We start from the raw sequence: 144,179 nt of genomic DNA on the forward strand, positions 1-144,179 counted from the left end.
GTCAGTATATATTTTCGTGATACGGTGAACAGCATTCTGCACTTTTCGGCACGTGATTTGAGTGCGATCGATCTCAGTTTTAGTATCAGATCTATGTGCCACCATCGTCTGGTATATCATAGCTAAAGTCACTTCAGAACCAGGGTCGGACTCAGGCACTTCTGGTTGTGCTTCTGATTGCAGCTGCTCGCTTGGAGAACTGGGTTGTAGAGCCGGAGGGTCATCCAAGCCATTCGTTTTATTCCTTGATGACTGTGACTTTCTGACCCGGTGCTTCTTGATAGTAATAGCTGAGCCTGGCGATGTCTCACTAACTTCTCCCTCTAGGCTACTATCATCCACAGGGTAATCAGCCCAGTCCTTGTAGAGACTCTCATCAGATGTAAGATCAGACATAGAAAAAAATGTATCATTAATATCTTGAATAGCATCTTGAATACAAGGTCTCGCTATTTCCTGAAATGAGATTTGTCCCAAATGTGATAGATATATTAGATATTTCACTGATACCAGCCTTTCGTGCTGAAGATACCACAAGTCCCATAATGCCATTCAGTGGGAGTCCAAATTCGAGCCCTGGCTCTAGCTCTGGCTCTAACTCCGGCACTAGCTCTGTGTCTGGCTCTAGTTCTAGTATAGCTTCAGGTTCAACAATATCTTGAAAAGGTGCCTGTTGAACTATTAAAGACAGATTACTCTCGCTTTCTATCTGAGCCGAGTGTCCCTGAGAAGAAGCAGAAGAAACTGTTTCCAGACGTTGCGCTAAAGCGCTCTTAATAACTTGCTTTTCAAATAGAGCTGGTACTGTTTGTAGAAAATGTTTATCTAAGCATTCTCCCCCTCTTTTAAGAAATGCCGGTTGTGAATAAATCGTGGACTCACCAGCTTTCGAAAGGCTCTGCATAAGATCACCGGCTTCCAAATCCTCCGCACCCTCAGCAGGTATTGTCTTTGATTTACCGCTCCTGGTGTTAGGCGGTTTCGGCGGAGCATTTGCGTTTTTAGGCGGCATAGCGGTACCGTAAGAGAAGGCAATCCAAAATGACTGTCCAAGCCTCTGGGGGTAAAACGCCAAACCTGCAACGAGTACTGCCGCGAGCGAGTAAGAAACAGTGTCAGGTACACCATCAACGGTGGAGGGCGGGATCCTCTGAGCCGTCAACAGCAAACACTTTAAGCCGGCGAGCGAGCGGGCCATCTGATCAAAATCAGCATGCTCTTTCCAGCTGCCGCATGCCAATTGCAAGGACGGTTTCTAACAAAAGTGCTGACACCTCCTTCCAGCAGAGAACCACTGTACGCCGTACACCCGGTATTTTCTCTCCCCTTTCCTTTCCTTCTCCAAAACTGGAGTGGAGGAGCTGGCTACTCACACCGCTGACCCAGCGGCCGCAATCTTGCCTCCCCCTTTGGGCAGTTCTTAATGGTGTGGAGAAACTGCAGCAGCATAGAGAGCTATAAAACACAGTCTACGATCCTCTCCAGAAAAATTACTGACAAAGGTTACCCTTGAAGGGAAGTAGCAAGAGCCAGGAAAAGAGCACAGAACAATCACAGGGAGAATCTTTTAAAACGTAGGGTAAAAGATCCCATAGATAAGGAACCAATGACATGTGTGACAACTTTCACACCAGCCTTTAATGAACTGACAAAAATCCTTAAACGACATTGGCAGATTCTAAACACAGGAATCCTTGAACTTGAACCACCCCGGTTCGCGTTCAAAAGATCCAAAAACATCAAGGACATCCTGATCCAGACTAGACCAAAGAAAAAACCTTCAGGATTACAGACCACCCTTTGGCAATTACCCACGTTCAAGGGACATTTCCCTTGTGGTACGTGCAGTGCTTGCCCCTTTACTAACACACATAAAACAATCAGGCTGACCGACTCTTTCACCTGGGAATTGAGGGGGCACACAAACTGCAACAGCACAAATTGCATTTACCTCCCTATTTGTCCGTGTGAATTGTACTATGTAGAGATGAAAACTCGCCCAATCAAGACACGCATCTCGGAGCACGGAGTAACTTTCGGTGCAAAAAGAGTAACACTAAAATGTGCAGACACTACATTGAACACAACCACACGGCTGATTCTCTTAAGTGGCTGGTCCTGGAAGCTAATCCCAGAACATCTAAACACAGCCTGTTCTTCAAAGAACAAAGGTGGATACATCGCTTATCAACTGACAGTGCAGGCCTAAATGAGGAAATACCGTGGAGCGCTCTTTAGTAAAGACTCCACCTAAAATGAACTCAACCCAGACTTCTCCCGCTGTAAACGCAGCATGATTTTTTTAGTCTGTTGCTATCTTTGTCAATACACATCCCATGCCAGGAGAACATTGGCATAGGATTGCTATTCCGCTTTAATCTTCACCCTTAATGTGGGCAGACACTATGTAAGATTACACGTTCTATTTTAGAATACACATCCTACACCAGTAGAACATTGACACAGGATTGCCATCCAACCTGAATCTTCACCCTTAATGTGGGCAGAAACTATTTAAGAACCTTCGCTGGTCAACCCTCTTAATAACTTTCGATATTTCATAGGGTGACTAAACCGTACCGGCCGAAAGAATATTCTGTCCACATAAGACTTAATAAACATGGATTAATACTGTCTGAATACTCCACTCTGGCATGGCCGCTGGCCACACCGCATTAATCATGTGACCTGGGAGACCTCCTCTGTCACATGTCGATGCTGCACTCCCACCCCGTAGTCATGTGACAAGACAGACCGATTAAAACCTTTGGCCGCCGGGGATCTAATCAGCACCCGGACCCGGCGGCAAGGGGTAGGTCGAGCAGCTATTGACACGGGATACTAGAAGTAAGTAGCGAGCAGCGGTGTTGTCTTGTAACAAGTTTGGAGCCCGTAGCCGAGATTTCTGTTTATACTATGCTGCGCGAACACGATGATCGCTGGGATCCTTTTTCAATTTCACCCTGTCCCGATCAATTACTGACTAATGTACTGCCCAACTAAACATACTGCCCTAAAAGACGGCGGGCGCCTCACCTAAACGACCGGGGCGGTGCCTTGAACGTGAGCGCTCAACAAGGGCGCTTTTTTACCGGTAAAGCGGCAGACTCAGAGGCTTGCTACATGTCATGGGGAAAGCATAGCCAGGGCCAATGCTTACCGGGCGCTTCGTTATCTGTCAAGCGGCATACTTAGAGGCTTGCAACTTGTCATGTAGAAAGGGGAACCAGATATTGCCTTTAAGTTGAACACGCAACATACTCTGCACCAACTATACCTAGGCGTGCCACAAAGCTGTCGCATAGGGAGACAGATCGGTCTCGCATGCACACAGCATGCTTAGGAGTTCCACTACATTATGTGTATTTTAAACGCTCCGCAATCTATCAAGCACTGCTCCAAGATTCGGCGCGCCGGTAACTTTCAGTACCGACTCTCACGAACACACCCACATTTTCTCCTATGAGCTTTAATAAGCACAATACCGGGATGTGTTTCGAGCATTGTTATTGACCAGAATTCCAACCACTGAAATGCAACTATGAAAGCTTGCTTGTGCAGATTGAAACCAAATCTGACTACTAGCCAGCTTCTAAGCCGACGTTATCACTCTTAGATTGACACCCCTATAATTACATATTTCCTCCCACACCAAGCCAAACTTTAGATGTCTAAACCCGATGTACAGTCCGCCGGGCACTGTTGTTGTATGTATACTTGACCCATTAGGTGAGTTAGGTGTTCCAAACCACCTACTATATTGCTGTTGCTGTTTTTTATGTTTATTCATATGGAGCACTTTTCCTTGTTGACAATACATTTATTTGAGTATAACACTAGATACTCAGGTAGATCACACTAACGTAGATAGTTTTCCCTTCAAAGAGTATTTCCTTTTTTGAGGTCCTGAAGAATCGCTAGTCATTGCACACACGCGAGAAACATGTCGACCGCTTAGAGTACACACTAACCGAGACTCGCATAAGGAAACATAGCACTCCAGCGAGTACCGGCTAGTCTTTCTTTTTAATTAAAGCAGGGGGCCCCCAGAATAAACCTGATCCTGGTACTCCTAGCTTTATTTTAACTCACATTTACGTCTACGCTTTTCTGGCCCCACACCCACACTTCACCTAACGGCAGTTGGATAGAAGATCTTTGCCAAAGTGCCCCTCTTTGAGGTGTCGCCCGTTGGGTATTGCACCGCCGACCCAACGAGGAGCAGCCCAGATGAAGAAGCATGACACCTGAAAGGGTTTGTGAGGGCATTACATCCAACAAAATGGATGCCCAACTGTAGGACCCATTGAGACCTTACAGCATCCTAACACCTTTATGACACATACATTCATTAGCTCAAGGAACAGCCTAGCATTCTTTGCAAAACTAACGTTTCAAAGAAGCCATAAATTAGAGCAGCTCTGAATAGTCTGGAAGTAGAAAGGAATTTCATGAATCATTGTTTTTAGGAGGGTAGACTGAGGGGTAGGAAGTAGGTCGTCTTGCTACCGGTGTCCCAGAAGCAGGAGAGAGGGAGGTGAGAAGCAGCACATTAGGTGCAGTTCAAGTTCAAGTTTTCTTGCCTTTTCAGTGTGCTGAGAAGTCCTCCCTACGGGGGCAAGAGATCTTGGATGCAGAGTTGATTGGCAGAGTGGTTAGCTTGTTGTTGTTTGATGATTTCAAATAGTTTTTTGTTTCTTTTTTTGGCGTGCCAAGCTGTGCCTTGAAGTGATCAGTTTTGGCACCATAGATATGTTTGCTATATGAGCTTCCTCTTATCCATAACTGTTTGAGGCTTATAATGAAGGGTGAGTTTCTCCATAGTCTCTCCGTAAGCCTTAGTTTGCACCGTTCCTCATGAAGGGAGTCATTAAACCAAGGTCTGGACTGAGTTGTTTCGGTGCAATTGTGCCGAAGATATTTGTCATGGTGTGCATGTAATGATCCGTAAGATCATCCAAGTTAGTCATGTTAGGGGTGGAGAAAGAAGATTCTTGCTGATGGGTGTTAGCTCATTAATGTTGATGTCTCCCAGATTTTGAACCAGCTGTTTGGTTTTGAGCGGAAGACCTTGTCTGACCAGAAACATTTCCTGGATTTGAAAAGAGATTTGGTAACTAATTGGATCATCCTATCTAGAGGCCCAAAAAAGGTCCTGGGGCTGGTGGCATTTCTTCCCCCACTCTAGACAGAGCTGCAGCCACCATATTCCATCCATTTCTCCCTTTGGAATCTACACCCCTAGAGTTCTGTCTCTGAGACTGGGAGCATTTGCATCGACCAAATAATTACAACATAAAGTTTTGCAGTGGTGCAATATGCAGTTGAGTGGTGGAAGCCACTTAACAGCCCACATTAATATGGTCAGAAGGGTAGAGTGGGTGGGCAATAGGGATATAACTTGGGAGGGGGATAGTGTTATTGTACATTTTGATCAACCTGACTTAGCAGGACTGTTAATATTGCAGGCATCACACATCAACTCCCCCAAAAGGTATGAAACTGCTTCAGTTAGGATTTTTTCTACCTGCGGAATGGCAATTGTGATGTCAGGGATTCTAGGAAACTGCTAGGGTTTCAGAGACAGCATTTAGAAAGGGAGCGGGCAACACCCATTCAATTGACAAATAGATTTGACCCTTTCTGTTCCTTGGATTGAAATGACTGACTGGTCACCTTGGATTTAAACTCTCCCCCCTTGCAGGGGGGGTGGAAATGGAGATGACTAACCGTTCTTTTACCTTAGTACTTAAGTTTGGCTCTTGTCTGAAATTTCTAAGTTGGAATATTGCTGGGGTGGGAAAGAAGAGATCCGATGCGAGTTCGTCGAATTTTTAAAAAAGTTATCACATAGTGAGGTTGCAAGCAACTCGAGATACAGGTAGCTCTTTCTATTTGGATCGGTATACCCCATTGTTTTCTCTCCCCTTGCATTCCCCAGTGGGTAGAGCTAGGGGTGGTTTACTTACGTTTGTCTCTGTAAATCACACTTGCAGAACATCTCATGTGGCGACTGGCTCAAGTTGTTTACTTACAGTCGATAGATTTAAAAAGATCTTTTATCATAGTAGTGCTCAATTGTTATAATTCAGACACGCCTCGTATTCTGCGGTCCTCTCCCATGCCCTGCATGTGAGGACATCTCAAATGGGAGTTGCTAAGTATTATTTTGGCTGACCATAATTTGACATTTGTAGACCAGAATGATAATGGAAAGGGTATAGCAGAAGTTATTTCCACTTTTACCGGTAGAAACTGTAGCTCTTTAGTTGACTGTATATTCATGTCTACCTATTTAGAGCAATTTGTATTAATATTCAAAGTAATTTGAATCACTTCAGCGATCATAACCCACTAACTCTTACTACTGAGTGGAGTTTTGAGGAGGAAGTAAGGTCCAGAGAAGGGCCTAATATTCTTGACATTAGGCCTTGTGATCAATGGTGTGGATTTAAATGGAACAAGGTCTCTCCAGATTCATTTTTAAATAATTTACATCATGAATGCATACATGATATTAGCATTTGTGTAGAGGCTAGCTCACAGCCTGAAGCATTATTGAGAGCATTTAAAAGGGTGTGTATGCATGTCTCAAAGAATCTAACTCGAGTGGGTAGTTTAACTAAGATCTCTAGAAACAGATGGTTTAACCACAACTGCTCATTGGCGTATCACAGTTTGCTTACAGCTCTGAAAAAAATCCAAAGGAGAATTGCTGAAATAGCTTTATGTAGGAAAATATACAAAACAGTCCTAGCTGACCGGAAGAGAAGGAAATTAGAGGTGATGCTTGAAACCAACTCCTTCAGGTTAAGATCTTAAAAAGTAATGCCAGATTTTGGGACATAGTTAATCACCCCTATGTTTCAGGTGAGTCTTAAAGAATAGTGGAGTGTAATATAGCGCTGAATATCTGGGTTCAGCAATTCCAGGGGATATATGGATCGGCCTCAGTTGAAATCTTAAATAGCAACAGTGAGGGCTATGATAAGAAATTTGTCATGGCTTTTCTCGAAGATTAATTTTTTGATGCCCTTATTTATATGTCCAAAAATAAAGCGCCAGTTCCTGATGTTGTTGTTCCTGCTGATCTATATAAAACAAACCCCAGTAAATGGGCAAAAATGTTAACAAATATTTTAAACCCTACATGCAAAGTGGAATTGCATTCATCTTGGACGAGGTCAATAATTAATACCTGTCTTTAAAAAAGGGGAGAGAAATGACCCACAATGTTATAGGTTCATATCAATAATAGACTCAGTGGTTAGGGTAATGGGGGGGTATCCTTTCCAGGTTAACTTCATGGCTAGTTGATAACAATGTGGTGTTCAACTTGCAGTATTGATTTAGATAAGGAAGGAACACATTAGATCAATGCTTAAATCTCCAGATGATTATTGGGAAATACACAATCGTTAAAGGGGGCATGGTAAATCTTGCCTTTATGGGCCTAACGTCAGCATTTGACAGAGTCAATAGAAGCAAACGGTGGCTAATCCGCCTCAACTTGGGGGTTGATAAAAATATAGTGAACTTTTTACGTGAGCTGCACAAGGACATGTCAGCAGAAATCAGATTTGATCAGTCCAGGAACCTATCTTTAACTTTTATGGTGCATGGGGAGGTGTGGGGGGGAGAGGTCAGACAAGTTTGCAACTTAGCCATTCTATTGTTTACCTTATATATAAAAAATTGTTTTTTACTTTAAGCCGTGCTTGTAAAGATATCCATCGGGCTGGATCTCACATCATTCCAGCACTTTTATACGCTGATGATGTGGTGCTGGTAGCAAGGACAGCCGTGGGACTCCAGCAACTCAGTTCTATGAGAAGTCTGGACCTCAGTACAAACGTTAGCGTATCGCATATAATGGTTATGAGTCGCAGGATTAGGCGCTATATGAAATGCAGCCTGGAGGACAGAAATATCACCAGAGTGAATGCCTTCTCATATCTTGAGATTCTGTTTGATGATAAGGGTTCGTGGGCCCCTTTGATGAGAGCTAAAAGGAATGCAATGGCCAGAGCGCCTGCCTCTGTATTTGATTTTTCCTCTCATTTGGAAGCAAAGCCAGTTTAGGCGCTGGTAAAAATTAACCAAACTACATGTATCTCCTCGGCTATTTATGGAAGTGATATATGAGGTTATATGAAGGCCAATGAATTACAAGTTGCTAAAAATAAGTTTATGGAGTGACTATATTCAGTTCCCCAATATAGCGCCTCTTATATTGTCAACGATGAAATTGGACTGAGTTATTTATCAGATTTCTTAGCACTCCAACCTTTACTGAAATGGATCACGATATGTCTAAACCCAGACTTGGATTTAAATCAGACCATTTTAAAAGACTGCATGTCCCTTGAGAAGGCTGGAACCGTTCCTTAGCTTAGTTACATCAAAGCACCTTTCGCGAAACTGAGATGCCTCAATCTACACCTGACCCCATAAAGGATTGTTTGGGAGGATTTGGCATGGTTTAAGAGACATTTTATATCTGCAGCTGGCACAGAGAGAGAAGGGAGCGCAATGTGTAAACCCTCTGTACGAGCCTATATTACATTGAAATCAGGTGTGTCTACAGAAACTTATGTCACAGTGGTCACGAATTCTCATCATCATTATCATTATCTGTTAATGAGATTTAGGCTAAACTCATTGCATTGCCTGTTGGCCGAACCACGAGGGTGGAACCATGTGTAAACGTAGGGCGTTGCATTTGTGATTCCTTTTCAGAACAAGACACTATGGACCTTGTAATGTTTTGTGAACATTATAGTTCGCTGAGACAACAGTAAACTTTACCTTTACCTTTACTGGGGAGAGATTAATTTGTGCAAGGTAGGCCTGCTTTAACTTTTTTTACAAATGCTGTTGAATGAATTTATATGTTTTAATGTGGGCAGTATTTTATTTATTGAATGTTTTATCATTGTTGTTTATATGTATATTTCTTGTTTAACCCGTGCCCTGTGTGCGTCAGCCAGCGGCCGTCACGAGCACTACCTGGCTAGTGCTGTGCACATCGGTTGGCCAACGCGGCCCGCTCACTCATTAAAAGTCCCACACCACGGCGGAATTTGCGACGCGGTTAACAGGTTCAAGATTTTATGTTGTGTGATTTTATATGGATTATTTCTTTTAGCTTATGAATGCCTGAATCTTTTCTGTTTTTAAGTAACTGAAAAAATAATATTTGACTGACTGACTGAACAGAAAAATGAACATGTGGGCTATGGTCATCCTTTTCACAAAACTCCATAAGATGCAAGAGGGAAAAAGGAGTTGACAGGAATGATAGGAGAGCATGTCAGGAAAATCTGGAAGCCTAGGGCCAGATGTATGAAAATCGTATTTACCGATTCATAAATACCGAATTTTACCGATTCGGTTTTTATGAATCGGTAAATATGAAGGAGGGAGATTTAGGAAGAATCAGTAATTGAATTACCGATTCTTTAAAATTCGGTATTTACCGATTCGGTAAATACCGAATCGGTATTTCCTATTGATTCCTATGATAGGAATCAATGGGAAATACCGATTTGGTAATTACCGAATCGGTAAATACCGATTCCTGCAAGGGTGCAGGGGGTGTCACTTTGACACCCTCTAGCACCCCAAATACAGGCATGTGTGCCATGTGGCACACAGACATGCCCTAAGGGCATGTCTGTCTGTCACATGGCATAGGTGTGCATGCACAAATGTGCATGCACACCTGGATTCGGTATTTTACCACCCAATTGGATTGGGTGGTAAAATACCGAATCTGTAAGGCCTTTGGGACTCAGAAGAGCCTATGATAGGAATCAATGGGAAATACCGATTCGGTAATTACCGAATCGGTAAATACCGATTCCTGCAAGGGTGCAGGGGGTGTCACTTTGACACCCTCTAGCACCCCAAATACAGGCATGTGTGCCATGTGGCACACAGACATGCCCTAAGGGCATGTCTGTCTGTCACATGGCATAGGTGTGCATGCACAAATGTGCATGCACACCTGGATTCGGTATTTTACCACCCAATTGGATTGGGTGGTAAAATACCGAATCTGTAAGGCCTTTGGGACTCAGAAGAGTCCCACCTACATCGGGAAGTTCCGATTCGGTAAAAATACCGAATCGGTATTTTACAGATTCGGTAAATTTACCGATTCGGTAATTTTACTGAATCGGTAAAATAGGGCCCCTACATGCCAATTCTTAAATACCGGTCGGTAACGGCCAAAATCGGCCGTTACCGACCGCTATTTAGTCTCCTACATCTGGCCCCCAATCTTCTTTCCCTACCAATAAAAAGAAATTGGGGTCCGGAGGCTGCAAACAAAGGAACAGGAAAGATTGAGCCAGATCATGATCCCACACCACATCATGTGCTAATTGGGGTGTTCCAGACAGGAGGGAGGAGTGAGGTGAAATGTGTTACTAGCCCTTACTCCAAACGCACTAAGACATCAGGTGGATTGTTTTGCTTCTTTTATGCATAACCTGAACTTAAAAACTAATTATACTAAATCACATATCATGTCATGTGGCCCGGGTAAACTGAGGTTAACCAAAATCAGTATTATAATGGGCACGATTTGACTAGTGTTGATAACTTGTGTTACCTAGGGTTAACCTGTAGTTCATTAGGGTAATGGAATCCCAATTTGCTCAGGCCAGCGCTAAACCAAATAAAATCGTCGGCACAGATTGCAATCTTATGAGACCAGGCATTCGGGGGACTGAGTTCCCTTCACTGAAGGTATATACTGCACAATGTATTAGTGCAGCCACCTATAGTGCAGGAGTTTGGGTTTTTACTAAAGGTTGTCCTCTGCAGGCTGAGGAAAACCGCTTTTTGCGAAAGTTGCTTAGCTTACCGCCGTCCGTTTCTAGCCTCATTACCCACTTTGAGTTGAACCAGGGTTTTATAGAAGACTAGCTTCAGCTAGCGCCACTTTTATTATGGGCCAGTATTTGGTCGAACCCAGCACCTAGGCTTTGTAAAGATATTATATTGGATTGCCTGATATTGGATGAGGCCTATTCCCTACCGTGGCTGAGTGACACACAGGACACTTTTGGATCCCTCTGTATATCCTCTTGGTTTACTGATCCCAGTTGTATCCCCAAAAATTTCAAGAAGGCATTGAATATATTAGTTAAGGACTCTTATGCAAACATTAGACTGAAAAACGAGTTATCTAAATCCTCGGTGTTGCACTATTGTAGTCACCTACATACAGATGAATCCCCCTTATATTTATCCTTGGACTTATCTAGAGGGGATCGGTCACTTCTCTTTCGCTTCAGGACAAGGGTCAATTCATTGGTCTTTATTCTTCAAAAAATGTCTTTACCCAGAGGGTAATAGATGTTTACTTCAACTAAATCTGAAAAAAAGTGATTAATGTTTGCTAGTCTATGGTTGAGATAGGGTACCTAGGGTGCATGCTGTTAGACCATAGTCCGTTACAGCTAGGACTGACATGGAAAGCAAGTGGGGCCAGAATTCCCACATGGCGACTGCCTACTGAGGCCATCAGGGATGCACCATTATGCACTTCTCTCTCTATATGCATAGACACTTACTTCCAAGACAACGAGGGAACTGCAACCAACTTAAGGACTGAATAGGATGCATTTAAGGTAGTATTGCCACTTTTGCCACTAGTATAAGCCACTTTTGAGTGGATGCGGAAAACCACTTAAAATGTAACACAGGCAAGACCGAGATTATGCCCATAGGCCCTAATAATGATTTCATCCCTAGACTGTGGTGGCCTGAGAAGGCTGAAATACCACCCCACACTACCTCCTTGGCTCGCAACCTTGGGGTGCAGTTTGACGCCGACTCATCGTTTAAACATCAGGCGTCAAAAGTGGCAGGCACCTGCTTCGGGGTAATAAAAATGCTCAGAAAGTTCTTTGACTTGCTGCCCCTCGAAGCTAGGAAAACAGTCACGATTGCATTGGTCACTTCTCGCATAGACTATTGCAACAGCCTGTATGCTGGTACCAATAAGGTGGTTACACATAAACTCCAGATGGTACAGCATGCTGCGGCAAGGCTTGTTCTGAAATGGCCAAGAAGATCTTCAGCAACCAAAGCCCTCAATGTATTGCATTGGCTGCCTATAATCAAAAGGGTCCTTCACAAAGTACTAACAATTACCTTTCGCGCTGTACACAATTCAGGCCCCATGTACCTAAGAAAAAAATTTGTTAAATACTGTCCCAATCGCGCACTACGATCTTCAAATAACAATCTTTTGACCATTCCAAGTTTCAGACTCAAAACCCGCGGGGGTAAATCTCTGGCGGTACTGGGTGCCAAAGCATGGAATGCGCTGCCCCCTGCACTAAGAGCACTAGACAGGGAATCCGATTTCCGTAAGCAATTGAAAACCTGGATTTACAATCTTCCAGACCCAATGGCCAGAGCACTGGTGTGACTCCGGTTTTGGTCTCCTTGAGCAGTAAGGCAACCTTTTCATCTGGTTGTCCTCTTTTTGGCGCCGAGATGCTCCCTGGAGCGATTGTTAGCGCGATATAAATGGACTATACATTACATTACATTACATTACATATTGCGAGGCCATATGCTCAATGCAGTCTATGGTAGTAAGATAACCCTCTGTAAAGAACTGACACAATTGAACTAGAGATAGGTTGAATAGAACATGAGATCCTTGATACCCCAACAAGGGCAGCACGACTGGCAGAGACTAAATAAAAGAATTACAGGGAAACAATAGACTACCTGGGAGCCATAGATTTTAAGGAACATATGGCCAGACTGCACACGGAAGGAGATAAAGCTGGTAGGATACTGGCCTGGCTGCTACACACAGACACACCCAGGAACCCAATACTAGCTATTAAAGACAACAGGGGATATGTAGTCAACACGTAACTGGATAGAAACAATGCCTTTTACACATATTATGCTACCCTATATAGTGCTCCAGAGAATGATGATTCAACAGAACTTCAATCTTTCTTAGAAGATGTGGGGCTCCCTCATATTCCGCAAGCAATGCTCATTGAGCTACAATCTCCCATTACAGTCGATGAGGTAGAAAAGGCCACTCAGCAAATGGTGAAAGGAAAAATGCCAGGTGCAGATGTAACTTATCGACTCCAGTTGGCACATCGCTTACACCAAATGTACAAGGAAGCATATATTACAGGCACACTACCTGCTTCCCTGCAAGAAGCAATATTGGTAGTACTCCTTAAACCAGGCAAAAACCTGTTGCTTCTGGGTTCATACCACCCCTTATCCCTGCTAAATGCCGACTATAAGATCCTAGGGAAAATACTAGCAAATAGATTAATAGACGTGGTGCAAATATTAGTACACCCAGACCAGAATGGTTTCATACCAAACAGGAATACCTTCTTAAACCTATGTAGAATATTCATGTTGATGGATTGAGCAAAAACTACAGCGACACATAGTTGGGTGGCATCTCCAGATATTGAAAAGGCCTTCAACACCTTGAGCTTGCGCTACCTGAAAGAGGTATTCACAAGTTATGGGCTGGGACCCCAGTTTTTGCAGTAGATAACCCTATTATATAGTTCACCAACAGCAAGGGTGTGAACTGGTTCCATTATATCGGAATAATGCAGGATTGAACGGGGCACCTAGCAAGGTTGTGTCCTCTCACCAATTATACTTGCATTAGCAATGGAACCACTTGCATGCGTGCTGCGCCGGCGAGCACTAGAATAGGTAATACGAGCATATGACAGATGGCATGTGATATCGCTGTACGTGTATGATGCGTTGGTGTACTTACGTGGTAATGAAGCAGACCTTCCAGATCTGATGAGACTACTAGAGCAATTTGGAAAGGCGTCAAGACTAAGGGCCAATTGGGATAAATCGTTGTTATTTCCAATGACATACTTTAATCTGCACAAAGAGGGCACTCCCAACCACTCCTCTTCCCTGGTCTTGCGACTCATTTAAATATTGGGGGTACAAATATATCACAAACCTATGGACCTCTTTGATGGAAACCTGTAAGGTACTGGCAAGCGCTAGATCCTCGCTACACTTTTGTGCAGATTTACCACTCTCACCAATGGGCCGCATTGCCATCTCTAAGATGTTATTACTATCAAGACTACTGTACTTTTTTGCAGCCCTCTCCTACAAATACCACAGAGAATATTTAGGGATTTGAGGTTAATACAGTTGGCCCTGATATGGGGAAATAACAGGAAACTGGGGTCGCTCAAAAAATTATATGCACCACTATCGGAAGGGGGTCTAGGTGCTCCTAATTACAAACATTCTTATGCAGCGACCCAATTGCAATGGCCTATGTGAAGGACAACAGATCAAAATCTTTCAGAACTGGGAAATTGGACAACCCTGCCACACTCAGTGCCAATTTTGGAGTGGTGAATACGTACAAAACCCCCGACAACACCGAAACAGGCAACCTCTTGATGACTACAGCACGCTATTGCTGGTGTCACTATTTGCACAAGAAAAGCCCCTTCACCTCTTATGCTCCAGCACTACCCCTTTTGGTGACGGTGAGTAACACGACACAAAGTCACAAAACTAAAGTGACAAATTGGGCCAACGCAGATCTCACAACGTGGGGGGACATCTTCATAGACAAACAAAATTACACATTTAATGCTTTGGTGGATGACTATGGGATGGCAGAGGCTCAATTTCTCTTATATGCTTCATTGACCAATCAACTGCGAAAAGTATGGAGAAAGGCACATGAGGAACCAGAGATCTCTAATCTACTCCAAACAGGTAGTGCCATGCCATCACCATGCTTTATACCTCAATACGTCTAGACAGGACTCCCCCATTTACTACACTACAGGCCTACTGGGATTCAGAGTTAGAAGTTACACTGACAAACAAGCAATGGGAACAATGTCTGGGAGTCCCGAAAATCATCCCAATAAATGCACGCAGGCTTAAATACACGCAGTTTAACTACCTTCAACAGACATACTTAACCCCGCAAGGAATAGCCCAGATGTGCCCAGACGCCACAAAAAACTGCCCGCGTTGCGACATCCCCAAATCCACATTCACACATATGGTATGGTGGCTGCGTACAGGTCAGACATAGCCGATATACTGACAGAAGCCACTGGCATGACGATACAAGTGAGTGGGCAGCATTTTCTATTAGGGATCACCAAACAGTCATCCAAACGCAAATCATTGAATACATTTATAGATCTAGCCCTGGTAGTTGCTAAGCGTAGACTGGCCATAAGATGGAAGGCACGTCTATCTCCTCCAGACTCACTCTGGCTCGGTGATCTGCGCACAACGCTAGTAGCTGAACTAGAGAGAAACAGGAACTCAGCACCAGACCCCCCAAGCATAAATAATTCTCCAGATTGGAGAACATATCTCACTACCATAGAGACTAAATTGATTGACAACTGTGGTATATAAATAAATAATACCGGATCTAGGTTTGACTGGACATAGCAATAACAGATAGCTCAATAAATAAGAGTCAAGATTCGAGGTAGTAGGAGTTTGCAGGTTTAATACAGCAGAAAGGACAAGAACAGGACAACCTGCACAGGAATAGGATGGCAGAGCCCGGCAGCTGCCGGGGCTGGATCTGGGATGAGCGCGCGCTAACTTTAATAACAGTACACAAGCATATATACTAAAACAATTGCATTACAATACATACAATAGGCGGAGCAGTGGGTGTGGTCAATAGCGGTCGCGAAAGATAAGGGTGAAAGTGGGTGTAACAGGAGGCGTATACATAGACATGTGATGTAAACGTAACAGAATATGTCATAAATGGGGCGGAAACATGGAGGGGGCTACCTAAGGAGCCGGGACCTCTAACCTAGTGGTGCGCGTAAACTGACAATGACGTGTTACTAGGAGAAGCTGGGGGCTATGACTTCTGCGCTAGGAGCAGAGACTGAAGTCTGGAGAGTCAGGGCGACATGTGCCTAAACAATATCTAGTATCTGATGTTTAGAGAACATGTTGATAGAATCCAAAAGTTATCGGGGTAAAGGCTAACAGACACTAAGACTGGTGCATGCATTATTCTACATGTAGTGCGTGATGAAGAATATTAAATGACCATAAATACAGTATTTCTCTTACATGGAGACGTAAGGGCTAGACGATGACGGAAACTATTGATGCGATTCAGTAGTTTAGGAATGCAGAGAAGGAGGGCTGGACTGATAACTAGAAGCATAACATACTCTTGGCAGACTATCAGGCAGAGCCAGGCTGAACCGGGCACTGTGAGGCAGGAAGTAAGTGAAGGGTCAGGAACACAGGTGGGGGCTGTATCGCTCCTCAGCGGGGGCTCAGGAGACAGGAGTTGAATCTGGTGTCCGGGCCCTTTTGAGGCCTAGAAACGGGGACTTTACAATGAAATAACGTGCACACTGAGAAACGTGGCAACGTAACTTTACATAGGCCTGATATTCGTAGTATTCACGAGAACTGGGAACTGGCATACTAGGGATGGACACAACTGTAATTGCGTCTTTAATCGATCATGGGGAATACATATGCATATTAATCATGCACATATAACATAAGATGGGGAACACGTAGGGACACAGAACATGGCAAAATTTACTTTTCCACATTCCCTCCTTGTCACTACGTTTCCATCAGGAAACATCAATATTCATGATACCATCTATCATTTCATACAGTATCATTTGCTCGTCTCGGATTTTCTTGGAACGGGATTTAGAACGGGACTTGGGACTAGGAATACAAGAGGTAGCACAAATGCCACAAATCGCAGGGCCACATTGTATACAGAGGCAGCAACTGAATATGATCGCTACTGCAATACCTAGAAAGGACAAGACTTTCCATCCCCAAGCGGAAATTATATTCCAGAACCAACCGGACCATGTCCAGGTGCCTGGATCTTGGTGTAACATATGGGCAATCTTATGGAGTCTGGTTATAGCTGAATAAACAGACGGCGCGTTATTAGGAATGAAAATGCAGCAACTAGATCCGATGACTCTACATGCCCCGCCCCTATCGGCCAGTATGACGTCAAGGACGAGACGATTCTGGAGCACGACAATTCTCATAAAGGATTGCTCCTCGGTTAAATTACCTAGAGCAGAAGTAGTCTCAATCACTACTGCTTCGAGTGTTCTGGTTAATCTACGTATCAGTTTACTATTCACAACAGTACCTAAATAGGGAAAGACACCTTTATTGATATCTATGTATTGTTCTAGAGCAGTTTCAGTATAATCGACAATCGGGAGGTCTCTCTTGTGTCTAGTATGTACTAGGTGGGAATTCCTATGATAGTCAGGTGGGGCTAGAAAAACTGGTGGCAGTAGGAAGGCAATGTAACAGGTTCCCTCCCAATCGAGGGGCAGACGAACATATGCGGTCTGACCACAAACAAAATAAGAATGACGTGAAGCTTTGAAAATAGATTTCCCACTGTCACTATACTTGACAATAGTAGTACAATCACTATGTCCTACATGTACGGAACCATTCTTTCTGACACATAATTCGCCTTTGACTGGTAGTACTGACATAGCAGGTAAGTCTGGAGTAGTATCAGACTGAACATTCAGGACCATGAAATTCGAAGAATAATTACCTAAATTATAAACTTCATTTTCTAGATCTAACCCTGTTCTGTGGGGAAGACCTTGCTTGTCTGGAAAACATGTACTGTTAAGAAAAGACATATCTGTTGAGGATGACGTTAACGTGGACCATGCTCCACATGAACCATTATGGGAAAACGGATAAGGAAAGAGTGGCAGAACTCCCTTCGGTGTCTGGAAAGGGGGGAGTCGACCACACACCCAACAATTAGTGGCATTGCTGGTCTGGTGTGAATAATGTAACATGCGGATAAAGGAATTATTACGCATAGCAAGACGATAAGATAGTTCATGAGGAGGTAGATCACTAAACGTGTGCTCTACTGTAGTATTAGAAGACTTATTTACATGAGAAACTGGAAAACACAAATAAAATGCATAACCTATGCAGGTAATCATAAGGCTGAAAAACAATATGAAACTTAGAAAAACGATACATCGGATTGAGTTTTGACTAACTCTCTCGCTATGGGGGTCTATTTTATACATGTCAGAAACCGGTCTAACCGTTTCACCTAGGGGAGGACTTAGACAATCAAACTGGCTGACTTATTTTACTAGACCTTAATTTCTTCTTATACTCCTGTTGCGGAGTTTTCTCTAACAGGGAGGGTTTAGTATCATTGTCTTTTGCGGGACAGTCCTTAAGAATAGTACTTTGGCAGTCTTTCAAATCCTGGGAAATGTTCTTGGAAACAGTCTTTAATCCATAAAACTTTTTCACATGTGACAGGTGGACCCAGCCCTTCCTGCCTTCCAGCTTGACGGCAGTACGGGTGGCCAGGAGGACCTGTTTTGGCTCCTTCCAGCGAGGCTCCAGCGGACTTGAACGATCAAAGTTCCTCACAAGAACCAGATTTCCGGGAACGATCTCATGCGGTGCCACCTCGGTATTGTCTGGAAATGCGGCGGCAACCTGTGAACGACAAGAGTGTAGGGCAGACATCAAGGAAGCTAGGTAATCTGTCAGCATATTACTTGAAACATCGGTAATACTTCGGGGTCTAGGTGTACCCCACATATTAGGGGGGCGGCCGAATACGACCTCGTACGGGGACAGACCTGATCTGGAATGTGCGACCATGCGCATATAAAACAAAGCGACTGGCAGAGCTACTAGCCAGTCCACACCTTTCTCTTTACATATTTTGGCAATGCGGATTTTCAGGGTCTGATTATGTCTCTCTACGAGACCGGCTGCTTCTGGATGGCGTACACAATGGAACTTCCACTGGTACCCTAACAACAGGGAAACATGTTTCATAAGCTCAGATGAGAATGGCTGGCCGTTATCAGAATATACGACTCTAGGGAGTCCATAACGGGGGAAGAACTCACGAACCAACTGCTTGGCAGTGGTCGCGGCTGTGTAATCTGGAACTGGATATGCCCCTGTCCACCTGGACAAAGCGCATACAACTACAAGGACATACTTGAAACCTCGACATCGCTCCATCTGAATATAATCCATCTGGAGGACTTCAAAAGGGTGGTCAGGGGGCTGGAATCCACCTTGTTCCACCGGGACACTTTTACCTGGATTGAACTGGCAACATATCATACAGGTACGGACTTTCTGCTTGGCTGCAGCTCGTAAATGCTTGTTGAACCAAATGTTCTGGATACTGTCTAACATAGCTTTTTCTCCTAAATGGGCTGGACTATGTGCGGTATTGATAATGACTTGAACCATAGAGTCGGGGAGAAACCATGTGGCTCTACCCTTCGTTACCCATCCCTGATCTGTCTGGACCCCTCCTTGTTCGGACCATTTCTTGATTTCTTCGGGAGTAGCATGTAACTGGATATCTATGACATCTTGAGTAGGGTCCTTAACTGTCATACAGGTAGTCGGAGCTGGAGTATGTGTCTGTGTCGGATTAACTGAAATGTCTGGAGTCTGTGCTGTAAGCTTGGCTGTGCGATCTGCTAGATCATTACCTTGGGAAATAATGTCAGTAACTTTCGTATGTGCTTTGCACTTCATGATAGCAATAGATGTCGGTAAATGTATGGCATCTAACAGAGCTTGAATAAGGAGACCATGCTGAATCTTGGTTCCATGAGAAGTCATGAAACCTCTCTCCTGCCAGAGCACTCCGAAGTCGTGTACAACTCCGAATGCGTAGCGTGAGTCTGTATAAACATTAACTTTCAGGTTCTTGGCGTGTATGCAGGCTTGTGTCAGAGCAATTAGCTCTGCTGCTTGAGCAGACAGGGTGTCAATACGGTGTGTTTCTATAACTTCAGTGTCAGTAGTCACTGCATACGCGGCTACTAGTTCTCCTGTACTTGTTCTCATACATGAACCATCCACATAAAGTGTCAGGTCGGGATCTGGTAATGGAATATCTGTCAGATCTTGTCTTGGCTTAGTCATAGTGTTAACTACTTCCACACAGTCATGTGTGGCAGGATTCGAATTAACTGACGGTAATAGTGTAGCAGGATTTAGAACGTTGCAGCGTCTGATTTCTATGTGTGGCTGGAACAGTGTCAATTCATAACCTGTTAAACGTGCAATTGTCAAGTGCTGAGTTTGTGTTCGGTTTAAAAGAACTTCCACAGAGTGTGGAACTTGTACTGTCAAGGAATGTCCTAATACTATGGAATCACTTTGTCTGATAGCTAGTGCTGTGGCTGCAACTGACTTGAGGCACGCAGGCAGAGCCTGGGCTACAGGATCTAATGTGCTCGAAAAATAAGCACAGGGCTTGTATTGTCCTGCTTGATCTTGTGTGAGAACAGATAATGCTGTACCTTCGCGTTCTGTGACGAAAAGTGTAAAAGGCTTACTGTAGTTCGGTGTAGCTAGAACTGGAGCTTGGCATAAGGCTTTCTTCAACTCATTGAAACTAAGTGTATGTTCAGATGTCCAAGGGAGGACAGTCGATACGGCTGCCTCCTGTGTCGTTAACTGTATCAGTGGTTTAGCTAGAAATGCATACTGAGGAATCCATTGTCTACAATAAGAAGTAAGGCCGATAAAAGCACGTACCTCCTTCTGTGTCTTGGGCTGAGGAAGACTCGCTATTAACTGGATACGGTCTGGTGTCAACTGCCTACCCCACTTGGACAGTAAGTGGCCTAAGTAGAACACTTACTGGACACAGAATTGAAGCTTCGAAGGGGACACCTTGTGCCCCATCTCGGCAAGGAAATACAAGACTGTAAGTGATGCTCGCTCGCAAGCACGTTCAGAACGGGCTGTGATCAGTAGATCATCGACATACTGGAGCAGGGCAGTGTCTGTTGGCATGTGAATGTTGTCTAGTTGTCTCTTAAGTGCTTGACTGTAAATGCTAGGACTTTCTGTGAAACCTTGAGGAGCTCGTGTGAACATATAGCTCCTTCCATTTAAACAAAATCCGAAAAGAAACTGGCTGTCTGGATGAATGGGGACACTGAAAAACGCGTTCTTGAGGTCTATGACTGTAAAAAATGAGGCTTCGGAATCAATGGCTGTCAATAGGGAAGAGATATCTGGGACAACTGGGTACTGGGGAATAATACATTTATTGAGTTCTCGAAGGTCAATCACTAATCGATATACTGGGGGTGCATTTGGATCAGTACGTTTCATGACTGGAATGATCGGAGAATTACATACATTGGAAGTAGTTTCTACAACTACTCCTTGAGCGATGAGCTCGTCAATAATTTTGGATAAGGCTGCTACAGCCTCAGGTGGCAATCTGTACTGTCTGATTCGTGGTAACACTACACCTGGCTTGAGAGTCACACGATGGGGTGTGATTTGCATGAAACCCACATCAGTTGGACCTTGCGCCCATAGATGCTGCGGGACATTAGACAATCTTGGATCAAAATCTCGTAATACATAGTGACCCTTGAAGTCACGTAAAAACAATCGTATTCCCTCTGGGGAACAGCAAATGACTGCACCTAATTCTTTCAGTGTCTTAATACCTAACAGATTTTCTGGACATGACTTCGTAAGTAACAGATCAGTAGTGCGGGACAATGGACCTACTTCTAGAGTAACTGGCTTAGATATCTCGTTTACAATAGGCTTTCCTGAAAATCCAAGGGAAACATTTCTAGAGCCTGAGAGCGGAGCCCCTGGAACTTCGGCGTGACTGATGGTCGTCCTACTTGCCCCTGTATCAATCAGAAACTTTCTGTCTTTCCCTAGTACTTGACTATGAACATAGGGACCTTCTTGATCTACAGGAATCTCGATGAGAGGCAAGCCTACCTCCCTCTCTAGGCTGTTTCATGAGTACTGTTGATACTCTGGATACTCTGTCTGTGCATACTGGTACATCTGCTGTGTAACATGCTGTGTTGCAGCAATAGGTTGCGGTGCTGGAACTGTCTGTTGTGCATTCTGTGGCTGAGAAGTCTGTGAAACTTGTTCTTGTCTGGGCGGACGTGGTCTTTCTTTAGTTTTACCAGTAGCTATATTGTGTTTCAGAACTGCACACTCGTTTATAAAATGACCTGGCTGTTTACAATAATTGCATGTCCCTTTAACGGGATCTGCAGGATGGCTGGCTTGATTCGGACCCCTCTTCTGACTGTCTTGAGGAACAGATTGTGCAACTAGTACTTTCATTTTCGTGTCTTTCATACGTTTTCTCTCGTGTTCTTGCTCTTCTCTGATTCTATTCTGGTGATACTGGAGCATCTGTAACATCTGGGACGGGGTACTAGCTTGCCATGTACTTTCGACTTTCAAAAATCGATTCTTAACTTGTAGACTTGAATTCTCGACTAATTTAGTAACAAAAAGATGAGGGTACGACTCGCTACTCGTCTTCAAGCCACTGTTTATAATAAAGCATTTCTCAAATCTAGAATAAAAATCACTAGTGTCTTCGTCTTGTTTCTGTTTACAGGCTGAGATTGCATCCCAGTCTTCCTTTTTAGTGGCTAATAATCTGGGCAAAACTTGTATTAACAATTCAGGTAATTCTTTACATTTCTCTCCAAGACCGGTACCTGGTACTCGTATCTTATCTTCAGCTTCTAGAACTGCCCAATCGATCTTTTTCTCTCCCACCTCCCATTCTTTTTCCTTGAGTTTCTCGTATACCCCTGCGGGCAACAGGACCTTTAGCATTTTAATAATATCTGGATACGTGTATTCTCCCATACGGAGCATGTCTTTTAATTCTCGGTGGAACCCTGCTGGATCTTTGTCATGACAGGGAATTAATTTCTTCATCTCTAAGAGTTCCATCTTTGTAATCGGGGTGTAAACAAATACTCTTTGCATTTCACCACCTGCTGTCCTGACTGGGTGTACTTCTCGTAGCGGGTTCTGTCTATCTATGTAAAACGGTTTACTTTCTGGAGGTGAGACATGAACAAAATGCGGTTTCAGGAACGTTCTATATTTGTGGCGCTGTTCTAGAATGACACTAATTAAATCGGTACCTAAACCTTTCCATTTATACTGGAGTAACTCGTTCAGGACATCATGTAACGGACCTGGATCAGAATGTTGACCCTCATACAGAGTAATGAGGTGCTGGATCATATACATACCCACCAGTCGTTGCTCGGCTGGGGGCAGTTTCAGAAACATTTGTGCCACTATTTCGTCTGGAAAAGTGGTAGAATCAGTAATCCATCGGACTGCTGATCGGGCTAGTTCTTGTTCATGCATAGTACTTAACTTACTATAACCGATTCGTGATTTCAGAATATGATCGATAGCTTGAAATACTTGTTCTAGAGAACCTTGTTCTGGTGCTGGGTGATGAAAAACTGACTTGTGTTCTAGGCGTAAATGGCGGTCTGGAAATCTAGATTTTCCTACATACGCTATTCTGGCGGGATTCTCGTCGTCTACCTCTTCAGTAGAAGAGTCATTCTCTTTCTCGCTTACTTGTGCTGCTTTACGTTGTTCGTGTAACTTTATTATTTCCTTACGAATTCTCTTGTACATACTCTCTATACTACTGATAGTTCTGTGTTTACCCTCGGCTATATTATCACTCCACCTTGTCAGGATTCTCATTTCGGCCGGATCTTTGGACGGGTAATCTTGTTCTCTTATTAAACAATTAATCAGAAACTTTAATAGCATGAGCTGGATCTCAGCTTTCCTTTGAGACATGGCTTCACCAATACTTTCTGGATCATCCCCTGTACGGATGAAACGATATATTCTGTCTAGATCTTCTTTCATATTCGGTAGGGTGTCCAAATACCCGGTCACCCGTCTTACACGTATGGAATATATAACCGTACTATCATCACCTTCAACTGGATCATAGCGGCATTCAGTAAGAGCTCGTCGGATATCTGCAACGGACTTATATTTGGGAGTACGCTGTAATGCACATTCATGTAACTCGACTAACGTTAAACGTTGGTGTGGTGGCGGGGTACCAGGAGGACCTCCTCCTGCGGCCCCTATACTGGAATCGTCGACTGATACTCTTCGTGCTGGCAGAGTGGCGGGAAGTTGTAATGTAGGCTGGACCGGGGGTACCGTGGCAGGTACTCCGGTGTCTGGAGGAGCAGGAATTGCATGATTTACAGGGACTGACGGAACAGGATTTGCATATTCTGGGACTGTGTCGTCCAAGTAGGACGAGATGAAAATATCAGCTGCGGTCGGTTTGTGACGTAGCTTGGTCGGAACTAATGGTGGCGGAAAATTACTGGATGCCTTCGGGGTCGCTTTTGGCAAGCCCTCGGCAAGAAGAGGATACATACCCTTAATGAGGGCATTCCTCTGTCTGTCTGACTGTTCGGTTTTAACTCGTTCACCTATCTCGATTAATTCCCTTTCTTGGGCTCGTTCTAAGGATTCTCTACTTAATTCTGACTTTCTGATTTCTTTTTCGGTTCTTTTATGAGATTCTTTGCGCCATAACTCGATGGCATCTTTCTGTGACTGTCTGGCTTTCTTTTTCCATAATGCTTCTTCTACTCGCATGATGCACTCGGCATCCCATGTACCCGATACGGGCCATCTATACTTTTCTTCTAACTGTTTGGTATACTCTACCCATAAATCTAGATATAATATGGCACTTATGCCATGCTTCTGATACATAAAGTGACCTGGACTGTCCCTAGGCGGGACAGGAACTGCTTCTTCTAACAGACCTTTTTTAGTTCTTAACTGACGTAGTCTGGAAAATAACGGCATGACTGAACTGCAATCTAGACACAATACAATACACAATGAACACGATAATACAATAACGATAATTACACCACTTTCATACCACGACATTAAAATACATGAAGAACATTTAAAATAACAGTTCGAACAGAATACTACCTGGAATACGGAAAACAGAATACATGAATTTCTCGAGAACAGAACTGACTAGAACAGAAACTAGATGCACTGCTGAAACAGTACGAAACTTACCGGTCTCATAAAGAGACACGTCAGGACCCGCATCCACCGAAGTGGACACTTCGTTTTGGGATCTGTGTACCACCAAACCCCACGGACCAGAGACAATTAGATTGACCCTGTCTAGATACTACCCCAGCAACGGTACTCACCGGGCAGCAAGAACGGAAGGCCTCAGACTGGACTGGACTGCTTCGACGCCGGACGGACGAACTTCGGACTTCTGTTACGGGTGGGCCTCCGGATACCTCGGACCTTGGACTCTCGGCTTGGGCTCTGGTTGGGACTCGCCGCGTTCCTCCACCGCCTCGTCTGGATGCTGGACCGCAACCTCCGTCTCCTCCGTGGGCCTGAGGGATACTTGAAGCAGAAATATCTGCACGTGGCCGGTATGGTTCCGTCACGGCTGCAGAGGGTCAGGGGGCATACGTGGCTTCACCGGCGCGTGGGGAAAGGGCAAGTCCCTATTCGGGCGCCATTATGTGGTATATAAATAAATAATACCGGATCTAGGTTTGACTGGACATAGCAATAACAGATAGCTCAATAAATAAGAGTCAAGATTCGAGGTAGTAGGAGTTTGCAGGTTTAATACAGCATAAAGGACAAGAACAGGACAACCTGCACAGGAATAGGATGGCAGAGCCCGGCAGCTGCCGGGGCTGGATCTGGGATGAGCGCGCGCTAACTTTAATAACAGTACACAAGCATATATACTAAAACAATTGCATTACAATACATACAATAGGCGGAGCAGTGGGTGTGGTCAATAGCGGTCGCGAAAGATAAGGGTGAAAGTGGGTGTAACAGGAGGCGTATACATAGACATGTGATGTAAACGTAACAGAATATGTCATAAATGGGGCGGAAACATGGAGGGGGCTACCTAAGGAGCCGGGACCTCTAACCTAGTGGTGCGCGTAAACTGACAATGACGTGTTACTAGGAGAAGCTGGGGGCTATGACTTCTGCGCTAGGAGCAGAGACTGAAGTCTGGAGAGTCAGGGCGACATGTGCCTAAACAACATCTAGTATCTGATGTTTAGAGAACATGTTGATAGAATCCAAAAGTTATCGGGGTAAAGGCTAACAGACACTAAGACTGGTGCATGCATTATTCTACATGTAGTGCGTGATGAAGAATATTAAATGACCATAAATACAGTATTTCTCTTACATGGAGACGTAAGGGCTAGACGATGACGGAAACTATTGATGCGATTCAGTAGTTTAGGAATGCAGAGAAGGAGGGCTGGACTGATAACTAGAAGCATAACATACTCTTGGCAGACTATCAGGCAGAGCCAGGCTGAACCGGGCACTGTGAGGCAGGAAGTAAGTGAAGGGTCAGGAACACAGGTGGGGGCTGTATCGCTCCTCAGCGGGGGCTCAGGAGACAGGAGTTGAATCTGGTGTCCGGGCCCTTTTGAGGCCTAGAAACGGGGACTTTACAATGAAATAACGTGCACACTGAGAAACGTGGCAACGTAACTTTACATAGGCCTGATATTCGTAGTATTCACGAGAACTGGGAACTGGCATACTAGGGATGGACACAACTGTAATTGCGTCTTTAATCGATCATGGGGAATACATATGCATATTAATCATGCACATATAACATAAGATGGGGAACACGTAGGGACACAGAACATGGCAAAATTTACTTTTCCACACAACCCCAACACGACCTCCTGATAGTATACTTGATCGCCACATAAACAAGGCTGTGTGGTGTGTAGCGTCAACCAGGTCTGTCGCTGAGAATGAGAAATCCCATCCACATAAAGAGGGTCGTCGCTCACTACACCAGCAGAAGGCATCAATACCTTCCCTCCTTGTCATTTGCTTATTAATACAGAATTGTGGAAACACCCCCATACTGTCCTTATATAGCACTCAAGACAGGTGTACCGGACACAGTAAGTGCTACTATATAATATGAAATGATAGATAATAGAGTCACTAACCTTACACTAAATTATTAGTCAGTTACTTTCTTATTTTGTATACGGTTGTAAATGTTATAACAAGTATATCTCTTAATATACAGGAGACCGGGAGTTACTCCTGCTCTAGGACGGGAATGCCAACGTATGTATATGGAAATGTTCTAAAATGTAAAATAAAAAGGGTATTTCGAAACTGTCATGATATATTTTGAAATACTAAGATGAAGAATTGTACCTAATTGGTGTAACCAACTGAGATGTACGTTATACATGATGTTTAATCACGAAAAACCAATAAAGAAATATAAAAAAGAAGAATGTAAAAAAAAAGTGTTGTTTGACTGATTTAAAAGTTTAATATCCGGAGTCGCTGTGGGAGCTGCAGAAAGTGAACCGTACTCATCGATCTGTGTACCGTCTCTTCTTGGCATTGCCTTTCCCACCCTGAGACTAGGGGTCTCAAGGGCTCCCCTTAAATAACGTCCATGCTGGTGTTACTGTCATTGTGAGATGTTAGTTAGTACCTTCACCATGTTCAGGGCAGACCGAAAAACCATAATATAAATCATATTTAATTTTTTGCTTATATTATAAGAGCAATGGAGCTCTCAAGTGGTATTGTATGGAATTATTATATAATGTTTGGACAGCTTTCAAGCTAAAGTTTGCAGTACTTGAATATGTTTATGTGATATTTACATCTATTTTTACATGATTTTATTCGAACTGGCTATGAACAATTGCATAAATGGATCAAGAAGGGACCCCTTTCAGTGCTGATCACAGAGGAGCTCAAACCACACCCTCTTAAAGGGGTTGTCTTGTCCCTTTGTCTTCTGCTTCAAAATGCTTCATGGAATCAATTAACCAAGCCACAGGTCAAAATTAAAAGAGGATAACGATGTGTAGGCCATCACACACCCATCTCATGCAAGCAGAGTATCAACAAATGTGGTTGCTCTACTTTGTGAAATGGGGAAAACACAAAGCAGGACTATATCTCTTAAGATTGGCATGCTATTGGTGTCATCCCCTGGTCTATTACACAAAAGGTATGCCTAGTGTGACGCACAGCCTTGCACTATGGTGTAGGAGAGAGTGTGCACTGTCTAGCGTACCTAGCAGAGGATTGACACTGGAAGCATTCCCCTTCCACTGCAAATTCCTATGTGTAGCCAGACTCTGATCGATCCCACCCATTGGATGTGCACAATGGAGTGCAGCACACATGCAGTGCGAGGGTTTCTGAGCAATGAAATAATTTCCCCGTGTTAACTGCTGCTTCAAGGAGGTGTTTTTGATGCAAAGCTAGTCTGTCTACATCCTGTTAAATCCTATATGTATTTGCACTGATCCACCCCAGTAGATCCCTTTTTGCGTTAAGAAATTCTTACCTTTCCAGGGAACAGCACATGTTGTGCTTGATTGTAAATATCCTTGCAAGACATTCTGTTTCTCTGCACGAACAAAAGTATCTACTTAAAAGGGTCCCAGTTTGGAGGAGAAGACCACAAAGGACAGATACAAAATCTTATCAATATCTGCAGTTCTCCACTGAAGATGATGATTGATACGAGCGTTGAAAAGCAAGACACCCAAACTATCCCATTGTAGGGTTGAGAAAGAGCCCAACTAAAATCTCCCAGGGGAGATATCTAGGAAGAAATGGTGCAGCAGAAAAAAGAATCTAAATAAGTTGAAACATAGGCCCTAATTAAGATGTCTGTCGGATGAGTGCCCGACCAACATCGTAGTGGAAACGGGAATGAGTAGGCAGTCCTGCTTCCACTATTATGATGCGACCGCCTTCACATCGGTCAGAAAGTGTATATTTTCTATTGAAGCCTGTTCTGCGGGTTGCAGTACCAGCCTCAATAGAAAATATACACATTTAAAACATCCATGCACCACCATGCCATACCTGACACATGATGCAGGGATGTTGTAGGGGGCACGACAGGTGCTCCCTGACCCCATAGCGGAGGGCCAGAGGGGAAGGGGGGACACATTTTCATGGTGGGGCGGACCACCATGAAAGGACAGGCGGAAGGTGACATCGTAATCCCGAAGGTGGAGCCGTGACTGGCTCCGCTGTCATTTGGGGATTGCTATTCCGCCCTCTGCCCGACAGGCTCTGTGAGCTCATCGGAAGTGGAGTAGAATTCCCCCGCTGGTTTCCCTCCAACCTTCAGTATCATAAAACGGCGGTCAGTACTGAAATCTATGATATCGGGCAGAAAGTCTCAGACGAGCTGTCGGATGGCTTTCCGCCCCACATCATCATAATCAGGCCCATAGATTGAAACTTAGGGCCATATGTATCAACAAACCCTTTGCGATTTCTTAATAGCGGTTTTTAAGGAATCGCTATTTAGAAATCGCAAAATGGTATGTATGTAGAAATTCGCTTTTTTTTTAGCGATTTCTTAAAATTCCTTAATTGCGATTAGCAAATTGCTAATCGCAATTAAGGAATTCTTTCCCATTCATTTCTATGGACCAGGAGGCCCATAGGAATGAATGTGAAATTATTTGCAATTTGCGATTCGCAATTTGCTAATCGCAAATTGAGAATAATTTCAAGGGTGCAGGGGTGTCCAAAGACCACCCTGTTGCACCCCTGAAATAGGCATGGGTACACATGTGGTGCACATACATGCCCTAAGGGCATGTATGTGCATCACATGGCACTTTAAAAAATGCTGAAATATGAATTTTTCAAAGAAATCGCAACTTACCACCAACTAGTAGTTGGTGGTAGTTAGCGATTCCTTAAAGGCATTTTGCAAATTTCTTGGGCTTCATACATTGCATTTAAGGAATCGCAAAACTTGCGATTCCTTAAATGCAATTGCAAAATAAGGAATCGCTAATTTTGCGATTCCTTAGTTTGCATTAAGATTTGTGTGATACATACCATTTACCGAAAATGCGTTCGCAAACGCCGAAATTCTGCGAATTTCGTCGTTTGCGAACACATTTGGGCTTGATACACTAAGTTGACAATGAACATGACAAAAAATAGGAATACAAGAGCATTGTCATGCCTCCTTCTCTGGCGTTGTGACATATCCTTCTCTGTCCAAAGCTTCTTTATATAAGCGCTGAATCATTTCCCAACACAATTACACAAAGCCCATTTACCACCCAGGTGGTAGCCCAGTGTCCTCAAGCACTGCGCAGATACAATTTGCTCTTCCAGCGGTGCAAGATAACTTTTGTTTGGGACACAACCATCTGCTACTATGTCGAAGGTGCTGCCACATTTGTGAATTACTCAAGCTTCAGAACATGTTTTCAATGCACAACAGTCAAAACGATCGGCATTGCCAAAGACTGATAATTGTATTGGTGGTAGAAGCGCGCTGAAGTGTCCTCGAGGCACTGTGAGGGCTCAACAGATGAACTCAAACACATAAAGAAAGGAAGCGATACTGGGAAAAGAATAGGATGTAGCGCATAGATTCTGAGCCATCTCCCTTGAGGAACATTGTCAAGTTTACATCAGCAGCCAAGAGAACATTAATGTTATCAAAACTTCCAGAATCAAAGCTCTCTAATTCAATTTTTGCTATCTCCGTAACAAACTCCAAAAGCCGAGAGAAAAATACATAAGCACGTTTAGAATAGTTAACAAGAAAGGTAAAACGCCATGTGGTTCACAAAATCAATCCAAAAAGGATTAAGAGAGAACAACGTGAGGTATAAGAAGCTTAAGAGACTAAAGACAATTACTGCTCTACTGGGTTGCAAATGAAGTCGAACACAGGACACAGTTATTGATGAGAAACAGTAAGGGGGAAAACGAAGAAAGAATAGCTAAAGGAGCAAGTTAAATACCAAGAATGTTTTCAAGAACAAAAGTACAAAGAACAAATGTAAACGTGTAGCTTACGAGCAATCGATTATGGGAGTGTTTTATTGAGCAAGACAGAGCCTGGGTTATAAAGCTCTATACTTGGGTGAGATAGCTTTTCAGGAATGACAGGCTTAAAATCTGTCAGCTTAAAGTCTGTTAGCCTTAAAATTGCCCCTGGATCACATATATTGACGTTCATAAGGGGCGCCAGTGGCGTCAGCCCTTTAGTACCCCAGGCACAGTTTTTGCTGCCCATAAGGTTCAAAGGGGCTTATTTACAAGTCCCGTGCGCCATCGGTGCATCGCTTTTAATATGGGGAAAAAGCAGTGGTCGAAGTGGGAAAATTATAGTAGGGGAACTGTATGTGGAGAATCAGGGGGCGGGAATAACCGAAGATTGAATTAGTGGGTGGAGTCAGGGGTGTGGCTAGAAATAGCAAAAATACGAATTTTTAGTACGTTTAGCATTTCACTGACCAGTTACAGCTTATAACGTTATTTAATTAAAAGAATGGATATGTTTATTTGAGGTTTAATTCAGGAAAAAGCAAACACGCATAGGGAATACAGGTTTATATAAAGCATGTGAAATATAAGCAGGAACAACATGTTACCTTAATGCTTTTACTCTCATTGTTCAGAAATACATAATTATTTTTTGTCTCAAACATTGAGGTCATGAATGCAGGGCTCCTCCTATACACATGTGTTAAGCAGGGCTCAGAAGAGACAGGGACTCTTCAGGAGAATCTAGACTCACGGAAACCCACAAAGGCTCCTTCATATTCATGTCAGCCAGCTAGCTGCTCAATCATAATATAGCAAAAAGAACAACTGCCCCGTCACCTCTCCTGCCCCGTCACCTCTCCTGCCCGATCATCTATCATGCCCCGTCACTTCTCCTGCCCCGTCACCTCTCCTGCCCCGTCACCTCTCCTGCCCCGTCACCTCTCCTGCCCTGTCACCTCCCCTGCCCCGTCACCTCCCCTGCCCCGTCACCTCCCCTGCCCCGTCTCCTCCCCTGCCCCGTCACCTCTCCTGCCCCGTCACCTCCCCTGCCCCATCACCTCCCCTGCCCCATCATCTATCATGCCCAGTCATCTCTCCTGCCCCGTCACCTCTCCTGCCCCGTCACTTCTCCTGCCCCGTCACTTCTCCTGCCCCGTCACCTCTCCTGCCCCGTCACCTCTCCTGCCCCGTCACCTCTCCTGCCCCGTCACCTCCCCTGCCCCGTCACCTCCCCAGCCCCGTCACCTCCCCTGCCCCGTCACCTCTCCTGCCCCGTCATCTCTCCTGCCCCGTCACCTCTCCTGCCCCGTCACCTCTCCTGCCCCGTCACTTCTCCTGCCCCGTCACTTCTCCTGCCCCGTCACTTCTCCTGCCCCGTCACTTCTCCTGCCCCGTCAACTCTCCTGCCCCGTCACCTCTCCTGCCCCGTCACCTCTCCTGCCCAGTCATCTCTCCTGCCCCGTCACCTCCCCTGCCCCGTCACCTCCCCTGCCCCGTCACCTCTCCTGCCCTGTCACCTCCCCTGCCCCGTCACCTCTCCTGCCCCGTCACCTCCCCTGCCCCGTCACCTACCCTGCCCCGTCACCTCTCCTGCCCCGTCACCTCTCCTGCCCCGTCACCTCTCCTGCCCCGTCACCTCTCCTGCCCCGTCACCTCTCCTGCCCGTCACCTCTCCAGCCCCGTCACTTCTCCTGCCCCGTCACTTCTCCTGCCCCGTCACTTCTCCTGCCCCGTCACCTCCCCTGCCCGTCACCTCCCCTGCCCGTCTCCTCTCCTGCCATGTCACCTCTCCTGCCCCGTCACCTCTCCTGCCCCGTCACCTCTCCTGCCCCGTCACTTCTCCTGCCCCGTCACCTCTCCTGCCCCGTCACTTCTCCTGCCCCGTCACTTCTCCTGCCCCGTCACTTCTCCTGCCCCGTCACCTCTCCTGCCCCGTCACCTCTCCTGCCCATCACCTCCCCTGCCCCGTCACCTCTCCTGCCCCGTCACCTCTCCTGCCCCGTCATCTCTCCTGCCCGTCACCTCTCCTGCCCAGTCATCTCTCCTGCCATGTCACCTCTCCTGCCCCGTCACCTCTCTTGCCCTAGTACCTCTCCTTTCCTGTTGCCTCTTCTGTCCGGTCACTGTGGTCACTGCTCCTGCCCAGTTCACTTCACTCCATGTACAACATTGACAAAGGTGTCAAGTTCCCCAAGTACTCTGCTTGGGGAAAGCTCCTCTCTAATCACCAACTCTGATCTGACTGGCACTTGATATGCTAAAGGCGGAGGGCGGGCGCATTGTCATTCGAAAGGGGATAATCAGCCTCAATCGAAATGACAATGGGCCTCCTCAGTCTCTGCGAGCTCAGGGAGGGGCTGCTGCAGCCTCTGGAGTTAAACAGAGAAGTGCGAGCAGCCCCTGGAAGCGGAATGAAAAAAGTTATTGTTTTAAAGTTGGACTATTCTTGCCGTCCCGGGACGCTTTTTTGAATGCAAGAAGTAGGGGAACGGACTGAACAATTTTTTAGAAGTAGGGGCACGCCGTACCCTTCCGTCCCCGCCCACTTCTACCACTGGGAAAAAGTGACTTACCGGCGGTGCGAGGGGCTTGTAAATAAGCCCCATAATGTTTAGTTTAGTTTACATAGTCTTCACCCCTCGCTCTTCACCCAGAAACAAATAGGAACATTTGGGCTGGGGCAAGTGCTCAAACCTGCAACTTCCTCTCAAGGCAAAGTGTGCGTGATGTCACTTCCACTACCCGTGTTGGTCGAAAGAAATTATGGAACGCTTCAGATTCAGCTCCATATTCACTCAAAACAAATTGATTTGGACTTCTTACTCAATATATATTTGATGATGATGTTTTAACCATACAGATACACACGAGTTAGCAGTGGGGAGTGTCTTACATACAGAACTTGCTGTGGTAAGAAAAACAAAATAGAAAGTGACCCTTATTTTGTGCCTCCTAGTACATTTCTTAATACTCGAGTGTGAACCTTTCTGTATCTTTTCAGACAGCAAGAAAAATATAAATAAATCCCTTGTATCCACAATTATGTAAATATTTATTTGGTTGATTTATACAGTGCTGTATTGTGACCGGAAGTCACAACACAGTGCTGGTGTATTGACATCTATTTAATTCATGTTGCAAATTCCAAGTTGGCAGATGTAAATGCATAATGTCTAGAGGTCTTTACATCATAGCTAACAGTGCTCACATATTACAATTACAATTGCTGGTCCTCATGTCAGCTAATATACATGATTACATTCAGTGAATGCTAAGAGCATCACCTGGCAATGATATTCTGCAAGCCCAGGACTGCTTGTCAGCAGTAGTGATCGAACATATGAAAACTGAGTTAAGATAGGCCCTGGTGGGAAAGCTTGTTACCCAAATTAGATAGTTCATTGTTCTCAGAATGCATTTCTCATTCTCTAGCCTCATAACAATTCATGGACATTTGTATAAGTGATGGACATTTCTGAGACATTCGGGATTACTTAACTTTTCTTACAAGGAAACCTGATTCAATGATCACCAATGCTGAGCCTTCTGAAAGTGAAATTAGTGTCAGAAATTGGATTATGCATTTGGGAAGGGGAAACCACTACTGTAAGAAAGTGAGTTATTAATTGGTGTGGATGTGAGTCCACCACTAGCAATAAGACCACCAACCTGTCAGGGTAAAACAGAGTTTCCATATATTAAACTGTAGTGTAGTACCCATATTCCCAATAGGCTATGCGCATTGGATGATATATACTATAGTACTATATACTATATTATACTATAGTTTTGACATAGGACTGAGGTCAGTATGTCTCTATCGAGTATATTAAAATTAATTGTGTGTGCCAACTAACTCAGAGGTCACTAGAAACTTTCTTGAATACACAAGAAGGGATTAGTTCCTGACAACCACATAAACATGACAACTTTGTTTCCCTAGGACTGGAACAAATATCTTCTGAGTCTTGGAAACAATAGATAACTATTTTACTCAGTCAATCGTGCATGCTTCATTTCTACAGAGTTGCAGAGAAATAGTGAGACTGGCATTTTCAATAAAAGGATTTATTGAACAGTCTTCTTTCTCATGCAAGAGAGGTGAACTGCTACAATCGCTAGACAGAATGCAAAGTATAATGCGTATCTCAAGAATAGTATTATAAAATAATACTGTAATAGCATTGTCTGCTGCTATGACATGTAAAAATACATACATAAATAACATAGGCTAAAATACTCAACTGGTGCTTCTAAAATACGCCTACCCCAATGTACCTAATCTAGGTCTAGTATCAGGGAAGAAGTAAGTGCTGCTTAGCATAAGTTTTAGTTCTACCAAGATTTGTCAAAGGTTTCTCTAGGTTCTAAGCAGCTCCATACCTTTAGAATGAAAGAGGTTGGTATCTCTGTATCGGGACTTGATTTCCCAACACCCCGCAAGGGGAGTCAGAAACACTGGAGCTGGAGTCTCGGCAGGAGGATGTCAGCTTCTTTGTCAGTGCGTCAACGGGACAGTCGACTTCCTTCGGCATTTGCTGTAGCGAGCTGCGTCAGGCAAGTAGGTAGTCGAACTGCACCAAACCACACCATGCTTTGCCATAGCAAGTGAAGGTATATTAATACCTTCTAGGTGTTTAGGAATGCCAGCTTTGATGTAAAGTCGGGCATATGAACGTCATGGATGAACCCCTAAGGAATAGTTGTTCATGGATAATAATGAGTTTCTTGGAAAAATTAATTTCCAGGCTAAGGGAAGTCCCTTACAGCTTAAGAGTCTGGTTTTCCAAGAATTCGTTGTGATGTTGATGAATAGATGGAAGTAGCCATGCCTGTATTTGGGTAGCATGGGCTATGCCTAAATAAGGGCTTGATATTTATGTCTATATAAGGGCAACGCAAATTATATCTATATAAGGGTATGAATCGGGAAAATTCATTTGGAATCTAAAACGACATACAACAAAACCAAGGCCCAACTCCCTGGCACAGAGCAGGCGGGCTTAATTTTGGAACACAACAAAATTAAAATCCCACTGCCAGTTATTAAAAATAAATGAACATTTATGAATGAAAGCACACCAAAAAGACAAAAATCCAGTAAAGAGAACCAGAGAAATGATTGTGTAAAATGTTTTTACGGGAAAAAACATCAAGAACGGTAAGGCACCAATCAATAGTCACTGTCCATGGCTGACCACTACCTAGGACTGATTTCAGGCTGACTGCCATGGAGCACTGGTCAGATCCACCAAGCCGTTCATCCTGGTCAAAATTTTACCTTCTAACTTTGTGTCTGAAATTGAAGTTGAAATTGTACAAGCGGAGCTAGATTGTAGGCTGCATCCACTGAAGTCCTCCTGAAGCCAGATAGCTGTTAGACAAGGTGATGCTGAAGCCATTTGTTCTTGTTGCTAAAACTCTGAGAGGGAGCAGTTCAGATTTCACAGCCACCAAAGTCCTCGCGTTGGGCGAATACTTTTTGCTTATTCATCTGGGCAAGATTTCTACCTTTGGATTTATGGGGCTATTCATAAAGTTAAATTACATTTGTGAGTAATTTACACGTGTAACTTACTGTTTTGGCACCATTAGATATGGTTCACTACCCACAGGCCATTGATTTAAATTGCTTAGCGTTGAGTTCAATGAAATCCTTTTTGGAGAATAGAAGCCAAGAGGTTTAGAAGCCCCTTTTCTTGTCAGGTAGGAATGCTCTAGCAGTCAGGGTGTTACAGGGTTCTGCTTTGAGCTCTTTACTTTTCAATATAATATCTTTTTTGACCTTCGGCACAGCTTGTTGAATCCATTAGAGCAAAAATAATTTTGTACCCCAATGACACGATGTTGCGTTTCTCCTTTAATAAAGTTGAATAGATCAACTCAGGGTTTATTAAATCATTTCTGGGGACAGTTTTCAAATGGATGTGAGAGAGTCAGCTTATGTGTAATGCAGAAAAGACAGGGGTCCTCCTTTTTGATTTAGCTTCGCCTCTCGAGTAGTTCATGTACTGACCTGAGAGCATTACCCCTTTGGCTCTCATACTGACGTGGTCAAAAATGTGGGGGTCAAGTTTAATAACCAGCTCTACTTTCAACCTCAGGTCTCGGCATTGGTGGAATCATGTCTTGGGCTTCTCTGCACCTTAAAAAACAAAAACCTTTATTTTCTTCGCATACCTGCTAGGAAAACTACCAGGTTGTATTATACCAGTGCTCACTACCTTGGCCTGCCAGATTACCTGATTAAAAGGCTTCAGATAGTACAAAACGTAGCTGCACTGCTTCTCCTTAAATTCCTGTTCAAAACTGCAGTTTTGCATTATCTACGTTCTCCACACTGTTCTTTTTAAAGCGCTCGTCCTGACACAAAGAGCCTTATATCATGTAGGCCCTCAATGTCTAGAAACAGGAGTACATTTCTTTTCCCCCACGAGGGAGCTTTGATCCTCTCAGCTGGCTTTAGTTGTGGTGCCAAGGATTAAGCGACTGAGGAAAGGCTGTCGCTTTCTCTTTTCTGGCACACATTGCCTGGAACAAGCTACCTCTTGAGCCTCATCTTTAAGAGCCTGAATTTGTATTTAGCAATTTACTGAAGACTTGGCTTTTTGTTCACGTTTAGTTCTTTGTCCTCTAGCCTTAGCACCGGGACACTTTTCAGAGCATCTGTTGTGCTTTATTAATTCTTGTTCATTTATTCACTTAAATATATTGAATTAAATGAAAACAGGGTTTCTAATATTTAAATAAAAAAATACATTCCTACATAAAGTAAAAAAGTTAAGTATTTTATTATGCATTATTAATTATGAAGAAGTGATGTTCCAAATTAATGAAAAGTAATTTAATTATATGTTAATACAATTTAATGTAACATTAATTTATCCATTCAAAATGTTAAAATAGTTTATAATTAAACATCTTTTTATTATTTAACTATTACATTATTTACTTATTGTTTTTACAATTTTATATATTTCATTTAACATCATTTCCTATGAGCTATAGTTCAAGTTTCTAACTCCATTATATTTTATGGGAGGGTTTTAATTTACCAGTGGTTGGCCATGAGTGGTGCTGGGTTTACTCCCGCTCAGAGCCAACTACTGTTTTGGGTCCTTTTTTTACTGTAGTATCTTTAGAAGTGCAGTTGGCGAAAAGCAATGGTCTTACTTGTTTGTGGATTGGTGCATGTTCCTTTCTAAACCCCTCCCTATCCCTCTGTAAATCCCCTTTAACCCCTCCCTTAGCCTCTCTAAATTCCCCTTACTCCTCTGTAAAACACTTTCCATTTACTGGTAAGTATGCCCCTTTTTCCAGCCACTCCCCCTGATCCCTCCCACATTTACTACTTGAGGGCCGATCATGATGTTGTTCGGAAACTCTTCCGCCAAATTGGTTTCGGAATTGTCTCCGACTGAATCGGGTTCTGTAAGTCCGACCGACCAATTATTATGCTTCCATACATCGTTCGGTTGGAATCGCATTGACTTCAACGGAAGTCTGTGTTCTGAACGAGAACATAGGCTCCCATTGAAAAAAGGGGTGGTTAGGGAAAACCATCCATCCTGGCTGCCACACTGTGCATGTTCATAAAGAGGGGTCCCATGGGTAGCCCCATGGGCCCCAACCGGAGGCCAACGGGTGAAGGGGGGCCTTCTACAGACCCCCAAAGTCAGATTCTGCTGTTTTAATGCAGATTGTGAATAGACCCCTGAATGTATACAAATACTGATGATTTGTACAATGTCAAGTTTATGTGTAGATAAAAACACTATGGCAGTGCTTAATTTGTAAAAAAAGGTAAGTGGCAGGGCCCTGACTACTTAAGGAGAGGCCACTTCAACTTGCATACCCTGCCAGTGCTGCCAAATGCAGTGCACCTTTACTACTATTTATCACACTCCACCAAATGTGACAGTTTTAATTGTTCCTTTTCACCAAAGCCTTAGAATGACCTGGATGAGGTATGTTTATTTAAATAAATACTGCATTTTTGACCAATCTTGTAATGGTGCCAAGTGGAATCTTTGTTAGCAATATCTTGACTAAACAAGCCAGTCACGTGAACCCATAAAAATAACACAATGCTTGATAGGGCATTTCTAAGAAAAATGAAGCCCGCACAACACAGCGAGGATTAAAACATCACAAGGATACATAAAGTAGCGGGTGCAAACCGAAAGCGTTTTCATAAGTAGACTGGCTACTCAAACGAGTGCATAAAGTGTTGAAGTGCTTATACAGTGATTAAAGTGCAAGTGGTGCCAACATAGCAAGGTGGGAATCAGAGACTTGCTGGGGTGAATCCGCTATCTCCCCGGGAACCTGCCTTAGGTTTGGCAGGGTAACTTGCCCATTTAACCCCTTCGACGCTGATGACGGAGCGGTTCCGTCATCAGCGTCGGTTGGGCTGTGCTGATGACGGAACCGCTCCGTCATCAGCACAGCCCTCGGGGGGAGCGCTGGCGCTCCCCCCCTGGGGCATCGATCGTTTTGATTTCGCTGCCACCCCCTGGCCCCCCACGCTTCCTGGTGATGTCAGCGTGCACAGCGCGCGCCGATGTCATCAGGAAGCGCTGGATGCGCTGGAAGCCATTTGTTTCCAGCGCGTGCAGCTACCAGGTAGGTTTTGTGGTCTCCCGTGGGGCTGTAGTGTAGCTCCTATTTTCCCAATAGGCTCTGCGCATTGGAATAGTACCTACAGCAGTAAAGGCCTAGACCAGACGTTAACTAGGTCTACTACTGTCGAAACTAGACTTAATTTTTGGGTTTGCCAGCTAAGCTCAGAGTTCGCTAGAAACTTTCTCGAATGTTCAAGGAAGGAATTAACTCCCCTGATTAGACAAGAAGGGATTTAGTTTCTGACAACCATAGAACATGACAACTTTGCTCTCCCCTAATCAAGAGTCAATCTCGAGAGTCGTGTGAGCACAAGGCAATTATTTTACTCAGTCAGTACGTGCATTCTTAGTCTCATCAGAATGTAGAGAAAAGGAAGAGACGGGCGTGTTCAATAAAAAGGTGTTATTTATTGATCAGTCTCCTTTCTCGTACAAGAGAAATGGATCGATATTATTGCAATACTTATAGTTAAGTAAAGTGCATACATTAGAAGCAATAGTATAAAATAATACTGTAAAAACATTGATATGGTTTCTGAGCCATATGATGTTTAAAATGATTAAAATATATTTACATACACATATACATTTGACTAAACGTACTCAACTGGTGTTTCTAAATACGCCTACCCCGTGTACCTGACCTAAGTCTAATGCGTGGGCGGGAATAGAAAGTTACAGTTTAGTTTAAGTTTGTTTTTGCCAAGTGAATAACTAAAGAATTCTCTAGGAGGGGTTATTCAGTTCTGTACCTGGAATTTAGGATGAATGAGGAATGGTATCTCTTTCTCTGCTCTCGATATTCCAGGCTGCCTGCGAGGGCTGCCCAGAAGCGCCGGTGCTGGGTCTCTCGGCTTGAGATAGCAGCGCGTCTCTCAGCGCGTCAGGAAGGCGGGGCTGCTGCCTGCGGGGTCTGCTTCTGCTCTCGGCTTCGGCAAGTATGGCTGCTCCGTCTTGTCACCACGCGTGTGTTTGCATAGGGCAAGGTCGGCAATATTTATACCTTAAAGGTGCCGAGATTGACGTAAGGATGGACATAGGTACGTCAATAAAGATGTCATACGACTTGCTCGTTAGCACATTCTTTACTAAAGTTCTCTGTGAAATCAAAACAATGGCCGCACGGATTATCCAGGTTGTCATAGGTTTGATTTGTTATGAGAACGTCGTATGCCTTATCAGGGGCTGGAGGAATATCGCTTGTCTAATTAGATCTCAAGCGTTATGACCTAATCAGATAACACGTTCCTGTGCCGTAGTGTGACTGCGTCAGATAACGGTATCTGCATCATGGGGGATTTCTTGCCTCATGGGCTGACTGTTAGTTAACTAGCTAGTAAGTTTAACCAGAATAGGGTCAGGAATAGGGGGATCGAATCAGAACCTATAGAAATACACGACACCCACTCCACGCTACCTATGGTCATATCTACTAATCTATGCATAGTATAACATAGTACAACATACTATAGAGTATAGTGTATACCTTACCACCCCAAAATACATAAATGCATTTCGAAATTTTCAAATATACTGAAAAATTGCAGTCATATATATTGTATGCACTTAAGCTATGAATTAGATGCAAAAGTGAACACGCATTGTTATGCATTATTGATTGTTGGTATATGAGAAATACACATGAAATGGCTCTTAATATGGCTATACAGGAAAAAAGTCGAAACCATTTCATCACATAAAATATATTGTGAACATACCAGCGGGCAGCTAAAGTCTATATAAAGTCTATAAAGTATCTAAAAAAATAGAAATCTTAGTTCTCTAGGAATAGTTTCTTACTTTAAGCAGAAGATCAGTGTCCCGGGAAAAAATATATAGAAAAATATTTTAGGGGCTTGCTGAAAAAAGTTGCTGTCCGTGAACTGGATTGTAATTGTTCATGTGACTTTATTTTTAAAGTTGAAGGCCGAATTCAGGGAACGCCGTGTGCGAGTTTACTCAAAAGTCTCTATTTCTGTTCCGGAGAGAACATCATATCATTCAGGCTTTCGAAAAAACTGTCAACAGCTTCATGGGAAAGTTCCACTAAGTCGGAAATAGGGGTAACCATGCATTCATGCGCATGATTGTCTCCATTGACATTCTGATTTGCATTGCTGACAGAAGGTCGTACCTGTTCGATGCTGCTTTCATCTTGAACTTCACTACTCTTCAATCGCAGTGGTGAAGATTCCAGGAATGCCGTCATCAGAATTGGCAGCCTTTGAGGGCAGCACAGTGCGTGAACCTTGGTAGGAACCAACAGTGTATCTGCATCCACCGGCGCATCCGATTGTAGCGTCAGACAGGTGTCTAACACGCATTCTTCTCCGCATAGCAGACACCTTAGTACAGGTAAAACACACCTTTGCCACATTGGTCGAAATGATAGAAACCAAGTCATGTTTAGGTCTCTAAGCCGGGATAGTCCCAGGATTTTTGATATCCGGTCCCGGTATCCAATGGCTAGGATCGTATCTTCCATTGTCGCGAGAGTTTGATCTGTGACATGGGTTGCCATAACGAAAAATAAGGACTAGGAATAGGATTCCCGCAATTAGTCCTAGGATCAGGGGAAGTCCGCCAAAAATCGAATGGACGAAGTCTGGAAAAATACCCAGTATGGCTTTGAATGGTGTTAATGCCATCGAAAATACTGTCTTAAATACCTTTGAGACCCCTGTGGTATCAGAAATATTTAAGATTTCGCTCAGGATTTCCGCGAAATGTACGGGGGAATTAGTTGATAATAATGTATGTATCTCTGCAGTCATCCTTGCGACTTGTAGATCATACGTTTCTTTAGATGACGTGAGCCTTGTAGGCGTCTGAAGAAGCACTGTTTTCATTCTGCTTAAAGTGTCTATTCGAATAGAAGTAATTTTCAAACTGGGCCATGCCCTCGCCTCCCTGTCTGGAAAGGAGCTGGGGAACAAAGAACGTCCACAGCACTTGACCTTCGCCGTCGTAGTGACGAGATAAGGAGTCCCGGGCATAAGACTACAGCATCTGCGGTCTACAATAAGAATGTAACTCCCATTATAGAGTCTTTGAAAGAATGGTTCTATTTCAGTTGCAGGTGCGCCTTGCTGGTGACATGAAAGGTTGTATGAATTCCCTTCACAGGCTCCGTGCAAACTAATACCGTTACACAGAAGCGTGCCGCTTAGTGACATAGCACAATTGTTGCCACTAAGAAACACTTTCTGTCCTTTGTTACTGACACATGCATGTGAATAGGGCAGGTTCCATGTTGTTTTAAGGTACCCCTTTCCCAATTTCTCGTACATGCCAGCCTGTATATATTTTTGGCAGTATTGAAACCTGAAGGTTGAGATTGGAATATTTATGATTCCGTGGATTATCCATTCACTGACAGGTCGTTCTGACATTGTCAACGGTAATCTTTCTAGTTTTTCAATGCTCAAGATTGTATAATCAGCACCCTTCTGCGCCATACCGATTTGTCTATCAGTAAGGTTAAAGATTTGAAATAGTGACGTTGTGTTGATTAAACGCCAAGGCACGTAGCCTGAACGCAGATTTTGTAACGTCCAGCCAAGCTGTACAATAGAACGCAATTGTGACTGTCCATGTTGTAATAACAGTAAGTCTTGCGATAATATATCGATTGCTGAAGACACAATGCTGTCCAATGAAAAAATTCTGGAGGACAGAGTCATTAACCCATTGTCCACTACAGAAAGTGATTTTTCCAAATTAATACGGTCAATTTCCCGTATTCTTTCTGCTGTCTCAATTTGAGTAACCTTCCAGGCCTCATTGTATGCTGCATATACAGAGGCTGCTATGAAACGCTTTTGACGCTGTTTGCGTGGTCCCATTATGAAATCACGCAAGTCAGCACCATCAGTAAGTAAAGTTAGGTGTTGCTTAATTTCAGGCAGTGTGGAAGTTTGTAGCCATTGAAGGCATAATTTGCCCACACTGTAGGTTGTTATTATCCCTGGGTGATGTCTTTGGGGATATCTAGGGTCTGGCCTGTTCATTTTGAAACCCTGTGTTTTATTCAGGAATCTATCTTGACAGTTATTTGTATCTGTGGGCCAGATCAACCATTGTTTCCAATCAGGATGTGTTCTGTTTTGGTTAAGTATATGGTTTATGTCTATTTCTTCATCTGTTTCAGAGTTATTGCTAAACATTGTTGGCTTTGGAATAGACAGGTTATTTAAATCTTTGATTTTGGCTAAGCCAAGACAGGTGGTTTGTTGAACGGTGTCATTTAAAAATATCATTTGTTCTGGGATCATGCAGGCTCTAAACAAAGCTTCTAAACCCTGTACTTGCCATTCTTTTGTACCCCAAACACTTTTCAAATCAACATGTTTGTCCCAATAATCAAATCCAAAAGTATTCATTTTTTCAAAGAACGAATCAGAATAAATCAATTTTGTGTTGGTTATCATGGTTTTCATCCCTGTCTTGTTTGACAATTTGTAATAAAATGTTTCAGCATTAGTTATGTTAAAACCTGAAAAATATGAATATTTGTCATAAACGGTTCTAGAGCTCCCTTTTGGAGGTGTAGCACAATGTTCCCATTGATTATAATTTAAAACATTTCTAGGTTTTGCAGATTTATGCAAGAAATGGTTACCATAATGGTTATAGCAATACATACTATCATAATTTGTAGAACCCTGCAAATAATCATGTTTTGTAAATTTAGCAGACATTACTAAGTCAGACATCATATTATTTATACTTTCAAAGTCCCAATCATCAGCAAATGAGTTTGGTTTTGCAAAGTCACTCAAGGAGATCTTGATTTGGTGTGGATATTTCAGGATCTCGACCGGACCATAAATTTCATAGTCAGTGTTGTCCCAGGCTACCCCACCAGATATTGGAATTGCTGTGAAGTTGGCTGAAGAAAGTTCTGAAGAAAGTTCTCTTTTCTCGACGTGTGAAGATGTGTGTGGTTTGAGGACCAAGTTGATGTTCTGACTTGCTGTGTCCATTTTAGCATATTTTCCCTCAATGAAGCGTCCCAAGGTAAATACCATGATGAGCCAAAGTATGAGGATAAATGCACCAAAACCCACCCAAAATTCAATCCATGGAGAAACTAGATATGTTTCTTTCAGTTGTTTCAAAAGTTCCTTCGCTTTGTCTTTAAAGGATTTTGATGTTGGCTGTGTCTTTTGTTCGCTGAAGCCTTCAGAGGAATCATCGAAGTTGATGAAGTAACCGGATGCAGTTCTGTCAATTGTTCCAATTGGTTCAGGATTTTTGTTTCTTGCATTTTCACTTGGTACTTCTGTATAGATTGGTGTGTCTCTGCTAAATGTCTTTATTTGGGTTTTCAGAGGTCTAAGTTCTATTGCATTGTTGCATAGTCCTTGTTGTTCTTCTGTAGGCGTTTCGAATGTGATGAGCCTCTTTGATAGGACCTCTGTACTGGTAGCAAACCTTGGTGTTCTGCTACTTATTGGGAGTCCACTTGGCCTACTGTTGGTTATCGGCCACATGTTGTGGTTTTACCAGGTCGATGGATACAACTCGGTTCTCCTTTTTTCCAGCAAGTGGCGGTAGTACAACTGATCTTGTCCCGTTGACAGACAATACAGGAACTGCTTTTCTGTAAGAAGGCCCAAATTCCTTCTTTACCGCGATCTTCTCCCTGACTAGATCCCCGACTTTTGGAATCCAGACAGGTCTTGCTGGGACAGGTGGTGATTCTTCAGTGGTCGTTGGCTGTTCTTTCAACTGTATGTTGCTCAGGTCTTTTCTTGTTTTGTTTAAGTCCTGCAAAATAGCCAAACGGTCTTTGACATCAAAGCTTTTTTCTGTTACCACTGAAGTCTGACTATCAAGGTCAGAGATCAACATCCTAGTTCCGAATAATAATTCGTACGGACTGAATCCCTTCAGAGAATTTCTTGGCAAGTTATTTAGACTACGTTGGACACTTATTAGATGTTTGACCCACCCAGCTCCCGAACCTAATATCCTTTCTATTATAGATTGCTTTCTGTCTTGGTTTTTTCTTTACACCATCCCATACCCTCAGGAAGGAAGTGAGAAGATTCCCGCTGGGCTGTGCTCATTTGGCCATTCTTTCCCCCCCCCAGGCTGGATTGCCTGAGAAAAAGAAAAAAAAATGGTCGAACGTAGCATGCTCTTAGCGTATATGCCATTTAGACTCGCAAATCTTGTATAACAGTCCGGACGTCAGCCGAGTGCTGTGGATCTACATTATAAGTGGGAACTAGCCTGTATATGTTAATCGCAAGCCATTCTTTTTAGTGGTGATGTTATCTGCCTTGATACGACGAGGTATTAAACTGCTTCTCTCCCCACTGCGATCTCTGTTGCAGTTTGGGCAGTTTTTTACAAACATGGTGTAGTGCAGGCTCATGCCTGGCCACCAGTACCGTGATTGTAATTCTTCCAGAGAATCTTTTAATTTAAGGTGTCTGAGACCCTCGCCCATGTGTGCGTCTGCGATTAACAAGTTTCTCCTGTCCATGTTTGGAATCACTCTATCCCCCACTCCAGGGATTCGAGCAAAAGGAATGGAGTTTGCATCTATGATGTATGTGTAATTGAGTGGATAGTTGATCGGTAACGCCGAGCAGTCGCCTTTTGATGACGTTTTTACTGCCAGCACTGTTTCGCCGTCAATGTATTTTAATGTACGCTTTTTTCGATCTACGGGAGCCGGTTTACTGGCTGCCGCTGCGGCTGTTTCAGCCAATGAATTCCCTACAACGTGAACGCCATCACGCTGGTGACTCAGTGAGTGTGTCACGTGAGTCTTTGGTAGTTCTTTTTTCAAAAGAGCTACCTGTTCCCAGAGCCGTCTCTGCTTTATTGGTGCATCCGTGTCATCTTTGTAATCGTTCTGAATCCAGGTCTGCAAATCCTTGTTATATGCTTTGACGCAGAAATATGAATCTGACACTATAAGTGTCGGGAATTCGCGATCCGCATTATCTAGCGCCATTTTCAAAGCTAATATTTCAGTTTGTAGTTCTGAATTCGTTTCTACTGAGTGAGATTTTGTTAATAGAGGTCTTAGTTTACCTCCGTGCCATACTTCTTTTGTAATCTCACATGTGGGATTGTATGCATGTTCTCCCCAAACGGAGGGTTGAGCATGTCCGTCTGTATAGATTACACAGGCGTAATGTCGTAGAGGCAGAATGTCGATTGGCAGAGGATACGTTCTTTCATATTTTAGATTTTTTAATTCTTCTAGTTCTTAAAAGACTGTTAACCAGGCAATACTTGATAATTCATATCCTCCGTACTGGATTTTCAGATGGGCAATTCTGGACTTTTTGAAGTTGAATTTGTAACCCTCTGCAGCGAAACCAAGTATTATGGTGTTCACTCTTTTCAAGTGAGTTTCCAAGTCATCATCTGTTAAGTAAATGTCATCGACATAAGATAATGCTTCATCATCATATAGTTGTAGTAATTCTGTTACTCTCGCTGAGAATACCCCCGGGCTGTTCTTGTACCCCTGGGCTAACCGACAGAATTGTTTTTGAGTGCCATTTACTGAAAATGCAGTTAAATATCTGCTCTCTGGTGCTATGTTTTGACAAAAGAATCCATTGGAGATGTCCAAGGTTGTTTTGTATTTTTTGCGCACTATGTTATTCATTAGTGCAGCACTGTGTGAGTTTTGCACTGCAAAAGTTTTGCAACATGTGTTAAGGTGTCGGTAATCCAAAACTAGACGGTACGAATTGTCTGGTTTGGAGACCGGAAATAAAGGATTGTTCATTTGTGAGGTGCAAGTTTCAATCACCCCCTGGTATTCTAGCTGATCTAGTATTTCATTTACTTGTTTTTTAGCTTCTTGCTTAATTGGGTACTGCCTTTGTGCAGTAGGTTGTGATTTTAACTGGACTTTGTGAGGAGGAGAATCCTCATCCCATCCTACATGATTTTTATATAAAGCAGGTGCTAAGGCCACTGCCCACTTTCTAGCAAGTGTATATTTTTTATGAATCGGGATTTGATTCGAGAAGGCAGGCATAATTACTTCTTCGCCATGAGGGCACTCCCTGACAAACTCCGGTGGCCAGTCTTTTTCAGCTAGAAGGATGTCATAGCCCTTGGATAGGTTATCCCAAAATAGTCCCCTTATTTTCCTAGTCTTATCTCCCTCTATACGTAATGTTATCTCGTATATTTTGTGGGGCTTGCTAACTCTGGTATCTGCAGTTTCCACTTGAAGGTATTCATTCGTGTCCACTGTCTCCAGATGATTCATAAGGACTTTGCGAGCTATGCTCACCTCTGCTGCGCTGTCTAGCATTGTCTGAGCCCATTCTCCGTTTTTCAGTTGTGTCCTCAGTATTCTCGGCATTGTTAACTACCTTGATACTGGCTACCTTCTTTTTTGGAAATTGTGATTTCTTTTTCAGTTGAGCAGGTTCCTTGTCTTTGGACTTGGCGTGCTCTTCTGATCGTCCTCTTCTTTCCGATTTCTGCGAGGAATTCTGAAAAGATTGAGACGGACGTGTATCAATGTCTTGATATCTATCAGGTTTTTTAATATTATCCCTATTTCTAAGGTTATATCTATTCCCAGAGGGTTCACTCTGAGGTGACCTTTGTCTCGGGTTTGGAGATTTCTCTCTTCGCCTAGGAGACCTTCCTCTGGACTGGAATTTCTTTTCTTTAGGATTGGATTGTTTATTTCCATCCCAGTTCTTTTTTGGTGAATTATTATTAAAAAATATTTTTTCTGGACTTGTAGTCAGTTGCGGTTTTACTGGTATTCCACCTAGACTATCTCTGCCTAGTTCTTCATAGGATTTTTCTATGATTCTGGCAATTTCAGCTGGTTGGTCTGCTATATCTGTCTCTTTTAACCTCTGGCGGATCGCCACGTTTGCTGCTTCACCCTTTATGTTGGCTAGTAATATAGCCGAAACCTGTTTGAAGTCTTTTAGTAATTTCATACCAAGAGTTAAAGCAGGTTCTGGACCGTATTCATCTTGAATTTGTTTAAGCACCTCTGGTATTACCGAAATGGATGGAACACCGTGCGTTTTTGTATAGAAGGAAGCAAAGACTGTACCCCAAGTGTCACAGTCCTCAATGTGTGGTGCGATTCCCATTGGGAGACATATAGTCAGAATCCTGTGTTTTTCCAGCGGGGTGGTGTCAGGAAACACCGCCTCTATTTGGGTAATTTTCTGTGCCAACCAGAATGGTATCTGTTCCCGTTTAGCTGGAACTTTACCTAGGCAGGATTGGATGTTCTGTGGTGTGATTTTATTTGTGTTCCCCTGGTGAGGGGTCAGCTGTGGAAGTTTAATCGCTGGCTGAATTGTTGAAGTTCGCATTACGTACTGAACTAATTGTCTATGAATTTTTAGTAATTGTTTCAGCTGTGTTAATAGTTCTGGTGCAGTCATCTCGTCGATGTCTGGATGTGGTGTGTATCCGGCTAAGACCGGCCACGTTGCTCCTGGTCTTCCTAAAGGACCGAGCCTTGTAATGTGATTGTTATGTATTAGGGCGCCATCAAATAAGAGCAAATGCTCTTGGAATTTGAGTGGTACTTCCACCTCCTCGAAAGGAGTGTACGTTTCAGGAGGTTCCTCTACTTTGTAATAGTGGAAGTACTTTGTTACAGCATTTGCTGCTGGAAAATGTATCCATGTATAGTATACCTCTGTCTGCCGATATTCGTGTGCCTCAATTACGAATATGACTGTGCCACCTCTAGGTGTCAGTCCATTTTCTATAAGTTTTAAGGTTATAGATCTCCTTTTGGCGACCTGGATGAGTATTATATCCGGGTCTGCTGTTTGCATGGTAGCATCAGCATCTGCTATTTCAGTAGCTAATCTAATTGCCTCTCTTTCTCCATCACTGTCTCCCATTTTACTGACAGGATGGTATTATTTTTATTTGCAGATCAGGTTTCTTTATGGAAACAGAGATTAGGTGCACAATATTTTGGAACTGTTTTATCCTTCAACGTTGACTAGACCAAGAACCATACATAGGAGTTCCCTCCTGCGAGGTTTTGGAGGATATAATAACCTTTCACCCACTCCAGACGTCTTTGGAGTATTTGGGAAAAGGGGTCTGAGTGAGAAAGCACGACTGAGTTACTCTAAATGTCTTACGTTAGTTTTATCGCCCTTTCCAAACACGTTGGGCGCCATGTAGTGTAGCTCCTATTTTCCCAATAGGCTCTGCGCATTGGAATAGTACCTACAGCAGTAAAGGCCTAGACCAGACGTTAACTAGGTCTACTACTGTCGAAACTAGACTTAATTTTTGGGTTTGCCAGCTAAGCTCAGAGTTCGCTAGAAACTTTCTCGAATGTTCAAGGAAGGAATTAACTCCCCTGATTAGACAAGAAGGGATTTAGTTTCTGACAACCATAGAACATGACAACTTTGCTCTCCCCTAATCAAGAGTCAATCTCGAGAGTCGTGTGAGCACAAGGCAATTATTTTACTCAGTCAGTACGTGCATTCTTAGTCTCATCAGAATGTAGAGAAAAGGAAGAGACGGGCGTGTTCAATAAAAAGGTGTTATTTATTGATCAGTCTCTTTTCTCGTACAAGAGAAATGGATCGATATTATTGCAATACTTATAGTTAAGTAAAGTGCATACATTAGAAGCAATAGTATAAAATAATACTGTAAAAACATTGATATGGTTTCTGAGCCATATGATGTTTAAAATGATTAAAATATATTTACATACACATATACATTTGACTAAACGTACTCAACTGGTGTTTCTAAATACGCCTACCCCGTGTACCTGACCTAAGTCTAATGCGTGGGCGGGAATAGAAAGTTACAGTTTAGTTTAAGTTTGTTTTTGCCAAGTGAATAACTAAAGAATTCTCTAGGAGGGGTTATTCAGTTCTGTACCTGGAATTTAGGATGAATGAGGAATGGTATCTCTTTCTCTGCTCTCGATATTCCAGGCTGCCTGCGAGGGCTGCCCAGAAGCGCCGGTGCTGGGTCTCTCGGCTTGAGATAGCAGCGCGTCTCTCAGCGCGTCAGGAAGGCGGGGCTGCTGCCTGCGGGGTCTGCTTCTGCTCTCGGCTTCGGCAAGTATGGCTGCTCCGTCTTGTCACCACGCGTGTGTTTGCATAGGGCAAGGTCGGCAATATTTATACCTTAAAGGTGCCGAGATTGACGTAAGGATGGACATAGGTACGTCAATAAAGATGTCATACGACTTGCTCGTTAGCACATTCTTTACTAAAGTTCTCTGTGAAATCAAAACAATGGCCGCACGGATTATCCAGGTTGTCATAGGTTTGATTTGTTATGAGAACGTCGTATGCCTTATCAGGGGCTGGAGGAATATCGCTTGTCTAATTAGATCTCAAGCGTTATGACCTAATCAGATAACACGTTCCTGTGCCGTAGTGTGACTGCGTCAGATAACGGTATCTGCATCATGGGGGATTTCTTGCCTCATGGGCTGACTGTTAGTTAACTAGCTAGTAAGTTTAACCAGAATAGGGTCAGGAATAGGGGGATCGAATCAGAACCTATAGAAATACACGACAGGGCGGGGTGCCCGTTTCTCGGTGCCTTGAGGCATCGGGGGGGAGGAAACAGTGTTTCCTCTCCCCTGATGTCCAAATGCAGGGCATTTCTGGTTCAGGATCGCGCACAGCGTCGCGATCCTGCACCAGAAATGCCCCCACTAGACACCAAGGATTGTTTCTTTATTTTATTTATGTGCGCAGGAAGCGACCCCTTGGGCAAGGGTCGCTTCCTTTGGGGCAAATTTAATTACAGAGTTTTCTGCCCCCCCCGGGGCAGATCGGCCGTTTTTTGGGCGGACAGAAAAGCCCACTAGACACCAGGGATTGTATTTTAGTTAAAAAGGAAGCGACCCCTTGGGTAAGGGTCGCTTCCTAGGGGCCCTCAATTTTTTTTAGACTTTTCTGCCCCCCTGGGGGCAGATCGGCCGTTTTTTGGGCCGAATCTGGACCCAGGGGGGCAGAAAAGCCCACTAGACACCAGGGATTGTATTTTATTTGTAATGGAAGCGACCCCTTGGGTAAGGGTCGCTTCCTAGGGCCCTCAATTTTTTTTTTGGCTTTTCTGCCCCCCTGGGGGCAGATCAGCCGGTTTTTGGGCCGAATCTGGACCCGGGGGGGGGGGGCAGAAAAGCCCACTAGACACCAGAGATTGTTTGTTTTTTATAAAGGAAGCGACCCCTTGGGTAAGGGTCGCTCCCAGGGGGCAATATTTAGACAGGTTCTGCCCCCCTGGGGGCAGATCGGCTGTTTTTTTTTACCGTTTCTGGGCCCAGGGGGGGATAGAAAAGCCCACTAGATTCCAGGGATTGTTTTTTTTTTCATAGGAAAGCGACCCCTTGGCCAAGGGTCGCTTCCTTGGGCCCATTTTTTTCAAAAGTATGTTCTGCCCCCTCTGGGGGCAGATTGGTGTCTTTATTTGGCCTCTCTGCCCTCCGTAGGTTTGCTTCCAGGGGACCTATGTATATAATGATTTTTATTCTGCCCCCCATGGGGACAGACACCCCATTTGTGACATACCCTGTGACATAGCCTGTTGTAATGTTGTTTTTGTTTCTTCTAATGTGTATTGTTTTTTTTTCTCTTTAGATTGTTGCAGTGTGCGGTTCCGTTACTGGTGGTTCTGTTGTTCTGCTGTTTGTGTAGTTGCATGTGTTTGGTAAGAGACCTTTTTTGTTCAATTCTAATGTTATTGTTTTTTTTGTAAAGTGTGTAATAATAAGAGTATGTTTGGTTTCTGTTTTTTCTGATTGTAAAACATGTTTTGCATTTGTTCTTGATGTGTACTTCTGTAGATGTAAGTTTTTTTTTCTTCTTTCTAGTGGGATATTGTTGCCTATTTGCTGTGTCTTTGCAGAGTAGGTGCTGGTGAGTGTAGTTGTCTCTTGTAAGTGAATTGTATATTTTTTCTAAATATAGATATTTGTGATAAAGGCTTACATTTTTTTACTTACTTTGCACAGTGTTGGGGTTGTTGAGTTGTTTGTGCAGACTCCTTTATTTGTAAGGATAATGGCTAGCCGCCGGATTACTGCTCAGCAAGTTGTTGGAATGCTTTTTGATTCTTCCTCTGACCATGGTCCAAAGACTGACTCTGATTCTGAGCCAGAGGTGGGAGGTGAATATTCAGGTAGTGAGGTTTCTCTACACATGGCTTCATCTGATGATGAAGATACTCCCAGTGCTGATGAAGCTACTTTTGGTGTGGATGAAGTGCCTGTGGTTTTGGAGGACATTGCTATGCCAATAGTGCGGCAAGAGACATCTGGGCTGCAGCCTGGGGCTGCTAGACTTCCAGTTCGTGTAGTGAGACAAGAGGCAGCTGGGCGGCAGCCTGCGACTGCAAGACTTGACGTTGAAAGTCCTGACCTCTGGGTTGCACCAGGCATGGTGCAGCCGGCATTGCCTGAATTTACTGGTGTTCCAAGGTGTAGGGTGAACAATTTTGCCTATTGATTTTTTCAAGTTGTTAATGGATGATGTGTTTTTGGCAGAGATTGTAGAGCAGACTAATTTGTATGCTGAAAATTTTTTGAGAGTGAACAGTACCAGCCTTAAGCCCCACGCTAGAGCTGCCCGGTGGACTCCCACAAATTTGGAGGAGATTAAAAAGTTTTTGAGTTTAACTTTTTTGATGGGCTTGCTTAGGAAACCATCAATGGCTTCATATTGGTCTACTAGTCCCTTGATGGCAACAGCTATATTTCCGGCAGTCATGAGTCGTGATAGGTATTTGCTTCTGCTTCGGATGATGCATTTTGTTGATAATAGTTCTGCTTTGGCACGAGATCACCCTGATTGTAACAGTCTTTTCAAGATTCGGCCTGTCATTGATCATTTTGTTGATCGATTTCCTGAGATCTTTTATCCTGGGAAAGACATTGCAGTGGATGAGTCTTTGCTGTCGTTCAAGGGCCGCTTGGTTTTTCGGCAATACATTCCTAGTAAGAGGGCACGCTATGGAATTAAGCTTTATATGCTGTGGGACAGTCTGACTGGATATGTCTCTAATTTCAGGGTGTACACTGGTAAGGTATCCAGGATTAACCCCCCCGGTTGTCCATCGACTTTTGGAGTGACTGTGAAAATTGTGTGGGAACTTGGTCGTGGATTTTTTAACAAAGGACATCATTTGTATGTCGATAACTTCTACACTGCTGTGCGGTTGTTCAGGGAATTGGCCAAAATGGACACTGTTGCTTGTGGCACAATCCGCTCAAACCGTAAAGGTTTCCCAAAAGAACTTGTTTGTCAAAAGCTTGCTCGGGGACAGTGCAGTGCATTGCGTTGTGAGGAGCTTCTAGCTGTGAAGTTTTCAGACAGAAGAGATGTCTGCATGTTGACTTCCATACATGATGAAAGCACTGAACCGGTGACTGTTTGGGGTCAGGTTGCAGAAGCGCGCAAACCTGTGTGCATTTTAGACTATAATAGGCACATGGGTGGTGTTGACAGAGTAGATCAGAGGTTGGAACTGTATGCTGCTCTTTGTAAGGCTTACATTTGGTACAAGAAGTTGGCTATCCATCTTTTCCACTTGGCAATCTTTAATGCTTTTGTTGTGTTCCAGAAATCTTGTCCCCAGTCAAAGATGACTTTTGTAAAGTTTCATGAGTCTGTAATAGGCAGCCTTGTTTTAGTGGAACAGGCAAGTGTTCCTAGAGTTGGAGTGGTGGAGGATGTTGCCAGATTGAAAGATCGCCACTTTCCTGATCAAATTCCTCCTACAACCTCAAAAGACTTTCCCAGTCGGAGATGTAGAGTCTGTTGGCAAAGAGGTTTGCGGAAGGAGGTTTGTATGTACTGCCCCGACTGCCGTTCAAACCCCGGGCTGTGTGTACCTGCTTGTTTTAGATTGTACCACACGCAAAATAATTTTTGGGAGCATCCATGAGTGGTAAAGTGAACTGGTTGGTCTTTATTCTTTAAAACTTATTGTTTAGTTTCAAAGTTGGCATTTGTGTAGTCTTTTTAGATGTACTTGTTGTGTTAGTAGATTTGTATCAATTTGCCATTTTTTTTTATTTTGAAAAAAAACTAAAGTATGATGTTGGTTTGCGTGTAGTGTCCATTGTCTGACGGTGTGCTTGGTTTGGCGCTTGGCTGGCGGTGTCTGTGGACTGGTGCTTGTCTGGCGGTGTCTGTGGTCTGGTGCTTGGCTGGTGGTGTGCGTGGTCTGTTGTCTGGTTGGCGGTGTGCGTGGTCTTGCGCTTGCCTGGTGGTTTGTTGGGATTGGTGCTTGGCTGGTGGTGTGCCTGGGCTGGAGCTTGGCTGGCAGTGTGTGTGGAGTGGCGCTTGCATGGTGGTGTGTGTGGACTGGTGTTTGGCTGGTGGTGTGTGTCGTCTGGTGTTTGGTTGGCGGTGTGCATGATCTTGCGCTTGCCTGTTGGTGTGTTTGGATTGGTGCTTGGCTGGTGGTGTGCCTGGACTGGTGCTTGGCTGGCTATGTGTGTGGAGTGGTGCTGTCCTGGCGGTGTGTGTGGACTGGTGCTTTCCTGGCGGTGTGCGTGGTCTGGTGTTTGGTTGGCGGTGTGCGCGCTCTTGCGCTTGCCTGGTGTTGTCTTTGGATTGGTGCTTGGCTGGTGGTGTGTCTGGACTGGTGCTTGGCTGGCGGTGTCTGTGGACTGGTGCTTTCCTGGTGGTGTGTGTGTGGACTGGTACTTGGCTGGTGGTGTGCGTCGTCTGGTGCTTGACTGGCGGTGTGTCTGCTCTGGTGCTTGACTGGTGATGTGCGTGGACTGGTGCTTTGCTGGCGGTGTGTGGGAAGTGACTTAATGCTGGTTACTACACACAGTGCTAGTTGAGCGCCACTCCATGTAATCCATGAGTTTGTGTTGTTGCTGTGTCAGGAACGTTGGCGTGTGAAAGTGATGGGCCCTTGATTGGCGTTGTCTGCTGGTGGAAGTGTAGTAATGTGATGGGTCCGCGGCTGGCGGTGTGAATGTTTTGTATGTGTCACATGTATGAAAGGTGTATGAATGGCGAGTCAATGGTTCAGTTTCTTGTCCTTTCCATTATTAACAGTGTATTTCATTTTTTGTGAAATTACTTGCTAATATAATGGTATATACTGAACCATCACTCACCCTCATGCCAAATCCAACCGGTATGTGTGTGTGTTTGAAAACTTGTGGTCAGTGTTTTTTGGGGGGGGGGGTTTAAGCAGGACGCACCTTGTCACTTTTTTGCAAATGTTGTGATGTGTTGCTTTTGTGCCTGGTGGTGTGAATGGTCTTCTGTGTGTCAGGTATGAAAGGTGTGTGAATGGCCTGTAAAGCAATTGGTGCCTTGAAGTGGCTTTACAGCTCACGAGATGCGAGTCATTGGTTCAGTTTTTTTGTCCATGTAATTGACAGTGCATTTCATTTTTATGAAATCTCTTGTTAATAAACTTTTATATACTGAATCATCACTCGCCCTTGTGCCAAATCCAACCAGTATGTGTGTTTTTGAGGAATAGACGGCTGTGTAGGCATCTTGTTTTTCTTAGTCTCTGTGCCAAGGTGTACATTCCGCTTCTGATTAACCTGCCAATTGTAGATATTCTTGAAAAACCATGGGACTACATGGTGATGTCTCTCTGGTGAAATCTAACAATTAATTGTATCCACAATATCCTGCATAACTCACAATGTCCGTCTTATTTTCCTTGCAATATTGCGCCCAAATTGTCACGCTGCACAAGTAAATAACTAATTTTGTCAAAACTAATTGGTTTAGCTAGGGGGGGTCACATGGGTTTTTCACTCATTGCTCGGTTGCCTTCTAGGGAAACCTAGCATACCCACACATTTTTGGAAAGTAGACATCCGGGGGCTTTCAAGGGGGTATGGCTAGCATGGATCCTCCTACGTTCCTTTTCTCAGAATCCCTAGCACCCTTTAAATATTTCTTTTTTTCAAACATTTCTGTAATTAAAAGTGTGGCATTACTGGGCTCACACAAATTTTCACCCACCCCGCGTTCCCCCAGGTCTCCTGAAAAAAATGGTACCTCACTTGCCTGGGTCTGCCTAGTGCCTGCGACAGGAAACAGCGCACAATGCAACGTGTTCGCACCGCAATTTCGAAGTGAAAACAGGCCCTTTTTTGGCCAAATGTCTACCTTTTGTTTTTGAACCCTAGCTCTGCCGGCCCATAGGGAAACCTAGCAAACCTATAAATTTTTTAAAACTAGACACACAGGGGAATTTAGGATGGGGTGACTCAACTGCCTCCTACCAGGTTCTGTTACCCAGAATCTCTTGCAAAGTTAAAAAATTGATTCAAAAAACGCATTTACCTCACATTTTTGTGGTGGAAAGTTCTGGAATCTGTGTGGATCAACCCATTTTCACCCACCCCGCGTTCCCCCAGGTGTCCTGAAAAAAATGGTACCTCACTTGCGTGGGTAGGCATAGTGGCTGCAACAGGAAAAGGCCCAAATCGTACGGTGGAGACTTTAAAATAACCTATTGTAAAACTACCTTCTTTTTTGGGGTGGCACCTGAGTTTTTGGCCCGGGGCTCGCCGGGGCTCGGCGGCAAACTAGTGAAACTACCAAACCCCAAACAGCTCTGAAAACTAGACACCCGGGGGAGTCCAGGGAGGTATGGCATGCGTGGGTCCCCCAATGTTTTCCTATCCAGAATTCTTTGCAAACCTTAAATTTTGGAAAACAAATCACTTTTCCAAACTTTTTTGCATGGGATCTCCGTGCCGGCACAAATGTCCTACCACCCAGCGTTCCCCTTGTTCTCCCGAGTAAAATGATACCTCACTTGTGTGGGTGGGCCAAACCAGAACAGGCCAAAAATGTATTTTTAAGAAATTGTAGCATCCAGGATTGACAACTTAAGCACAGAGTTTTCTAATGTTTTGGGGTCATCCTAATCACAGGCCTTTGGCCCACCCACACAAGTGAGGTATCATTTTACTCAGGAGATCAAGGGGAACGCTGGGTGGTAGGACATTTGTGCTGGCACGCAGATCCCACGCAAAAATGTATGGAAAAGTGTTTTTTTAACCTAAATTTAAGGTTTGCAGGGATTTCTGGGTAGGAAAACATTAGGGGACCCACGCATGCCATACCTCCCTGGACTCCCCTGGGTGTCTAGTTTTCAGAACTGTTTGGGTTTGGTAGTTTCCAAAGATGCCCGCCGAGGCCCGGGCCTAAAGCTCAGGTGACCCCCCCAAAAAATAAGATAGTTTTGCTAAAGGTAAATTTTAAGTCTCCACCGTACGAATTGGGCCTTTTCCTGTTGCAGCCACTATGTCTACCCACGCAAGTGAGGTACCATTTTTATCGGGAGACCTGGGGAAACGCTGGGTGGGAGGAAATTTGTGTGAGCCCAGCGATGCCACGCTTTCCCACACAAAAAAGTATGAAAAAACTGATTTTTTCAGCTAAAATTGAGGTTTGCAAGGGATTCTGGGTAAAGGAACGCAAGCCATACCTCCTTGGAAGCCCCCGGGTGTCTGCTTTTCAGAAATGTGTGAGTTTGGTAGGTTTACCTAGATGGCCGTCTAGCACGGGGCCAAAAACCCAGGTAACCCCCCTTGCAAAAGCTGGTGGTTTTCACATAGGCAAATTGCCGCCGAGCCCCGGGCCAAAAACTCAGGTGCCCCCCCCAAAAAAAAGGTAGTTTTTCAATAGGTTATTTTAAAGTCTCCACGGTACGATTTGGGCCTTTTCCTGTTGCAGCCACTATGCCTACCCACGCAAGTGAGGTACCATTTTTTTCGGGAGACCTGGGGGAACGCGGGGTGCATTGAAATTTGTTGATCCACGCAGATTCCAGAACTTTCCACCACAGAAATGTGAGGAAAATGCATTTTTTAATAAATTTTTTAGGTTTGCAAGGGATTCTGGGTAACAGAAAATGGTGGGAGGCAGTTGAGTCACCCCATCCTGAATTCCCCTGGGTGTCTAGTTTAAAAAAATGGATAGGTTTGCTAGGTTTCCCATGGTGCCGGCAGAGCTAGGGTTCAAAAACGAAAGGTAGGCACTTTGCCAAAAAAGGGCCCGTTTTCACTGCGAAATTGCGGTGCGAACACGTTGGGTTTTGCGCTGTTTCCTGTCGCAGGCACTAGGCAGACCCAGGCAAGTGAGGTACCATTTTTTTGGGGAGACCTAGGGAAACACGGGGTGGGTGGAAATTTGTTGATCCACGCAGATTCCAGAACTTTCCACCACAGAAATGTGAGGAAAATGCATTTTTTTGTCCATTTTGTAGGTTTGCAAGGTATTCTGGGTAACAGAACCTGGTGGGAGACAGTTGAGTCACCCCAGCCTGAATTTCCCTGGGTGTCTAGTTTTCAGAAATGTATAGGTTTGCTAGGTTTTCCTAGGTGCCGGCAGAGCTAGGGTTCAAAAACGAAAGGTAGGCACTTTGCCAAAAAAGGGCCCGTTTTCACTGCGAAATTGCGGTGCGAACACGTTGCGTTTTGCGCTGTTTCCTGTCGCAGGCACTAGGCAGACCCAGGCAAGTGAGGTATCATTTTTTTCGGGAGACATGGGGGAATACGGGGTGGGTGGAAATTTGTTGATCCACGCAGATTCCAGAACATTCCACCACAGAAATGTGAGGAAAATGCGTTTTTTTGATAATTGTTTAGATTTGCAAGGGATTCTGGGTAACAGAACACGGTGGGAGGCAGTTAAGTCACCCCATCCTGAATACCCCTGGGTGTCTAGTTTTCAAAAATGTATAGGTCTGCTAGGTTTCCCTAGGGGCCAGCCGAGCTACGGTTCAAAAACGAAAGGTAGGCACTTTGCCAAAAAAGGCCCATTTTCACTGCGAAATTGCGGTGCAAACACGTTGCATTTTGCGCTGTTTCCTGTCGCAGGCACTAGGCAGACCCAGGCAAGTGAGGTAGCATTTTTTTCAGGAGACCTGGGGAAACACGGGGTGGGTGGAAATTTCTTGATCCACGTAGATTCCAGAAGTTTCCACCACATAAATGTGAGGAAAATGCATTTTATTTGTCAATTTTGTAACTTTGCAAGGGATTATGGGTAACAGAACCTGTTGAGAGGCAGTTGAGTCACCCCATCCTGAACTCCCCTGGGTGTCTACTTTTCAAAAATGTATAGGTTTGCTAGGTTTCCCTAGGTGCCGGCAGAGCTAGGCTTCAAAAACTACAGGTAGGCACTTAGCCAAAAAAGGGCCAGTATTGACTGCGAAATTGAGGTGCGACCACGTTGCGTTTTGCGCCGTTTCCTGTCGAAGGCACTAGGCAGAGCCAGGCAAGTGAGGTACCATTTTTCTTGGAAGCCCTGGGGGAACGCTGGGTGGTTGAAAATTGTTGATCCACGCAGAATCCAGAACTTTCCACCACAGAAATGTGAGGAAAATGCGTTTTTTTGTCCATTTTTTAGCTTTACAAGGGATTCTGGGTAACAGAACCTGGTGGGAGGCGGTCGAGTCACTCCATTCTAAATTCCCCTGGGTGTCTACTTTTTAAAAACGTATAGGTTTGCTAGGTTTCCCTAGGTGCCGGCAGAGCTAGGGTACAAAAACTACAGCTAGGCACTTTGCCAAAAAAGGGTCAATTTTTAACTGCAAAATTGAAGTGTGGCCACATTGCATTTTGCGGTGTTTCCTGTCGCAGGCACAAGTGAGGTACACAAGTGAGGTACCGTTTTTATCGGGAGACTTAGGGTAATTCAGATTTGTAAATCAACTGTTATTGCCTATTAAGTTTTCATGCATTTCTCCCTTCCCAATGAAAGACATTGTGTAAAAAAAACATCTTTTTGAAAAATGACCAATAATTCAAATGCTAGTATGAGTATTCCCAATTTTGAAAATGTACAAATATATACTGTTTCTAAACTCTATAATTTGTAACAATTCAGAAATACATAGGTATCTTTCATACCAATTTTTCCATGTATACATTTTCCAAGAATAAGTGCTCTATACCCAGTAAATAATAAAATACCATTGAAAGTTTCTGCTCAGTTTTTGGCTCTGGGCTCGTCGGGTTGTTGGTGAAACTAGAGGTTCTATATATCCCCACAACCAGGAAGGTCACATGGATGTAACGTATATTGCTTTCAAAGAGCTGTCAAAATGACAAGAAAATATAGGTGAAAACGTTGAGACAAAAGGCTTTTTTTTTTCAACTTATTTTCAATTATGCCAATATTTAAATGTTAGTTTCTAAAAAGAAACCTTCATGGATTTAGGCAAATGACCCCTTTCTGAATTCAGAATTTTGTCTACTTTGCGAAAATGTATAGCTTTCCAGGATCCATTATTGCTTTGAAATTCATTTCTACCATTAACTGGAAGGAGGTTGAAAGCTCTAAAAATAGCAAAAATAGGCTATGGCCCAGAGAAAAGCCAAAACTGTGTGAAAAATGTTGGTTCTCTGACAAAAGACTGTCATTCCCTAAAAGCTGAGAAAATGGAGATTTCAGCCCCACAAACCCTTTTTTGATAACATTTGCAGGGAAAAACCCCAGAGGCTTTCATTTGCAGCCCGTTTTTCCCATTTTTCTGAAAAAAACTAAAATTTCACTGTATTTTGCTTAATTTCTGGGACCCCTCCAAGGGAATCCACAAACCCTGGGCACCTTTAGAATCCACATGATGTTGGTAGAAAAGGACGCAAATTTGGCGTGGATACCTTATGTGGTCAAAAGGTTACAGGGGCCTAAGCGCACACTACCCCAAATCACCAAAAAAAGGCTTAGCACAGGAGGGGAAAAGGCCTAGCAGCGAAGGGGTTAATAATTTACCGCAATCCATTCAACTAACCTCTGCTCATTAATGCAGCAGTCCCTTTTCCTTCAGGACATAACTAGCCACAACACCTGATATATAAAACCATAAAAGACCAAGTTGTCGCTGTGAATGTTTGGCAACTACTCCTATGTCCTCTATCCAGCTTTGCAGCTTTATGCTTTTATTTACCGTCCTTCCGAATACTCGAGCAGTTTCATCCAAAGACCAAAATTTACCCAGTCCTATTTTGTTTATGCTATCATCAAGGTATTTCTTGTAGACACCCTTTCTTCTTTGAAGGTTAATTTCAGATCAGACAGCCTGGCTATCGAGCCTTCAGCGGTAGTTTTCAACTTACGGCAGCATTTACCATATGCTCCAGACCTAGCTAAGTCCTGACTGGTCAGTGAAAACTCCAGCCTGACTTGGGCAAGTGATGCTGATTTCAGCACCCGGAAAACCTTTTTGAAGGTTTTTGTTATGATTTGATCTAATAAACTGGCACCTACAGCCACCCTAATTTCACCTCCATATGAAAGAGACAGTATCAATCTTGAATTTATTACTGCCAACAGTGGTTGGAGATTGTGCCCCCGAAGAGCTTTTGCAAGAGTTGAAAATGCAAAGTATAGTGCTAAGGCTTTTCCCCTAATCACTTCCCCTTGTGGAGCAAACAAAGTATTGGAGTCTATCTTGATGGCTAGGTAGATGTATGTCGATGTCTCATATATAGTAGCTCTGTTAAGATACCATTTGCCTTGATTTAAGATATTGTGATTTAGCAAGATAACTTTTGTTTTTTTAAGGTTAATCTCCAACCCATTGTCAACTGTAAATGCTGCCAGGCAATTGATTGATCTCTGCAAACCTATCCTGGTGTTACTCACCAGAAATAGATTGTTCGCATACAGGATATTTGACAGCGGAGTGCCACCAAGGCAAGAGATTCTAAATGTATAAATTAAGAAGAGGGGCGCAAGAACGCACCTCTGATTCAGCCCAATTGATTTCCTCACTGCTCTTGGCAGATGTGTGCCATCACCAACCTTGATCTTAACCCAGGTATCCGTATAAAGCAGCCTAATTGCCTCTAATTGATTATGCAGGATTTCCAACTGCTGAATCTTTGCCCATAGTTTTTGAGTTGAGTTTAGTTGGTTACTTATAAAGCGTGGGCTGTCACTCCGGAAGGAGCATCCTGGCGCTGTGCATGTGGGATGCTGTTAAACGCTGCCTTAAAATCCACAAAACACATATATAGCTGTTAGCCAGTTGCCTTTCATCTTTTCAGGATAAGGCCTACTGCCATGAGGTTAGTCAGCCTACCTTACTTCCTCATGAACCTTGTCTGGTTTAGCAGATGCCTACCTGTGTTTGACGCCCATACCTCTAGATTCTGTAGCAGTAATGTTGAGAAGTGCTTAAGGTCTGCATCCAGTAATGCTATTAAGAGACAGTTACTTGGGGATGAGGGGGCTCCTCTTTAAAGATGTGATGAATGTTTGTACCTTTCCAGCTTCCCATGCTAACCCATCTGCCAAAATGGTATGTAACCCCTTCAGTGCTGATGACAAAGCCAGCTCGTCATGGGCGTTACCTGCGCTACGCGGATGACGAGCTGGCTTTGTCATACACAAGCCATTTTTTTTTTCAGCGCACAGCGGGAAAATGCGGTAGCGCGGTAGGGGTTAACATGCCAGCTAGGAAGTTGGTCCACCATGTGGTATGCACTTTGAAGACAGCTTTTGGGATTCCGTGTGGCATGGGAGCAGAGTCTGAGTGGGATTTCCTAATAATTTTAGTTGTTGCAGTAGCTGTATACTCTAATGGTTCAGTTGGAATAATTGCCCTAGGGGTCCCTTGAGGCTGTACTAGCTCAACCACATTTAGCATACTTCCTGATAATATGATTTTAAGTGCTTTAACCAGCTGTCCTTACAAAGCTGTCCATGGGCCTTTATCTATGTCCTTGGTAAACGTCCAACATTTATTTGGATCTTTTAGTTTAGCTGCATGCAGGACTTTAGCCCATAAGATTCCTTGCCTATTTCTTTTAAATGTCCATATTTCTTTTTTCAGGGTTCTTTTCTCTTTTCACAGAGAATGAAGCAGCTCTAGATCCTCTAAGGAGTGCCGTAACTGCCTAAGCTTTCTTTTAATTTTGGTGTCATCAGGCTGATATGTCTTAGAAGAACTGGGCATTTGTGGTGTCCTACACATGCTTCCTTGCTCGATCCTTTGGATCGATATTTTGATACTAGATAGCCAATCTGGGTTTCCTAGGCTGTTATCAGATTTGTATCACTGCAAGCAAGTAGCTTAAGGGTTTCAACAGCATCTTCCACCAGATTTTTGCAGAGCTTGAGCTCCACTTCCGGCGCTTTAGATATTCTGTCCTGGCATCTTCCAGCAGGACCCTTGCTAGCTCTTGTTTACGCTTACTAACCCCCAGAAGTATTACTAGTGGATGGTGGTCGCTCTCCTGTCGATGTGTGATTGTAAAATCCACCATTTTATTATACAGTACAAAGTTTATCATCGTCTAATCTAGATAGGAGACAGACTTATCAGATGACTTAGTTCATTTTGGTGGTCTATCATCTAGTAGACTAATGTTCAGAGTACCGAGGCCAGTCAGCTCACATGCTGTTACTAGTTTTCCCCAATCTTGTCTCATCGCTTATAATGTGGCACACTTTGGCTCAGGAGGGGCCCTATTACATCAACATGCTTCTCACTAGGTTGATTAAACAAATTTGAGTTAAAGTCTCCAGTGACAAGTAGATATGATGGGTGACATGTATTTTATAGCTGTAACGTGTTTGCAATGAAGGTATCCGGTATTGCGACTTTCCTCTTTTGGTTGATATGAACGTTTACAAGCACCAGCGACTCTCCTGGTTTCTGAGCCCAGTTATTGAGGCACAGAACTAAAATCCATGGATCAACTATTATTAGTTCTATGACTTTTACAAGCAAACCCAAATTAACACAGTCTGCCAAGCCACCCCTTGCCCTTCCAATGGAACTACTTTTCTGTGCCATTTTACTGCGCTCTGTGAACCCTGTGAGGGATCACTGGCTTGGGCCCATGTTTTCTGTATCATTATTATGTCAAATGAACTCAAGAATTCACTATGGAGACATTTGCAATTTTTGCCTGCAACCCTTCAATATTCATTGAGCAGATGGTTAGGCTGCCCCATTTCTTGGTGCTAGCTTGAGGCACTATTAAATCTTTCAGGGTTGTCTTTGCTAGAGCCGATAGCCACCAGCTCCAGCCATCCTGGGCTCCCTGCATACTTATGGTCCTTCGCTGTTCCATCGATGCCCCCTCTCTATTTATTTGGATGGTGAGTCCAAGATGGATAATGAGACTCGAAGATTGGACCTCAGATGGATGATCCCCCATCGCACGTCTCAGTACAGATGTTGAAGGATCTGCCTCCTTGCCATGATGCTGCTGCTCTATCAGCGGGCGAGGATAACAGTCGTAGTGGAATACTAATGCTTCTATTTCCGAGGACTTCAGCAACTTCCTACTGTGTGAAATCTGGGCTGGGAGGTCTGGTGTAGTGAATGTAATGAGCATGGGATCTGAAATCTGCCTTCCTCTGGCTGGCAGATACTTAATAGAGAGAATGTCATCTGATTCTACATGATTCAGGCCAGGTAATGCTCTTATCAAAATCAAATCAAATCAAAAACAGCTTTATTCGACTTTGTTTGTAAAAATCAGAAAAGCACAAATAGGGAGTCAGTTAAAAAGAAAATTTTCATCATGAGTCAAATAAGTACAGTAAAAATAACAAAATAAAATACATTTAAAAAAGGTTTACATGTCTTGGAGGATGAGGTCAGTTCATTGAGGTCCTGTGTCTAATTATATTTTTTTTAAATGATGACACTAAGTGCATGATCAATTCATCTTCCAACATTTGTAATCTCCGAAAGGCCAATCTACATTGTCTCAAACCCCACTTTCTCAACATAGGTATTATAAATTTTTTTCCTCTGCAAGGTATAGAATTTACAAAACAATATACAATGTAAGATGGATTGTACAGAAATATTGTCACAGGGGCACCATATCAGATTTTTAGACCAGGAATTTACTTCAGGAAACATGACCAGTCTAAAAAAGTTGCCCCCCCCTAAATCGTGTGAGTAGCATGCGAGAATACCAACTTTGCGTCTGGATCAAGTATGGCTGAATGCCCTGTCCGTGGAGAATCAGTTGATTTTCCATGACTGAGGTCTTACTTTTCTCTGCCAGCCTACGTTTATTCTCTAAGAAGTGAAGACAGATTTCTTTCAACTTCTTCCTTGAGACAGTCGCTAAGCAACTCGGGGAATCAAAATATTATATGTGTCCGATATCGTTTAGAAATTTCTTTACGTACATAATCCAGTGGATTCTTGAAACCCCATGAAGGTTGAGACAGTCCATGATTATGTCTCTGTTATGACCTGTCTCATCAGTAGACCATACCTTATGCCATAATAAAATGGGATTAACTTTGATAAGGTCTGAGATGTAATACAGACCTAGTTCTTTGTGGCACACATAGGTAGAGGTGGACCCTGGAACGGCTAGTAAGTAACGGAGGAATGCGTTCTCACAGAGCTGTATGTTGTGAGTTTCCGTTATACCCCATATTCCTGCACCATATGTTACTGTGGACACACATTTAGATTTGTATATGTCCACTAACACTGGCACGGGTCAACCCCCCAGCTTGTTGGCAACATTTTGCACAGCTCCAATGACACGCGAAAAAAGCCAATTTTCTTGCCTGGGCTGCCGAAGACCAGGTCCCCTTTTTATAAAAATTAATACCCAAATACAAAAATGTATTGGTTGTATCTATATTTGTATTCGAGAGAAAGATTTTACATGTAGGGGTTCTCTTTGTGGTGCAGCACTTATATTTATTTTTAGGCCCCTGGCATTCATATACTCTGAAAAATTAGGGCGCAATCTTTGAAGGCCAACTTGGGTCCGTGCCATAATTACTGCATCGTCTGCATATAATAAAATGGGGACTGGTGTATTCCAAACTTGGGGGTAATCCTGCTTATCTTGAGTAAGATGGGAAGACACACTGTTTATATATAAATTAAATAAAAATGGTGCGAGTATGCAGCCCTGTCTGACTCCTTTTTTTATGGGGAAATTTATTGGTGCACTCACCGTGGTTCCCAAACCGTACCCTAGCCCCAGCCCCCGATATAACTTCTTAATAAAAGTCAGCAGATTTGGGTCTATACCTAGTTGCAGTAATATGGTCCATAGTTTATCGTGGTTCAGACAGTCGAAGGCCGAACTCAGGTCCACAAATGTTAAAAATAATTTTTCTTTTTTAGCCACTACATACTTGGCTATAATCAACGCTAGGATCAGGCCTTGCTCTGTTGTACTGAGTCCTGACCTAAAACCATATTGAAACTTTGAGAGTATAACTTTGTCTTCCACCCAAAGTTGTAATTTATTAAGTATTACCCTCCCAGCAACCTTCATTAGTGAATCCAATAGAGAAATTGGACAATAACATTTTGGTTTGTTGCGATCGCCTTTCTTAAAAATTGGGACCACAGTGGCCTCTTGCCATGTAAGAAAAAAAACATGTTTATTACAGCTGTTTAAGACATTAGTTAAAAGTGGGGCCCATAGCTCGGTGTTAGATTTATATATATCTACCGGGACCCCATCCGGTCCTGGGGCTTTCCCTGCAGTACTATCATTAATGGCAGTTTGGACTTCTAGCAGTGAAAATTCAATGTTTATTGGAAATAATCCATGAGCCACAATTTCTTCTCCTCCAGTTTAATCTGTACTCGCCTTCTCAGTTAGATCGTCTGCCTGATAAAGCTCAGTAAAGTAGTTTACCCATTTATCTTCGGTAATTGGCACTTCCATTGTTTTAGTTTTATTATCTACAAAAAAAAGGGGCATTTACCGCCTTCCAGAACCCTAAATTATCTTTAGTCAGACAGGCTTGATGTAATGCCTGCCAAGCCTCCTGCATCAGTTGTCTCTTACGATGTTTGACTGCGTGTTGATATGCAGTACTGGCGTATCTTACTTCAGACACATTTCTTGGTTCGCTTTTAAGCACCCTCATCAAATGTGCGTGGGCCTTACTGCAATCTGAGTAAACCATCCCTGCATCTTGGCTTTGCCCTGTTTCAGAGGTCCTGTAAGAAGATTGCGTATTTCCTCTGAAATTCTGAGGAAAGCCTTGGTAACTGGGACATAGTCACCATTCTCAGTGAGACATATTTGAAATTCTTGATGTTTGTTTTTAATAAGGGTTTCAAAGAAGGCCACAGGCTCTACTTTGATCCACTTTATTGCATATCCATTCTTCTTTGCTAGGCTTAATTTATAGCTGTATAAAGTTTCTATTAAATCAGTTACTTTTCTATTGCTCGCTGCAAAAGTGAGGGATAGGCTAGTTGGAAAGTGATCACTCATTGCCATCTCACATGTTTTGTAGGTGAGAACATGACAAGAATGACGGTTTGATATCAGTGCAAAATCTATGACTGATTTGCATCCCCTCCCAATAAATGTAGGCTCAAAAGGAACCGGGGGAGAGCATAGTTCATTGGCGAAGCCCAGGTCTAACTGGAAAATCAGATCATTAAAATAATTGCCCAGAGTCATGTGAGAAAAGTGTGCACAAGAATCATCTCTGCCTGTACCCAGACCACAAATACCCAAATGGCTATGTAGGCATAAAAAACAATTAAAATCGCCCACCCATAGAACACATATATCCCCGGGATGTTTCCCTTCGATGTTCTTCAGAGTTTGGGATATATCTTCTAAAACCTTACTTGTTTCCACTTTCGGGATATTATTATAAAAATTTATCAAAACAATTTTTTGATTACCTCCAACAGTCATCTGCGAAATCTGATAGTAATCAGAATCAATATTACATTTTATTATTGTCTCATTCATAAGATTTGAAACATAAATACAAAGGCCCCCTTTATTTCTTCCCCTCGTCGTCTGTATTGCTGGAGTATGGAAAGTTTGATAGCCATTGATATGAATGGCCTCCCGTGCCCAACATTCCTGCAAGCAGATAATTGAAAAGTCTTGCATGAAAGATAGGCAACCAGGGTCCCTTATCCTAATTGACAATGCAGCAATGTTCCAAGACATCAATTTGATACTATTATCCTGCTCTATATTCATTGTCTTTATGCTGTCGGTTTTTTGTGAGGGAACATCTCCTACAGGACCTACATCTTCATTGTGGCATGCCAAAGGATACAGGCTATAATCTATAGCGAGTTGGTTGTTTACCATAAATTCTTCCCTTGCTGTTATTTTTGGAGTTAAATGCGGCTTTCAGGAAGTGTCACACTTATTCTGTGTATGTTGATTATTTTCTATAACAGCATCAGGCTGAGTCACTTTGTCCATGTTACCATCTAGGCTCTGGGTAGAGTGGATTTTATACCCAGCCGTGGCTACATTAAAAAATCTCCTTTCACAATGCTGTCTCTTAACTTCTTTTACCCTCACCATTTGCCCGGAGTTCTTGGGGGTAGCAATTTTTGGGGTGAGTCAGTCGACCATGTCCAGTGTACTATATCTGTTACGGGTAGGAAAACCCTGTTCCAAACCGTAGCCCACACAATCAGGTTTATTTCTAAGATAATTTACACCAGGGCTCCCTTCCGGAGTTATACCCTGTGAAACATAGTTTGTTCTATATGATTGGGGACTATAGAAGTAGGTGAGATCAAATGGCTGGATTCTTGTTTTCGACAAATGGGGCCACCCACCACAAATATGTTGCACAGCTTGCATATCCTTGAAATTTACAATGATACAATCCCCCAGTATATTTTTTCTACTGCTACCCACCCAATTGACTCTGCGTACAAATAGGATCTTACTATGGATATGATGAGGTAGGAGTCTATTGGCATTAAGCCAATGTATAGTTTTATTTTTCAATTCTGCAAACGATTCCTGACTACCTTTTCCTAGTTCAGGGACCCCTGTCAAAACTACAACATAAGGCACAGATTCCGGTGGCAAATCTTCATTTGGTAACAGGGGCCCTTGGTCATCATTTGCACTAGTTTCATTTCTACCCTTCCCTTTAGTAATACCCCCATCCACCGTATGATTTGTTACACTATTTTTCCTGGGATGTCCATTTTTTCCTGTACGCTTATGGCGTTCTTATTGCGCAGTCCATCTTCGGCATCGCTCCGTAAGATGCCTTTCGTCAGGGCGAGTACGGGTATCTGGGACGTGAGAATTGGCATCCGCACGTTTCTTGTGTCATTGTACGAGAGAATATTATCTTGAGTCACTGTTGGAGCTGTTGGATGTTTCTTTTTATGAAGCTCGAGGTTTGATAAAGTCAGTTGCTCGAGTTTCTTTAATCTTTCTTCAATGAGTTTTAATCTATCCGTGATAGGTTGGATAGAAGATGTTAAAATTCCTCCAACTTTTATCCAAAACCCCTCGTCCAGAACCATCGGAGTGCCAGCAGGGATATTTGTACAGGGAGTACTTAATCTCGATGGTTGTGTTTCGGGGGTAATTTGTGCAGCGGATGTTGAAGAATCATTGTTAACTTTGGCTGCCTTTTGCTGTTTTCCCCTTTTAGTACCCCCCATGCTTCTTTTTTGGAATTGCTCCTGTTGTAGTTCCTGGCAAGGATAGCTTAATCCCAGTTTCAGCTAGCATTGATGCATGGGTTGAAACTCCTTCAGGCAGCCTGGTCACTGTATTGGTATTACTTAGGGTCTGCGTGTTGGGGAGCCTACCATAGTTTTCGTAATGTCTGTAGCTGTTAAGTCACTATCCAAACTTATAGCTAGTGAGTCATTGATGGCAGTTATATTTATGTTTCATTTCGGAGTGACAGACAGCGCAATGTTGCCCAGGGAAGACCGTTTAGTATAAGCTGGGTCTAGAGAAAGTCGACGCTCTGTCAGATCAATTTCTCGGGCTAAAATCGATGTTGCTCTTATAATAAATTGATCTAACGTACCTGCCACAGAGCCCCCAAACGTGGCCTTCTTCCCTCTTCCTGAGCGGCCAGCCATTACAAGTGTATGCAATAGCTGCAAAAGTGTCAGAAGTTAGATGCAGATAAATGCACTTACTATTTTTATGAGTTCTCCAACGTTAAGCGGGTGGCCCAGCCTAGCCACTCCAGCCTCGAACAGGCTCAAACGGGCCCACCCTTGGCCTGGGCTTCGCCCGGCGGACGCCCGCGCGCGTCCCGTGATGCGGGGATGGGCATGGTTAAATGCAGTAGGCAGGAGATGGGCTGGAAGAGGACCCAGCTGGGTTCAATGCTGAGGCTGCTGGTCCTCGCAGTCCCGCGTCGGTAGTCCCGGTCAGAAAGAATCCACGGCAAGGCAACAAACTGCTGCGAGCGGCACCTGCGAAGCGGGGGGCCACGAGCAGTTAAATGCAGTAGGCAGGAGGAGGGCGGGAAGAGGACCCAGCTGTGTTCAATGCTGAGGTTGCTGGTCCTCGCAGTCCCGCGTCGGTAGTCCCCGTCAGAAAGAATCCATGGCAAGGCAACAAACTGCTGCGAGCGCCACCCCGTGATATGTTTTCTTATTTAAAAATCGAACTCCAGAGTTCACATCCTGTCCACAGAACATAAATTCCACCAGGTCGCGTCATCTTCCTGCTGGGCCGAAGCTCTTTTCTCAATCCGGCCCAAAAGCTGCTTTTATCAATATTAAGACATTTGCACAATTTAGGACATCCTGCGTGCCTCTGGATTTGAATTCTGGAATCCATAGGAGCCGACACCCCTGGTCTGTATGCTCAACTGATGATTGCCTCACATCGTTTGCTCCTGACATACCACTGGGCCTGAACCATTGCCTAGGGTGCTGGGACAGTTTCCAATTCAATCCTTTATAATGTTTGACCCGAGATTGCTGACTCAGTTAGCGACCCGAACACCCCTCCACATTTACAGGGAGCCATTTCGCTACACGGTTATGGACTACCAGCCTCAGGGGTAGTGGTGTCTTCATTGCTTGCTATTTGTTTCATCACTTCAATTACTGAAGGGTGCTCAATTTTGCCTAGGGTCATCTGCTGGTGAGTGAGGGCTCTCCACATTGACCTCTTCCTCCATAGAGGGCTGGAATGAAATTGTGATTACAGTGCCGGAGGCCCTGGGATGGGCTTTACTCCTACCCTTCCTTGCTCACTTCTGTTCCCTCTTCGTCTGGTGTATGGGTAATAGGGCTGTGTCTGGATGCTGAGCAGATGCACTGACTGCGTCCTCTTGTCGGCTAGGTGTTTGTGACCTCCCCATCCCAAAACCTGCTGACTCCTTGATTAGCGAGGCATCTCTTCTTTGCCCCTTGCAAAGAGAATCTTGATGTACCATAGACCAGGTGGCAATATAAGTATACGATGTAGTGCATATAGTTGGAATAAAACATGCACTTTTAGGTGCAGGCTTAGCTTTTACTTCTTTCAGTATTCCCTCAAAAATCTCCGGGAGTTGCACCAACTTGTTAATCACCTCTTTGCAAGAACAAATGGTGAAATCATTGTTCTTATGCACTTGTACCTGTGTGAACAGGGCATTTCGTTTTTCAAACGCAAAGTCTGCCAAGGTATTAAGTAGATCCACCTGGATGTCCATTTTGTTAGCGTGATGATGAAGGGCCGTTAGTTTTGCTAGTACTGCAGCTGCCATTCCGCAGTTCAGGCCACGCAGCGTTACTGATCTTAAATACCAGGAAAGAGCAGTAGGTGGGCTCAGGGCATTTCAAACTTTCTATGACTGTGGGACCAATTCACAAAGTTCAATCTAAGGGCGTACATTTCCACATACTTATCTTTACACCTATGCCTGGGCATAACTTCCCACTTAAATGCAATTCAGCAACTTAGGGTGAAGATGTACATCTAGTGTAGGTCTAGGTGTCCCTTACACAAAGGCATGGGGATTCGTACAATTCAAAATATGGCCTTAACATTAATATTAATAACTTTACAGACACATTTTAGGCAGAAATTAACCAAATGTAGTTCTGTAAAGTTTAGGCATGGATCTTCAGTCTGATCACACCCAATATCAAATGCTTTCATTGTGTAGATGAGCAAAGTAATTGGAAAACAGAAGCAGGTGGATGAAGATAAATTTATAAAAATCCAGTTGGCAAAAGGCTCTTCCAGGTGGTGGCCTGGAGCCTGCCTCTGCCTCTTCTCCCTATTTGAGAATATCCTACCTATCATGCACCCTGCCCTGCTGTATAGTTCGCCCAGTTCAGGGAATCTGAATGTCAGGGTATCATCATGTCTACACGCAGACAGCAATTCCCTCCTCACAAATCAGAAGAAATCCCGCATGCAGAAAATACTAATCTTGAAACATTCTACCTTTCATCCACACCTATCCCACCATGCATGCTACATTTCAACCACAGAAGCAGAAGCAACACAGCCTCTGGCTGGGTCTCAACCAGAATATACATCAAATTACCTCCTTGCCATGGAGCCAGGTGTGTGTTACCTGCTATGAATTTCACAACCAAACATCTGTGAAATGTGCAAGTCACACGATCAAAGCTTGACAATGTCCAAATTGAACCTATGCCATCACTAAGTCCTCAACACAGTAAATGTGTCTGGCATCTATGTATGTTCTTATCATACAATTGTGACCTTTGCAAGTCCTATGTTGGCAGGCCCCCAGCCACCTACTTCAGCCTATACTGCAGTTGCTATGCCTGCCCCACCATGTTGCCTGCCTTCTAACACCAGATTGGTGACAGATACTGATAAGCAATCATCCATGTCCCTCTGTAACAATCTATATATGTCTTTCTCTTCAAACATCTATAAATACTCATACTGTGAATCATTGACATCATAGTAGACTGTTAGAAATGGGGGTCTCTAGTTGGCAAAGGCTGGCGCCACTATCCAAATAGGGACCCTTCTTCCTAAGTCAGGGCAAGTGGGCCACCCCCTTTGACAAGCCCTGCTCAACCCTGTGGTAACATAGCACGAGCAGTTAGGCCTATCTCAGAGGCAGTGTGTGAAGAGTTTATGACCACGTACAATAAGGCAGTAATGACACCACAAAAGGACACAACTCAGGTAGGTATAGAAACGGACTTCTGGAAGATCCTTGGGCTCAAGCATGGGGAGACTGGAAGGAAAGCGTACTGTGTGCTGGTACCCCCGTGGGAGTGCCAGTGGAATTCTAGCCACATGAGGAAGGTGCAATGCGCTGTGGGATGGGAAGGCAGCCTGTTAAGGGCGGCTTGAAGAGCTGGGGGATCAGGCATGGAGAGACTGGAAGGAAAGCGTACTTTGTGCTGGTAACCCCGTGGGAGTGCTAGCGGAATTCCAGCCACATGAGGAAGGTGCAATACGCTGTGGGATGGCGCCGGCCTTGGGGTCCGCATGGGGTGTGTGGAAATAGAGTATCCAAGGAAAGAGGCAGTCTCTTGCTGAGACAAGCACCAGTCACTTATATAATCCAACACTCACCTATACTGTCTTTCACATATGCAGTTACTCACCTATATACCACTGACATATCCATTCACTCACCGACATAGCCATATGCACACTCACTTACCCATACAGCCCATCTCAGATGCACTCATAAACTCTCATACAGCCAGTGATTTACCCACTCACTCATCCAGGCAGGGAGTCACACCCCCCCCACCCACACAGACACTCATACACACATACGGGTACTCAGACAACCAACAAATAACCTATAAAGCCACTCATATACCTACTCACCAACCCATGCAGCCACTTACATATCAACTGACAAACTGATACAAATTAGTCACTCATCCATACATTCACTGAGACACGTATAATCACTCACTTATACAGTCAGTCATTCACCCACTAAATCATCCATACAGGCACTCATACACCCACTGATTCAATAATAAACCTTGGTATATACATATTTAACACTGATAAATGTTTAAAAAACACTCACAGTAACTGTATGATGTCATGAGTGATGTAATTTGAGATGTCATCAGTGATGTCACTGACCATGTCATGAGTGATGTAATATGTGAGGTCATAAGCAGTGCATTGCAGGGGCGTAAGTTATAGTTAGCTCAGCTAACTATAACTGCTGAATTTCTCTAGGTTTGTATAAGAGAAATCTGGCCCTAACTATAACGTCCCTGAAAGCTTTGTTTTTTTCAGTGAATCCCTAAGGTTTTTTAAATGCTAATTCCTAACTATAACATCCCTGTAACCTTTGGTTTTTTAAGTGAATTCCTAAGGTTTTTTAAATGCTAATTACTAACTATAACATCCCTGTAACCTTTGTTTTTTTCAGTGAATTTCCAAGGTTTTTTAAATGCTAATTCCTAACTATAACATCCCTGTAACCTTTGTTTTTTTCAGTGAATTCCTAAGGTTTTTTAAAAAGCTAATTACTAACTATAACATCCCTGTAACCTTTGGTTTTTTCAGTGAATTTCTAAGGTTTTTTTAAATGCTAATTCCTACCTATAACAGAGTAAAGTACTCGAGAAAGGGGAGTGGACCTCCGACCAGCTTTCAGGAATCCTACTGTGTAGGACTTACAGAAGGTACCAGGAGGGCTTCTTGGCCCCCAAGGTCCCTCAGAAGTAGAGTGGACTTCAAGGCCCAACCAGTAGGGCACCCCGAGCTGCGTTTACAGAGTGGTGGAGAATTGGAGTGTGGCCTCCGAAGACCTCTTACCAATACCGCTGTGTATGACTTGCTGGAGGTGACAGGAGGTGTAGTTGGCCCCCAAGGAAATCCTTGGGTACCAACTACCCTTCCTGTTACCTCCAGTAAGTCTCATACAGCGGATTTGCTGAGACCTGGTAGGAGGCCATGCCCCCTTTCTCCACCACTGTGCAAATGCGCCTCCTGGTGCACTACTAGTATTGCGGTTGAGGTTCCCTTTGCTATTGAGGGTCCTTGGGGGCCAACTACCTATCCTGTTACCTCCAGCAAGTCCCACACAGTGGGTTTGCTGAGAGGTTTTCAATGGCAATGCCCCCTTTTCCACCACTCTGCAAAAGCACATCCTGACTCTCTACTAGTTGGTGGTTGAAGTCCACTTGGCTCTTGAGTGTTCTTAGGGGTCACTAGCCCACCTGTTACCTCCAGTGAGACCCACACAGCTGGGTGCTAAGAGGTGTTCGGAGGACAAGCCCCCTTTTTCACTCTGCAAACGCGCCTCAAGGAGCACTCCTAGTTGGGGGAAGAAGACCATTTTAGTCTCTTAGGATGCAAGGGGACTTCAACCCCCAGGAGCAATGCGCTGAGAGGTCCATTTGTGGAGTAGTGGATAAAGGGGGCGTGGCTTCTGACCATCTTTCAGCAATCCCACTCTGTGGGGCTTATTGGGGGTAGCGGGGGGCCTGGTTGGCCCTTAAGGACTCTCACCAGCAAATGGGATTTCATCCCCTAAACAGCCACGTGAGAAAATGCACATTTGCCGAGTGGTGGAGAAAGGGGCGGGGCCTCCTGCGAGTTGTTGTATTTTAAATTTTCGATTTTTTGGGGAAGTGGGGCCCCGTTTCCTGGAGCCATTTTTGGCCCAGGGACCCCATCCCCTGAGGCCTGACCCTTTCAAAAATGTTCTTCTATAAAAAAAAACAAAGGTGGGGGCTGCGCTGCCTTCCTCCTGGGCTGAGTTTGCCCCTAAGGACCCTATCCCCTGGTGTCTGGCCTTTCTTTTTTTATGATACAAAGGGAAGAGGGCAGCGTGGCCCCCCTCCCCAGGCCAACTTCGGCCCCAGGGACCCCATCCCCCGGGGCCTGACCACATCATTTGGGACCCTGGGAGGAGCCTTTATGTCCCAGCAGTCCCTGCAGGCTCCCAGCCTCTTGCAGGAGCTAGCATTGCTTTTGGATCCAGGAATGTCACTGACCATGTCATGAGTGATGTAATATGTGATGTCATCAGCAGTGCATTCCGGGGTGCGAGTTATAGTTAGCTCAGCTAACTATAACGGCTGAGTTTCTCTGGTTTTGCACAAGTGAAATGTCAGTCTAGCTATAACGTCTCAGAAAACTGTTGTTTTTTCACTGAATTTCTAAGGTTTTTTAAATGTTAATTACTAGCTATCATGTCCCGGAAACGTGTGGTTTTTTTCAATGAATTTTTTAAGGTTTTTTAAATGCTCATTTCTAACTATGCCTACATAGGTAGAACATGTACAGAAAGAAGAAGAAAAGCACAGAAAGAAGCAAGAAACATGCAGAAAGAGGCAACGGAATTACTAAAAGAGGAAGAAAGGTGAATAAATAAGCATGAAAAGTGCAGAAAGAAGCAACAGAGGTGCAGAAAGAGGCCTACTTTGACTGTACCTGTAAAAAGACTCATACAAAGTAGCCTAATCACTAATCCTTATCCCAAGATGTCTTAAACCTCACTTTTCTCTTGGTTCACTATACATCGAATGCTCAGAATGTTAAGCCTACCAAATGTAAAACAGCAATCCTAACCATAGCACTGGTGTAAGTCTTACCAAGTTTGTAAAGGTATGTATGCATGTGTTTATGCTTTTACCTTGTGACATGTTCATAAAAATAAACATACAAATACTTGAATACCTGTGTTTCAAACTGCATACTCTGTGCATTTTTGTACAAGAATGTGTATGTATTTATTTCTGCTCATAATACCGGGTACATGGATATTCAATAGAATATTGAGTCAATCAATCAAGCAATCAATCAATCTGCCATACCCTACCCTCTCTGCCATACCTAACCCTAAATAGCATACACTATTTGGGTAGCATGTGATGTTGGGGGCCCCAGTAGATGTCTTGCTATATATACATACGTGAGTTGACCACCGCATCTTTCAGTGTCATTATGTCATATGTCCTCCGTCTGTTTTTCCAAACTCTGCATCCAATGGCGCCTCTCGATTTGCGCGCTGCGACAGGTACTGGCTGGTTAAACAATATGCAATTAGTGCATTCATTGTTATTCGGCCTGGACTGATATTTTATATCAGCATTGTTATATTTGTCAAAGCAGAGTCTTCATTCTGAACTTTGTAAAAGAACATTGTAAAGAAGCAGCGTAGCACAGTGCATGGAGGTAATGTAGCACAGTGGCGAGCGCTGCAATTAGGCAGTATTTACCGTTCTGTAAGGATTAGCGGACATGGATGTAAACCAGCGTGATTCATTTCTTGATGCTCAATTTGAGCATCCAAATGATGGCCTAAATTTCAATTAAAAGCGCAGCATGAGAAGGCTAGCTTATGTACCGGCGTGATGGCTTTTATATTAAACGGTTTACATGAAGGCTGTTGTTTATCTCTGCAGCAGGTTGTCATGCATATTAATGAGACCCAGGTGTTAGCGCCCTACTGTTTTCATTCCTACCGGAAGATATGTGCGGTTAGTCGCCTCTCCCACAAGCCTTTGCGGCGCTTCCAATTGAAACCGTAGAACGTTTACTGGAAGCCATTCTTAATCCGTGGCGTATTTCTGATTATGCTGCCCGCTCTTGCTAGGGCGAGTCCTGGGGGGCCTTGCGACTCCCTGAGAAGAAATGTTAGCTCAGATGGATAATAGGCAAGGTCACTTTTATTTACCGTTTCTTGAGTGCGGCCTTCCCCAGGAAGCAGCCATCCCGGGACCCCGTATTTTGCCTGAAGTGAAGGTCTGCCGTTAATTACGGCGGCGGTGATGTGCGGGGCTGACAGGTATTGAATGCCCCCCTCTCCTGAGAGGAGCCGTGGTGCGGCGGAGGGGTTGTTCTAACAACAAACTCAACTTCTTCTGTTCCTCCTTAGATCTGGCGCGACAGCGCAGCTGTGTTATTTATACCTAATGTGTGCACCCCCGAGCTTTAGAAGGAAGGGGCTGGTCTCCGACCGCTTTGATTATCTTAACTTCAGAATTTGGTCAGATTCAACTGGAAAAGATTGGTTGTATTACACTTTCTGACTTGTGGGAAAATGCATCTCTATACAGCAGGACTGAGTTGGTATTATGGTTACTATTCAATAGTCAAGGCTGTAGTACAGTGCAGAGAGGGAGTGTCACACTCAGCTCACCTCTACTTGTGAATGGTCGTTTTTTGGATGCTGTCTTCCCTTCTCTTGTGAAATGTTGAGAGGGCTTTATCTCTGGACGCCTAGGCATGCAGTGCGCTTCCAAGCAGGCACAGTCAAAAGCAGGACTGACCAACCGAGCATCAGGCTTAGTCCTATGCTTAAGGATCCGGGAAGTACATTGATTCACAACCACTGCACCATAGCAGAGCCCACCCATGACAAGAGGATGTTCCCTGAGCTGGAATGAACCTGGCCTTTGGGCTGCAGTCCACTGTAAAGCAGCGCCAGTGCATTTGAGAAGTTTAATATTGCACCCTGCCAGGATGAGGCACACTTTCCATTTTGGGTAGGGCTTCTGGAAGGCAATTACTCACACGTTCCCAGAATGCATTGTGGAAGCTGGCGTCGGCTGCCAGGCTGGTACCGTCTCCAGAGGCCTGCTGTGGCAAGACACTTTGTGAATATCTTTTTGACAGGATCTGAAGATAAAGAACATCGTAGAAGTGGGACATGGGACCGTTGTTGTTTCTCTATGGACAGTAACCATCCTTCATCTGGTGCTCACCATACAATGCTGGCCGCAATCAGCTAAGGATGGCCCTGATGACTGGTGCACGGAAGGGGTTTGCAAGCACACTTCTCCCCACACATATTCTGGTGTCCACAATCTTCATTGTAAACCAATACACATAATTCTCAACATAATTTACATTCATTATAAAAACATAAAGATGCCTCCAGTTATCCAGCTCATAGGACCACATTTATTAGTAGAGGTCAGTGCTTTAAGTGGGCTGGATCCTGCCAGTGCTCAGCACAAATGCAAAAACAACAGGTGATGGACAGAATGCAGAACAATGTCATACATTCACCCCAGTACAGAGATCTGGGCTTAAATCCATCGTTTTTTTACACTCCATACCACCCCAGTTCAGACATGGCCATATGCAAATCAGCCTTGACCCTGTGCCTCATGGGAACAGTCCAGCCCGAAATGCCAAGCCATGTCTTCCCTGGACCGGAATAAAGCATTCTAGGACCGGTTTCTGGCTATCAGCCAGGATAGCTTGACTCCAGTGGTGTGGAGAGCACGGGACTCACGTCTGAGCATACCCGTCCCACTTGGGGTGACAAATGCAAAAACAACAGGTGATGGACAGAATGCAGAACAATGTCATAAATTCACCCCAGTACAGAGATCTGGGCCTAAATCCATCGTTTTTTGCACTCCACACCACCCCAGTTCAGACATGGCCATATGCAAATCAGCCTTGACCCTGTGCCTCATGGGAACAGTCCAGCCCGAACTGCCAAGCCATGTCTTCCCTGGACCGGAATAAAGCATCCTAGAACCGGTTTCTGGCTATCAGCTGTCATCAGCCAGGATAGTTTGACTCCAGTGGTGTGGAGAGCACAAGACTCACGTCTTAGCGTACCCGTCCCACTCGGGGTGACAAATGCAAAAACAACAGGTGATGGACAGAATGCAGAACAATGTCATACATTCACCCCAGTACAGAGATCTGGGCCTAAATCCATCTTTTTTTGCACTCCACTCCACCCCACCCCAGTTCAGACATGGCACTATGCAAATCAGCCTTGACCCTGTGCCTCATGGGAACAGTCCAGCCCGAAATGCCAAGCCATGTCTTCCCTGGACCGGAATAAAGCATCCTAGGACCGGTTTCTGGCTATCAGCCGTCATCAGCCAGGATAGCTTGACCCCAGTGGTGTGGAGAGCACGGGACTCGCGTCTGAGCATACCCGTCCCACTCGGGGTGACAAATGCAAAAACAACAGGTGATGGACAGAATGCAGAACAATGTCATACAGTCACCCCAGTACAGAGATCTGGGCCTAAATCCATCGTTTTTTTTTTTTTATGCTCCGTCCATCACCACCCCCTTTTGTACCACTTCGTTCACCATAAGTTGGCAGGGTATGTTCAGACGTGAGTCCCTTGCTCACTTTACCACCGGATTCAAGCAAGTCTGGCTGAAAACGGCTGAAATGCCAGAAACCGGTCCTAGGAAGCTTGTTTCCGGTCCTGGGAAGGCATGGCTTGGCAGTTCGGGCTGGACTGTTCCCATGAGGCACAGGGTCAGACTGATTTGCATATGGCCATGTCTGAACTGGGGTGGCAGAGTGGGCTAAAGAACGGTGATAGATTAAACCCAGATCTTTTGGCTGGGTGTGAGTGTTTGATTGGTTCAGATGCTCCGTCCATCACCACCCCCTTTTGTACCGCTTTGTTCGCCGTGTGTCCCTTTCTCACTTTGCCACCGGATTCAAGCAAGCCTGGCTGAAGACGGCTGAAATGCCAAAAACCGGTCCTAGGAAGCTTGTATCCAGTCCAGGGAAGGCATGGCTTGGCAGTTTGGGCTGCACTGTTCCCATGAGGCACAGGGTCAGACTGATTTGCATATGGCCATGTCTGAACTGGGGTGGCAGAGTGGGCTAAAGAACGGTGATGGATTAAACCCAGATCTTTTGACTGGGTGTGAGTGTTTGATTGGTTCAGATGCTCCGTCCATCACCACCCCCTTTTGTACCGCTTTGTTCACCACAAGTTGGCATGGTATGCTCAGACGTGAGTCCCTTGCTCACTTTGCCACTGGATTCAAGCAAGTCTGGCTGAAAACGGCTGAAATGCCAGAAACCGGTCCTAGGAAGCTTGTTTCCAGTCCAGGGAAGGCATGGCTTCGCAGTTCGGGCTGGACTGTTCCCATGAGGCACAGGGTCAGACTGATTTGCATATGGCCATGTCTGAACTGGGGTGGCAGAGTGGGCTAAAGAACGGTGATGGATTAAACCCAGATCTTTTAGCTGGGTGTGAGTGTTTGATTGCTTCAGATGCTCCGTCCAACACCACCCCCTTTTGTACCGCTTTGTTCGCCGTGAGTCCCTTGCTCACTTTGCAACCGGATTCATGCAAGCCTGGCAGAAGACAGCTGAAATGCCAGAAACCGGTACTAGGAAGCTTGTTTCCAGTCCAGGGAAGGCATGGCTTGGCAGTTCGGGCTGGACTGTTCCCATGAGGCACAGGGTCAGACTGATTTGCATATGGCCATGTCTGAACTGGGGTGGCAGAGTGGGCTAAAGAACGGTGATGGATTAAACCCAGATCTTTTAACTTGGTGTGAGTGTTTGATTGGTTCAGATGCTCCGTCCATCACTACCCCCTTTTGTAGTGCTCAGCACAGCCAGTTCTAAAAAATAAGTGCTGAGACGGGGTTTTTATCGGGGTCTCCAATTTTGCCCTCAACCTCCGGGTGGGAAAAAAAACGTATATCTGCAGAAGTACCACCCTTCACTGCCTTTGATGTAACTTCAACTAGACTCGTTATAGTTTTTTCACAATTTCATTATGTCAGAACTAAAGCATTTTCAATATTTTATACAATGAAGACGAAGTTGTTTCTTATTTATATTATGCAACTAACAACCATTGTCAAAGATAACAGTTCTATCTTCTTGTAGGTGTAATGTTACTTGCTGTATTATGTATGTGGTTGCAATGACAGAAGCAGCAAAATACCAGTTGGGCGGCGCACTATGCTAAGCACAGGTTTTTATTTGACGTGTTTTTAAGCCATGTCTTTGATTACATCGGCCACGCCCCTTTGCGAGACTCCCCCTCCCCCCCCCAGTTTTTTCCTCCCACTTAAAGTCTTGGTAGAGGTCACTATGCATCAACCCTTGGTGAAGTTGCTGTACACCAAAAACTAATAAACAGTGGCATCAGTTGAGACCTTGGGAAAGCAACTGAGAAGGGCTACTCCTTCAAGACTATAGGGTGTGGAGATTAAAATTGTTTAGCACCTGTTGATGGTACTCTCTCACTTCTATTTTTCTATGCCAACCTCTCTCTCTCTCTCTCTCTCTGTTAACCTTGTTGTCTACTCTAGCACTCTTTCTATCCCTATCTAACCCCTTTTTACAGATACATCTACCTCTTTCTCGCCTGACCCATCTCTTGCTCTGTCAACCCTCTCTCTTTACCTGGCCTCACCCTATCTTTTACCTCTTTCTCTAGATTTATTTTTCCTTCCTCTAATGTACTCATCACCTTCACTCACTCTGACTACCTTGACTCTCACTTACTACCTCGACTTGTGCTACTTTACTTCTCTCTCTACCTCTATATTTTGTTGCACCTCATCTCTGCCTTCATCACCAGTCATTAATTCTGACCCCTGCCCTCTACCTCATTTCCCTATCTGCCGCTTGTTACAACTATTTTCATGTCTCCTCTATGTACCATGTTCTACCTCACTTTCTCAGTGTCACCTATTTTTCGTTGTCTTATGTTTCTCATCTTCTTTCATATTCCCGCTCTTACTTCACCTCTTTTTGCTTCCTATTTTGACATCTCTCTACTCCTGACATTCTCTCTAAGTCAACTCTTTTTACCGCTCTCCTTCGAATATACCCCTTTCTATCTCCCATAATTCTATTTATCTCTCACAATTTCACCTTTCTACCACTATCTGTACCTACCTCTGAATTTCTACCTCTCTACCCGCCTTTTTCTCACTGCTCCCCCTACCTCACCTCACTGCTCGGTCCCCAGCTCATTCCCCGAAGCTCTTTTCTATCTTTTTAACCTCTTTCAGCTCTTCTCTCTTTGTACCTCACCTATCTCTTTTAATCTCGTATACCTCACCTCTCACTACCCTTCTATCACGTATCTCTCTACTCCACCACTCTTATTCACCTCTCTATTTAATTTCGCTCTCATCTCAATTACTCCTTCATCTCTTTCCACCCCATGTGTCTTCATCTCTCACATCTAACCTCTCAGTTTACCTCACAGTTCATCCCCAATTTCAACTCCCCACCTCCTTTCTTTTTCTACCTGTTCCCTTCTACCCCAGGCTGACCTTTCAGCTTAATTTGAGTGCCCCTGTTTGTGAAAGTTTACACTACAATGGCTAATACATTCTAAGTTGGTCTTAACAAAGGGCCCCCAAAATTTGTTTTGCACAGGGCCCAAAAAATCCTTACGATGGTACTGACAGATATTCATTATATAAAAAATGGATTTGTCTCCCGTGACTGCATTGCTGGAGGAGTGGAAATGTTTGCGGAGAAAGGCAAATGCAAATTCTTACTAGAGCAAAGGTCTATGTTGGGGAATTTGGGCTTGCCCACAAGGTTCAATGAGGAAAAATTCAAGAAAGAGTAGAAAAGTAGATTGCTCTTGTATATCCTAAAAATGGTCACTGTCATTTTGAGTGAAGCATTGGGGGAAAGGGTGAGGATTGGGTAATACCCTTTGAATGGCAAAGAGGGGGTGCTTGTGGGGGGACTCATGAAAATAGTAACACAAATATTATTTGCAGTTATTATGAGTACTTTTGTCGGATTAATAATTCCTTAGGTTTTAATCAACATGTTCAAGATTATATGTTTTTTTTTTATAGGGTTAGTCATTTTACATAGAAGTATCTCCCGAATTGTCCTTGCCTGCAGAGTTCTAGTCATCATAGCTAGTAGAATTTATTCCGCATCACTGAGGGATGTCAGGAGTCATTGGAGGTCATGTGATTCTAATGATTAAGCTGCCAACTTTACAGCCTTGGCATCATCAGCACTTGATTCAAAATCGCGTGAATTTGGATAGATATCTATTTATTTATTTATTTTTGAAACTTGTAAAGCGCGAACAAATGCCCTTGGGCGTCTCGGCGCTATAGATTCCATGCAAGATCAGGACTGAGTGTTTTACTGATTAAAGAGCCATGTTTTTATCTTTTTACGAAACTGGAACAAGGATTGACAAGAGCAAATCTGCGGTGGTAAGGTATTCCAAAGTTTGGCTGCTGACACCACGAAACGTCTATCTCCCCAAGATACAGTCTTAGTGCGTGGTACCACTAGTTGATGAGCCGTTGCTGATCTGGGATGTCTGGTGGGGAAGTAGGCAACACGCTGTTTTATGAGAAACTGAGGGCCCTGTTTGTGAATAGCCTTGTAGGAAAGGCAAAGGGTTTTGAATTTTATGCGATTCTTGATCGCCAGCCAGTGTTAGTTTCGGATCACCTGCGAGATAGACTTAAATTTGGGGGTCCTGGAAAGCAGTCTTGCCGCCGCATTTTGGACTGTCTGCATTTTATTGATGACCCTGCATTGTGCGTTGGCGAACAGTCCGTTGCAGTAGTCCACTGATGACATTACCATTGTGCTGACCAGTGATTTTCCTGCACTTTCTGGTAGGTATGGGAGAATTTTCTTAATAAGTCTGATCTTGTAAAAAGCTGTTGATGCGACTTGGTTAGCTTGCGAGACGAATTTCAGGTTGTCGTCAAACGCAATTCCCAAATTCCTAACTCTGGAGACCGGGATGGGCAAAGGTCCCAGTGATGGTGGCCACCAGGAACTTGACAAAACCGGGGATAGTTTCCCAAAGATGACAACCTCCGTCTTCTCGGAGTTAAGTTTGAGGCAATTACTGGCCATCCAGTCCTTGATGGCCTGCATGCCTTCTTGGAAGCACTCAGCCACCTTCTCGCCGTCGTTGTTTATGGCCAACACCAACTGTGTGTCATCTGCATAAGAAGTGAGGCCCATCCCGTGAGTTTTTATAACTCTGGCTAAGTCCGACACATAGATGTTAAAAAGTGGCGGACTTAGGGATGAGCCTTGGGGAACTCCACACGGCAGGGTGAGTTCGACCGACTGGAAAGGTCCTAAGGTGGCTGCCTGTGTTCTTTCCGACAAGAAGGAGGCGAGTAGTTGTTTAGCTCTAAGTTTAATTCCCATGGCCGAGACACGGTCGATCAGGATGGAATGATCGACCATGTCGAATGCCGCTGATAGACCTAGCAACATGAGCACAGCGGTGCCTCCCTGGTCTCTAATGAGTCTGATGTCTTCGGTTGCTTTGATGAGAGCAGTTTCGGTGCCGTGGAGCTTGCGGAACCCGAACTGCGTATCATCCAAAAGATGATGTTTCTCAATAAAGTCAGAGAGTTGTATGTTCATAACTCTCTCTGCCACCTTGGCCAGAAAAGGTAGGCTGGCTATAGGTCGATAATTTTTTAGTTCCTCCATATCCAACTCAGGTTTTTTAAGCAGAGGTATAAGGAGGATGTTTTTAAGAATATCTGGATAAATCCCTGCAATAAACATGGAGTTGCAGATATGGGTTATCACTGGTGCTATTGAATTAATGATAGGGGAGAAGACTTTAGTAGGGCAGGGGTCCAGAGCTGATCCTGATTTTATCGTTTTCATGATATCTGCTATTTGTTGTTGTTTGACCTCCTTAAATTGTGATAGGCAGTGATCAGAGTATTTAATGCTGGGTAACTGTGTATTGGAATTGACTTTAGTAGAGAATTCTGAATAGATGTTATTTACTTTTTCATAGAAGTAATTAGCCAGGGCATCACACAGAGCTTGTGAGGGGGGGGCGCATCTGGTACTCTGCCCGATAGTTGTTTCACTACTTGGTATAATTGTTTATTAGAATTCTTAGCAGATCCAATTTGCTCAATATAGAATTTTCTTTTTTTCCTCCATAATCAACTTTTTATACTTGGCTAGTTCCTCCTTATAGCGCATTTTTAGTTCAATGGTGTAAGGTTTGCGCCAGTGTCTTTCATAATTCCTGCATTTCTGTTTCTGTTCTCTGAGTAAGTCCGAGAACCAGGGTGCAGAAGGAGAAGACCGATTTTTAGAAATAGATTTCTTGGGCACCAGTAGGTTCATGGTGTTACTTATCCAGCTCGAGTATTGTTCGGTGGCTGTGTTTGGATCAGTAGAGAAGGTTGGGCAAGTGCTATTTAATAGCGCTGTGAGGTGTATATTATTTATGTCTTTCCAGACCTTAAATGTCCCTTGGCTAATATCAGCCACCTTCTTTATTGGAACGCATTTAGTTAATATCTTAAAAATGATGGCGTGTTCATCTGACCATGGAAGCGGAAGGATATCTTGAATGCAAATTTCCTTTAGATTAGAAAATATACCATCCAGCATGTGGCCAGCCTCATGCGTAGGTGAAGCGATTAGCTGAGAAAGCCTCAGTGTCTCCATATCGGTCAGTAAGGTTAGTGTTTCCTTGTGTTCGATATTTTCCAAATGGAAATTAAAATCACCTAGGACCGTGAAGGAGTCCTCAGTCGCTAAAGATTCTAGCATTGTGTTGAGAGTGGACAGAAATTCTGTATGCGCTCCTGGGGGTCTGTAAAGGAGAACTCCCCTGAAGTTTTGCGAGGGGGTTAGCATGATAGAAAAATGAACGGCTTCACATGTGAGGGAGTGGACTTTGGATGTTCTTACCGGAAAAAGACTGCGGGAAATTATTGCCAGACCACCGCCTCTCTTTCCCGGTCTGTCCTGCCATTGAACCCTATAGCCTTCGGGTACAGCAACCACCAGGTCAGGGTCGGACGCATTATCCATCCAGGTTTCCGTCATAAACAATATATCGATGTTCCTGTCAATAATTAAGTCAGCTATATCCAATCTATGTTTGCCCAAGGAACGAGCGTTAATTAAAGATATCACTATATTATGCTTAGAATTGTAAAGATGGAAAATGCAATGTGAAATGTAATGTAACACTTTAATTCAAATAAATACATTTCCATTTGATGTATATAATGTTGTATTGTTTATCTTAAAGCCCCCCACCGTATTATTTAGTGCTTCATTGCATCCCAGCAGAGTTTACGTGAATAAAATACAGATACATTTATATATTAATAACTATATGCAATGATTTGCATTAGTAACTTTCAAAGGAGGATATTTGTTCATTGTTAGGCAATGGAGGATGACAGTTAGTTGAGTCTCTTTGAATACAGGGAGAGTGGCTTTTGGTGACCACTGCTCAGAGTTCCTCGAATTGTTTGTGCCAACCAAGAACACTTGGGGCCTGATTACGATGTCACCGTCTCGGTCCTGGGACCGACCGACCTCTGGTAGGCGGTCCGACCGGCTAAATACAATGTAATCATACTCCCATTTTTCAGTGGGAGCTTATGGTACAACTCACCGCTCTTTGCGGGTCCTTCGCCCTGTTTCGAGGCGGCCATCTTTGGTGAGTGGGAGCAGTGTGCATCAGTCCTTTCTCTACCTTGCTGGTTGAGTATATAGGTAGGCAACCTCGGTCAGCGCGTTCCTTGACCAGCGTGTGGCGCTATTTACTAGTAGTGCGTGTGCAGTAGCAGTCTGCTCGTTTTAACTCTCCCGTTTTTGTATTTTTGTTTAGTTTAAATTTGGGCACTTATTCCTTGATTTTAAAATTGCCTGGCCCGCATACCCTCATCTCTGTCATCTCTACTTGCACCCTAATTGGTACAACTCACCGCTCTTTGCGGGTCCTTCGCCCTGTTTCGAGGCGGCCATCTTTGGTGAGTGGGAGCAGTGTGCATCAGTCCTTTCTCTACCTTGCTGGTTCAGTATATAGGTAGCCATGCCAACGCGCAGCGGTCACGCGCAGCGGGGACGCCGAATTGACGCCGGAGTTACGCCAGAGTTCAGCCCGTCTGTGCCCGTCCGGGCCCAGACGGGCCTAGGGCCTGTCATCATGCCCGCTCCTCTGGCGCCGCTTACCAATAGGTTACGATATGGGAGGGATGTTCTTATCTCCTATCGTCCGCCCCACCCTACCATCTGTTGTTTTTCACAGGAGGGAACCTTTCCTTTTTTACCGTGTAGAGCCTGTCTGTCCGGCCAGAATTCAGTGGCGGGGAAAACCGCCCTTTCCATGGCCTTATTGAATTGCCGGTCCTTGCCGAGTCACGCCATTGAAATTAATTCACTCATCTTGGATCACAAGCTCGATGTGTTGTTTCTTACCGAGACTTGGCTTTCAACTAACTCCGGCCCTGATATGGTCAGAGCACTCCCTCCAGGTTTTCTTATATCCCATCTTGATAGACCTATAGGGAGGGGAGGAGGCATTGCTATCCTTTTCAGAGACACGTTGGCTTGTAAGATTCAGATCGGAGGGGTGACTGATTGTGAGAGCTGTCAGTTTTTCCTTCGTCTTTCACCTACAGTGTCCTTGGTAGGCTTGTTGATTTATCGCCCTCCCGGACCCTTGGGAAATTTCCCTAACTCTCTCCTAGAAACTATTGTCTATAAATCACTACATCACCAAGCACCTCAATTTCTGAGAAATCATCTGGTTCCATACATTCCTTCTCGCCCACTCCGTTCAGCTAAACAGAATGATCTGATTGTTCCACGGACCAAGTTAGTCAACTGGGGAGACAGACGTTTCCTGGTTGGGGCTCCAAGACTATGGAACACACTCCCTCAATCCATCAGATCCAGTCCTAACCTTCTTGTTTTCAGAAAGAAACTGAAAACATGGCTGTTTAACCTTTAGTACCCACTACTTATCTCAGGAGAGTTGTTGACATTACAGCGCCGAGACGCCTGCGGGCATTTGTTCGCGCTTAAGAAATGTTAAAAATAAATAAATAAATAAATAAATACCGCACTTCTTGCTTCCTCAACTGCCAACTTTGTCCTTCTCGGAGATTTCAATATCCATCTTGATGACCCCACTAATGCGGTGGGTGTAGATCTACTCGAGGATCTCAAATCTTTTGGAATCAATTTGGCCAACTCGGGTGTGACCCATGAGAAGGGCCACTTGCTTGATCCCATACTTTCAAATCTGGACTATCTCAATTCATCTCCGGCTTTGGCCCTGCCTTGGACAGACCATTTTTTGGTGTCCGCAATGTGGCAATTTGATAGTCCAGTGGCGGTGGCATCAAGGGTTCACATCTTGGAAAGAGCCTGGTCGAGGCTCGCAGTTGATACCTGGGCGGCACACCTGGAGGCTACACTACCCCCTCAGGGAGCTAACCCGATCATTGCTGATGCCAATCTTTACACCTGGCTCTCGGACTCGCTGGATACTCTCCTTCCAAAAAAGAAACAACTTACGAGGGGGAAGAGAGTGGGTTCGGCGCCTTGGTATTCCTCTGAATTGAGGACCCTGAGGAAGGGATGCAAGAGGCTAGAGCGGTCTTGGAGGAGAGACTGGAGTGAATCGAGCCGGAAACAATATCGTGCGGCTCTGAGCAGCTATAAATCTGCTATTCGGGTGGCAAAAGCGGGATTCTTTGAAGAGAGAATAGGCTCTGCGGCCAACTCTTCTAAAGAGTCGTTCAGGGTCATAAAGGAACTACTGAATATCCCCGAACCTCAGGTCATCCATGAGGACCCACGCAAAAAATGCATAGATTTGGCCTCCTTTTTTAAAACTACAATCGACAACATACTGGCTTCCCTTCCCCGCCAAGGGGAGGTTTCTTCCTTGGAGGACAACTTCAGTTCCCAACTTAGGATGCGATCAGTGGAGTTGGCCTCTCTTGGTCCGGTCACGATGGAGGAAGTTCTTTCGGTTTTGAGGACCATGAAGAGTGGCTCCCCGAAAGACCCAGCACCTATTAAATATCTTAAACAGGTGGCTTCTACCATCGGTGGCCCAGTGACGGACCTTGTTAACTTGTCCCTCACTCAAGGGATAGTCCCCCCCAGTTGGAAAGGGGCGGTGGTTAAGGCTCTTCTGAAAAAGCCTAACCTGGACCCCGCCGACCTCGCCAACTTTAGGCCGATCTCCTTGCTGCCGGGTATTAGTAAGGTGGCCGAGAAGTTGGTAAACAGTCGCCTGTCGGACTTCCTGGAAGCTAACTCCCTCCTGGGCGATTCCCAAACGGGTTTTCGTCGCGGTCAGGGGACTGACACCGCGCCCTGCTGGCGGTCGTGGAGAATGCAAGGAGCATTCTGGATTCGGGGGGATCAGTGGCAGTGATCCTCCTGGACCTCAGTGCTGCTTTTGATACCGTAGACCATCAGGTGCTTCTCCAACGGCTGTCGGGGGTGGGGGTCACTGGTGTGGCTCTCAAATGGTTTGCTTCCTTCTTGGAAGGTCGGACATTTGAGGTGTGGGAAGGCCATGAAAAATCATCTACAATCCCTCTCCAGTGTGGGGTGCCACAGGGCTCTTCATTGAGCCCTACCTTATTCAACATCTATATGGGCCCCCTGGAGAGTGTGGTACTGCCGCTGGGTATTAAAATCATCAGCTATGCTGATGATACCCAGCTGGTGGTTGGCCTTTCCCAGTCGGCGCATCATCCCGACCGGCTGCACTCGTGTCTGCAGAAGATCTACACGTGGATGTGCAGCTCAGCGCTAAAGTTAAATGGCTCCAAGACGGACCTCATGCTGCTGGGGAACTCCTCTCCATCTTTGTCCCCCAGCAGCTGGCCTGACTGTCTGGGCCCGGTACCCACCCCCAAGCAGGAGATCAAGAGCTTGGGGGTGTGGCTGGAGCAGGGCCTCTCGTTTAAAACTCATGCTAAAAAGACTGCTGGCGTGTGTTTTGGCCTGCTCCGCTCAGCCCGGAAGATCTTACCTTTGCTCCCAGCGTCCACTAGGAGGCTCCTCATCCAGGGATTGATCATCTCGCGGCTGGATTTCAGCAATGCGTTATTCCTGGGTGCACCCGAATCTACCCTGAACAAACTGCAGCAAGTGCAGAATGCGGCCGCCAGGCTCTTGACGGGTCTCCCCAGGCGCCAGTCTGCTCGCCCGGCGTTGAGGGCTCTGCATTGGCTCCCTATTAGGGACAGGGTGAAATTCAAATCACTCTGTATAGCCCATAAAGTTCTGCATGGGGTAGGCCCACCTATTCTGGGGGAGATGGTTCAGCCTTACAAGGCCTCTCGCTCTCTTCGCTCCGACCATCAACATCTTCTTCAGGTCGGGAGGGTGAAGAGGGCTAGAACCGGTGGCAGAAGGTTTTCGATAAATGTGGCCACTTTGTGGAATTCACTGCCCCTACAACTTCGCTCGGAAGCTAGTCTTCTCCGGTTCCGCAAACTTTTAAAGACGTTCCTGTTTTCTGTTTAACCCTGCATTATTCTTTGGTAGCGTTATTATCTGGCGAGCGCTGGGATGCCTATTTGGTAACCAGGCGCTATACAAAACTCAGAATAATAATAATAATAATAATAATGTTCCGGCAGTAAACTGGCCATAACACAAACTCATTGAGAAATGGGAGGTGTTGTTCATCCCTCCACTTCTATGGTGCCTGCCACGGGGTGCAGGGATCAACAAGGGGCCACCATAAATGCCCCCTCAGCCCCCTACCGGAGGTCGCGCACCATAGGGGGGCCCTGCTGTGTGCCCCCAAACACGCTTTCCAACATGGTTTCCATTTCAGACAGGCCAGCATAGAAACCATGCAGGAAACTGTGCATCGTAATCTGACTGGCCGACAGGCTCCTTGAGCCTGTTGGAAGCCAGCCGGAATAACCGGTCGGTTTACTTTCGGACCACCAGCATTATAATGTGGCTGTCAGAAAGTAAACCGAGTGGCCGATGTTGATGCAGCCCAGAAGACTCTGACCGCCGGTCAGAGCCTATACAGGCCACATCATAATCAGCCCCTCAGTTGTTAACAGCCACCTTCTACTTCAAAACACAAGTGTACCTTCCCTGACTTTCATTCTGCAATAACTCTTAGCCATCAAAGTTGCTTGGTTACAGTACATCCCCCTGATAATTTCCCTGATAAACCTTTTCAAGTAAAGATCCATCTGATGAACTTATAAGACTGCTGAATGCATTGGGATTCTCTCCTACTATACTGGTAGATCGATCTATGTCTTCCAACAAAATTATAATTTGTTTTGTGGTGAAACTTTTTCCATTACAGCTGCAAAGTCCCTGCACCAACACACTGCTCTGTGATATCATACCTTGAAAGTCCCTGCACCAACACACTGCTCTGTGATATCATACCTTGAAAATAGATGTTCCATTTGGTCACATATAAAGAACTTGTATGGTATGTGGGTATAACCTCCACCCCCCATTTATATGACTTGCTGTATCAAAGGTAGTTGAGTGGTTTGTGAATTTTCTCACCAGGCACTGTTCTACTAGATCTCTTCACTTAGACCTGTACTCCATAATGTGAGACTATTATACATTACTGAGGAGTTCTGTGACTAAACAGGTGAACAAGAAATATAATAGTAAAAGTCCCGTAAACCCAGTTGAAACAGGGTAATTATAGTAACAAACAACGTCTCAACAGTTTGTACTAAAAAGACAATTAATAGGGTACAAAATAGATCACAAGAAAGAAACAAGAAAAAGGGGAAAACAACAGGTTTGAATATTGTGATCTGCATTCGATTTTTTGGCAAGAGACAATAATTTCAGACAGCAGTATTACATTTCATCATATGGAAGTGTAAGTGCATACAACGTGCTTGTGGCAAAGTGAACGGCGCAAGTAAGGCATGTGATGCTTTGAAAGAAATAGTAAGATAGTGTAATTAAAATTGGTACATAACAAACAAGTTACTTACCTTCAGTAAGGCTTGATCTGGTAGAGACTCCATCTAGCAGCAAAATTCTTACTTTTGAATTTCCCATTTGTCAGGCTGGATCCGTAAACCTTTGCTGAGAAGTACCCCTTATGTGTGCTGTCGGCTGGCTCCATTTGGCTCAGCGCAATGTTGCCGTCGGTAATGACATTGTGGTATATATATAGGTGCCACCCAGGCATGCGGACCTCAGTACTTATCTTTTTTTCAATGCCAGAAGCGCAGCGCCAGAAAGTAACTGACATAGGGCCCTGAAAAGGGGAGTAAACCTACCCCAACATAATTAGTCCACAAAGCAGGAAGGCATGGGTGGGACTGTAATAAATCGGCAGCCAGATAGTGTTCTCTACCAGATAATGTCTTACAGAAGGTAAGTAACTTGTTCATCTGATAGAGACTTCTAGCTGCAGATTCCTTACCTTTGAATGAGATACCCAAGCCATACCATCCCGGCGGTGGGTTGCTGACCAAACCCTTACTAGGCCTGCAGGACCAAACGGGCAAAATGCGCATCCCTGAGGACTTAACTGTCCAGGCAGTAGTGCTTGGCAAAAATGTGTATTGAAGCCCACCTGACAGATGTCATGGACTGGTACACCCCGAGCCAAGGCCATAGTCATAGCCTTTCACCTGGTGGACTGGGCCCTTAATCCCTCACCGGGCTGCTTCTTGGCCAGGGCATAGCAGATCTTAGACTTGTGGCAGCACTTGCGCAACCGTGTCCCAAAGGGAATGGGAGAAACAGCCCTGTTGGACCTGGCACTTTTTGGCAGGTTCACCCCGAAACTTTTTGCTTTTTCCTAGCCTATTTCTGTAACCTGGTGTGGGTGATTTTAGGCCTCTGCGCACTTTTTCCCTGTAGTACAGTGTAAAGTGTGTGAGCTCTCTGTGTATGTGTGGTGAGAGTGACCTGCCCTCCCATAGGAATGCATGGGGAATATGTATGACCATGGTAGTTCCTGATGTGTGGGGAGTGCAGGGTCGAGTTTGGTATGTGCAAACTCGTGAGATTGAATGCTGCGCGATGATGTATGCGGCTTTAATGTGTCTAGTGTGGAAGTGCCACTTCTAGAAGTTGGTGTGTCTGTGCAGTGAATGTGCCGGCTTGTGATCGGTTGGAGCTGGCTGGTGTGCCTGGCTCCTGGAGTCAGGATGGGTCTGCCCCACTGGTGTATGGGGAGATCTGCATGTTGATGGCAGGGAGGGGCTGCACCTGGGACCTGAATAGGGCTGGGTTTTCCCTCCACAATGCTGGCTCCGCCCCCTGTGGTGTGTCTGATGTCCCTGACCCACTCTGTGAATAGGCAGAGGGGCTGAGCAAAACAAAGTGCTCAGGAACCAGTTGCATCTGGTTCCCCCTTGCCTGCACCTTTGGAAACAAAGGGAAATGGTGTATTAAAAGAGGCTGTGACCTCATTTAAAATGTTCTTGTTCCTGACTTGAATCTACCAGGGGCATGCTGCTGCTGGGGCCCAGGGGAAGGCTTGCCTCCCTGGGCCCTGCCCAGCCCCTGGATGCTGGAGGACTCTTCTTTGCAGGGAGCTGCTTTGCTCCACATTTATTCCTCCAGGACTGCTGGGACCTTTTTGATTGCTGTTAATTTTTCCAGGACCTTCAGCGGCCTCCCTGCGCCTTATTTCTGAGCAGTGCAAAACAACAGTTGATGGACAGAATGCAGAACAATGTCATACATTCACCCCAGTACAGAGATCTGGGCCTAAATCCATCGTTTATTTGCACTCCACACCACCCCAGTTCAGACATGGCCATGGGAACAGTCCAGCCCGAACTGCCAAGCCATGTCTTTCCGGGACCGGAATCAAGCATCCTAGGACCGGTTTCTGGCTATCAGCCGTCTTCAGCCAGGATAGCTTGACTCCAGTGGTGTGGAGAGCATGGGACTCACGTCTGAGCATACCCAGCCCACTCGGGGTGACAAATGCAAAACAACAGTTGATGGACAGAATGCAGAACAATCTCATACATTCACCCCAGTACAGAGATCTGGGCCTAAATCCATTGTTTTTTTGCACTCCACACCACCCCAATTCAGGCATGGCCATATGCAAATCAGCCTTGACCCTGTGCCTCATGGGAACAGTCTAGCCCGAACTGCCAAGCCATGTCTTTCCTGGACCGGAATCAAGCATCCTAGGACCGCCTGCCCGAGGAAGCCCCACCGGAGGAGCAGCCCGGTAAGTAGAAGCGGGCTGGGGGGCTCCGGGCGTGTGTCAGAGCCGACACCACGATGGAGGGACAGTGAGGGCCCTGTGGCAGTCAGAGCAGCCCCATCTAGCAGCGGGCCGCTCCAACGTGTGCCGGCAGAAGTTCTCGAGCCCCCGTGGCTCCCACGTTGGGCAATCATCCTTGGAGGGGCCAGAGGGGCCATGTCTTCAGAGCCAGTGCGCTCCAACGTCCGGGCCATATTGGATTAATTAAGGAGCCAGTGTGCTCCTGGGGCCCAATTGTTTTTACTGAGGTGCTGGAGAGGGCACCGTGCTTTTCCCTGAGCGGCCCCAGCGGCAGCGGGCCGCTCCCACGTTCTGACCAGTATTCGATAATTGCCTCGCGTAGGAGAAGGTAGCTACCGTGTTTTGGGGGACATCTTTACATCTTTATTTACAGAGCCCCGTGTGGCTCCAGCCAGCGCATATTTGCTTTTCAGAGCCTAGAGGGCTCCAACCTGGCAGTTTGTCCCAAGGGCCAGTGAGGGCCCATGCCGCAGTTTTGCATCCCCAGCTGCCCAGCAAGTAGTGGGCAGCTGCACCGTTTAGGTTTTGCTTCTTTGGGGAATTGTACTTTGGACTCAGAAGTGAGGCGCACTCCTTCGCCCCTACCTTGGCCTTCCACAGCTGCGCAGCACTTAGTGCCAGCTGCAGCGTTTAGGCCCTTGTGATTGTCCTCAGCTGCCCAGCAAGCAGTGGGCAGCTGCAACGTTTAGGCTTGCGCAGATGGCGCACCCCTGATGGGCGCTGCATTTGCAGCGCGCCCTGACATTCGGGACCCAGGGCATTTGAGCCTCTCCTTGAGATGGCCAGTTGGCTAGGGGGGCTGGTTTGTGGGTAGGACGCAAGGCCCTAAATGTGATTTTTGCGCAATGTGATTTTCCACTATGTTTGTGATGATAATTGCCTAATGTGATTATGTGCCCTAAATGTGGCGCAAGGTGATTGCCTACTGTATTTATACTGTTTAGGCCTAAATGTGATTGCTGCATAATGTGCTTTGCCTTTAAGCTTGTGTTATACTTCTAAAGGTGCTCATGCTTAGAAGTTTGCTTTGCCTAGTATGTTATACTAGTGAGTTTGTGTCCCTGCGTGATCTAGGCCTATGGTTCTTAATATTGCATAGTGTGTACCTACCTTTACCAGTGGTTACTGGTGGTGTTCTACAATTGTCAGTTTGTGCTACAACTGTTCTAAGTCCTAGTTCTAACAAGTGCTTGTTCCTGACTGTGGCCCACGTGGCACTGTCCTATGTAAATAATCCCGTGTGAATATTGCCCGTGCCAGTTGGCACAATGTATATTGTGTGATTACTATCTGATGTGTTTTGACAATACAAAAGTTATTTATATATAACCTTGTGAGGAGTTCCATTTGTAGTGTGCCTGGGATGTTGTTGCTGTGTGCATGCGCAAATGCTTTACACATCGCCTCCGAGATAAGCCTGACTTCTCATGCCAAGCTACCAAGGGGGTGAGCAGTGGTTACCTTGGCATGTGACTCCCTTGCCCTGACTAGAGTGGTGGTTTCTGCCACTGAAGTCTTAGCCAACCAGAAATCCCAGTTCTAACAAGCCCAATAAGCATGTAATATTCACAGACCGCAACGCCAGGCTGGAGGAAAAAACATTATCTTACCAAATGAATTTAGCCTCTTGGATTCCCTATCCAGAGGGGCAGAAGGGAACGCACCCTGTGATGTAGAGGCCCGCACCACCAATTTTTCTGGGGTGGGGTGTTGGCTGAGGAACTTTGGGTCGCCCAACCCTGGGCAATTGCAGTGTGTAATTATCCTATTCACAGGAGCCCCTGTGCTAGGCTTGGACCACGTGCCTAGAAGGACATCGGTAAGTGCTTCATTATAGGGCAAAATGGGTTTTGAGGTGGAAGCCTCAGGCTGAAGCACTTCAGTCAGGAGATTAGTCCTGACCTCCACGCAGGTCAACTTTAGTCCAAGGACCTCATCTGCCCTCTTGACCACCATGGCTTAAAATTCCCCCTCCTCCATTGCGACAGTTGGTGGTGAGAGCATGCCAGTATCTGGAGAAGTATCCAGTCCACTGCTCTGCCCAAGTCCCCCATACTAGTCCAATTGCTCCACAGAGACGTGCTGGTGTTCCAAAGGGTCCATTCACCCATCCCATCCATCTCCCAAGCCTAACACAACCTCAAAGTGGTTATCAAAAAGGGGAGAGAGTGATCAATAGATCCGCAGGGCACTCGTTACCACTCAAACAAGTGGAAGGTCCAGTATCAGCCTGTGCCCCCACCAAGTCATAGTGAACAAAAAGGGTAGCTGAACCGTTCCTAGTAGAGAGAAAGCTGTGTATTAGGCGTGACCATGGGTGTGTATGTGGCACCCTTGGGCATCCATTATGTTGGAATTATTTGCCTCACACACCCGGATGAGTGTCATGCTTCATCATCGGCGTTGCTCCTCGTCGGGGAGGCGGTGCAATCCCCGACGGGCTCACCTCAAAGAGGGGCTCTTTGACGGAGATCTTTTCTTCCAACAGCCTTATGGTGAAGTGCGGGTATGTGGGCTATGGAGTAAGAGAACTAGAAGGTGATTAAAATGTAGTAGGGGGTACCAAAAAGTACTACTTTATTCTGGGGGTCTCCCTCTACAGTTAAAAACGTGAGAACAACTTCCTAAGTACCACGGAGTTAAGTGTGGTGGGACTCGGTGTTGTTGGATATTGACTTGGTCAACATGTTTCTCGCACTAGGAATTTTCCGCGATTCTTCAGGACCTATAAAATGTGTACTATGCAGTCATTCAACAACATGCAAGTGTCATGTGTGTAAATGCAAGCACTGTCAGTATAGTTTACCTCTGTAGTAATATCCTCTGCCTGGATAGGAGAATAATGTAAACACAGTTAATTGCATAGAGACATAGCAAAAAGAACTCAAGTGTGATCACGCCAAAGTCACACCGAAGATGTCATGCCCAAGTTGGCAAATAACATGTCTACTAGCTATAGTGAACTAAAGCTGCCAAATGGCAGCGTGCAGTGAGCACATTCCACCAACCATTCGTGTCTATGAGGGTGCTCCACAATTAAAAACAAGGCTAGAAACAATTTAAAAGTAGCAGTATAATGAGGAACTTATATAATGGTGCACATTGGTTATAAATCGTGCTGATCTGGTGATGGTGAATTTTGAGGGCAAGCACACATCCATCTCACCTAATAGTCTGGGGTTAATTACCACATGAATCTTCGGCGGTAATAGAACATCAGGGGAGAGCCATAAGGTGTAGCTGCAGGGGAACAAATGTGCAGGCTGAGGGGGACAGGGCGAATTTAAGTGGAAAATTATCCATTAGAATATAAGGCAAGTGGTCGTTACCGCGAGGACATAGGTCAGAGGTGGACATATCAGTACCCCAGCATGCCGGAAAAAATATATATATAAACTGCCGCTCCCCCATCTTTCAATCTAACTTATGGTTTGTGGCCATGCGCGAAGAAAGGCGAGGCAGACATCAAGAATGGACCCGTTATTACCAATTATTCCGGTTGGAAACACCAGCCCCCGTTACTCAGTCTATGTTGTGGTATATGGCCACGGGTGTGCATAGGAAGGTAGAGGTGAGGAGCGAACCCGCCCTGTAAATACCGAGGGTCGCCTTACCTCCATCAGCCCGTGTTCCTGCTCCTTGACCTACCCTTGACTGCCGAGCTCGAATAGGTAATGGAGCTCGGCGTCGCCCGCCATATCAACCATTTCGTGTTGATGGAGTCCCGCGGAACTCCGCCCATCAGCGGGGATCACGTGACGCGTCACAGTATCGGCTCCGCCATGTTGGAGTGACAGCGATGTTCAATGTAACTGGTTGGAAAATAGGAAACGGGGGTAAAATGATTGTGTTAAGCTGCATCTTTGGCATTATATGCAGGGCCAATGTGAATGCCTTAATAACCCCTTCGGCTGCGTGGTGCACCGGACATTATTTGTTGTCCTAATGTGGAGGTGCTAACCGCGGGCGCCATCTTGGAAAGGTGAATTAAGGTGTAAGTGTAAACCAGTTCTCCTATATGTAACCACGTTGGGGCTATGTAAATATGAGCGGGTGTGTTCCGGTGGTCTGCAGGAACATCTTATTTATGGGAAGATGGCGGTGGAAAGGTTGTTCCCTGGATATATTATACATAAGTGAGCAAACAGGGAACTCACTAAACATATCAGTATGTATATTGATGATACAAGCAATTGGGTGTGGGCCCTGGCACTGTAATATATCCGTCAAGAGTAGAGGAGCCAAGGTCTCGGTCTAATAGAATTGTGATGACATGGGGACTGCGGGTATGGCAAAAATGGATACATTCATGGGTGATACGAGTTATGGTATCCCCATCAAGGCACTGGAGGTGGTATGGTCCATGGAAGACTGTAATGTGTATGCAGTTGCATAGTCACCCTGGCAAGTGTAGTTAGAGAGCATGCCAGGGAATATCTTCGTTCAACCCTCTGCTGTCGGACGCCAATCGGTAGACCCATCTTTGCTCTTTTCGGAAAAGGGCTTGTTTGGGGCAATTGGGGCTAGATTCCAACACAAGCCATTTCAGTGAATCTGCAGTGTGATTCAAGTCAAGAAAATGTTTACACATTTTAGTGTTCGTCTTCTTGCAGCGGAGGTTACTGCGATGTTCTATAATGCGGGTTTTGATTGGGCGGGTTGTCATCCCAATGTATTGTAATCCGCATGGGCACGTGAGCATATAAATACAGTGGGAGGTATTACAGTTAGTATGGCCCCTTAATTCCCAACTGAAGGTGTCACTTAATTGGATGATCTTATGTATGTCCGTATAGGTACATACTCCACAGGATCCACAGGGATAATGGCCTCTGACTGGAGGTAAGTTCCAAAGGGTCTGTTGGGTCACTTTCTTACGTACTTTCGGTCTTGTGCTGATCAGAATGTCTTTTACATTTTGGGATCTTTTGAAAGCAAATCTGGGTGTCTTGAGGCTAAGATTACCAGTATTGAGAATGCCCCAATGCCGCTTAAGTACACTTTTGATCTTATTGGAACCTGAAGTGTAGGTCGTGACACAGGTCATGGGTTGATTCTCTATTGGTACCATTTCGCGTGGCTCAAGTAAGGCTTCACGATTATTGTTTCTAGCTCTTTTTTGTGCCATGGTCACCTCTCTCCTGGGGTAGCCTCTGTCTAGTAAATTCCTGGATAGAATAGCAGATTCATGCTTGTAATCAGCTAGCGCACTGCAATTACGCCGGACCCTCAGGAATTGTCCGAAGGGTAGGTTGGACCGTAAGGCTTTTGGATGGTGGCTAGAATAGTGTAACAAGCTATTCCGGTCAGTGGGTTTCCTATACATGGTACTGCTAAGTACTCCCTCTTTCAGTTTTATCGTGAGATCTAAGAAGGAGATCTCCGTGGGCGAGGCAGACATTGTGAAATGGAGATATGGGTTGATAGTGTTCACCCAGTCAAAGAAGGTCTCATGTAGGGTTGGTGGTCCTGTCCACAAGATGAGAATATCATCTATGAATCTTTTCCACATCCTAATATTGTCAAGGAAGGGATTGGACTCGTGATGAATGTGCCGTTGTTCAAATTCAGCCATATACAGGCATGCCACCGAGGGAGCAAATGTACTGCCCATTGATGTCCCTTGGGTTTGGTGGTAGAATTGCCCCTTAAATTCGAAATAATTTTCCGTGAGTGCTAGAGTGGCACATTCCATGATAAATGTCTGTGGAGAGCTTGAGCTCCAGGTCACAAGTCCAAGTCTTTCCTCTATTACCTCAAGTGTGGCCCTCTGGGGAATGTTCGTGTAGAGGGCTTCTACATCCAGGGTAATTAGAAGATTGATGGAGCACCCTCATAGACACGAATGGTTGGTGGAATGTGCTCACTGCACGCTGCCATTTGGCAGCTTTAGTTCACTATAGCTAGTAGACATGTTATTTGCCAACTTGGGCATGACATCTTCGGTGTGACTTTGGCGTGATCACACTTGAGTTCTTTTTTCTATGTCTCTATGCAATTAACTGTGTTTACATTATTCTCCTATCCAGGCAGAGGATATTACTACAGAGGTAAACTATACTGACAGTGCTTGCATTTACACACATGACACTTGCATGTTGTTGAATGACTGCATAGTACACATTTTATAGGTCCTGAAGAATCGCGGAAAATTCCTAGTGCGAGAAACATGTTGACCAAGTCAATATCCAACAACACCGAGTCCCACCACACTTAACTCCGTGGTACTTAGGAAGTTGTTCTCACGTTTTTAACTGTAGAGGGAGACCCCCAGAATAAAGTAGTACTTTTTGGTACCCCCTACTACATTTTAATCACCTTCTAGTTCTCTTACTCCATAGCCCACATACCCGCACTTCACCATAAGGCTGTTGGAAGAAAAGATCTCCGTCAAAGAGCCCCTCTTTGAGGTGAGCCCGTCGGGGATTGCACCGCCTCCCCGACGAGGAGCAACGCCGATGATGAAGCATGACACTCATCCGGGTGTGTGAGGCAAATAATTCCAACATAATGGATGCCCAAGGGTGCCACATACACACCCATGGTCACGCCTAATACACAGCTTTCTCTCTACTAGGAACGGTTCAGCTACCCTTTTTGTTCACTACAACCTCAAAGTGCTCAGGTGACAACATAGAACCACTGGGTTCAATAGGTGTCAGAATCGGCAATGAGTGACGTCGTTCCGACTCTGTGTCATCAGGGATAAGGATGGGGCTGGTATCGCCGATTGGCATCAAAGGCACCGACTTTGGTTGTGACACTGGTGGCGGTCATGGTGGCATGACCGGCATCAACCCAGATCTGTGATCAGATCTTTGAGGCCCCACCAGCCCTCTGGCAGGAGCTGACGGCATTGAATCCGATGGGGCCCGTTCTGACCCTGTGGGACCGAGGTCTCATCCGAGGGGTTGCTTGTTAAAATTTGCAGAGCATGGCCTTGTAGAATTCTTTGATTTGAGTGGGGGTTGCTCTGGCTCCCAGAAAGGGAGGGAGGTGGGAAGTCGACCCTGACTCCGGCTCCACAGAACCGTGTCTGGAGCGTCAGTGTGCCTTACCTCCTTTGTCCATGGTTGATAATCCAGGTGAAGATAAAGTCTATTTGGACTTCTTCTTCTTGTGCCTCTTCCCCAAATTTCCCGATGGCCTCGAGTGAGACGAGTGGGCTCCGGGAGCGGTCCCTCACCCTCCTCTTCTTCAATCAGGACCGGGACCTCCGGGGAGTCTTGGATGGTGATGACTGATGGGCCGCAAGAAGCTTCAATGCCTTCTCCCGACAGTCTGAGCACGACTTCGGATCATGGTCGTGCTCAAGATACCAAAGGCAGATGAGGTGTGGGTCGGTAAGAGACATTGTAAAGGGATGGGCTTGAACCCTGTCTTCCTCGAAGACATCCTCGCACACAATGGAAAAATATTTTGAATTCAACAAATAGTTGAGAAAAGCTCTATCAAAAAGGTGTAGCTCTTCCCGGACCGGCGCTTAACTGGTGCTTAACTAGCACGAAAAAAAAAGAACTGACATCTGCACTCCTAGGTGGTGCTAGTATATGTGCTGCAACGTTATAACTAACACTACTCTTGCCGACGATGTCGCGTGGAGCCGAATGGAGCCACCCGAGGGTGCGCGCAAGGGGTATTGCTCAGCAAAAGTTTCTGGATTCAGCCTGACGCCTGGGAAATTCAAAGGTTAGGAATCTGCTGCTAGAAGTCGCTATCAGATATTAACATTAATATAACAATTTGTGAGGAGCATGTTAGGAACCAAAGAAACCGTGATTATTCTTAGTTTTGTCTATGGCTTTTTGGCCTGTCTTGTTTCAAGTCACCATCAGGACGGGCTTACACATATCGATTAACAATAGCTGCATGAAAAAAGAGGGAAACATGACAAAGAGTCAAGGAGAGGATCTGAATTTGAAAGGAGAGGAGGACGAATGAAGGGTGGATGAGTAGCTACCTGATACGTAGTCTGGAAGCCTGTAGGGTGGGGGGTGGAAGTCAGGGATAGGCTCCAGGAGAATTTCAACACAATGGAAAGAGAAGTGTAAGAGAGACATCAACTTATACATAAGGAATGGAGTCTTGGGAAATGCAAGGTCTCTCATGAGAGAACAATTCAACCTGCAAATCTGTGAGTGGGTAGTCTGTCAAGGTGTGTTATGGCTGCACCAATGGGTGGGTAGTCCGGCGGGGTGAGTGAAGGTTACACCAGCAGGGAGGACTCCTGTAAAGTAAAGATGAGATGAGTAGGGTGTGATAGGGGTAGGTTGGAGAACCTGTACACTGAAGAAAAACAAGATGGATCTTACCAAGTGTTTAAAAGCACGTGTGTGACCATGGTAAGAGGATGATAATGAATATACATCCAGGAACCAGTGTAGATATCCAGTGGTCAACCAAGGAATTCAGTCGTAGTGATGCAGAATCACTGGAGAACCAAAGTCGCAATGCTGGAAAAAACTGCGAGAGCATTGCTGAGGCGGAACCCATAATTATATGAGAGACATGGCTCTCAGCCACAAGGGAAGTGCCTAGGGAAACTTACCATGTACTGAAGTATCCTTCTCTTGTTTCCCTCTTTTTCATACAGCTATTGTTAATCGATATGTGTAATCCTGTCCTTTATTCTCCTCTAGACCCCCATGTCCCCATTGCATACATTTGTTGAATAAAACTTATGATACCGCCCTACCCTAGGGTCTCCCAGGTCATATGAGTATATATCTATTTATGAAATATACACACTAAGTTTTGATCCTGGAGATCTTTATGGTCTTTTTATGACATGTCACACAATGTCATGCACTGAGAATATTTGTGTACACTTATGTTATTTTTATTCTATGTATAGCTAAACAGATTTAGCGATGTAATTCCCCCTGGTGTCTATATTAGTTAACACCCAAAAGACATTTTGGGAATTCCTGCAAGCAGCAACTTCTCTGCTATCCATGTTTAGCTTTTCTTTTTCATTTTGAACATGCATGCCCGGTGCCCAATTTCTTAATTTTAAGTGAAATTTTTAAATATCTCTAAAACCTTTTACTACCTATAGGACAGTAGCATGAAATATCACATTTAATCTCAGTCACACTGCCACTAAAATGATGTTTTACATTTCTTTTTTAAACCAGCTGCCTGATCTAGGAACATGTCTGGTGCCTTCTTCCACAATCCAAGTTCAGCAGCTGACAGATAAGTCAAGCTAATAGTGTGATATATTTATCTGAAAAAACTAATATTATCTTTTTTCAGGGAAATCATTTTTAAATGGGAATGAAAACTAACTAAATGGGCTTTTTTTTTTCACCAGGTCGAGGAAAAGCCTGACAACAATGCCTTACCATCCACAAGTGGAAGAATGTCTGCAGACTGGGACAAAATTCTATCCTCCTCCAAGCTGCAGTGTCTGTGGCCTTGGAACTCTAGAGGAGCGAAGAGGAGGATAAGGAGGAAATTGTTAGACCCACACAGGATAACATCCCAAAGTAGACCTCAAGGATGGCTAGCACTCTCCCTCCTAGGCAACTCTTATGGATAACAAGTTCCCAGCAGAAGCTACAAAGCCATTGATCCTTGTACCGGTTAAGCAGCTCTCTCTTAATCCCACCAGTCAGTTCTCAAGTATTCTAGTTGCCTGCACTCTTCAACACATGTGCACATCCACTCTTCTGAGGGAAAAGAACTCATTGTTATGAGGACCTTTCCCCATTCTACAATCTGCTTCCCACATCCTCCCAGTTGTCAATTCTAAGTGTTGGGGATCGACATAGACAAATCTATTCCTTTGGGAGGACCAGTTTTTACATATAATAATATAGAGGGTGATGTTTGTCAAATGGAGAAGAGCCTGAGTGCAACCCAAAACTCCCCACGAATAACTGCTAAGGTTGATGGCGAAACAGACCCATGTTTTTGAACAGGTTAAAATATCTCTCAAAGACACTGCAAAGTTACACCACCACGGAGCCGCGGGATGGCGAGAGATGCAGCGAGGACTTCACGACTGTACATGACAGTGTCTGATTACCTCTCGACCCGACAAGAAGGGTCATGGAGCACTGACTCCTTTCGTTTCTAGCTTATTTTCAGAAATACTGACAAAGCTTTAGAATCAAAACAGTATCAATTAGGTATAGTATTTTAAAACACTTTTGTATATATTCACATATTGATAGCAACATAGTGAGTGACAGAGGGATCGTACTCAGTCCTAATGAAGAAGCCCTGAGCTTCGAAACATGTTGACTTTTCCAGGAGAATCAACACATTATTAGCCTGAGGTCTCCGAACCACCACTTTTAACAGTACCAGCCTAAGACCGAATGAAGTTTGTCTAGTCACCAAGGCCAGGTACTTTTTAATTTCACACTTCTCACTCACCCCTGACCGTTTCACTTACTACCAATGCACCTCACATAGCACTACAATAAGTAAGTGCTCCAGCATAGTCGCTACTCGTAGCACGCCCCGTTCCGCAGCGGGGCGGGAATACCCCGATGATGAAGCATGACACCAAGGGCCCTTTTGGTGTGTGAGGGGTATTTTAACATACACAGTGTATGCCTTGACCTTTAGTCATACATTCTCCCCCTTACCTCTTAGAGGTGGATCTCTTTGTTTTCTTAAACCATTGCATGGAGGAGGATGCATCCACCTAAGTACTCTTGTTGAGCACTACCTCTTCATTCCCCAACCATTGTTTTCTTTACATGTCTTTGATATATGCCAGTCACTCCTAAGGAAGGTCCCCTAAAGCCCAGGAGACAGGGTGCGTTATAGTAAATGTTAGTGCAACCTTATTTGACCCAATAGTGCCCTTTACCATTAAAGGACATTATAAGTGATATATGGTCCATGGGATAATTTTTGCCGGCACCCAGGCAAACCCGAGGTTGGCAGCTCCTTTTTGGTACCACCTAAATATGTCATGTGTGATATCAAACAACATGCCTTCTCACCCCTGGTATGAACCTCATGTCGAGGATGAAGTGGCATGCACTCAGGTGGCCACTGTAGTGGTTGCCCACCCAGTTGCCCTGGCTACTCTGAGCTCTGGCTGGCAAGCCTGCACTTCTCATGCTTTCTGCCATTAAAACAGGATTGGCCTCTTCCCAGACAGTGTGATCTCTCCCAGGAGTCCGAAACAAAGGCCTGGGCAGGAAGGAGGTGACACCTCCTCCCTCTCAGACAGGCTAGAGATGTGACACATCAAGCAGGTGAGCTTTGAGGTGTGCACTGCTCTGATATGTATCAGGGCTGACTCCCAAAGGAGGGAACAGTCCTCCCCCTGTCCAAGGGACATTTGCACCTGGTAGGGCATGAAATTAGATAGCAAAGAGGTATATAACCCCCAGAAGGCTAGACACATCTCCAGGGTGGGCAGTTTGATCTGTACACTGGAAGAAGAGTTCTGTCATTTTTAGAAATGGCAGATTAGAGGATTCTGGGTAGAAAAGGTGACCCACACCCCAGGTGTGTTTATCTCAGGGGCGGACTAGTTGGCAGGACTAGCAGCCCATTAGCTACTTGCTCTCAACCCCCTAACTCCCCTAAATCTGGTATTTAAGGGACACTCCTGACACCAGAACCTCAGTTCTGAACAAGCTGCATCAAGGAGGACAGAAGAAGAGCCCTATGTCTGCGACAACAGGAATTGCACAGAACAAAAGAGGGATACCCTGAACCTGTGGCAATGCTCCTGGAACTGCCTGATTGAGACTCGTTCTAGGCTATCTATTGGTTCCCCCAGAAAGAGGGACGCCTGTGGAAGCCTGAAGCACCCTCAGACTCCCCTGGACTAGTGGCACTAGTCCCCTGCAAACTGCAGGTAAAACAGCACTCTGGATCAGAAGAATCACTGGCCATCGGGTCGTGGATTGTCCAAATCCAGATTGGCTACTACATTGTGGGAATTGTATTCCTGCTTTCCACAGAGTTACAGGCAGCTACCATATTCCCCGGGACCCCTCAGACGTCGAGGAATTTTTCTGCTCCAGTTACTGCTGCCAAGGCTTGTTGGTCATACGTCCAGCAATCAACCCATTTATTCGACCCTGCACCTAGAAGGAACTCCATACGTCCTTCAACTGACTTTAGTAAACACTCAATGGTTGTGTTTTTGCATCTTTTTCCCAGCAGCACCATTTCAGCAGTAAAAGTAGTTCTCCTGTGGCTTAGATTCAGCACCAGGGATGAGCAGGACAACTCTGCACCCAGGCTTCACGGGCTAGGTAAAATTGAGCGGACTCTTGTGGCTTGGTCCTGGGACCAACATCAGCTTTTGCCTGCACAGGTACCACGCAACACAACCTGCAAGTGACCAATTGTCAGTAGTTGTTTTGCCCATTGGGAAGAATGATTAAGTTTCACTCTATTATTTTGCACTGATTTTATATTGCTTGAAAAATCTAAAACTCAGTTTATATGTCTGTTATTCTGTTTATTTTGGTGTCTAAATTTAGATAAAAATACACTCTATTTTTATAAATTGGTGTTGGATTTCTCTCGAGTCATGTCCATTACTTATCCTTCATGTCGGTACGCTGAAATGCTTAACACATGTTCCTCAAGTAAAGCCTGACAGTTCTCTGCCACACCATCAGCACTGAGCTAAGGATTTATCAGTGTGACTCCAAGGACCATCTTTGGGGTTTGTGACAGTATTGCATGGTGAAGCCTCAATCAATCAATCTATCAATCAATCAGTCATTTGTAAAGTGCACTACATACCCGCGAGGGTCTCAAGGCGCTGGGGGCGCTACTGATCGAAGAGCCAGGTCTTGAGCATCCTCCTGAAGGTCAGCCGGCCTTGGGTCTGTCGTAGGCTCAGTGGGAGGGTGTTCCATGTCTTGGCGGCGAGGTGGGAGAAGGATCTCCCACCGGTGGTTGTTCTTCAGATGCGCGGGACAGTGGCTAGTGAGAGGTCAGCGGAGTGAAGCTGGTGGTTGGGGATGTAGAAGGAGAGCCGTCTGTTGAGGTGGGCTGGGCTGGTCTTGTGGAGTGCCTTGTGTGCTTGGATGGGATGCGTGAAGGATATCCTCTTGCTGACGGGGAGCCAGCGCAGGTCCCTCAGGTGGGGGGTGATGTGGCCGTGGCGCGGTACATCAAGGATCAGTTGTGTCGAGGCATTTTGGATGAGTTGTAGTCGTTTGATGAGATTGGTCGGGGCTTCCGTGTAGAGGGCGTTTCCGTAATTGAATCTGCTGCTGGTGACGCCCTGGGTGACTGGCATTCTTGTATCTGTCTGGATCCATCTGTAGATCTTGCGGAGCATGTGGAGGGTGTTGAAGCAGGAGGAGGAGACGGAGTTGACCTGCTTGGTCATTGAGAGCGTTGAGTCAAGGATGATTCCCAGTTTGCATGCATTGTTGATGGGTGTCTGGGCTGCTCCCAGTGCCGTCGGCCACCAGGAGTCATACCGGCTGAAGAATTGGAGCTGAGGATGAGGACCTCCATCTTGTCCGAGTTCAGCTTCAGACGGCTTAACTTAATCCAGTCGGCGACGGCCTTCATTCCTTTGTGGAGGTTGGCCTTGGCAGTGATGGGGACCTTGGTGAGGGAGAGGATCAGTTGAGTGTCATCGGCGTAGGAGATTATGTTGAGGTCGTCCTGTCGGGCGACGTGTGCGAGCGGGACCATGTAAATGTTGAACAGTGTCGGACTGAGGGAGTATCCCTGGGGTATGCCGCAGATGATCTCAGAGGCTTTGGACTGGAATGGGGGGAGGCGGACTCTCTGGGTTCTGCTGGAGAGGAAGGAGGTGGTCCATTCCAGAGCCTTGTTTCGGATCCCTGCGGCGTGGAGGCGTGCGCATAGTGTGCAGTGACAGACGGTGTCGAATGCGGCGGAGAAGTCTAGGAGGATGAGTGATGCGGTCTCGCTGTTGTCCAGTAAGGGCCTGATGTCATCGGTGGGGCTGATGAGGGCAGTCTAGGAACTGTGGTTGCTGTGGAATCCTGAATGGGAAGGGTCCAAGATTCTATTTCTTCGAAGTATCGGGTTAGCTGCCTGTTTACAATTTTCTTGATGACCTTGGCCGTGAAGGGGAGCAGAGAGATGGGCTGGAAGTTCTTGAGGTCTCTTGGTTCTGCCTTGGGTTTTTTCAGTAGGGCGTTGATCTCGGCGTGTTTCCAGCTTTCTGGTAAGGTCGCCGTCTCGATGGAGAGATTGATGACGTTGCGCAGGTGGGGTGCGATGGCGCTGCTTGCTTTGTTGAAGACGTGGTGCAGGAAGGGATCTGATGGAGAGCCGGAGTGGATTGTGCTCATGGTCTTGATGGTGTCATCGATGCTCACGTTGGCCCAGGCAAGCAGGGGCTCATGGTGTGTGGAGGGTCTGTTGTGTTGCTGTCTGTTGGGTCTGTCTGGGTGTTGAAGCTGTTGTGGATGTCTGCTATCTTGCAGTGGAAGAAGGTGGCGAGGGAGTCGCACAGGGCTTGCGGCGGCGGGATGTCATTGGTGTTGGAGCTGGGGTTGGCGAGTTCCTTCATGATGTTGAAGAGCTCCTTGCTATTGTGTGCATTGTTGTCTAGGTGGTCTTTGAACGAGTTTCTCTTGGCAGCCCTGATGAGGTGGCGGTGGTTGCGGTTGGAGACCTTGTGTGCTGCGCGGTTGTCCGGAGTTTGTTCGTTGTGCCATTCCTTCTCTAGTTTCCGGCAGGCTTGCTTGGAGGCTAGGAGTTCTGGGGTGAACCAGCCGGCCCTCTTGCTGGTGTCTCTTTAGTGGGATTTCTTCAGCGGGGCAAAGGTGTTGGCATAGTCCTCGATCCAGCGTCTGAGGCTGTGGGCAGCGTCGTCGGTGTTGGAGGGTTTGATGGGTGGGCTGAGAGCTAGGTTTGCATGTAGTTGGTCTTCGGTGATTTGCTCGAGCAGCGGCGGGGGATCTGTTGGGTGCGGTGGTGTGTGGTGGGTTTCTGGAAGGTGAAGTGGATGCAGCGGTGGTCGGTCCAGATGAGTTCGGTGGTGTGGCTGATGAGTGGTGCGGACTTGAGGAGAAGACGAGGTCAAGAGTGTGACCGGCGGAGTGGGTTGGCATTGTGACGAGTTGCTTTAGTCTGCTGTTGGCGAGGTTATCCGAGGAGGATGTAGTCGGTGGAGGTCAGGGCATGCGTGCTGATGAAGTCGGCAATGGAGCCGCTGATCTGGGGGTGGGTGCCGGCGGGCGGTAGACGAGGGTGCATCTGAGGGTGGAGTTGGGGTCTGTGTGGATCTGGAAGTGCATGTGTTTGGCGGTGCTGGGCGCGTTGTCGGTGCTAGTCGAGACCCTGATGCTGTTCTTGTGGATGATGCCGATTCCTCCTCCGACTCCATTGGTGTTGTCTCTGCGGGTGATCTTGTAGCCGTCTGGGATGGCTATGGCGATGTCGGGTGCGGAGGAGTCTGTCAGGAAGGCGGGGTTGTTGTGTTGAGCAAGTTCCAAAGCCTAACCAGGATCACCACATAATAATCCACCTTCCTACATTAGTGTAACAGCGGTGGGGATCCTGAACCTGTGTTTCGCAATACCACTTGGCCATAAGTAATTTTGCAGGAGAATTCCACTTAATTGACTCTAACGTAAAAAATATATATTTCCAGAATGTTTTTGATTTTTCTTTTTTATCCGATTGTGAGGGCCCTGTAAAGACCCACATTCCACTAGTACATTGAAAGACTTAGGTGAGTTTGGGTTTTCCTCATTTTTAAACAGGTCCCAGCATCCAAGTAAAAAGTTAGGCACAATGGAGGCCGGTAAAGTTCTCAATTTGTCAGTCATCATAGCCTTGATGATCAGTGATCTGAGGGTTATGTGCAAAGCAAGGGGCATTAACTATGGAGTTATAGCTAACAAGGAGGAACTTGAAAAAGCCCTCAGCTCCTATGAGAAAGAGAGGTTAGAGAAGGAGGGCCATTCCTCAGAAAAAGGCCCAGGGGAGGATGAGGATGAAGCCCTAGCCCAAAGTTATCATGTTGGGGAAGAAGGTGAAGACCTCAACTCTCCACACTTTCCCCTTCACAGGTGGAAAGTGACAGGACTCATTCTAGAAAAACCCCAATGGTAAGATGGTAGGAACCCTGGCATTGAGGAAGAGCTTGACCTCAATGGAGGACAAAAAGATTGAACCTGAGAAGAGGAGACTAGCCCTTGGGAAAAGAAGGGTTAAGGTGGGTGTGAAGCCTAGAGATGAGACAGTAATACTAAAACATACCAGGGAGAAGGAAGAATCCTTTGACTCTAAAATCTCAAAAGGGATTGCCCCCAAGTTTAGTCATGGTGATGACATTGATAAGTGGTTTGCAGCCTTTAAGAGGTCCTACAAAAGGAGAAAAGTAGGTCGCAAACGTAGGGGCTCTCTACTTTGGGAGTTATTCTCAGTAAAGGGCAGTGATAGGCAAATGATCACAAATGATCACAAATGATGAGGTAGCAGAGTCCTATCAACATATAAAGGAGACCTTGTAGATTTTTTCGCTCACTACTGAGAAAAACAGATTGAACTTTAGGAACACCTGTGAAGGTAAAAAACAGACAAGGGTAGACTTTGTGGACTCTTCAGTCATAGTACTAGAAGGTTGGATAAAAGGCAATGAGGTGAACACTTATGATGGTCTGTATAATTTAATTAAACTGAGTACGTTTTAACTAACTATACCACAGAGAAATTGTATCAGCATTTGGTGGATTCCAAGTTGTTTTCTCCCAGCTGGGGAGGTCAGCTAACAAATGGGTGAGAAGCAGGGTGTCCAGGAAGACCTATGGTAGGAGTGACCACAAGAAAGATTCTCCGACTTTCACAGCAGGAGAAGGAGGTGAGCAACGAACAAGATAAAAACTTGGATCCAGGAAAACCTTCTGGGTTGTGTCATGACTGTCACCAGGTAGGTAATAGGAAAGGAGATGCAGCATGCTCCAAACAGTCCCCAAGGGGTGGTCAATCTAAGGGTTAGGCTGGCATAGGAGTGGGAATTAGAGTGATATTTGGAGAGGTCAGAGGATAGTTATCGATCAATCAATAATGGGTGAGAGAGAAAACCACAATGGTCTCAATGCCAAAGTCTTGGAGATTTTTTCTTTGGAGACCTTCAACCACACGGCCACAATTTGCAGTGTATATGATCTCCGCTAAGTGTGGCTGGGCATTTCGGCCTGGACTGTTCCCATGAGGAACAGGGTCATGACTAAATTGCATATGGGTTGGTCTGAACTTCGGTGGCGAAGTGAGCTAAAGAACGTTGATGGATTCAACCAAGATCTGTGACTGGGGGTGAGTGTCTTAAAAGTTTCATCGCTCCATCCATCAACTCCTTGTGTTTGCTTTGTTTGCCCTATGTTGGCAGGGTATACCCAGACATGGGTCCCTTGCTCACTTTGCCACTGGATTCAAGCTAGCCTGGCTGATGAGGGGTGTTACCCCGTAACCGGTCCCAGGATACTTGTTTCTGGTCCAGAGAAGACCTTGCTTGGTAGTTCAGCCTGGACTGTTCCCATGAGAAACAAGGTCAAGACTGATTTGATTGTGGCTGGGTCTGAACTGGGGTGGCAAAGTGAGCTAAAGAATGATGATGGATTAAACCCAGATCTGTGACTGGGGGAAGAGTGTCTGAAAAGATTCAGCACTCCATCCATTATCTCCTTGTGTTTGCTTTGTTCACCCTAAGATGGCAGAGTGGGCCTGATGTGGGTGCTTTGCTCACTTTGCCACCGGATTCAAGCTAGCCTGGATGATGAGTGTTGTTACCCCAAAACCTGTCCCAGGATGCTTGTTTTTGGTCCACGAAAGACCTGGCTTGGCAGTTCGGGCTGGACTGTTCCCACGAGGGAAAGGGTCAAGACTGATTTGCATATGGCTGTGTCTGAACAGGGTTGGCGAAGTGAGCTAAAGAACGATGATGGATTCAACCCAGATCTATGACTAGGGGTAAGTGTCTGAAAGGTTCAGGGATCTCTCCAACATCTCCTTGTGTTTGCTTTGTTCACCCTAAGCTGGCAGGGCACGCCCAGACACTTTGCCACTGGATTCAAGCTAATCTGGCTGATGAGGTGGGTTATCCAGAAACTGGTCCCAAGATGCTTGTTTCTTGTCTAGGGGAAAACCTGGCTTGGCTGTTATGGCTGGCCTGTTCATATGACCAACAGGGTCAAGACTGATTTGTAGACCGAGCTCCGCGGCTAAGTGGAATTTTTTGCTTGTTCGCGTTTTCAAAATGCCTGTTCACAAGATATTTCTCCCCGAGTATACAAACAGCGTTTGCGAACTGGAAAAAAGCATCGAGAATGGGCGGAACAAGCAATTTCACGTGTTCGCTGAACTTTTGCGTGCTCACAGATTTTCTAACGTTTCACGGAGCTTTGCGTAGCGCGAATACGAAAATTCCTCCCACCCCCACTGATTTGCATACGGCTGGGACTGAACTGGGGTGGCAAAGTGAGCTAAAGAACGATGATGGATTCAAACCAGATCTGTGACTGGGGGTGAGTGTCTGGAAAGTTTTAGTGCTCCGTCCATCATCTCATTGTGTTTGTTTGGTGGATAGTGTCATCATCAGGCCTGTCACTTGAGTGTCCACTTCTCCAAGTGACTTTGTAACCTCCACTAGGAGGGAGACTGTCTGGATGTCGACAGTGGTAAGTGAATTAAAATAATCTATTTTGTAGGTAAATCTTTATTCAGGAAAAAAGAAATAATATAGGGATAGGTCTAAAAACAGAAGCATTATTAAGTGGATAAGTCACTGATCCACATTACATAGTGGTCGGATCGACATGTTTCAGCATGGACTAACCCTTCAGGGTATATGGCTTTTGTCAGGACCAAAAGCAAAGGGGCCCTACTCAGTAGGGCTTACCCAAAAGTAAGATTAGTGGGTGGATTCACTCACCCATCTTCATCTTAGAGCACACTTTGCTCAAGATGGAACGTAGTTATAGGCTCCGTCTCTAGGCATATAACTTGGAGGGAAAAAAGAAATTAAAATGATAATACTGAATATTGTTAGTTCCCACTTCATCCAGTGTGGCACTTGAAATAACCATTCAAATAACCAGTAAGTAGCAGGATCACTGGTTATGGTGTGGCGATTTGTATACACAAATGTATAGGTGAAATAAATAGTGGTCAGGTGTCAAGGACACTGCTTTGAACTTTCTCTTGGCAAACGTGCATTCATAACTATGGGGCAAAGTAAAGCACTCTCTCTAGTTTCTTAAAACTTGTATAATGAGGAGATGGTACTGTTATACTGGACCATAATTGTGATTCTTAAAGGAAAAGAAGATTACGCAAAGGGATGAATTATTAGTAAAACAAACATAAGGCGAAGTATAGCGCTCTCTCTAGTTTCTTAAACCTATACAATGAGGTAACAGGACTGTAGTATGAGCCCAATCTTGTGTATATAAAATGGGCTAATCAAGAGGAGTGTGATGTCAGTGGTATTCACAGTGTGGACTGGGAAGATGGGCTTCTGTACACTGAGGCCAGGGACCCCAAACTAGGGGCAGTGAAGAGAGTGGTGGTCCCCCAAATGTACAGAGAGTTCCTTCTGGCTGTAGCCCATGATAGACCCTTAGATGACATCTGTGTGACCTCTCAAGTCAGAAGCAAGACAAGCCCCCTTAATTTCAGTTGCAGGGATTCAGACTCACTTTAAGAGGGTAGGGATTGACGTTGTTGCCATTGACCATCAAACTACAGCTGGGAACAGGTTTGTTCTAATGGTAGTGGGCCATGCCCTTAGGTACACAAAAGCAGTTCACCTCACGCCTGTCACTGCCCCAGCAGTGGCAAAGGCCCTTCTTGGCATCTTCACCAGGGGTGGGCTTCCTAAAGAAGTGGTCTCTGTTAGAGGGCAAATTTAATGCTTGCACATCTAAATTTAAACGATTGTTTATTCATAAATAAATTCCATGAGGTAATGTTTGTCTCATTCTTTTTATAAATGTCAAAAAAGAACAAAAACCACAATTAAAAACATAGGGCCAGATGTAGGAGGCCATTTACCGACCGGTAAATGGGTATTTGGGATGTAGGGGCATCATTTTACAGAATCAGTAAATTTACCGAATCGGTAAATTTACTGATTCTGTAAAATACTGAATCGGTATTTTTACCGATTCGGTAAATCCCAGATGTAGGTGGGACTCTTCTGAGTCCCAAAGGCCTTACAGATTCGGTATTTTACCACCCAATTCAATTGGGTGGTAAAATACCAAATCCAGGTGTGCATGCACATGTGTGCATGCACACCTATGCCATGTGACAGACAGACATGCCCTTAGGGCATGTCTGTGTGCCACATGGCACACATGCCTGTATTCGGGGTGCTAGAGGGTGTCAAAGTGACACCCCCTGCACCCTTGCAAAAATCGGTATTTACCGAACCGATTCGGTATTGCCCATTGATTCCTATGGGCTTCAAGGCCCATAGGAATCAATGGGCATTACCGAATCGGTATTTACCGATTCGGTAAATACCGATTTTTACAGATTTGGTAATTCAATTACCGAATTTACCTACATCTCCCCCCTTCTATTTTACCGATTCATAAATACCGAATCGGTAAAATTCGGTATTTATGAATCGGTAAAATAGAATTACCTACATCTGGCCCATAGTATTTGATTAAATTAGAGTAAAGAATTGTATGTCATATTTTTCTAATACATTAGAACCCATACACAATCAAAAAAACGTCATGCTATATTTTCATTTACAGTTCCAGACCATGCCACCAAGGAAGAACAGGATATAATTTAAACTTAAGTAGGCTTACTATTATTGATTTATATCATCAGCTGGTGCCAGTTCTTCTGCTTTACAATAGGAAACCTACATCAATAACACCAATAGTGAAAATACTGGCAGTTCCACATTTCGTGGCTACAGGAGCATTCCATTACACTGTTGTAGTATCTGGTGGAATGTCACAACCAAGTTTCAGTGGTGTGCTACAAGCAGTTCTTTCTTTAATGACGTCAATAGCTTCATAGCTGTGGATTTTGATATGTGAAGAGAAATTTGTATGCTATGGGTCGCCTACCACATGTAGTCAGAGCACTGTAAGGAGCACATATTGCCTTGGTGGGGGGCGTGGCTTGGCGTCCGGCAAGATGGCAGCGCTGTAGTGCTGCTCTGCTGGCACCGGTGATAATCCTACAATATCCTACCCGTCCCGGGCCAGACTCCGTGAATCTGGACTCGGGAAGTTCTGCTATGGTGGCGCCGGACCTGTGGCTGCAGTCACTGCCCTGCTAGCAGCAAAGGAGACTGCACACGACGCCTGCTGGTGGTGGAGACAGACGGCCGCGTGGAGTAATGGCGGCGGCATCCTGAGCCTCCCACTCGCTGTGCACCGCACCGGATTGAGCCTGTCGCTGTGAGGGAGAGAACGCCGATCCCGGGAGTGGCGGAGGACTGTGATCGTTTGCCCCATGCGTCCTCCAGATAAGTGTCTAGCCGCGGGGGATCTGCTTGCAATTGCCGGTCTGCGGAGTGGAGCCTGAGTGTGTCGGGCCGCGGAGGTACGCGAGCGGCCGGCGCGAGCTACTGGACTGGGCCGTGTGTAGACCGTGCCTTGCTGGACCCGCTGGGCTGCGAAGACACACAGGCGGCCGGTGCGGGCTGCTGCGTTGGGCCGCGAGCGGGCCGACTGGTTGGACCCGCATATTGAGACTGCCAGTGCCTACCGTGCTATCCTGTTGGTCCCCCTCTGGATGACAAGTAGGTGTGCTTGCCTTAATGTAGCGTGGGCCGCGCGGCCATTACTGTTGCTACTGGAGCTGCTGCGGTGGGAGCCTATTGGCGGGAACTGACGAGAGCGGACCCGGAGCTGCGGAGAGGTGTTGAGCTGGGGGCTCGCACTCCCTGTGTGGGATATCGCTGCTGTCCTGCCTGTTCATCACCACCCCCTTTTCTGAATCGTCCTGTCTCGGGGGCGCCTGCTGGCCTAGAGGTGTCCCCCCCTCCCTTCTGACCTGGTATGGAAAACGCCGATTTGTGACATTCCTGAGGACACCGGTGCTAGATCCTGGTGGTCCCACTGCTAATTGCACGCCCGGGGTGTGACTGCGGGATCGTTTTAGGGGACATATGTGCTGACCAACTGGGTAGACCTGTGTTACCCCTGGGGTGCCTTCTACGCGGGCTTGCTGTTGGAGTGGCCGAAGGTGATTGCGTGGAGAGGAGGCGCTATATACGACGACACCTTGACTGCCAAAAAGGGGGCACACATATAACTTGGCCACGATTCTGTCGGGAGATGCCGGGTCTCCTGGTAGTGGAGGGTGCAGCCTGATGACCTACTGATGGGTAAGCCGGATAAATCGCAGCCGCGCCTCACCTTTGAGCTCCGAAAGGGCGGCAAGGCCTCACAAGATGCGGTATCTGACTCTGAGCTGGAGGGGGCCCCCCACGGCCTTGGAAAAATCACTTGCTGCCATTCAGGCTAGCCTGCAAGCAATAGATCGCAAGATAGAAGCACTAAATGGCCGGATGGACCACCTCTCTGCAAAATTGGATAAGCAGGCGGTGCACATAGGGGAGGCTGAGCAGAGAATATCGGACACGGAGGACGGCCTCCAGCAGGTGGCGGCCAAAACATCGGACATGACAAAACTCCTTGCGGTCATACAGGCCAAGAACGAGGACATCGAAGCGAGATCGAGGCGCAATAGCATCCGCGTCCTCGGTTTACCAGAATCTACAAATGTGGGGCGCCCGGAAGATTACATGGAAATGATGCTTCGTGAGATCTGCGGCGCGGAAGAGCTTTCCCCTATGTTCACGATTGAACGTGCCTGATGGCGCGGCCCCCTCCTGGTGCTGCGCCGCGGCCTATAATTGCCCACCTGCTGAATTTTAGAGACCGGGATACTGTTTTGCGCATCACCAGACAGAAAGGCACTGCACTTCTGGTGACATGATGTGGTTGTACTTTTCTTTTATCCTTGATGTCCCTATACCCGCTGGGCCCTTTGAGTGTCCGGGCTTGGGGTGCAGACTGGGCTCATTTTGTTTGTTGATGCCACGCTAAGTTCTAGATATGGTGGGAAATGTGGCGTATGATTTTATTCCTGTTATTACTCTGTATAAGGTGGAACCTCTGAATGCGCCCGATCACATCTCCACAGGACGATGTTTTGTGAATTGGAGTCAGAGTTCAGGGGTGGGTGTCTTTCTACACTGTCCGGTGGCCCCCCATCCAGTGTTGGGGGTGGGCTTGGCCACTACACTCCCCCAATGGGTATGACTCACAAAGTTTGCTGCATGTTGTATGGGAGGCTGTTGGAGGGGGGAGGGTGCGATGGTCCTTTTTGCGATTTGGTGTTGCTGAAGTGGATGGGGAGGGAGAGGTTTCTTTTTACGCTGTATTGTATGGTTTCTACTGCATTGCATAGGTTGGATGCACCATGACTTTGTTGGTTTGGGATAGTTGAGGCGGGTGAGGGGGTGGTGGGGGGGTCACCTTTTCTGCAGGCTTGGTCTTACTTTTGACATGCGTATAGCTCAACAATGTGTCTTGCAGGTGCTGGTATGTGCGCTTTGGTGGTTCACTGTCAGCCTGAAATGTCGTCATTGTATGCCTGATGGGGGGTGAGAGGTATAAATGCGTCACTTGGAATGTTCGGGGCCTGAACACGCCCAGAAAATGTAGGCAAGTATTGGCACACCTGGATCGACATAGGGTCCACATTGCTCTCCTGCAGGAGACCCATTTGACTAAGCACACAGAGGCCGCAGTTGTCCAGCGTTTGCCAGCTTTTCGACTTGCTTCCTCTTATTCCAATTATGCACGTGGGTTACTCATTTTAGTTAAGAGGTGGACGCAATTTCAGCCTATAGACACGTGTGTTGCTGATGATGGTCAATGGGCGGTGGTGCGTGGGAAACTGGCAAGAGTCTTGGTGACAATAGTAAATGTTTATGGACCAGTGGTTGATGAGCCGGCAGCGTTTTTGAAACTGTTTCAGATCTTGCGCTCCTGGCCAGACACGGCGATTATGTTTGGGGGGATCTTAATACATGTTTGAACCCACAATGGGTCAAATCTAGCTCCACCAGTGCACGCATGGTTAAAGTGGCGCAGTGTGTCCATGGCTTCATGGAAGAAATGGGTCTGATTGATGCTTGGCGTTTAAGGAATGCAGGGGTCCTGCAGGGCACACATATCACTCCAGCTTATAACACCTGGTCATGTCTGGACTATTGGTTGTTAGATGGGGAAGCTAACGGGTGGGTTGAGTCGGTTTGCATTTTACCACGGACCCTGTCATGCTTCAATTAGTTGTTCCACTTAATTCACATCATCCCTTCACTTGGCGCTTTCGTGCAGCCTCCCTGCTGGACCCTGTCTATGAAGACACTATCCGCAAGGCCATTATACAATATTTTGATTTAAATGTGGGCACTGTCGACAGCGCTGCTACTTTATGGGAAGCCTTTAAGGCTACGATAAGAGGAGAGTTCATTAGCACGACGGCGGGTATTCTGCAGGACTTGAGGGGTCAGCTACAGCGAATGGAAGAGCGCCTGCGGGAATTGGAGGCTCAATATGATGCTGAGCCTTCTTCTGTGATATTGACCCAAATCCGTGAGTACCTTGAGGAGTATAACACTCTAGCGGCCACGGAGATAAAATACCTCTCGAAAAGATATGTGGTGAGGGCTTATGGTGAGGGGGTAGGCCTGGTAGGGTGTTAGCCAGTCGTTTACGTGATAGAACTGATGTCCCGCAGATCTACCATATAGTGGATGACCAGGGTGCGGACCACTTCACAAGTGATGATATCTTAGCTCAGTACCTTTTATGAGACTCTATACACTTCCAAGGGGGACATGCTTGAGTCCGCATTGCAGGACTACCTGGCTGATACTGCCTGTCCCTGGCTTTCTGATATACATCGTAAATATCTCAGCCTCCCGATAGATGAAACAGATATCAGAGAGGCTATTTTGTCACTGCCTAATAAAAAAGCCCCGGAACCTGATGGGTTGACCGCAGAATTTTACAAGCATTATGTGGATCTCCTGGCGCCGCATCTAATGGCGATGTATGCAGAGGTGCATGAGGTGGGCTACCTTCCACCCTCCTTGCAGCAGGCACTGATCGTCACTCTGCTGAAAAAGGACAAGACGCCTACGCATTGTGAATCATATCGCCCTCTCTCTCTCTCATCAATATTGATGTGAAGATCCTTGCTAAGGTGCAGGCCACCAAGCTGACTCCCTTGATACCCCTGCTGGTCTTACCGGACCAGTCTGACTTCATCCCAGACAGGTCTACTTCGTCGAATCTCTGCACGATCTTCGCTATGTTCCACGTCCTAAAGCCAGAGCTGCCTTCCGTGGCCATTCTGCTAGACGCGGTCAACACATGATATTCATCTTGCACAGGATGGGCTTCCCCCCCGGTGTTCATGCGCTGGATACAGGTGTTATATACGGATGTATCGGCGAGGGTGTGAGCGGGCGCGCTCACCTCCGCTCCGCTGGCTATTGAACGGGGCACCAGACAGGAGTGCCCGCTGTCCCCCTTTCTTTTTGCCATTGTGTTAGAGCCCCTTGCATGCAGGATTCGCCAGTCTCATAGGGCAGCTGCTTTGAACTTTAATAATCGTCCGGTGGGGATATCAGCATACGCGGACGACATGGTCCTTTATGTCAGGGAGCCACAGAAATATCTATCACTGGTCATTCGAGAATATATCCGGTTCGGTCTCTTTTCGGGGCTGCACATTAACTGGGAAAAGTCGGTACTGGTCCCTCTTACGCCTGCCACGACTTCACCTCAGGTGGAGTATCCCTTAGTCTGGACGGAGGAGCCAGTTAAGTACTTAGGCATCTGGATCAACTGTGATCCTGCGATAGTGGTCTGTGAAAACTATTGGGGGGCTTATACAGATCTGGTGGAGCGCGTTGACCGGTGGGTTGAACTGCCCCTTTCGCTGGCAGATCGTATTGCAGTGATAAAAATGGTGATCCTCCCTCAGTTTTTGTACCTATTCTGCAATGTCCCCATTAGGCTGAATAAACACTTTTTTAAAACAGTACAGACTCAACTACTTCGGCTGGTGTGGGGGAGCGAGGCCGCCAAGAATTAGATGGGCCACATTGACGCTGCCCTTCGGGAGGGGCGGGTTTAATGCTCCGGACTTCTACGTGTACTACCTTTGTGGACAGGCACAGTATGCATATTTTTGGTTCCGCCCACATGGATTCATCCCCCACGTGGCGGTTGAGGAGGGTGACGCAGACCCGATACCGCTGAAGAACATTGTTACACATGTCCATAGGCAAACACCCAGATCTGAAATCAACACAATTGACGTCACGGTCTCAGCATGGCAGGAAATTGGTAAGCAGACGAATAGACTGCCTTTATATGCCCCGGCTATGTGCATCGAAGGTCACGCTGCTCTCTCAGTGGCGGGCGAGCGCGGGTTGATTAACTCACTTTGTGAGGCAGGAATATCCACTGTGGGCGATTTATACAAAGAGGGGACGTACATCGCGGGCTCAGACTTGGAATATATTTCAAATCCTACCCCACTGTTTCAATACATGTATTACAGATTAGGCAGGGCTGTCCGGTACCATTACACTTGCTTTCTAGAGGAGCCTGCTGTGTCTAGGGCTTTACAGATGGTCATGGTAGTTGCTTCACAGAAACACCTTCTCACTAGACTGTATAACGCGGTGCAGGAAGAGACAGTACTCCCTGAGGATAAAAGTCTGGGGAGGTGGAATAAGATTTTTGATCCACAAGTCACAATGCACGAGTGGGAGCAGATCTGTGCGGTGACCCGGAGGCTGTTGTCTAACTGCAATCTCCGCATTATCCACCTGACACCTGAAATTCCTGCACTAAACATACCACACTCCAAAGAAACAACACAGATTGCTGCAGACGATGTGGGCAAGGTGAGGCAGACTTCCTTCAACTGGCCTGGCAGTGCAGGACGGTACATTCATACTGGGTGGAGGTGATGGAATTGATTTACACTATGACTGGGTGCAGGCTGGAGTGTACGCCTCTGGTATGCTTGTTGAGATATGTGCTGGGTGCAAAAGGCGTTCTGGGGCGCTTTGTGAGAGTGGCGCTGCTTCTGGCCAAAAGGCGCGTGCTTTTCACATGGGATGGACGTCGTCACCCACGTGCGTCCAAATGGCTAACAGATATGGTGTATTGCCATGAACAGCTGGAACTATTTCAGGAGGAGTTGCCATCCACCTCTCGCCCTAAGGATATCTGGGCCCCTCTGCGAGAATATCTGCTGGCAAGCAGTGAGCAAACTGAGTGATCATTTGGACCCCTGTAAGCACTTGTTACATTGTGAGATCTAGTGTCCTAAGGCCAAAATTTCAGCTATACATGTCATGTACTGCAGATTTGGGGGGGGGGGGTGCTTGTTTACCTGCCAGTTTTTGTATCATGCTGTTTACTAGTGATATGTACTGCTATGCTAATTTGAAAAACTATTAAATAAACAAAATTAAAAAAACATATTGCCTTGGTGGCAACAATCGACAGAAAACAATTCTAATGAAATCTTTAAAAATACAATTCACTAACTGTGCAAGTTGTCTTTGTACAAGATATATTCACCCAAAGTGTGTGTATCTTTCAGAGGATCAACCCATGTTCCTTTTGCAGTTCATAACAGCAGCAATTAGCCGCAAATGTCATAACCTTTTAATATCCAAATGAAAATGACAAGGTGTAAGAACCTAAAACAGATTCAAAACAAAATATATCATTTGCATAATAGTGCAAAATGGATATATTACAGATAGGGAAGTTTGAGGATAAACTATGTAAATAAACACAGGAGGCAATGTATCAAGTAGATGTAAGCGGCATGAAAAAAAGCTCACCTGCCTCCTAACAGTTCGACCAAGAGCACCGCCTCAGCTTTTGCTGCTGCTTCTTATCTCTGGAAGCCACAATGCCAGGCAAAGCAGGCGACAGGGTCCCAAACTTCTTGCCAGAGGAGCTGGAGATTCTGGCAGATGAGGTCCTGTCCCTGTACAGCAAGCTGTATGCCTTACCGGAGGAAACGGTGCATGCTTTAAATGAAAATGTAATTCTGACAACATTTTTTTTATTTTAACACAGCTAGAATGTCTATTTTAGTTCCTGCGTGTAGTGATTGAAGATAAGTTTATTAATTACATAGAAAAATCATGGTGAATATTTTTATTGAGACATTTCGATTGGTCTCAGCTTGAAATCTTTTATCTTACTTGGATCCACAGCTGGTTGAATGAGGTCCGGATGCCGACAGGATTTTGGACACCACTGGGAGTCTAGTAGAACGCTCACGGAAGTGGTCACCACTTCGGACTCCATCTACCAACATGCTGCAGTCCAAGCCCAGCGCGAGGTGTTTCACAGTATAAAGCAGAGGAGGAGCTGAAACATCCAGCTACTGGGAGTGCCTACAGTAACACCAGAAAATTTAAACCCGCCCCAGGTGTAAGGAAATGCTTGAAACCAGGCACTGAGAAAAGCCTGCTGGCTGAAACGCGTCTTCCACAGCGTTTCATGAACTTTGATCCCTATGCACTGTAAGTGATTTGCTGAATAAATTCCAATTGTTCTTAATCCCTGCATGTGTCGGGTTCATTGCGAGTAGTGAGTGAGTATTGAACTTGTTATATATAGACATGTATATATATATATATATAGATAGATACACACACAGCCATAAAATTATTTTTGCAATTTTTATAATCCTCATAAATAACTCAACCTAGATTATATCACTCCCCTGGATTAGTAAAATGAGGAAATAACAGGGAATGAGGTTGCTCAACAGGTTTCTACAAAATAGTTTTTTTTCTCATAATAAACAATGCTGTTTTAACTTTTTTTAAAATACATGTGATTGAGTTCTCAAAATTGTGTTACATCAATACTAACAAATAAAAGGTCACCATTTGTTTCTCCATTTTTTTGTATCCATACAGGTCAACTCCCATCAGAAGAAGTAGACATGGAAGGCCATCGCCAAGAAGGTGAGAACCCTGGGGGTCTACAAGCAGTGCAGCATTCAGTACAGAAAGAGATAGGAGGACCTACAATGCTGGACCAAGAATTCAGCAGAAGTCCAGCTTGGCCAGTCCTCCCAACATTCAAAGCATGTGTGCCACACCCTGACCCCATAAGGCCCCACATGCTTGTGGTTACCTTTCCCCTACTGGATGGGACATTGAGAGCAAGACAGCAGCATGAAGTAGGTAAGTTTTTTGTTTTTGTTTTTCATTTTAAATAGCTATTGTGTGTCACAGCAACAAATGTTGGCATCAACATATAGGATGAAAAATGACCAACGTACAAGGTGTGACATGATGTGTTTTTATATAAATTTGTGGCAAATTAAACCAAAATATTTCTGATCACTTTCAAAGAAATGTTTTGTTCAGACACATGTGTGCCTAAAAATATGTAAACATGTTTGGTGTTATGAGGGACAGTGTTACCAAACAGGCCAATAATTGTACTTGTGTCAGGTGTGAAGCTCCATCACAATTGTGAAGGCTGTTATGTTACCACTATTAAAAGTGACATACCATAAAATGCACAAATTATACAGTAGATGTTCCAAATATCACATTTCTCAGTTAGTTTTATAAACAAACTATAGTAAGTATGCGAGTAAAAATGACTAAAAACATAACAGTAAATGGTACATTTTTTATTAAAAACATAATACAATTATATTTTAATAAAAATTACAATTTAATTTATGTTAAAATGACAGATTGACATTATGTTTTACTCATTCACAAATGGGCATGTAAGCCAGTCTGTTTATTGAAAAATAGTCTTGGTATATTTAAAATAAACCCAAAAACATTACTTTTATGTCCTTTGTTATGTCAGGATGATAAATCAATGATGAACAAAAATAGATGACTTAAAGGGACTTTTACAGATAGAACGTACCTTCACATATATGTTGGAGTATCTCATACACAAAACTCAAAATCAGGCACAAATATTAACTCATTAGGAAATATTTGAAATGCCTCAAAGTTAACTTTATGTATTATGTAAATTGCAATTTTATTTGATTTTAAATCGTTGCTTGTAGAGAATCTTCCTGAAATTTTCCTTAACTTTGCCTCGCGGCGCTCCGCTCCTTCCCTGAAAGTTTGGGGGGGATTCGTCAAGCGGGGGCCGAGATAAGCCCGATGTGCCTTTGCTATGTCTCCTGATATGTGCTCCAGTGGTTTTTACGAAAATTAACTTTGAAAAAATATATATTGGGCTACATTGGGCTACATATATGTTAGAGCCCAAATGTAGCCCAATGTAGCCCAATGTAGCCCAAAGATGGCCACCAGAGACAAAAAAAACAAATGTAGCCCAAATATCAGCCAGATGTAGCCCAACTATAGCCCAATGACAGAATGTCCCAGAGTGTTCTAAAGAACATCTAGAGCGCTAACAGTCTTACTTATGACAAAAGTATGGCACACCTGAAGTCATCTTGATTGGAATAAAGTGTTAACACTTAAAACATTTAATTTGCAAAGGAACAAAATGAGGGGGTTCATTTTGCCATAGAAATTATGATTAGTGCTGAAGAAAGAAAAATTAGGGCACATTTTGAGTGACTTCTCAAATGAGGAGTTTCATTTTGCCATAGAAATTTTATATATATATATATTCACTGAAAAAACCATAGGTTACACACCAGTTATAGTTAGGAATTAGCATTTAAAAAACCTTTGAAATTCACTGAAAAAACCATAGGTTTCACACCAGTTATAGTTAGCTGGAAATTTTACTCGCATAAAATCATTGAAAGTCCCACGTTATAGTTAGTTGGACTCACTATAACTTGCACGTCTGCAATGCACTGCTGATGACGTCACATATTACATCACTCATGCATATATTTAAATATTTAAACATTACTCGCTAATATATGTATTCACTAAGATACACTTAATAAGCCAGTTAACCAATCAATTTTTTTTTTAAAAACACTGAAAAAAACATAGGTTTCAGGCCTTATATAGTTAGGAATTAGCATTTAAAAAACCTTTAAAATTCACTGAAAAAACCATAGGTTTCAGGCCTTATATAGTTAGGAATTAGCATTTAAAAAACCTTTGAAATTCACTGAAAAAACCATAGGTTTCAGGCCTTATATAGTTAGGAATCAGCATTTAAAAAACCTTTGAAATTCACTGAAAAAACCATAGGTTTCAGGCCTTATATAGTTAGGAATTAGCATTTAAAAAAACCTTTGAAATTCACTAAAAAAACGATAGGTTTCAGGAGTTATATAGTTAGGAATTCGTTTTTAAAAAACCTTTGAAATTCACTCAAAAAACTATAAGTTTTAGTGATGTTATAGTTAGCTGGACATTTTACTCATACAAAACCAATGAAATTGCTCCTATATAGTTAGTTGCACTAACTATATTTCGCGCACCCGCAATCCACTGCTGATGATGTCACATATTAGATCATTCATGACATGGTCAATGACATCACTGATGACATCTCAAATGACATCACTGATTATTATTTTAACGCAAGCACTTTGCCTGAACTGGTACTTACAAAAACGATGCATTATGGGACTATGAGCCTTGTTGGCAAGCTGCATCGATGTTCTATGATTAAGACTACTCCAGCTGAAACGCGTCAGATGAATCAACCAATATTGCCGCTCAAAGGTAAAATAAATGCCTGTCACATGCTACCAGTGCCTCTGATTTTCTCTGTTATATTGCTGGCTGCAACCGAGTGGGATTCTTCGTTCCCGTTGTCATCAGAGGCTGCCCTGCAGGGTCATGAGCTCCCACGTATGAAGACTTTGTCGTGGATTTAGATGTTGGGAGACTGACCCGCTCCAATTTCTGGGATTTTACACGAGTCACTTGACACAAAGAAAAGGAGCAAGGGATGCAGGGGGATATTTCATCACCCCTTGTAATACACGTCACAAGACTTTTACTATGGTATTGCGGCAACATAATGAAGCAGCAAATTATTTTAACGCAAGCACTTTGCCTGAACTGGTACTTACCAAAACGATGCATTATGGCTGTGGTTCCCAAACTGTGCGCCGCGGCGCCCTGGTGCGCCGTTATGAGGAGCCAGGGGCGCCGCGCACGATGTGGGAAAGGAAGTGTGAAAATCGCACTAAGAATGTGTCACTTTCGCCCCGCCTCCGTGATGAATAGGACCTAAAATGATGTAGACTACTGTTGTGTACATGCGTGGCACGTCATTTTGTGAATTCGAGCTCTTGCGTATTATGCTGCATTGTGACGCATGTTTATTGCTTCCTGTCACACCCCTGTTCCTGAAGCACAAGCAGTTACAGAAAACACACATCTAACCTGCCCTGCTTTCCAAATGCACCTTTGCTCACAAACAGGGTCAGAGTGCATTATTGCTTCATGATGATTTTGGAGTGATACCAACGGCTTTCCTTCAGTAGTAGAGCAAAGACACCATACTGTTGTTAAGGGAAACCATCCCATGCTGTAATACCGCACTTACAGCAAAATGTATCACCCTATCACTTTTTGGAAGGTGGCACATTGGGAGAAGAGCTCTTAAACGTTGCGTCAGACAGTGAAGCCCTCTGTTCTGTTCGACCCTGCACTGCATCTTAAAGGGCATGGTGCTGCGGTTCGCATAAACGAATGATGCATTTCAGGTATGCATGGCATATAACACAGCATTATATCACCTGATAAACAAGACAACAGTCGATGGGTACTGATCGAGTACCATGTCAAGTGGCTATCTTACATTGGTCCTGTGCTTTGCACTTCTGCATGGGTAGCTTTGGATGACTCACTTCCTGAACTAGAACATCATCAACAACAGGAGAAAAATAGATAAGAGGACACACCAGGAGATGATCGATCTTTCCGAAATCAGCAGCAAGGGCACTACGCAACGTCCAACACACTGGAAATAAATGCTCTCAGACTTCCATGAAAAACATGGTTTGCCCAAGAACAGTTTGCAATGGTCCATCTGTGCGCGAGCGTGAATCTGATTCTTGTACAGATTCATTTTTCATGAGCACTAGGAAAAGGACGTTTTTGGTACACACCAGGCCAAGGCACATTCAGTGGCAGTGAACATTTTCCATTGACAACAAGCGGATCACTTGAGACCAAATTGTGATAATAGGCCTACTTAAAAAGCCCCAATGCACTGAAACACCAGTGAGCACCAGCAATCGGTGACATCAAGCAAGAGTACATGGGTAATATATGTATAACTACTGCTTTATCTGTCTCATATTCGGACCTGAGACCTAAAATTGTAACACTGTAACATTTAAATTCGTTATTCAATGCCTATAAATATTACTTGATTATGTCCTGTTGACTGTGATCAAAAGGGAAGCATCTGAGCCCAATCCAGGCCTCTAAACCTTTGGGATGAATGATTTGAGCCAAGATTTTGAGAGCTCCCCAGAGGTTCTAGATAATAAAGACTTCCCTTCACCTTAGATTTTACGTCAAGGAAGACAGATTTGATGACATGAGACAGCATGAATCATGACAGATTCGAATCAATAAGTTTGTTTTCCTAAAGCTGAATTTACAGCTATGCATGTATTTATGCATGTATTTATTTGTGGTTTTTGTAGAGCTCTGCAAACCGCTGGTTGTAGCTGCAGAGGCCTATGATTGTGGTTATGGTGATCTGACATAACCATGTAAAAGCCTTAGGTGGAGTAGATCTCAGTGGAAGAAACCAGTTTAAAACATTTAACCAGTAGTTCTGGGGCATAGAAATTCCGGTGGTCAACTCCTTGGAGGTTAGCAATAGATTTCTCAGAGCCAGTTTTACACTTCCAGGAATATGGAATTTTCGTATGTTCAGATGAGTAAGCAAATAAGGCTGGTGGAGCATGGGCACCAAAAGAGCAGTTCGGCCCTGTGACTAAGACTAGGAACATGGAGCGCAACTGGGGATGAAAGTTGGTGATCGTTGATGTTGCAAATACGTTTAAACATTTTTAGCATTGTGGCGGGCGGTGCAGAGTGCACCGCCCGCCACAATGCTAAAGATGAAGGCACATCCTAATGGCACCCCCGGGACCCCCGCCCTTATGGCGGGCGGTCCCGATTTACGATGGGATGACGGGCGGGCAAAGTCCGCCCGTCATCCTAATGAGGCCCCTAGAGTCACATAGGAATGGTAGAGAGTACAAAGGTCTACAGCGGTGGTTCCCAAAGTGTGCACTGCGGCACCCCGGTGCGCCGTTAAAAAAAATGGTGGGGAGCCACGGCCCACTGCCAATTAGGTCAAGGGAGCCACGGGTCAAAAAAGTTTGGGAACCACTGCATTATGGGACTATGAGCCTTGTTGGCAAGCTGCATCGATGTTCTATGATTAAAGCTTCTCCAGCTGAAACGCATCAGATGAATCGGCCAATGTTGCCGCCAAAAGGTACAATAAATGCCTGTCACATGCTACCAGTGCCTCTGATTTTCTTTGTTATATTGCTGGCTGCAACCGAGTGGGATTCTTTGTTCCCGTTGTCATCAGACACTGCCCTGCAGGGTCATGAGCTCCCACGTACAAAGAATTTGTTGTGGATATATATGACTCTATGTATTTAAAATGTACTGTAATGTACCAGTTTTTGACTAAACTGAAAGCCATATTTATTTATTTATTACTTTATTTTCACAATGGTAAAGCAAACTAAAAATAACTCAAGATATTCTGGAGTAAAATGTACGTTTTGTTTGTATCTGTACTAGAGTAGATTACAAATCTATCAAGCTCTATCAATGTACTTATGTCATGGAAGAAATTTGAAACTACCAAAAAATAATTTTTGGATTTCTTCAACAGCATAAGTAAATACATAGGGTGTGATACACTAATAAAGAACTTAAGTACAGAATGCATAACAATAATTTTATCATTTAAAAAGTTCCTAAGTTACTTGAACTAAATGTTACCATTGTGAAATGCCCAAACAAAAGAAACAGGCTTTCAGTTTATACTAATATTGGTACAACATCAATCAGTAACACATACCCAAAACATTAATTTTATGTCCTTTGTTATGCCCAGATGATAAATTAATAATGAATAAAAATAGATTACTTACAGGGAGTTTTGCAGATGGAATGTTCTGTCAGATTTATGTTGTAGTATCCCTCTGCAAAACTCAAAATTAGGCACAAACAGTGACTCATTGGGAAATATTTGAAATGCATCAAAGTTTTTTTTTATTTTGCAAAATTACATTTAGGTTTTTAATTTTAAAAATATATATGAATCAATGTATTTAAAATGTACTGTAATGTTGTACCAACTATTAACTAAACTGATAGTCAGAATGTATTTTTACTGTATTTTCACAATGGTAAAACAAACTAAAAATGACTCAAGATCTTTGGAGTAAAATTTATAAATTTTTTATATTTGTAATAAAGTAGATGAGGTGGTTTGGCTAAATGTGAATGGAGTAGGACGCGGATTGAGGAGCTCCTGTTCCGAGATCTTGTTCGGAGATCCCCCATTACCTACTATCTTGAACGTCTTTGTTACCACACAAGAACTATAAGGGACCAAGAACATTAATTAATTTGAGGGGCATACAATGGACCCCCAGAGTCGGCACGGCACCGCACTGGGCGGAGGAATGAGAGGAGCAGGCTGAGATGAATAAGATGGCAGACAACAAGGGAGCAGCAGAGGAGCCCGGCTACCAGGATTTGGCAAGTGAGAGTGACCTGTGTGGACCGATGTTGGAGTAAGCTGATCCTGGTGGCTGGGAGTAAGCTGATCTTGGCCGAGTAGCGGGCTGCAGCGATGTGTGTTTAGAGTGGGACGGTGATAGCCCAGCTCTGTCGGAAAGCACCCGAAGAGCCGATTAAGGCGGCAGTGAGACAGAGGAATTTAGAGGTGGTGCGAAAGACGAGGGCAGCAACAGAGGTGACCTCATCCTGGTCAAACAGGAGTGGCCAGAACACCTCCCCAAGAGAAATAGCAGAAGGTGGTGCCAGAGCCAATCCTACTCAGTGCCTAGTCATGATGGAGGCATCTCGGGCGGAACTGAGGTGAGGCAGGGGAGGCAGCGAAACCCAGACAGAGCACAGCCAGCATCTGATTAAGCGACTGGAGTGGAGGGGCTGCTGGCGAAGAAGCAACGCTTCCAGTGACAGCTACAATGACCCCCGTCTGGAGAGCCATGCCGAAGAGCCGACTAGGGCTGCAGTGAGGCTGAGAACTATGGTGATAGGGCAACAGAGGCTGCTCCTGTCCTAGCCAAAGCGGGGAGACCAGGCCCAAAGGCCCCCAAATAAAATATTTGCAGGCAGCGGTGCCAGAACAGACTCTACTTGGCGTCCTGTAACAATGGAGGTGGCCCGGGCAGCCCTGAGATTGGAAGAGGGGTTCATGGCTCAGCCCAAATGGGGGGCGCCCAGTGGCCAGTCCAGCTGCCAGAGATGTGGGCCTACTGAAGAGGAGGCGACGCACCTAGGTGCGGCTGCAGTGGTCCCCACCTGGAGAGCCATGAACACCCGAGGCTCGAGGCGCCAACACAGGGAAAGCCAGAGTAGAGGCTACAAGTGGGTCAAAGCACACAAGGCCATCCAAGGCCGGTAGTGAAACATTTGCGATATGACCTGAGACATATAACAGCAGAAGGGAAGGTCTGGATTTGAGGCGAGGCTGCCAGTGCCTGACCGAGCAGCGGGTCCCAGGGAGCCTGTTCCAAAAAAGTAAAATGAGAAAGTAATATTGGATTCAAGGCTGCAGAGGTGGCCTCACCCAGCAACCTAGGGAGCTCTGCGAAGAGCAACCTGATGCGGCCTTGCAGATTACCACCAGACTGCAGATAAGAAGCGGCGAGTTATGTCAGGGGCAGCAGTCTGATGTTTTCAAAGACACACACCCTCAGTCAGTTACCTGATTACTGCTTAAACGATTGAGTACTATTAGTGGACAGAGCTTAGGTCGACCTGGGGGGTGCTCCAAACAGGCCTGTATAAACAAAGCACATATCCCAGTTGGGTATGGGCATCCCTGGGGGTGGATAGGTCCCCACCATGCACGATTGAGAACTGGATAAGTTGGAGGTGGGTAAGAGAGGTGCCCCGACTCTGGCACCCACCCTCTGATGAGTTGCAGTGATAGAGACAATTGTAAGGGACGCAATCCAAAGGCGATGGGGATAACCATCAAGAAGTGAGAGCCCTGGGTGAGTGCGGTTACAGGAAGAGGAAGAGTTGCGGGCTGAGGAGGTGAAAGGAACACATAAGCTCCCAATATTCATGGAATGGGCACAACTGCTACATCACATCAAACAACAAATCACACGGGAAAGACCTCCCGAGGATCCACCTCCCCAGACAACACCCACAACCTAGTTACACTCGTCGGACAGGCCCAACAAGCCGGGTTGAACATATATCAGTAAGGGCATCACACAGGTAGCACAACTCCCACAACCCCATGATCACTAAGGAATTATTACCATGTCCCCCCACAGGCACAGCCTATAACAACCAAACTGGCCACTGACCATCAAACAGTGAACCTCCCCCCTGCTTGCACACACCCCTGTGGATCCCCTAGTTATCACCCTAGTTCATCACTAAAGTTCTGAGTCAAGTATGAGACCCGACAGGTATGACATCAGCACCAACCGGCGGAGCGAGTAGCCCTGTCACCGAGGCATTATATCACGACCCTTAATAGAGGCACAGGCAGGAAAAGCTCACACACCAGAAGCACATGTTCACAGGTGCATTGTGGTATACAGATGATCATCACAGACTGAATTAATAGGCAAGTGACATCAGAAACATGATACAGATATGTAAAAATTACGCATAAGGTGCACTGTCCATATAAAACTGCTCGCTGAAACATCACAAGTATATATATGTATGTAATTTCAAAACACAAAGTTATGGCTCATTGTATCTGAAATGTCAAAACTCAATAAACAAATTTAAACAGAAAAAGAAGTGGGGGCCAGAAGGCCTAAGAATGGTCCCCCTGTCTAGCCAGAGGGACGATGATGTGGATACAAAGTTGACCCAACAGGAACAACCCAGGAATGACCCAACACTTTGGACATAATGCAAGCAATAAAAGCATCCCGAGAAGCACTCAAAACTAAGATAGACAGAACAGGGACAGAGCCAAATCTGCTGAAAGGACCACTGATAGCTGGTTGAAAGAGTCACCTCAAATGAATTAACTGTGATGAACATACCACCGAAATTTACCTCGTTGCAGAAAACAGTATCCCTTATTGAGAGTAAGGTCAAGGTCCTAGAAATGTGAACGAAAGACAGTGAAAACAGGTCACGCAGAAACAACTTTAGAATCTTTGGAATCCCTGGTTCGGCAGAAGGATCAAACATGTTGTCCTATATGGAGGAGTTCTTCCGCAAAGAAGTTGCACTAGAGGGACTCTCCCAATTTTACATCCTAGAAAGGGCACAAGGGTTCCTGCCCGCCCCTCCTGGACCAGAGACACCTCCACATGGTTCATAATAGCTAAACTTTTTCACTACAGAGACAGGGACCATATTCTGGCTCAAGCTCAGGCACTGAGATACCTCCAAAGAAATAATAGCAAAGTGATGATTTTCCTGTATTTCACCAGGGAAATACAGAAGCAACATGCAACCTTCTTAGAGGTGAAGACCCATCTCAGGCAGGTGAATGTCCCTACATAATGATATTCCCAGCACGGTTAAGGGTGGTCACACCCACTGGAACACAATTTTTCCTGATCCCACAAGATGCCTGGAACTGAATTGAATCGGGAACGGATGCAAGACCGGGAGGTGACTCCAGATGACCTGGGTCCTGGTGATGCAAACCAAGATCCACATAGAAAGGAGCCCCCACACTAGCAGAAACCCAGCATGAACTATGGAAAGTGATCAGGGGACTCATGGAACTCAGTAACACAGATAGGAGCCTGCATTGCTCGGTCAGTGAACAAGAAAACAAGGAACCCTGAGACGACCAAGGACACTAGCGCCTCAGAGGACACTGAAGTACCTAGGATCACCCCGAGAACAGCAGATGAGATTATTAATGGACAATCGTAACAAGCTGAGATAGAATGCCCACCAGTGGTGGGTACCCAATGCCCAATACTTTGAGGAAAATTACAGGAGGGGTACCGACCCCCAGGTAGTATGGGATGCCTTTAATGCTATCATCAGGGGCAGATATATATCTGAAGTGGTGGGGTTCAGAGGAACCCTCCTAAGAGAGACGCTCGATGCAGAAAAATGACTGAGGGGAATAGAGCAACTTAGGCCAGAACTTGGGAAACTGAAGGATCAGCTACTTGAAGCTAAGGAGAGGGTAGGGGAGCTGGTTGAAAGGTTACGGTGCTTTGATTATAGAAATTACATGATAAGAGCATATGAAGAGAGGGATCGTACCGGGACACTGCTGGCATGGCCAGCTAATCCTGCAAAAAGAGGGTCAACAATTTTAGATCTGCTCAACATATATCGAAGAATTGGGCCTCAAATTGGTGAGTCTCTATTATGGGGCACAAGATGTGGGTAGACTCCACGAAACGACACGAGAGGCCCTCGTGGTGCCTCTCTTGAAACCAGGCAAGTTCCCCAGCGACAAAGCCGCTTACAGGCCTTTATATATACATAACCACGACTATAAGTTCATAAGCAAAATCCTTGTCATGCGCCTCCCACCATATATGAGTACCCTTATACACCGAGACTAGGCCGGGTTTATACCGAGGCATAACACAGCCAAAAACATCAGACGGTACTAGAGGCAAAAAAAAACTATAAAGAGGATGCTGCTATTTTTGTGGTAGATATCAAAAAGGCTTTTGATAGCCTGGAATGGCCTTACCTTTACTGTGTAGTGGAAAGGTTCTGTCTAGTACAGGGGTTTGTGACCTGGACTAGATAGCTTTATGTGGAATCCCTGGCCTGGGTGAGTACCGGGAGAATGATCTCAGACAGATATCTGAGATCATGGGCACTAGACAAGGTTGCCTCTTGTCACCACTCCTGTTTCCTCTGACCATGGAGCCTTTGGCCTGTCACGCCAGGTCTGGCAACCCATACAAGGGACTGAAGATACTAGGGGAACAACATTGTACAGTGTTATATGGTGACAATCGCTTGCTCTTCCTGCAGAATACGAAGGAAGACCTGACGGGTGCAAGAGAGCATTTCATGCATCAAGAGTCTAAGGCCTCCAGGTTAACTGGGGAAAATCATGCCTGTTGTCGGCCACCACAGGTAGAGACAGACCCAATATAGACATAATATGAGAGCCTAGATGCCTTTCGTACTTAGGGGCAAAAAGATATCACGAAAACTAAGATAATCTGGAGGGTCATGTGGGAAAGGTAATTCAGGGATTGAGATCTAACAAGGAGTTGTGAGACTCCTTGCCCCTATCTGTGATGGGCAGGATAGCCATCCTGAAAATGGTGGCTTTGCCACAACTATTGTATTTCTTTGTGGTTCTCCCGATATGGATTCCAGCGATTGTCTTCTGAAATCTCAGATCATTAATTATGAAGTTCATATGGGGGACTGGCAGACACAGGGTGACGCTAGACACATTGCAACGACCCATGGCAGCGATAGGCCTTGCCCTTTGAAATATATTACCTAGCACCCCATCTCCAATGGCTCATACAGTGGGTGGGTGGTAGGAAAAAAGGGACAGAGCAACTGAGTTGCTATGTTCCTGACATCAAACTGTTGACCCAAGAAGTACTGAAGCTGGCTGTTTAAAAACAAATACTAGCCCAAGTTCCAAGTGTTACATAAGTGCTGGGGCTGTTGCCTACCAAAATAGAAAACTAAGAGACCTTAAGCCCCGGACATCCCATTAGACTGGCTCACAGAACTCCCACATGGAGATGTATGGCACGGACTGAGGGATTCGGGAGTGGCTGGAGCAAACACAGTGGGGGCACCGTATAAGGACAGAACACTACTGCCTTTAGAAGACTTTAGAGGACCATATGAGCTCCCGAGGGGAAATTTTGTTTTACATAGAGTGCTAATAGCGGCAATACAAATACACTGGAATAAGGTGATGGCAGAACCACTGGCATCAGCTGGGTGCAATTATAGTGCAAGTATAATGTGCTATCCTCGGAAACATACAAAGCAGTCACATGCTTGTACCGCCGAGATGAGGGTATGGCCCCACTGGATAACCAACGGATGAGCTGGGAGGAACATCTGGGGACTCCCATAGAGGAGAAGGTGTGGGATGTGCTATTGAGCCACATTCCTAAGGTTTCTAGAAATTCGCATTTTAAATGTATTATCTTTTATGTACTCCATAGGGCATACCTTACTTCATAACAGATAAAATTTTACTTTGCAATGACGGATGCTAAATGCCCTCAGTGCTCAGAGGTATGGGCAGAGTTCCTCCGCATGTTCTGGAGCATCCTGAACCTGGGGGGATTTTGGAAAACAGTCGCAGACAAGCTGACTGGGGTGCTAGACAGAGAGGTTCTCTGTACACCACAATACTGCATCCTACATTAGTTCCCGCATACTCCCAAGTCTAGAGTCACTAGCGGATTTCAGGACCTGGCGCTTTTCCTAGCTAAAAGAGAGCTAGCTGGAAACTAGAAGGGGCAGAGGGGACCCCGTCCATAAAATTTTAAAAGAGAGGTACTACGCTGGTTGGACTATGAGGGAGCGGTCAGGATTAGAAAGGCCAAGCAAGGTCAGGGCTCACTAGAGGCAGCCAGAGCTTGGGCGACAGTGGTGGAGGAACTAAAGAAGGGGAATTACCCTCAAACTGATGGCCTCGAGGAAATTAGCTGATTAAGTGCAGCACGGTTGACAGGCTTGGGAAGGTTAATTAATGGACTAAGAAGGACCATTTTTCCTCCATAGATGAGGTTGAAGCACTTTGTGAACCTAGCATATTGAAGGTACAAGTGGGACTGTTGGTATCAGACAATAGAACTGAGAAGAGAGTAGCCAGACCTCTGCCTCTTACTTCATGATGGGCCCGCCCATGGCAAGCCTGGGGGGGTGGGAAGGGAGGGTTGGGGGTAGATTGTTGTTGAATACATCAGTTATCACTGTTTTTGTTGTTTGAAGGCTATAGTTGTAGGCCTAAACGATCTATTAGATGTAATATCAGTGCTGGTTGTCTTGTTTCTCATTGTATATCGAAGTGTCCCAGGTCCTGGAACTCACTTGCAGTAATAGAAGACCCTAAACAGGAACAAAGGGCCATATGTATCAACACATTTCCCCATAGGCTCAGAATGGGCAAAACCCTATGATACATCTAGCCCAAAGTGATTGGACACTGATGATACAGAGAACACAGAAATATCTAATGTAATTACTGTATGGAGGATTGTAAAACCAACACAATTTTGTTTAATTTTTTTTATCAATCCCTATGTGTTTACTTTTGCTGTAGAAGTAATCTGAAAGTGCACAATACATATTTAAGGAATTCTTCAACAGCATAAGTAAATACACATGGTGTTATACATTAATAAGGAACTTAAGTACAGAATCCATCAAATTAATTTTAACATTTTAAAAATACTTAAGTTACTTGAAGTAAGTTTAACCATTGTGTAATGCCGAAACAAAAGAAACATGCTTTCAGTTTATACAAATATTGGTGCAACATTACAGGAAATATTAACAAACGTTGATTCATATTTTTATTTTTTTAAATAAAAATGAATATCTTAATTTATTGCCTGGTGCACACAATGTACAATGGGAATGTTGTTTTATATAGATAATTAGGACATAAGTTCAATAATCAAAACAACAAATCTGTAACATTCAGAGGTGACAATTGAAAATGGTTAAGAAAAAAAAACAAAAAACAAAATAGGAGCAATAATAGAAAATTAAAAAAACTGTGACAAATTGGTTTCTGACATAGTGGCATAGAGTGTGAAGAGACTGAACGGAGCCACCACCTCATCATCTTCTTCTGTGGCCTCCACAAGTGACCCTACCCTTATGGTGGTGAACCCTGACTGAACTGTACACCATCATCCTTGTCCACCACCCAGAGACACATCTCCACACCCCCTCGGTCCCCCCAGCGGGCCAAATCCAAGCCCCAAAAAGGGCAAGGATCTCCTTTGCTACAGGCACCTCACCCCTACCACTTTCACTCCTGCTGTGTTCCATGAGGAGGCTATTGACCTCTCACGTAGCATCTCTGTAGGCCAGCTTGTGATAGTGAATGGCCTCCACGGCCTTACCTGCCAAATGCAACAAATCGTTGCATTTCTGGATGCTATTCACAGTCCAATATCTGGCATGCAGAGATTGCTTGCCAAAATAGCAGCCTCCTCACTCACCCTAACCTCCCAAACAGCCCAACCTTGTGCCCCAAATTAGGACCCTGTCTCAAACCCCAATCCAAACCCCACCCCAATTCCAAACACACTGACGTCTTTGCAGACACCCAAGACAACAAACATAAGCAGCACAATCACACACACATTTAATCACAAACACAAAAATAAACAACATACACACACTATTGAATCTACACCCACAGGCACAACAAGCACAACACCCACAGCCACTACAGGCATTACCCCACCCACAAAGACTACAACCACCACCACACCCAGAACTCCCACCACCACACCTTCAAGCACACTTACAAGCACCACAACCACCAAAGCACCCCCACCCACAACAACCATCACCACATCCACAATAACCACCACCACAACCACCAAAACCACCACAACCACCAACACACCCATGTACATCATAACCACAACCACCACCACACCCACAAACACCACAACCACACCAACCACCACAACACACTCATCAAAACCAACACACTAACATAAAAGCACACCTACACAAAAAGCACCAACGAAGAGCAAATACACACACCCACCATAATCTCAAACACCATCCCATAAAAACACATTCAAACATACAGAACACACACCAGACTCACATACAACTGGAAAACATACAAGCACAACCACATAACCCACTCCCACTCCCTCTACCTCCAAAACCCAATCCGCTATCACCCTTCCTAACCTTACTCTTCCTTCTGAATTCACCTCTTACCTGTCCTTAACCCCTAACAAACCTAAACCCACCCCTCACAAGAAATGTCCTTGAAGTGCCTGCTCAATGCCGAATAAATGACCCTTCCTCAGGAGGTTACCCTTTTGAAGTCTGTTTAGGAGGCACATTATGAGCAACAAAGCCACAGCATGTTCTGTTGTGAAATCCTTTTGTTCTCCTTTTGTCTTTTTATTTGAATATAACTTTATGAGAGAAGTATCTCATTCATAAATAAAAATCTTTTCCAAAATGTGTTCTAACATTATTATTCATTTGCAATTCATTGATTATTAAAAATGGTAATGATGAACATGTGAAATACATATTATTACTTACATTTATGAAATAAAATACAATTTGTTTTTAATGAAAAATCTTTATAGTCCAAAACTTAGTGATAAGAAAATTGCAATGGACATTAAAACGTTGGTACAAACACTCCTTATGATGATGGGCTTCTACACCTCCCCAATTGTTTTTATTTTGTTTAAGTGTTATTACAGGTATGTTTATTTTAACTTAATAAGTGAGAAAATAAAAACATAGAAAGCCAGGATGGGTAAGGTGCAGCCAGACCCAATGGGGGCCCAGGGCAAACACCGGGAGTACTTTAAATAGACAACTTCTCAGGCAAGGTTCGCCTCTGGCATTCTGAGAAATGCAGTCTCTTGTAGCTCGCTCCGATATTTTTGAGTATTTCGCCAAGGTTGGCGCAGATAGTGCTGATCTCTAGACATGTGTTTCTGGTTTATTAACCGTCATCAGTAGAGAATACAGTCTTGTATTTTGGGGTTTGCTGAGTAGGCTGCCGAACATTATATCAGGTCCGGTACCTCTCACTGGTGCCATGTGCTTCATCAACGAGCTCGTCAGCTCAATGACTCACGAGAGTACTTTAAATAGACAACAGGATGTGAGAGCACACCGCTAACCTCACGGGCAAGGTTCACCCCTGGCATTCTGGGAAATGCAGTCTCTTGTAGCTCGCTCTGATATTTTTGAGTATTTCGCCAAGGTTGGCGCAGATAGTGCTGATCTCTAGACAAGTGTTTCTGGTTTATTAACCGTCATCATTAGAGAATACAGTCTTGTATTTTTGGGTTTGCTGAGTAGGCTGCCAAACATTATATCAGGTCCGGTACCTCTCACTGGCGCGCAGGTGCTTCATCCATGAGCTCGTCAGCTCAATGACTCACAGGAGTACTTTAAATAGACAACAGGATGTGGGAGCACACCGCTGACCTCTCAGGCAAGGTTCGCCCCTGGCATTCTGGGAAATGCAGTCTCTTGTAGCTCGCTCTGATATTTTTGAGTATCTCGCCAAGGTTGGCGCAGATAGTGCTGATCTCTAGACACATGTTTCTGGTTTATTAACCGTCATCAGTAGAGAATACAGTCTTGTATTTTGGGGTTTGCTGAGTAGGCTGCCAAACATTATATCAGGTCCGGTACCTCTCACTGGCGCGCAGGTGCTTCATCCACGAGCTCGTCAGCTCAATGATTCACGGGAGTACTTTAAATTGACAACAGGATGTGGGAGCACACCGCTGACCTCTCAGGCAAGGTTCGCCCCTGGCATTCTGGGAAATGCAGTCTTTTGTAGCTCGCTCCGATATTTTTCAGTATTTCGCCAAGGTTGGCGCAGATAGTGCTGATCTCTGGACATGTGTTTCTGGTTTATTAACCGTCATCAGTAGATAATTCAGTCTTTGGACTTTCTTAATATTAGTACTTCTAAACTTTGGATTCATCTGTTTTTCTGCATTTTTCATATTGAGTCCTCCGAAACTCTTCTAATTCTATTTCTTTTTCTTTTTCTTTTCTCAGTTTGCAAATTCTTTTCTTTTCTATTACATATTTTCTTCTCTTGTGTATCATGCAACTAATTTTTAACAAAAGTATCACTATAGCTATGACAATTTTTTTTTTTTGGGTGTAAAGTATTTATTGAAAACTTAGTGTAGTTACACAGCGTCACGCCGACATCCCTGAGGCTGGCCGCTATCAAATCATATGGCATCATAAGTGAGGTGTCGTAACAGACAGTATACATTGAAGTATCAGCAGTCGCATCCCGGGTACACCGACAGTGAGCATATGCAACAGTAATAAATCGATATTGCTTACAATTTTCTGGTCGATAGACATGCAGCGCACCATTGGTGAAGAAAGGAAAACGGATCAACAGTACAAATGTATATGCTCTAGAAGCAGAAAGCCAACATTTCATAGCTATGACTATTAAAGGAAAAACTATTTTACCTATAATTGAATCACCAATTTCTTGAAACCAGTATTTAATTGCTGCAAATCTTTTACTTAAACGTTCTGAAAAACTTTCGTCTTCTAAAGGTTCAACCTCATTATGTAATTCTTATATACATTTCTATATTCTGACTTTTGTCAGGTATGTAAGTACAACAATGTTGAACATGCAAAATTCCACAGACTCCACCCTCTTTTGCCAGCAAAATGTCAAGAGCAAGACGATTTTGCATCACCATAGTTCTCATAGCAATAAGCTCTTTATTCACTAATTGAAATCCACTTGCAGTATCTGTTGACAATCTATCAACAATTGTAGACATTTTTCTGATTTTGTTTGCATTCAGGGTTATTCCTACCATAGGTATTAAAGCACCAAATATGTCTCCAAATATTTCTGAAAAGCTTTCCCTTCTAAATCTATTCAGGTGATTGCTAATTTCAAATGAACCTTTTGCATTTCTATCTATATGAAAACTTTTGGGAAAAACTAAACATACATAACATGTCCCATACCAGTGGTCTGGGAGATTGTAATAAGCTGTATTCCCACAAACAAAGTAAATTCCAGGAAAAATTGAATCTTTGCCTCCTTTAAATCCCCAACCCCCTATAATAAGATATGTGTCTTCACATTGACTTGCACCAACAAAATAATTATCAAACAAAGTATTATCTCTTCTTATACAGAATTTTCCACTAACAGGTTTATCTATGTGAATTGCAAAATTTTCATTTCTACCATTAAGCTTTTCATCTTCAATTTGCCAAAATTTAGACTTAGTATGTTTCATCATCTCTTTTCGCTTGTAAATTGCCCTTCTCTCTTCCACCATATTTAAGAACATCTTCTCTTCAATTTTGTCAATTTACATGTTAAATTATTTCGAAAAGCGTACTCACAAGTGAGTTCACTAGTTACTAGGAAAAATTCCCTCATCTGTTTAGCATATTTCACTTTATTCAAGCTATATTCAACTTTTAAATTTGCAAAAATCTCATCAAAATCTGAATAATAATATTCCAAACGTCCAGTTTGATAAAACAAACTAGCTATTACACTACATGTTATGCCATAAGTAAGAGGAAGCATATTATACGTAACACCTTCAGACACAGAAGTAGGTAACTTCAAACAAATGTAGCAATCTTTTGCGTCCATCACCTTAACATATTCAGATAAAAGTCTTGAAAAGGTATTATTAGAAAAATCTCCCACAGATCTATCTTGATGAATCTCTGGTTTATGTACAATAATTTTATCAGTCTTATCAACTTTATCATGATTAACCACAACTTTACTAGTCATGTTAGTTTTATACATCTCTTTATCTATTCCAAAAGGAAAAAAGACAGCTAAAATTAACCAAACTAAAATTATCAAGATTACACATATTGAAGATAATTTGCAACATCTTTTGAAAATTGAGTATCTCGAATTATTATTAATATAAGGCATCTTTACTTTCAAACAAGAGCCTTAAAAAAATAATTAGAAATGAAAAATTACTAAATATACTCTTTTTTTTCTTCGACCTCATGTCATACATCAATGTGTTTTCTAGCTAACACAATTTCTTCGACCTTGTGTCACCTAACACAATTTCTTCAACCTTGCGTCTCCTAATGATCAATCAATCATTATCACTTGCATCATCAAAATTTCTTTGACTACTATTTACTTGTACCACTGGTGGAATTATAATGTAGGTCCACTCAGGTGATTTGTACTTCTGATTTGGCTTTATTACTCTTTTTGCTCTGCTGTTTATCACTTCTATTTTCTTCTTATTTTTTCTTATTTGAGTCTTCTTCTTTTTGACTTGTGATCTCATTCACCTGCTCTTTTGATTTATTCACTAATCTAAATTTTAGGCCTTCGTTTTCATTTGGCCAATTATCTCATTTTCTTGTTATTTTCCTATTTGGTTCCGCTAAATTATACTCCACTCTCCAAGCTCTTTTCCTTGATCTTTTCACTTTTGATTCATCTCCACTTTCATCTGTTTCACTTTCTGTGTTATCAGCTGATTCATGAATAATCAGTTTTATTGTATCAGATTCTTCTTTAGATTCAGGTACTTCTTTACTCTGCAGTTTCACTCGGTTAGGAACATCATCCTTATAGCTGGTACTTGGAATTTCTTCTTCTTCTTCCTCCTCAATTACTTCCAATTCAGCAGTTTCATAATTTTCGTTCCTTCTTCCAGAGCTTCCAATCTGCTTTTCAATACTCTCCTGATCTTGATCTTGAATCACTTCTTGTTCAGTTTCCTTTTCTGCCTCTTGATCTAGCAGATCTTCATCATTTTTATTTTCTTCAGAATCTTGTATCACAATTTCTTTATTTTCTTCATTCAATGATTCATTCACATTCGAATTTTCCAGATGTCGACCTTCTTGTCGATCTTCAGGACCTGGATTTCTTTCAGGTTCTTCTTCTGAATCTGAATCAGCCGTTGTTTCACCTTCGTCAGGATTCTCAGGTGCTGGCAAACATATGGTGTGACTAGCATGAATCCATCTCTTCAATCCCCTACACTTTACTGCATTTGTTGTGACTAATATCACCTGTCTTGCTTTCTGCCAACTCGGTACTAGGCAGTTTCTTCTTCGATGTACTTTTGTCCTCACCCAGTCTCCTGGTAACAGATCATGAGCTTGTTCTTTCTCTTTTGTAATTACTTCAGTTCCCACCTGATGGAACACAGAAGTCACCACATCAGATAGATTTTTGCAGTAATCCATAATGATGCTATCATTAATGCTCAACAGTTTATTAACTGGAACAAATGCTTGCCTCATGACCCTACCCATTAGAATCTCATGACGGCTCAATCCTGTTTTTCTATCTGGAATGCTTCTCAAAGACATCAAAACAAGTGGAAGTGCATCTGTCCACTTCATTCCTGTTGCTAAGCACATCTTTGCTATTCTGTTTTTTATTGTACCATTCACTTGCTCAA

The sequence above is a fragment of the Lissotriton helveticus genome, chromosome 4_1, assembly GCF_964261635.1.
Source record: "Lissotriton helveticus chromosome 4_1, aLisHel1.1, whole genome shotgun sequence".
NCBI classification, from domain to species: Eukaryota; Metazoa; Chordata; class Amphibia; order Caudata; family Salamandridae; genus Lissotriton; species Lissotriton helveticus.